This window comes from Anomaloglossus baeobatrachus, chromosome 9 (assembly GCF_048569485.1).
Source record: "Anomaloglossus baeobatrachus isolate aAnoBae1 chromosome 9, aAnoBae1.hap1, whole genome shotgun sequence".
NCBI lineage: Eukaryota > Metazoa > Chordata > Amphibia > Anura > Aromobatidae > Anomaloglossus > Anomaloglossus baeobatrachus.
The window spans coordinates 39,116,760-39,260,938 of NC_134361.1; the positions used below are offsets into that span (position 1 = coordinate 39,116,760).

At 47.4% G+C, this 144,179-nt stretch overlaps 5 protein-coding genes across 5 annotated transcripts in view; all 5 read left to right on the top strand.

Annotated features, from left to right (window-relative positions):
- Positions 1 to 5,523: 5,523 nt before the first annotated feature.
- On the top strand, positions 5,524 to 31,934 carry LOC142251074 (cytochrome P450 2G1-like). The gene is made up of 9 exons (XM_075323582.1): positions 5,524 to 5,736; positions 9,779 to 9,941; positions 15,241 to 15,390; positions 15,911 to 16,071; positions 19,493 to 19,669; positions 21,823 to 21,964; positions 23,971 to 24,158; positions 27,446 to 27,587; positions 31,524 to 31,934. Exons 1-9 carry the CDS (start codon positions 5,557 to 5,559, stop codon positions 31,706 to 31,708), a joined length of 1,488 nt encoding a protein of 495 aa, XP_075179697.1. The 5' UTR covers positions 5,524 to 5,556; the 3' UTR covers positions 31,709 to 31,934.
- Positions 31,935 to 33,739: 1,805 nt separating this feature from the next.
- On the top strand, positions 33,740 to 64,202 carry LOC142251076 (cytochrome P450 2G1-like). The gene is made up of 9 exons (XM_075323585.1): positions 33,740 to 34,009; positions 40,153 to 40,315; positions 49,411 to 49,560; positions 50,705 to 50,865; positions 52,681 to 52,857; positions 52,927 to 53,068; positions 54,348 to 54,535; positions 56,304 to 56,445; positions 63,785 to 64,202. Exons 1-9 carry the CDS (start codon positions 33,830 to 33,832, stop codon positions 63,967 to 63,969), a joined length of 1,488 nt encoding a protein of 495 aa, XP_075179700.1. The 5' UTR covers positions 33,740 to 33,829; the 3' UTR covers positions 63,970 to 64,202.
- Positions 64,203 to 67,919: 3,717 nt separating this feature from the next.
- LOC142251082 (cytochrome P450 2C8-like) lies at positions 67,920 to 85,396 on the top strand. The gene is made up of 9 exons (XM_075323591.1): positions 67,920 to 68,099; positions 77,101 to 77,263; positions 78,272 to 78,421; positions 78,800 to 78,960; positions 80,314 to 80,490; positions 80,697 to 80,838; positions 82,880 to 83,067; positions 83,166 to 83,307; positions 85,131 to 85,396. The coding sequence occupies exons 1-9, from the start codon at positions 67,920 to 67,922 to the stop codon at positions 85,313 to 85,315; spliced, it is 1,488 nt and encodes a 495-aa protein (XP_075179706.1). The 3' UTR covers positions 85,316 to 85,396.
- A 17,990-nt stretch (positions 85,397 to 103,386) lies between these two features.
- Positions 103,387 to 120,633, top strand: LOC142251083 (cytochrome P450 2G1-like). Its single transcript, XM_075323593.1, has 8 exons — positions 103,387 to 103,466; positions 104,352 to 104,501; positions 111,519 to 111,679; positions 114,082 to 114,258; positions 115,635 to 115,776; positions 119,146 to 119,333; positions 119,439 to 119,580; positions 120,398 to 120,633. Exons 2-8 carry the CDS (start codon positions 104,426 to 104,428, stop codon positions 120,580 to 120,582), a joined length of 1,071 nt encoding a protein of 356 aa, XP_075179708.1. The 5' UTR covers positions 103,387 to 103,466; positions 104,352 to 104,425; the 3' UTR covers positions 120,583 to 120,633.
- A 7,815-nt stretch (positions 120,634 to 128,448) lies between these two features.
- LOC142251079 (cytochrome P450 2G1-like) overlaps positions 128,449 to 144,179 on the top strand; it is an 18,628-nt gene continuing 2,897 nt past the window's right edge. Inside the window, exons 1-7 of the mRNA XM_075323589.1 lie at positions 128,449 to 128,885; positions 130,153 to 130,315; positions 132,534 to 132,683; positions 136,105 to 136,265; positions 137,700 to 137,876; positions 140,474 to 140,615; positions 142,173 to 142,360. Of these exons, the coding sequence (XP_075179704.1) occupies positions 128,706 to 128,885; positions 130,153 to 130,315; positions 132,534 to 132,683; positions 136,105 to 136,265; positions 137,700 to 137,876; positions 140,474 to 140,615; positions 142,173 to 142,360 (1,161 nt within the window). The 5' untranslated portion in view covers positions 128,449 to 128,705. The remainder of the gene's footprint in view (positions 128,886 to 130,152; positions 130,316 to 132,533; positions 132,684 to 136,104; positions 136,266 to 137,699; positions 137,877 to 140,473; positions 140,616 to 142,172; positions 142,361 to 144,179) is intronic.

Sequence of the window (144,179 nt, forward strand, 5' to 3'; positions counted from 1 at the left end):
CCAGGGCCAGCGCCTGCGGGCAAAGTGTAGAGCTCCTCCGGCCCAGATTGCAGTCGGGGAGCGGGTAACCGGAGGGAATCCACCGCTACCATCAGTCAACACAGGTGCAAGGAAGAGAGACATCACCGTCACCTACCGGGAGTGCAGGTGCAGCCGTCTGTGGGACCGTCCTACCAGCCGTTTGGTTTACCGTACAAACTGTGTCCAAGTCTCAGGCTGAGTGAGTACCACAGTGCCGCAAGGCACAGCGCTGCCCCCGCGTCCCTGCGCCCTCCAGGCCCTACACTTTACATCTCTTCACTGGGCCCCGGGATCACCAACCCCTACCCACGGAGGGGCAACACAACACCTGGCTGCTCCGCATCACCATCCCCGGGACCCCCACACTGAGCAGCGGTGGTGCAATCACCACAACCGTGGGTGGCGTCACGAACTATAACAATCCCCACACCCAACAAACAACCCCCCTTTCACTCACGGGCGAGGAGTGTCGCTCGAGAAAACCCCGGGATCCGGCCCACGGCTCGAGCCACCACTGAGCAGCAGCCGGACCCGAGCAGAAGGGGTGAGCGCGGTGTGCTGACACCCTCCTCCCCGCCCGCGACAACTTGGCGTCACGAACAGGATCTTACCGCTCTGCCGTCTGGTAGAGGTGCGCCTTGTTACCGCCGGAGGTATCCGGCAGAAAAATTTCAGAAGCCGCCATCTTTGGCGCGAAAAGTTCCCGCTCGAGCGTCTTCTCGAGCAGTAGAGGCGCGAAGGCCAAAACCCCGCCCCGAGAGAGGAGGGGCCGGAAAGAGCTAAGGGGGACGCGATGGCGGCTGGCCGCATGTAGCTGTGGCTATAAAAGCAGGGACGCCAGGACTCTGCAAAGACACCCAGTTCCTGGAAGGCACGAATGCCAAGATGTACAACCCAGCTCCCAACGAAGAAGCCCCTGCGCCCGGCACGGCGACGTGGTTGAGGGACCGGACCGTCCCGCTGAGTAACCGTCTGCAGGCCCATATGCAACTCCTCCTGGAGGAGTGGGAGACCGACATGGCGGATGTGGTGGCTGCTATGTGGAGACGCGAGGCGGAAGAGGATTTGGAGGAGCGGGTAAGCGACCCACGCCCCTGTATTCCTGAAGGATCGGCCGCTGCGGCTGAGGGGCCCGGCCGGCTTCCGCTCACCCTGCCTCTCTCCCCGCTACCCGTAATAGCTGCTGCTGCCCCGCCATTAGGCCCGCTACCTGCCCCATCGGTAGCGATACCCTGCCCAGCCGCTTCGGCGGATCCGCCGGCTGCAGACGTCCCGGACGGCCCTGAAGTGCCCCAGGGGGAACCGCTAGAACCGCGGCCCCTTAACAGCGTGGTGCCTGAAGTCCCAATAGAGACTGTGCCAGACCCTGCGCCCGGAACCATGGCCTGGATGAAGGCCCGGGTGATCCAATTCCACCGGCGTCAGCAGGGACAACTCTTCCGGATGATGGAGCAGTGGACCAACGAGGTGGAGATGCTGATTACAGCTGTCCCGATGTACGGAGAGGGAACCGGTGTAGCACAGCCGACTGGTGACCCACGTCCCTATGTCCTCCCAGGACCGGCCGCTGCGGCTGAGGGGCCCGGCCTAGTCTCGGCCTATGCATCACCCTTGCCGCTACTTATGGGGCGCCTCAGTGTAGACTCGCCTGGTCTGCTATTCCATGTTACTGCTGAGGGATCTAAAGCGTTGGATGCTGGAGATCAGGAGGCTGCGGCAGCTGGCGGCAACCCGCCTGACGCAGGAACAAGAGAGGACGACTCCTGCCCCAGCTTGGGGTCCGCTGCTGCACTTGAAGGAGCCGTTGAGCGTTCCTGCTATGTGGGGGGCCCTGTGGTTTATCATACTCCGCGTACCGGTGGAAATGGGTACCGGGTACCTCTGTCGCAGCAGGCATGTCAGTGCATGTTTGATCTGTTGGTGGCAGAGGATGGGTCCGCCTTAGCAGAAGAACCGGAGTAGGGCAATGGATGCCCGCAGCACCGTCCCCGTGGGGACCACCAGAAGTTTGTTGTCAGTTTGAAAAAGTTGAAAAGTTTGAAAGTTTTGCCAATAATGAAAATGATCACACCGAAGAAGTAACCTGATTTGTTTGTTGATTTGCAACCGGCTGGAGCCGGCACCGTTGTCCCCGTGGGGACCGTTTAAAAATGCATGGGAACTATCCATGGACAAGCCCGTGAACTCTGCAGGGCAACCACAAACGTTAGTGGCTTGTAAATATGTTGGGTACCGTTACCGTTTCCGCAATGCCGCCTCCGGAGAGGCAGGTTGGAGGGAGGGCCCTCAGCAGAGCAGGCTGGGGCCCAGCCACCAAAGGGACCGGTGGCTACCCTCTGGAGGGAAGGACAGATCCCGCTCGGGTACCGTGTGCTGCCTGGATTTTAGGGGCAGCATCAGGGCCAGGTTACTTGGGTGGGAGAGAGCGGAAACCGTGACCGTATACCGTTGAAACGTTAAAAGAAAATGTGCCTCCCGTCTTGGGAAGAGTTTATTAAAAATGTCATTATTGTTTGTTTAACCCTGTTATCCCCTTTTTACAGAAAAATAAAACCGGTGTAGGACGGCAGCCCGCGGACGGTCTGCATTTTGCTAAGGGGGAATGTGTCGCCCTGGGCAAGCCAGGGGTCACAGGTCACAACACCACCACACCCCCACACTCCAGGTAGGCACATCTGCTAACCAGAAATCCTTGTTGCCTTCCTCCAGAGGCTGATGATTCACACCAGGGGGTGGGCCAGGCGGTTGGCTCCGCCCACCAAGGAGATCACAGCTCTGGAGGCGGGAGAAACCAGGCAGTACAGTCAGGGAGGAGGAAGTGGAAGGAGTAGCCCAGGCTGGGCTAAAGTAAACAGCAAGTGACAGTAAGAAAAGGGAAAGTGGTGACAGAGCAGTAAGTGTGCAAGCCTGAGAGCCCAGCTTTGTGTAGGGCCAGAACAGCAAGGTCAGCGACGGCAGTGACTGTCCAGAGGGGGACCGTTCGGAAGTTCCTGGAAGGACCCCGTTGGCTGTGTGCCCGGTGGTCTGGAGCAGTGTTCCGAAGGACAGTCAGCACCAGGGCAGGGGCCTCTCGGACCCCGGCAAGGCTAGGAGTCGCCAAATTTGCCGAATCCGTCAGTGAAGGGGACGTAGATCCCCCAGCAACCAAGTCCCGATTGACGGCAACAGCCCGACCATTACAGGGGAGACACCGCCACCGCCAGGGCACCAGTTTCCCCAGGGCCAGCGCCTGCGGGCAAAGTGTAGAGCTCCTCCGGCCCAGATTGCAGTCGGGGAGCGGGTAACCGGAGGGAATCCACCGCTACCATCAGTCAACACAGGTGCAAGGAAGAGAGACATCACCGTCACCTACCGGGAGTGCAGGTGCAGCCGTCTGTGGGACCGTCCTACCAGCCGTTTGGTTTACCGTACAAACTGTGTCCAAGTCTCAGGCTGAGTGAGTACCACAGTGCCGCAAGGCACAGCGCTGCCCCCGCGTCCCTGCGCCCTCCAGGCCCTACACTTTACATCTCTTCACTGGGCCCCGGGATCACCAACCCCTACCCACGGAGGGGCAACACAACACCTGGCTGCTCCGCATCACCATCCCCGGGACCCCCACACTGAGCAGCGGTGGTGCAATCACCACAACCGTGGGTGGCGTCACGAACTATAACAATCCCCACACCCAACAAACAACCCCCCTTTCACTTACGGGCGAGGAGTGTCGCTCGACAAAACCCCGGGATCCGGCCCACGGCTCGAGCCACCACTGAGCAGCAGCCGGACCCGAGCAGAAGGGGTGAGCGCGGTGTGCTGACACCCTCCTCCCCGCCCGCGACACATGCTTTCTCAGAATTTAAAGAAAATAAAACTCATGAAACAGGACTGGATAAAAATGATGGCGCCCTCCTCCTCCTCCTCCTCCGCCTCAACTTAGTAGTTTTCTGAACAAACTTTTGGGGCAATCACTGCCATCAAACGATTCCTTTAACTATCAATGAGACTTCTGCTCCTCTCGACAGGTATTTTGGCCACTCCTCAAGAGCAAACTGCTCCAGTTGTCTCGTGTTTGAAGGTTGCCTTTTCCAGATGGCATGTTTCAGCTCTTTCTAAAGATGCTCAATAGGATTTAGGTCAGGGCTCATAGAAGCCACTTCAGAATAGTTTTCCTTTTAGTCATTCTTGGGTGTTTTTAGCTGTGTGTGTTGGGTCATTGGCAATACCCATGACCTGCGACTGAGACCAAGCTTTCTCACACTGGGCAGCATATTTCCCTCTAAAATCCCTTGATAGTCTTGAGATTTCATTGTATCCTGCACAGATTCAAAACACCCTGTGCCATATGCAGCAAAGCAGCCCTAAAACATAACAGAGCCTCCTCCATGTTTCACAGTAGGGACAGTGTTCCTTTCTTGATATGCTTCATTTTACCATCTGTGAACATAGAGCTGATGTGCTTTGCCAAAATGTCCCATTTTTGTCTCATCTGTCAATAGGACATTCTCCATGAAGCTTTGTGGCTTGTCAACATGTAGTTTGGCAAATTCCAATCTGGCATTTTTATGGTTTTTTTCAACAATAGTATCCTCCTTGGTCATCTCCCATGAAGTCTATTTTGGCTCAAACAATGACGGATGGTGCGATCTGACACTGATATTCCTTGAGCTTGAAGTTCACTTATAATCTCTTTAGAAGTTTTTCTGGACCCTTTTGTTACTATTCGTATTATTATCTCTTTGCGGCCATATCCAGGGAGGTTAGCTACAGTCCCATGGATCTTAAATTTCTGAATAATATGTGCAACTGTAGCCACAGGAACATCAAGCTGCTTGGAGATGGTCTTATAACCTTTACCTTTAAGATGCTTGTCTATTATTTTCTTTCTAATCTCCTGAGACAACTCTTTCCTTCGCTTCCTCTAGTTCATGTTCAGTTTGGTACACACTATGTCGCCAAACAGCACAGTAAGTAAGGGTGTGGAAGGTTTGAGAGTTTGAGACAGAGAAGGGGTAGAGTCTGGGCAAAGTCTCAGGCTTGCTGAAAAATTTTGCTAGTATGGGGCCCTAAAATTCCTAGTGGCGGCCATGGCGCTGCCAGTATGCGTTATAAGATCAACCAGCATTGTGCAGGCACTACAGAGACCAATGCCACCCCCGAAAGTGAAGAATAATATTGTCAGAACAATGACTGCCATAAATAAGAAATCCAAAACACAATGACAGACAAAAAGGGTTTTTTCACCATTTCAACATACCTGGAATTTTTTTTCCCTTCATTTTTCCTTATAAGGCTATGTCAATGGAAGAACAAAAAAGGAAGGCTATGGGAAGGTGTGGATGTGAAACGATAGCAAAAAATGGAAAATGTCTGCTTCTCTAAGGGGTTAAATTATATTTGATTATGATTGTATTCACAAGACATTGTGAAATATAGCTGTAATTTTGCACTGTATCCACACCCAGCCTGTTAACATGTTGGAGCTCATCCTCGTACCTGACCGAATATAAATACACAGACACAGTACAGATTGAGCTGTAGTCACCGGGGCTCAGAATGGCTCTGAATATCGCAGGTACACTTCTCCTGGCTACTGGGGTCACTCTCCTCATTTATCTCATTAAATGGTGGGGTAGGGTCAAACAGAAGAATCTCCCCCCAGGACCTACACCTCTGCCGGGCTTGGGGAATATCCTTCAGCTCAGCACCTCAGAGCTACCACAGTCATTAGTTAAGGTAAGAACACTGACCTGTAAGCAATCTTGTTGGTAATCCTCTTGGTAATTTTTTTTACCGAATTAGTTGTGTAGTGATTCCTGGCATGAATTTAAATCAGAATAGCTCCCAGAAATAGATAGGAAAGCTTCAGGAAATTCATGTTACCTGCAGCTGTTTTAGCAGCTCATTATCATATACATGTAATTTTATGACAGTTTTTGCCTCCTTCTCTTTTAGCTTAAAAAATATACAGTACAGACCAAAGGTTTGGACCCACCTTCTCATCTCTAGAACAACTGTTAAGAGGACACTTTGTGCAGAAGGCCTTCATGGTAAAATAGCTGCAAGGAAACTACTGCTAAGGACAGGCAACAAGCAGAAGAGACTTGTTTGGGCTAAATAACACAAGGAATGGACATTAGACCAGTGGAAATCTGTGCTTTGGTCTGATGAGTCCAAATTTAAGATCTTTGGATCCAACCACCGTGTCTTTGTAGAAAAGGTGAACGGATGGACTCTACATGGCTGGTTCCCACCGTGAAGCATGGAGGAGGAGGTGTGATGGTGTGGGGGGGCTTTGCTGGTGACACTGTTGGTGATTTATTCAAAATTGAAGGCATACAGAACCAGCATGGCTACTACAGCATCTTGCAGCGGTGTGCTATTCCATCTGGTTTGCGTTTAGTTGGACCATCATTTATTTTTCAACAGGACAATGACCCCAAACATACCTCCATGCTGTGTAAGGGCTATTTGACTAAGAAGGAGAGTGATGGGGTGCTACACCAGATGACCTGGTCTCCACAGTCACTAGACCTGAACCCAATCAAGATGGTTTGGGGTGAGCTGTACCACAGAGTGAAGGCAAAAGGGCCAACAAGTGCTAAGCATCTCTGGGAACTCCTTCAAGACTGTTGGAAAACCATTTCCGGTGACTACCTCTTGAAGCTCATCAAGAGAATGCCAAGAGTGTGCAAAGCAGTAATGAATGCAAAAGAATGGCTACTTTGAAGAACCTAGAATATAAGACATATTTTCAGTTGTTTCACACTTTAAGTATTTCATTCCACATGTTTTAATTCAGAGTTTTGATGCCTTCAATGTGAATCTACAATTTTCAGAGTCCTGAAAATAAAGAAAACTCTTTGAATGAGAAGGTGTGTCCAAACTTTTGGTCTGTACGGTATATACAGTAAATATATTGTTCAATGTGCCAGCAGCACCTCCACAGGAGAAAAGAGGTATTACACAGTGAATATTGAAATTAGCAGGCAAATCAGATTCATGGACCTATTATTGGGTTCTGTAAAAAACTTAAGATACTTAGTTAAAATAGTATTGATCAAAAAAGCATAAAAGCCATCCCATCACGACAAAGTGTACCCAATTGGGACAGTCCAATCGCTAATATAAAAATCTCACCGGGTGAGGGGCCTTTTCTGAACAGTCAGGGTTAGGTCCTGCTCTTCCCTCTTCTATATTGAGGTCTACTTTGTCGCAATGGAATAGCGTATACGCATTTTTGATGAAAATTGTATAAACTAAGCGCTGTATGTTATTTACATGTCCTAATACTATTAATTTATTTAGCAAAAAAAGAGAGAAAATCCAGCAATATGGAGGAGCTTGTGTCATTGACGTAAAAAAAGCTTTCAATGACTCCAAAATGCAACCAATATCAACACATGTTCTGCTCATTTCTCTGATTTGGGGTTCTGTAAATTGTCTTTTTAGATGCTCTCCTCTATCAGATATAAAGTGGTCCTCAAGGTGGAGCTCCCCCCAGATCTCTGACTGTGTATTACTGTTTCTGTGTGTATCCCAACATCTAAGATCCCGACAGCCTATCCTATCAGATAGCTTTAGGCCAAATGTCCATTCAACGGTACATAACGAGGAAAATCCAAAGCACCCAAGGTGCCTGCGGAAAATGTACCATTAATTTGACATGTCAAAAAGGAATGCTTTGATCACAAACGCCTTTTGTAAAGCAAAGAAATAGAAAGAGAAAAAAACACATTTTTTTTATATATATATTTATCGACTTGATATAGGTTATTTGTGACTGAAAATTTCCTTTTTGATATGTCTAAATAATGATTGTATACTATTGGGCATAAGACAACTAACTCTTCTAACTCCCTTAGGCTGGTTTCTGACGTCCGTGTTTTAGGTACGTGTGACATCCATTTTAACTCGGATGTCACACATACCCATGTTACCCTATTGTGTTTTCACATGGACCGTGTGGCCCCGCTATTTCACACGGACATGTGTCCATTTTTTCTCCGGCAGCACGGGTGTCACACAGACCGCACACTGATGTGATCCGTGTGACATCAGTGTGACACGTACCAGAGAAAACACGGCTTTTTAAATAAAAAGATTTTCTATATTTACCTGTATCCAGCGATGCTGTCTCCCGCTCCTGACCCCCGATTATTATTTTCATTGAATCACTGCAGTGAGCAGCTGGAAGCAGGGGCATCATGGTGACAGCGCTGGAGACAGCACTGCCGAGGACAGCATCGCTGGGGACATCGCTAGTGACAGGTGAGTATCCTGCCAGCAGTGTGTGTGCAGGGACGTCCAGGAGGTCATCGGATTTCCCAATGAACTCTGATGACCTCTTGATGACACCCCTGCGACAACTGCGCTACAGCGAGTGTCACGATGGTGACTTCCAGGGGTTCATGAGAGTTCATTAGGAATTCCGATGACCCCCTGGATGTCACTGCACAAACTGCTGTATACTCAACTGTCACCAGCGATGTCCCTGGCGGGGCTGTCCTCGGCTGTGCTGTCCGGCGCTGTCCCCGCGATGCTCCAGCTTCCAAATCCTCGGGCAGTGAATAATCAATGATAATAATGAGCGGGGGTCAGGAGCGGGAGGAAGCAGAGCAGAAGACATCATCGCTGGATACAGGTAAATGTAGAACATCTTTTCATTGCAGAGACACGTTTTACCTGGAACGTGTCACATGTATGCAAACATGGATGTCACACGTATGACACACGTGTGACTATAACCATGCGTGTGACTGGTACCTGATTAAACACGGACGTCTGAAACCAGCCTTATACAGTGTGTCCATCCATATATTGTCCAGCGCCATTAACTTGAGAACGGCGGCAGCTATAGGCATAGAAGTGGTGTCTAGGTATAGTAAAGTAGCCATGCGCTACGCAATGAAACCACTTATAGCGCCACCTGGTAGAAAACAATGGAGTTAGCATTTTTATCTCGAAAATGGAACGAGATAGAGAAAAAAAGTGAATTAAAAAATTGTAAGTCATCATCAATTCAATACGAATCGGCACCTTGCTTTCCTCTAGCCTGTCTATGACAGCCATTCTGAGACTATGGTTCTAGGCAGGCGTTACAGTGGCTAACTGAATACTCATTTGGCTGACTACCATCTCTCCCACCCTGCCATACACTTGAATGTTCGACTTGACAAAGTGTTCATTTGTTTTCAATGGAGAGCAGAGGTCAAAGGCTTCATCGCTTGAATTCAAAATGTCTCCTCCAAAATAATCTATCAGGCAAGAATCAAAAGGCCCACTTAAATGTTACATGGTCATCATCCCTCCAAGATTTAGATGAGTGTAGCTGTTTTTAATCTGATGTGTTTGGGGGCCTTTAGACTCGTAATCTGTAGAATAGAAGGAACAAAGCAAAGAGGAGGACGAGCAACTCGACGGCTTGATATTATCAAGATAATGGCGGAGAAGACCCTGGTGGACCTATCTAGGCTGAGAAGACCCTGGTGGACCTATCTAGGCTGAGAAGACACTGGTGGACCTATCTAGGCTGAGAAGACCCTGGTGGACCTATCTAGGCTGAGAAGACACTGGTGGACTTATCTACGCTGAGAAGACCATAGTGGACCGATCTAGACTGACATGACCCCGGTGGACCTATCTAGGCTGCACAAGATCGATCTTACTACAAAGAATTCATCCATCAATTCCCCATAACTCAAGATTGAGTTTAAAACCGTTGAAAAAAAAGTTGTAATTTATACAGATTTTTATTTCTTTTTTTATATTTCTCAAGCTAAGTGAGACATACGGACCTGTTTACACCATCTACATAGCAAATCTCCGGACCATAGTACTGATCGGGTACGATGCAGTGAAGGAAGCATTGGTGGACCGCAGTGATGAGTTTAGTGATCGGGGAGATCTAGGAGCGGGAGAGGTTTTCAGCAAAGAATTTGGTAAGTTAATAAAATAAATGTCTAAAATAATAATACATTTCCAGTAATATCTGTAATGTTCAACATATGAGGGACATTATTTAAAGAATACAGGGCTGTAAAAGTACCATATTTGTCATTGTATAAGACGCACTGGATTATAAGACGCACCCCAAATTTAGAGAAAAAAAAAGGTAAAAAAAATAAAAACGGGGTCCGTCATACTCTGGTGTTGTCTTACCAGAGGGGGGCAGCAGTGGTGGTGAAGCAGGGTCACTGGAGGCAGAGATTGTGCTAGCAGCCGTGGCGGGTCAGTGGCGTCAGCAGCGGCGGGTCAGTTGTAGAGCAAGCCGGTACGGTGAGTGTTCCAGTATGTCCGCATTCCCAGTTCAAATGATGGCGCCTGGAGCGGCGCATGTGCAGATGGAGCTCTTATCCAAGGGCTCATTCTGCGCACGTGCTGACTCAAGGCGCCATCATTTGAAACTGGGACCGCGGACACACTGGGACACTCACCGCACAGTCACCGCAGTCTGCACAGCCGCCCACCCGCACAGAGAGGCAGCCGGCCTCCAGGACAGAGAGGCAGCCGGCACCGACAGGCACCCGGCTGCCCGCACGCAGCTACAGGCACCCGGCTGCCCGCATGCAGCTACAAGCACCCGGCTGCCTGCACGCAGCCACAGGCACCTGGTCGCCCGAACGCACCCGTCGCCGCACAGACAGCCACCCTGGTAAGCTATATTCGGATTTTAAGATGCACTCATCATTTTCCTCCCAAATTTTTGGGAGGAAAAGTGCGTCTTATAATCCAAAAAATACGGTATAATTCTTTCACATGTTACAGGGAGGACGATTTATGACTATTCCTGAAGCTTTCGGGGGTTAATTCTTATGTAATCTGTTTTCTGGTTGTGCTACCTCAGCTGTTCTGAACCTTTGTACCTTGGATGTACTACAGATTAATAGGATAAGTATATATTTATTAAAAGGCGTAACCTAAAATTAAAAATGTCATTTTTGCCAGAAGCGGTGCCTCTCATTGGCTGTGTCTAGTATTGCATCGTACACCTATTTACGTAAAGTAACCTGAACTGCGATATCATAAGCAGAACACAAACAGGAATAGATTTTTTTTCTCGCTAAAAAGAAAATTCTTTTTTTTCTAACCTTACGGAACAGTACATTACAACTGCCTTTCGTGCATTTCCTGAAGGGTAGTCTAAAGCCCCGATGACGAAACCTTTTCAGAAAACATTGTTGGGTACATGTTTGTGAAGATGTTGGGTTTCCTTTACTGATTATTTTTGAGGCTGTACAATTTTTTAAGCTAAAAACACTTTTGCTTTAATATTCTGATGTTTTTTTGGGAAATAGTTTATCAAAGGTTTTTTTTTTAGTTTTATGGCATAGAAAAGTCACAAATTATGATGAATGCCATATGTTGAATTTTTTTTTACGTCATTGTAGCATTCAACTGGATAAGGCTGGGTCATAATTAGAGATAGGTGAACCCACAACAGATTTTCAGGTTCGATGAGTCCAGCCGGACTTTAAAAAAAAGCCCCGTTCGGAATAAAAATTGAACTAGAACATCGGTCCAGACGCCGAACCCCATATAAGTCTATGAGGACCTGAACATTGTGCTGTAAAATAGTGGTAGAAAGGGCAAGGGGGGTGCAAAGCAAGAGACTAAAGGCCCTGTCACACACAGAGATAAATCTGTGGTTGCAGTGAAATTGTGGACAATCAGTGCCAGGTTTGTGGCTGTGTACAAATGGAACAATATGTTCATGATTTCACTGCAACCACAGATCTGCCGAAGATTTATCTCTGTGTGTGACAGGGCCTTTATACTTATGGAGTCTCCAGCGCGGCTGTCACCCTGCTTCTGAGTACGCTCATCCCATGACTATTAAGCACAGCTTTATAAAGGCAGCAGTGGACAGTAATCTCTGTTGGGAGGATAGTATGATTATTCTCCCCTCTATTTTCTTCTAAATAAGCTAAAAAGATTTCTATGATTATAATTCTGTCAAATCATCATCAGTAACTGTGATAGACGTTTATGTTCCTTCCTGTGGAGAACTTCTGTGGGGCAGTCCATGAAGTTTCATTATACTGATAACTTAATTTGAAAGAATGGTAAAACATTTACCTCGCTGGGGATCACATAGAATTTTCCTTAGGCCCCCTTCACACGCACGTGTCTCCGGTACCTGCTAGGTCCGTGCCCGCATGTACTGGAGACACGGGCACACGTAAACCCATTAAAATCAATGGGTTTATGTACATGCACGTGTCGCGGGTGGAGGAGGGGACGCCGCGCTCGCCCACTGCTCGGGTCCGGCTCTGCTGCGGCCTGCTTGCTCGCTGCTCGGTGGTGGCTCGAGCGGCGAGCCGGATCCCGGGGCCTCGAGCGGCGCTCCTCGCCCGTGAGTGAAAGGGGAATGGTTTTGGGGATTTATTGTCCGTGACGCCACCCACGGTTGTGGTGAGGTTGTGACACCACCGCTGCTCTCCCGGGAGTGATGACTGGGAGCAGCTTGGATGTTGGTTCTTCCCTCCGTGGGTAGGGGGGTAGTTGTCCCGGGGCCCCGGTGAGGGGTTAGGGATTGCAGGCGGGTTACGGGGTCTGGTGAGGTGCAGGGTCACGGGGGCAGCGCTGTGCCGCACGGCACGGTAGTACTCACTCAGCCAATGACGAAGACAAAGTCCTTGATAAAAACACACGGCTGGATGGACGGGGCCCACTGGCGGCTGCGATGGTTTCTGCTCCCGGTAGGTTGATGGTGACTGCCTTTCCCTGCACCTGTGTTGTGTTATGGTTCCAATGGCTTCCCACCGGTAACCCGCTCCCCAGCTTGGATGGATGCTGAGGGAGCCCCTTTTGCCCACAGGCTCTGGCCCTGGGGACTGTAGCCTTGGCGGTGGCTGTGTTTTCCTTCACGGTTTGAGCTGTCGCCTTCTATCGGGACTTGACTGCTGGGAAACCCCGGAGGTTCCCTTCACTAACGGATTTGGCAAATTCAACGGCGACTCCTAGCCTTGTCGGGGTCCGTAAGCCCTGCCGGATGGTGCTGGCTTCTCTTTGCTCGCCGGTCCGGTACCGCCGGGCCACCGCCCGTCCACGGTCCTTACGTTCTGCTCCAATCGGCCTCTCCTGCAGACGGTCACCACCGTCTGCCAACCTTGCCGTACCGTCTGGGCCACACACCCAGACACGGTCAGTCAGTTGCTCCTCTCCCACTTCTCTCTCCACTCCCAACTAACTCTTAACTAACTTCCTTTTCCCGCCTCCGGGACTGTGAACTCCTCGGTGGGTGGGACCAACCGTTTGGCCCACCCCCTGGTGTGGACATCATCCCCTGGAGGGAGGCAACAAGGATTTTGATTGACTTCGGTGTGCCTAGCCGGGGTGTTTGGGTTGTGTTGGTGTTGTTCTGTGTCGACCTGGCTTGCCCAGGGCGCCACACACGTGTGCAGCCATTGGCCCGTGCCTCTGTGTGGAGCAGACGTGAGCGCGTATGCTCCACACGGATGCATGTCCGTTTTTCTCCGGCAGCACGGGTGTCACGCGGCCCGCACACGTACCACACGGATGTAGTGTGGATGCGGTCCCATGTGACACGCGCCGGAGAAAACTCACGTGTCAGAGAAAAAAATAACAAATCTTTACTCACCTTCTCCAGCCCTGCAGTCTCTGCCGCTGCTGTCACTTGCTGCCGACCGCCGCTCATTATGCTCATTTAATATTCACTTCACTGCGGCCGGAAGCATCAGCAGCGGGGAGTCGGCAAAACCGGAGACCGAAGATCAGCACCACGGACAGCGACGCCAGGGACAGGTGAGCAGAAAGTTCTCGTTCTCCGTGTGTTATCACGGATAACACACGGAGAACACACGTGGTGCCATAAACACGGCACACGGAGGGGAAAACGCACGTTTGACACGTCCGTGAAACATGTGCGTGATTTTCACGGACGTGTGAAGGGGGCCTTTTAAAGTGTGTATCACTCAATGCTTGCCAATACAATCTTGGAAACATTTTCTTTCCCCTCCCTACCTCACCCCTTTGGCACAATTCTTTTTTATATTGTTGGGTAAAAAGTTCTTCTTAATCTTCCTGTGTACTTTATATTCAGTAAACCATCTTAATTTACATAAAGTATGTGGACTTTCAATAAAAGAAATTATTATTATGTATATAAAGTATAGAAATAGCAAAAGGAAGCTCAATACTTTGAAGAAAGTTACAGACATTTTTTTGCCTGAGTAATGATGAGATTGACAAGAAGTTGAAGGTCCTCAAAGTCACTTGAAACTCAATGCACCTTTCAAACTCTAATTAAAGGGATGGTTCACTTCTCAGCATACGGCCACACATCAATATAAACCTCATAAAGAAGGCGTTTTTTCAAGTACCTTGTTTAGTCAATTTTTTCAAGTACCTTGTTTACTCAGCCTGTGAGCTGCGTTATTGCGATCCGCTAATCTCCATTATATGACCCCCGGGCTCCGTGACCTCTGAGATCAGGTGATGTCACCTCAACTTCCAGTTGACCTGACATCACCAAGCCCGGCCCAAGTCTCCCTGAATGACTGGGCTGTGGGTGAAATTTCCCTGCTCGTTAGAGCCCAGCATATCGCGTGCTCTCTCCTTCGCTGCAGAGCGTCGCAAGCACAAGTGATGCTGGGCTATGATAAGCGGTGAAAATTCACCCACAGCCTAGACACTCAGGGAGACTTGGGCCAGCCTCATTGATGTCAGGTCAACTGGAAGTTGACGTGACATCACTGGATCTCAGAGGTCACGGAGCCCGGTGGGTCACATGATAGGGATGAGGTTTACATTGATGTGTTACCACTATGCTGAGTGAACCACCTCTTTAATCTTGAAAAGTGAGTTTTTTTGTAAAAAATAAATAAATAATAAGAATAAAGCAAAAGAAATGTGTATCTTTTGTATTTGAGATCTGCACAATTTTGAAAAGCTAACGCTTGTTGTGACATTCAGAGACTAAAATTTGTACTGCTCATGTCCATTGTCCACCTGACAGGAGAGCAGTGCATGTATACTAAAAAAGATTTTTAATGGGATATCAAAATAAGAAAACTACAGTCACTTTCCACAAAAAAATACACCACACCTTTCCAGAAGTTGTCTGGGGTTGCAGCTGGACCCCATTGGTGGGAATTGGGATAATCTACAACACTAGACACATTGTGGGGAGACCGATTCGGCATTCCTTATGGCAGAAAAGTACCCATAGTTTTCAAATCTTGGACAACCTTTTTAATTACATGCTTGTATTTGCAGGAGTAATTGGAAGCAGTGGAGAAAGATGGAAAATCCTTCGTCGATTTTCCTTAACAACTCTGAGAAATTTTGGAATGGGAAAGAGAAGTATCGAAGAAAGAATCCAAGAGGAAGCCCAATGCTTGAATGAGAGACTTATGGAGGAAAAAGGTGGGCTGAGTTGAAAATTTGGTCGTAGACCAACCATACATATTAGAAATATTTTGACCAAGAACCAGCCTCATTGATCAAAATGTTCTTGTGGAACAAAGGATTGGCCTATCATTCAACATTCCTGATTCTCCTTTCCGCAACTTCTACGATAATCTGTCAGACTGCCTTCATACACATTAGAGCCATGGCTGATCTCTCTTGAATCAAAAGATACAGCCAACATTAATGTGATCATTATGGCCAGTTTTAGTGAGGTAATGATACACTATGGACTACAGATCTTTAGTAGTAGTGTGTAGTAGCATTTAAGGGAGTTGTCTGCAGTCGTTGACCGCATGTATCCGGCTAGAATCTGACTACACTGTATCCGGCATCTGCATTGACCACGACGGAAATAGTCTAGTCGGATTTTGTCTAAGGGTATGCATATATTATCAAACAATTACATACAATTTAGTTATTCTTTAAAAAAAAAAAATGACTAACCATCTCTTTATATTTTCCTACATTGTTACAGACTCTCCAATTAACCCGGTAGATATAATGCGATCCACTGTTTCCAATGTAATTTGCTCTGTCGTGTTTGGCGAAAGATTCAACTATGAAGATCAACAATTCTTGATTCTATTATCTTATCTTAATGATATTCTTAAGCTGCTTAACAGCCGTTCTGGACAGGTAAATATCACTAAACCTTTAAACTATGTAGGTAAATGGAACTAACATTAATTATAAAAAATAATGGGTTTCGTTTACTTTACTAATTTCTGGCCACATGGATGAAGATAAACTGTCTTGTGTCTATTAGACATTTTTATACACAGATATGTCTATGTGCCTGTATGGGAAAAATTATAACAACAGTATCAATGAACCTATGGCTCAATGTCTGGACACCTTGGTTGCGTCAGATATTTTGGAACTTGACTCAATCTTTGCATTGTGCATCTGTATGTGCCACACTAAGCATCTGTAACCAAAAGAGGTGAAGACAACTATCTGAGAATTAAATTTGTTGAAAAATATCATCAATCTCAAGGTTAAAAGTTTATCTCCAGAGATCTTGATGTTCCTTTGTTCACAGTGAGCAACATAATCAAGAAGTTTACAACCCATGGTATTGTAGCTAAATTCCCTGGATGTGGACGACAGAGAAAAATTGATGTAAAGTTGTACTGCAGGATAGTCCGGATGGTGTATAAGCCCAATCAAGTTCCAAATAAATTCACACAGTCCTGAAGGCTCAGGGTGCATCAGTGTCAGCACAAACTATTAATCCACATTTGAATGAAATGAAACGTTGTTGAGGAGACCCAGGAGAACCCACTGCTGATGTAGAGACAGAAAAAAAGCTAGATTACAGTTTGCCAAAATGTACGTGAATAAGCCAAATTCCTTCTGGAAGAGTGTTTTCTGGACATTTGAGACCAAGATAGAGCTTGTTGGTAAAGCACATTGTGTCGCCCAGGGAAAGCGGTACTCGGTACCGGGCGATTTACAGATGGAAATGTCACTTTGGTGGCCATTGCCCGGTCCCGTGCACTGGGGCTCATCTTGTAAAGGGGAATTATTTACAGTAGGGATGAAAGTTAGTGTACATGATGCCACCTGCGGGTTGCGGTAACGGGTATACCGCCACTGCTGTGTAAGGGGGCTGGGGCTGATGGAATGGAGCAGCTAGATGTGAGTTCCTCCACAGGTAGGGAAGGCCCCGGTGCCCTCGTGGAGTTGGATGGGGTGGATAGTGCAGGAACAGTCTATGAGACCTCTTGGTGTTGGATGAGGTGCATAATGCAGGAAACCGGGGCACACACTGCTGGTTATTATGGTGCTGAATGAGGTGCAGGCTGGAAGGAATCCAAACAGGCAAAGTCCGAGTGAAACAGGGAGTCTTTAGTGATGGTCTACTCACAGGTTACACTCCCCTGGTGCTGGGGACAGATTCCTGGCTCCCTTTGTCCCGGCTCTGTCTGTGTAGCTTGGCTATGGCCCCCTCCGTGCACTTCTCTTGTAGAGCTCTGTCAGAGTCCCTTGGAGACCCCACAGCCAGCTGATTCTCCCCTGGGCATCGTGCGATCGATCCTCAGGCCTTGCACCCAGACCTCCTCCCGACTTCTCCTCACTCTGTCTGGACTCCTCTCCGTCACCCACCAATTCCTCCCCTTCCCTCTAGGGACCTCACTACAGGAGGGTTTGATTTACACCTCCTAGGCAACCTCCACTTCCTGGGCAGGCTTTACACCATAGGACGGCCAACCCTCTGATAATGCCCTCTTGTGGTCCAGGGTGGTGTTGTGTGAGTGTTTTAGGTGTGTGCAGGTTTAGCCAGACCCAGGACTCCAGAAACCAGGTTGCAGATCTTAGTAGCATGACCGCAGGGGTGCTACAACATCAATTTACTGTTTACAGAAAACAGTATGAGGCCTACAAAAAAAGAACACACAACCTTCAGTCAAATTTGGTGGAAGCTCAAAGATGTTTTGTTCGTGTTCTGCTGCCTCTGGCACTTAGTGTCTTGACTGTGTGCAAGACATCATGAAATCTGAAGATTATCAAAGGATTTTGGGTGATCATGTAGTGCCCAGTGTCAGAAAGCTGAGTTTATGTCTTAGATTATGGGTCTTCCAGCACGATGATGACCCCAAACATACTTCAAAAAGCCCCCAGAAATGGATGGAAACAAATGTCTGAAGAGTTTAGAAGTGGCAGCAATGAGTCCGGATCTAAATCCCATTAAACCTCTGTGGCGTGATCTTAAGATTGCTGTTTGGAGAAGACTCCTCCAATTATGAGAGACCTGGGGCTGTTTGCAAAAGGAGAGCCCAAACGTATCGTTGAGAGGTGTAAGAAGCTTGTGGATGGTTATAGAAAGCGATTGATTGCAGTTATTTATTCCAAAGGAAGTGCAACCAAATATTAAGTTGAGGGGGCCGACAATATTGTCCGGCCCATTCTTGGGGTTTGTGTGAAATTATGCCCAATTTGCTTTTTTTCTGTTGTTTTTTTTCAATAATTTTCTCTGAGAGTTTCGGCCTAGACTGTAAGATGGTGGAAGAATAGTTTATTAAGACTTTCTGCAAAGTTGAGTTATTATTATTATTATTTATTATTATTATTTATTATTATTATAGCGCCATTTATTCCATGGCGCTTTACAAGTGAAAGAGGGTATATGTACAACAATCATTAAGGCTACGTGCCCACAGATATATCCGCAGGACATTCCGCAGGTGCTCCCAGGAAACAGCACCACAACCTTTGTCTATTTCCATGCTGCGGAATGTCGTGCGGATATGCTGCGGGCATTCTGCATTGAGGATACAGTACCATGGCTTCGGCACAGCCTCCTCAATGCAGAACAAGTGCTGCAGTGATCGGGGGAGTTCATACTTACCTCCATCATGCAGCACCTCGCTTTCCGGCAGCCGGGTCACTCTCTCAGCGTCTTCAGGAGAAGGTGGGCGGGTCTGAACTAGCTCCGGCTGTCACATGACCGGAGCTTGTGCAGTCTCCGCCCACCTCTTCCTTCCTGTACCTGGATTCACCGCGCTTCTGTACACCGGACGGAGAAAGTGACTCCGGTGAGGCAGGCAAGTATATGGGACCCTGCGGAGAAATCCGCAACAATAATTGACATGCTGCAGATTATGCCGCACGGAAATCCGCAGCGTGGGCACAGCATTTCCCAAATGCCATAGAAATGGCTAGGGTGTAGCTGTGCTGCAGATTTCTGGAAAATCCGCGGCTTTTCCGCGAGAAATCCGCAGCAAAATCCGCGCATTTTCCGCAGCGTGGGCACATAGCCTAACAGTATAAAACAGACTGGTATAGGAGGAGAGAGGACCCTGCCCGCGAGGGCTCACAGTCTACAGGGAATGGGTGATGGTATAATAGGATATTTTTTACTTTAGCTGCAATGAAGCAATACCAACACATTTTTTTGAAAAGGTGAATATATTATTTAAAGTATATAATATAATATATATATATATATATATATATATATATATATATAGATATATATATATATATATATATATATATATATATATATATATATATATTATTAATTTATTTTTTTCTACCTTTTCCTTTACAGATTTATAACATGTTCCCAACCATCATGTCCTACATTCCTGGTCCTCACCAGAGGATGCTCAAACTTTCAGACAGCCTGAAAGAATTCATTAAAAAGGTGATAAAGATCCATCGAGACACTCTGGACGAGAACTGCCCTCGTGATTTCATAGATTGTTTCCTTATAAAAATGCAAGAGGTGAGTTTGTACATTTAAAAGAAAAAAAAAAAAATACTCCCCTGTATCAAAATGACATTGAAATCAATCTATAGGCTGTTACAGTCATATGAAAAAGTTTGGGCACCCCTATTAATGTTAACCTTTTTTCTTTATAACAATTTGGGTTTTTGCAGCAGCTATTTCAGTTTCATATATCTAATAACTGATGGACTGAGTAATATTTCTGGATTGAAATGAGGTTTATTGTACTAACAGAAAATGTGCAATCCGCATTCAAACAAAATTTGACCGGTGCAAAAGTATGGGCACCCTTATCAATATCTTGATTTGAACACTCCTAACTACTTTTTACTGACTTACTAAAGCACTAAATTGGTTTTGTAACCTCATTGAGCTTTGAACTTCATAGGCAGGTGTATCCAATCATGAGAAAAGGTATTTAAGGTGGCCACTTGCAAGTTGTTCTCCTATTTGAATCTCCTATGAAGAGAGTGGCATCATGGGTTCCTCAAAACATCTCTCAAATGATCTGAAAACAAAGATTATTCAACATAGTTGTTCAGGGGAAGGATACAAAAAGTTGTCTCAGAGATTTAACCTGTCAGTTTCCACTGTGAGGAACATAGTAACGAAATGGAAGAACACAGGTACAGTTCTTGTTAAGCCCAGAAGTGGCAGGCCAAGAAAAATATCAGAAAGGCAGAGAAGAAGAATGATGAGAACAGTCAAGGACAATCCACAGACCACCTCCAAAGACCTGCAGCATCATCTTGCTGCAGATAGTGTCAATGTGCATCGGTCAACAATACAGCTCACGTTGCACAATGAGAAGCTGTATAGGAGAGTGATGCGAAAGAAGCCGTTTCTGCAATCACGCCACAAACAGAGTCGCCTGAGGTATGCAAAAGCACATTTGGACAAGCCAGTTACATTTTGGAAAAAGGTCCTGTGGACTGATGAAACAAAGATTGAGTTGTTTGGTCATACAAAAAGGCGTTATGCATGGAGGCAAAAAAACACGGCATTCCAAGAAAAGCACTTGCTACCCACAGTAAAATTTGGTGGAGGTTCCATCATGCTTTGGGGCTGTGTGGCCAATGCTGGCACCGGGAATCTTGTTAAAGTTGAGGGTCGCATGGATTCAACTCAGTAGCAGCAGATTCTTGACAATAATGTGCAAGAATCAGTGACGAAGTTGAAGTTACGCAGGGGATGGATATTTCAGCAAGACAATGATCCAAAACACCGCTCCAAATCTACTCAGGCATTCATGCAGAGGAACAATTACAATGTTCTGGAATGGCCATCCCAGTCCCCAGACCTGAATATTATTATTATTATTATTATTTATTTATAGAGCACCATTAATTCCATGGTGCTGTACATGAGAGGGGGGGTTACATACAAAATACGTATACAAGTTACAGTAGACAGACTAGTACAGAGGGAAGAGGGCCCTACCCTTGCGGGCTTACATTCTATAGGATTATGGGGAGGAGACAATAGGTGGGGTGTAGGTCAGGCGGCAGCTCCGCACGGTGGTCGGGCGGCAGCTCCGCACGGTGGTCGGGCGGCAGCTCCGCACGGTGGTCGGGCGGCAGCTCCGCACGGTGGTCGGGCGGCAGCTCCGCACGGTGGTCGGGCGGCAGCTCCGCACGGTGGACGGTATCATTGAACATCTGTGGGATGATGTGAAGCGGCTGTCCATGCTCGGCGACCATCAAACTTATCTGAACTGGGATTGTTTTGTAAACAGGAATGGTCAAATATACCTTCATCCAGGATCCAGGAACTCATTAAAAGCTACAGGAAGCGACTAGAGGCTGTGATTTTTGCAAAAGGAGGATCTACAAAATATTAATGTCACTTTTATGTTGAGGTGCCCATACTTTTGCACCGGTCAAATTTTGTTTAAATGCGGATTGCACATTTTCTGTTAGTACAATAAACCTCATTTCAATCCAGAAATATTACTCAGTCCATCAGTTATTAGATATATGAAACTGAAATAGCATAAACCTAAATTGTTATAAAGAAAAAAGGTTAACATTAATAGGGGTGCCCAAACTTTTTCATATGACTGTATGAGCAACTAATACATTTCTAACTGTCGATTGCATGTGACCTTGACAATTTTTGATAATTAAAATATTTATGAATTTATATTTTAGGAAAAAAAGAATCCAGACACTGAATTTCATGAGGACAACCTAGAGGCGACAATATTTGACATATTTTTTGCTGGAACGGAGACTACAAGTATGACTTTGAGATACGGTTTTCTAATACTTTTGAAATATCCAGATATTCAAGGTGATTATTCTAATGTAATTTTTTAGTTTTGTTTTTTTTTTTATAATGCTCTCCTCCTTAAAGGACTATAGCTACAAGAGGTGCAAAGGTAAATGCTAAGCCCACACCTTACTTGTCATAAATATGTAATTGTGTTTACATGGTGTAAATATCGCTGTTCTCCTGAATCCGGCGTTGTTTTTCTTTTGTTCCTGCTCTTCTCTTTTCCTGAGATATGGACTACTCTTACCTGGCATGGTTCTAATGTAGGACGCCCAAAGAAAAGTGTTGAGGGTCACACCAATTTGGCTAAAAAGACTAGTTGTGCTGTGCTATCTGTCAGTAGGTGGCGCTAGACACTACTTGCGTGCAGTGAATGGAGAGGTAGTCAGACATGCCGAGGTCAGAAGCCAGGAGGAATGACAGGACACTGGGAGCAGACAGATACAAGGTCAAGATACAAGCCGAGGGTCAGGATTCCAGGAGACTACGTACAGAATACAGAGAGCAGGCAGGGACGTGGTCAGGAGGAGGTCCGATGATAGAAGCCAGGAGGTAACAGGACAGAGAGAAAGGCAAAATAGAGTCAACAATAGTCCAGAGTCAAGAGCCAAGATGAGATTACTAAATACTACGGGAGACAAGAGCACTACTGTATAACCAGGAAGTACGACTGGCCACTTTCCTGGCGAGCCTGGTCCCTATTGAAGCAGAGCAATCACTAGGCATGAGGAGCATGTGTGTAGGCTCCTCCCAGGTCCAGCGTAGAACCGAGAGCTGAGCGGCAACTCATCCATAGGTTTTTAAGACAAATAGCAGAGAATGCAAACATGCAAAAAGCTCTGCGTGTTGGAATGGCAAGTATCAGCTCTGCAGAAGAGCATGACAGAACATAACAACACAAAATGCTCTGCACATGAGAACACTAGTTTTATATATGTAGCGATGACCGAGGGACCACTGCGATGCAGACTAAATTACAGTACCAGATGAGGTTACAGACAACAACAGGGGATTTTGTTGCAGGGAAGTAACACATAAAGGCTGCTGGGCAACTGGGAAAGGGGTATTCTAGGATGGGGGATAATACACAATTGAGCTATTTATCTGAAATGAACTACAACTGTCGCCCCAACTATTACAATGAACAACAGGACAACCAACTGCAGATAATATACTCTTACGTCGCTACTGTGTGTTCTAACCTAACAGCCCTCCACTAATGGGACAATGCGGACATGGCACTCTAACTTTGGAGGACTGTACTAAACCTTAACCAGTGCACACAAGTACAAACTCACGGCACAGTCCGGAGAACCGGTCCTCTCTCAGGGTATGAAGTCTGTTGGTGCGCACTTTGCTGAAGCTGAACAGAGACAGCGTTTCCACTCTCGGGTCACGGTGCAGCGGGGCTCATCCGGGTGACGTCTTCTCTTGGGTCAGTTACCAACCAAGCAATAAACTGTGTTTTACTCAGGGTCCGGTTCACTAGACTCTCATGGCTGACACCATATCTCTCCCTTACCTTGGGCTCAGTGAATTCTCCTCAGGCAACGTCCCAGCTCATCTCTCCACACCTGTGTCATCTCTCCACACCTGTGGCACAACCACCTTTCTCACTGCTTCCTTAATGCACTCCCCCTCAGGCCTATCTTCCCACACCATGCACACAGACACAGAAGGGGAGGAATGGGCCTGGTCCATTACACACAGCAGGGGAGCCCTGTTCCCTTAAAGACACAGTACGTTCAAGTCTTTCGTAGGGGTTGCACTACCTACATATACATGGAAGAGAGGAGAGGCGCAGAAACATACACAAAAAAAACAGGTTAGGGAGAACAGCGGTATTTTCACTAGGGAAAACAAAAATACATAAGAAGAAACAAATTCCTAACAAATAAGTTTAGAGATTTTTATTGGCGCAGTATTATGTCTCCATGTTAAACTGTTCTTTGGTAGTAACTAGTTTATAAACACAATTATAAAATATATTGACTGAAGAATATGTTTTTTATTGTCAATTTCAGAGATGATCCACAAAGAGATTGATAATGTAATAGGCAAAGATCGGTGTCCATCAATAGAGGACAGGAGTAACATGCCGTATACAGACGCTGTAATCCACGAGATCCAGAGATTTGCTGATATTGTCCCAACAGGAGTGCATCATGCTGCCAACAATGACACAACCTTCAGAGGATATCACATTCCTAAGGTGCAGTATGGCGGTCTTATCAGTGTCTTGAGTCAGCACTTTATATGTTACTGTGACGCCCCTGAACTAGTCAGGGTGTCACAGGGTACTGCACTCCTTTCCCTTTTTGAGCAGTGCTCAACCCCCCATGGTTCTGGGATCCTAACCTTTGGTATTGCTCCATCAGCATGCAAATGCTAGCCACATCTCACTCCACACCCTGTCAGGCACACCAGTGGGTGGTCTAGCTGGAACAGGGCCACCCGCCTAGGCGTCAGGCAGACTGGTGGGAGGGAGGAGGAGGAGAGTAGAGTGGTAGCCCTTGGAGAGTGAGGAGCTGAGGGAGTTGGAGCTCCCTGGGAGTTTTGGTTAGGTCGCAGACGGTGGTCTGGGACCAGAAGAGTCGTAGACCCGGTCGCAGGGTATTGGGAGAGGGGGCTCAGACTTAGTTTGGAGGACGGTCGGCACCAGAAGTCCAGTAACCGAACCAGTACTGAGCACAGCGGGGTACAGGACCCTAGATCAGGGAGTAGCTTCACGCAACCTGATAATTAACCTGTGGAGGATAGTCTCTTTATGAACTTTCCCCAAGAGCTTAGAGATCAAAGGCATCAACATAACGAGGGGGATAGGGCTTTCCAGCTTATGCGGCCTACAGAAATCCCAAGTGTCAGCCATCGAGAGCACAGCTGCCTTACACACAGGTAGCGGGGCCCCAACAGCTTCATGCCAAGGGGCCACAACGAACACTAAAACTTTGCATGGAGGCAGGTCCAGAACCATCAGCAATACCAACGGGACGGATTCACAGATGAGCTCCCGCTAAGCGGCACCCAGAGACTTGGTTTACTCATGTGTCAGAGTCTGCTTAATGGTTGCACCAACATCCACACAGCCTGAGTGAATACGCTGCTCCCCCTGTGTCCTGCCTGCCCGCATAGCCTGCACAATGCTACCCACCACTTACATCTCCAGAGTCCCGTGGTCTTCCCTACCCGTGGAGGGATCACCACCTGGCTGCCCCACTCCATCTCCCCCAGGTACTCCAATTGGCAGAGGTGGTACTCCCCTTACCGCAACCCACAGGTGGCGTCACGAACAATACCCCCTGTAAATATTCCCCCCTTCATTGAGTGGCCGCTGAGCCCCGGGTCTGGGGACCCTCGAGCCACAGCAACCCCGGATCCGAGCAGTTCGACTGCTGCAGGGGCAGCAAACCTCTATTTTCAAGATTAATACTTTGTAATTCAAACCTTATGCTACCTGTATTTATTACTACATTTTAAGTTCCCAACTAAAGGCTGCTTTACACCAGACAATCTATCGTGCGATAGATCGTCGGGGTCACGGTTTTTGTGACGCACATCCGGCATCGCTGGCGATGCCGGCCTGTGTGACACCTCCTAGCGACGCAGTATCGCTCACAAATCGTGAGTCGGGTACTGCTCGTTAGGTTCCATAATATCGTTTAATTTGGTTGATCATCGTTTCCGTGGTAGCACACGCCGCTCCGTGTGACACCACGGGAACGATGACCAGCTCACCTGCCTCCCGCGGCCGCCGCCGGCTCTATGTGGAAGGAAGGAGGTGGGCGGGATGTATACATCCTGCTCATCTCCGCCCCTCCGCTTCTATTGGCCGGCGGCCGTGTGACGTCGCTGTGACGCCGAACGTCCCTCCCACTTCAGGAAGTGGACATTCGCCGCCCACAGCGAGGTCGCACGAGAGGTAAGTATGTGTGACGGGGGTTACTGACTTTGTGCGACACGGGCAGCGATTTGCCCGTGACGCAGAAAGGACGGGGGCGGGTACGATCGATTGTGAAATCGCACAATCGATCGTACCATGTAAAGCAGGCTTAAGAGTCTATTACACTGCACAATGCAAAACATTAAAGGATCACCAACCGATAACATGATTGGCAGTTGTTTAGAATCCTGCTTACACTAAGGGGTACTTTGCACACTACGACATCGCAGGTGCGATGTCGGTGGGGTCATGTCAAAAGTGATGCACTTCCTGCGTCGCTCTCGACATCGTAGTGTGTAAAGCCTAGATGATACGATTAACGAGCGCAAAAGCGTCGTAATCGTATCATCGGTGCAGCGTCGGCGAAAACCATATTTACCTTGCTGCGACGGTCCGATGTTGTTCCTCGTTCCTGCGGCAGCACACATCGCTGTGTGTGAAGTCGCAGGAGCAAGGAACATCTCCTACCTGCTTCACCGCGGCTCCCGTCGGCTATGCGGAAGGAAGGAGGTGGGCGGTATGTTTACGTCCCGCTCATCTCCGCCCCTCCGCTGCTATTGGCCGCCTGCCGTGTGACGTCGCTATGACGCCGCACGGCCCGCCCCCTTAATAAGGAGGCGGATCGCTGGCCAGAGCGACATCGCAGGGCAAGGTGAGTGCATGTGAAGCTGGCGTAACGATAATATTCGCTACGGCAGCTATCACCACATATTGCTGCTGCGACAGGGGCGGGTACTATCGCGCTCGGCATCGCAAGCATCGGCTTGCGATGTTGCAGCGTGCAAAGTACCCCTAAGTGAACTGCAATTGACTGCTCTCGGCAGCGCAGGTCCTGTTTACACAGGACAATGAACTGCCGAAAAAAATTATGTTTTGGGCAAAGAAAAAGATCATTTCATCCGACAAAGAATCATTTTCCTCTTTTGTAGAGTCATCGTCAGCCACACGTTAAAGGCAAACAGATGTTCCTAGGAACGCTCGTTCATGATAATCATGGAGAGGTTGTTCCTTTTTTAGCAGTGATGGCCTATCCTTAGGATAGGTTATTGATCTCTGATTGGCGGGGATGTGATACAACGCACCCTCGCCGATCCGCTGTTCTCGGTGACGGCAGTGGCCAGAACTGTACAGCACAGCTGCGTCAATGGAATAGTGGCCACGGCCGGGTACTGCACATCTGCCCCCTATTAATTTGAATAGGGAGCGGATGTGCAGTACCTGGCTGTGGCTACTATACTGTAGATTTGATGGCGTTGTGCTGTGCAGCAATTCCAGACACCACCGACACTGAGAACACCTGACTGGGGGTGGCATCGGGTGTCATACTCCTACCGATCAGACTTTGATGACCTATCCTAAACAAAGGCAAACAACATGAAAGAAGTGGCCATTTTTTTTATGTCTGGTGCCTGTAAAAATACTACCACAATGTGAAACCCAAATCCAAAGAAGTTGTTTTGATCTGTCTAAAGTGTTTTTCTCATATATCTGACCATTTGACATCCAGATGTGATGTAACACTTTTTTAGATTAATATATTTCATACACTTATTTTACAGGGAACTATTGTGTTTCCGATCCTGACCTCTGTCCTGAAAGACCCCAAAGTATTTAAGAACCCGAATGAATTCGATCCAGGACACTTCCTTACTGAGAAGGGTTCCTTTAAGAAGAGTGATGCATTCATGCCATTCTCTGCAGGTAAGAAAAATTGTTCACCGTTCTTAAGCGGGCTTTACACGCTGTGACATCAGTAGCGATGTCGCGAGCAATAGCACCCGCCCACGTCCATGGCGCGTCACGGAGTGATCGCTGACATAGCAAACAATATCGCTACGGCAGTGTCACACACAATTACCTCTTCACCGACGTCGCTGTGGCCGCCGAACACTCTCTCCTTTAAGGGGGAGGTGCGTTCGGCGTCACAGCGGCGTCACTAAGCGGCCACCCAATAGAAGAGGAGGGGCGGAGATGAGCGGGCGGAACATCCCGCCCACTTCCTTCCTCATTGCGGGCGGCTGCAGGTACGGTGATGTTCCTCGTTCCTGCGGTGTGACACGTAGCGATGTGTGCTGCCCCAGGAACGACAAACAACCTGCGTCCTGCAGCAGCAACGATAATTGGGATTAGAACGACGTGTCAACGATTAACGATTACATGAGTAATTTTGATCATTAACGGTCGTTCGTGAGTTTCACACGCAACGACGTCGCTAACGAGGCCGGATGTGCGTCACGAATTCCGTGACCCCAACGACATCTCGTTAGCGATGTCGTTGCATGTAAAGCCCGCTTTAATTTCAAAGGTAGATGTTTTGATGTGACTGTAGGACTGCGAGGGACAGGTGGTTCCTATACTGTCCCTCACACTAGGGCAGAGTTTCCCAACTCCAGTCCTCAAGGCACACCAACAGTGCATGTTTTTAGGATTTCCTTAGCATTGCATGGGTGTTGGAATGATCACCTGTGCAGGTGATTAAATTATCACCTGTGCAATACTAAGGAAACCCTGAAAACATGCACTGTTGGTGTGCCTTGAGGACTGGAGTTGGGAAACTCTGCACTAGGGGACCCTAGTCTATCCCTAACTCTAGGGTTACCAATAATGGTGGAGATGCCTGAGTCCCATGCCTGGCTACTCTCCACCAAAGCTAATCTGTTCCCTCCTCCAGGGAAGGATGAGGCAGCAGTGTGATGAAACACAGATTTAGACAGGGATAAAACAAAACTCAAACTCACTACAAACTCACCTGAACAAACGGTAAGAAACTAATGGGAAAAGCAAGAGCAGGAAGAGAGCAACAAAAGAACAACATGGGTTAACACCACAACCACACCCAGCAATAAATTACTACAACCATCAGTAAAACTGGATCAAACCACCTCTCCAGACCAGTATAGATAAACTATAGTTGGCATTAATAGAAGTGTCCAGTCAGCATATATAGGAGGGGGGTAAATATCACTGTCTCTCCCATAACAAAGGAGATTAACAAGCAGTCCCACAGAGTTTAATTCTTGCTAGTCTGCAAGACTGTAGACCGATGCTCTAGTCTCCCTATGCTGGTCACAGACATTAGAGAAGTTAGAAGACACAGTGAAATAATCTGTACTTTCCACAGATCCTGATGCCACCATAACAGTTTAAAAAAAACCTCCTTGTGCCAGTAACACAGACTACAAATACCAGTTATTGTAGAGTTCCTAGGGGTCCTTTGTGAATGCAGTGATAAGTGCTCATCTGTGACCACATGGCTTAGGAGGGTAGATTCTACTGACCGATGGGTGTTTTAACAAGGTTTGGTACCTAATAGGACCACATCCATCCTCCAGTTTTATTTATCAAGTCTTATTTACTTACGCTCCTACGTTATATTTTATTCTCCTTGTGCCTTTATTGTCTTCCCTTTGTAGTTGTTTGCAGAGTGAAGGAGTTTCAGTTCTTCCCTCTGCCCATTTCTTTTTGGGAGAGGGGTTATCTTGGTGTGCCCTGCCCATCCCAGGGGAGGGAGGTGTAGGGAGTTAGGTCAAAGTGTAAGTAGGAGACAAGAACACGCTGGGGGCCCAGACCTCACTACCCTTAAGTGTACCTCTGGGTTGAGGGTCAGAGCAGGGATCCAAGTCTTAGGGGCACTTTGCACACTACGACATCGCAAGCTGATGCTGCGATGCCGAGCGCGATAGTCCCCGCCCCCGTCGCAGCAGCGATATCTTGTGATTGCTGCCGTAGCGAACATTATCGCTACGGCAGCTTCAGATGCACTTACCTGCCCTGCAATGTCGCTCTGGCCGGCGAACTGCCTCCTTCCTAAGGGGGCGGGTCGTGCGGCGTCACAGCGACGTCACACGGCAGGCGGCCAATAGGATCGGAGGGGCGGAGATGAGCGGGACGTAAACATCCCACCCACCTCCTTCCTTCTGCATAGCCGGTGGACGCAGGTAAGGTGATGTTCCTCGCTCCTATGGCTTCACACACAGCGATATGTGCTGCCTGCTGGAACGATGAACAACATCGTACCGTCGCTGCGAAATTATGGAAATGTCGGACCCTACACCGATCATACGATAACGACGCTTTTGCTCTCGTTAATCGTATGTAAAAGGATTCACATACTGCGATTGTGACGCCCTGGACTAGTCAGGTCATCCCAGGTAGTCACACACAACACCATACTCCCTCCCAATTAGGTAACATCAGTCAACCTAAAAACCTTGTCACCACCCTCCAGGTTTGATGTCCACACCAGGGGGGGCAGAGCCAGGTGGTTGGCTCCGCCCACCGAGGAGTTCACAGGCCTGGAGGCGGGAAAACACAGAGTCAGGTTCAAGAGGAGGGAGAGATCAGTTCTAGTTCTGGTGGAGAGCAGTCAAGTTCACGGGCAGTCCTGTGTCCAGGCCTGCCAAGAGACTACCGAGTGGCTGGGTCGGAGCCCAGTCACCATTGGCAAGGAGGCAGATGGTGGTGGCCGCCTGCAGGAGCTGGGATTACAGCCGGTGGAACCGTAGGGAGAGGGGTCGGGCGGTGGCTCGCCAGTACCGAACCGGGGAACCGATTGGAAACAGGAGCACCAGGAGGGGTACTCAGACCCAGTGCAAAGCCCTGAACCGACAGGGCCGAGTCGAATCAACTGATTGCGGACTGGACTTTAGGACCTATCCCACACAAGTCCCGTTAGAAGACAACAGCCCAACCATACAGGGTAAAGCCACCGCCAAGGCATAGAGACCCAAAGGGCCAGCGTCTGCAGGCAAACGGGCTCCTACGGCATATACAAGTCAGGGAGCGGACTACCAGTGTCTAGGCATATGAGTCAAACATTTACACACAGAGGTGCAGGAGAAAGGCGGAAACCACCAACCTATTCTGGGAGAAGCTGCAGCCGGCTGCGGGCCCCATTCATCACTCCGTTTGGTTTACCAGAGACTCCAGTGTGTTGTGTCAGAGTGAGTACACCAGTGCCATCAGGCACCGCACCGCAACACTTCACCCTGCACCCCGGCCCTCGCCAACCGGGCCCCAGGACTAACATCCCCTACCCATGGAGGGGTCAATACATAGCTGCGCCATTACACCGCTCCCGGGAGCCCCCATACCTTCACCGCAGCGGTGGTATCTACAATCACCACAACCCGTAGGTGGCGTCACGAACTTACATCCCAAATCAAACCACCGCGGCCTCGGCCGTGGAACTCCTCACCCAAGTCCCCGCGTGTAGCGCCAACTCCCTTGCAGAGTGACGTGACCCCCGGGTCCGTGAGAGGCACAAGCCACCACCCGCAGTACGAGCACGGATCCGAGCGGCTTGGCGGTCGCAGCCGAGCCCGCGGGGTGCTACACGATGTCAACAGCGACGCCGGATGTGCGTCACTTTCGATTTGACCCCACCAACATCGCACCTGCGATGTCGTAGTGTGCAAAGTACCCCTTAGGGTCAGTTCAGGTCTTTCGAGCTATTTTAGCCCACCTGTGCACTGTGACTCGCCTCCTCATCAAGATCAGGGCTTAAGTGTAATACAGAAGATCTCAAAACATATCGGCTTTAGAATAGTAACGGTTGGGATACAAATTTTCAGTAGCCACACAAACCGTTAAGCTTAGCTTGACTTCTTATGGTGCACTCTCGTTCTCTTTTCTCAGGCAAACGCGTGTGTGCAGGAGAAGGCCTGGCTCGCATGGAGCTCTTCCTCTTTCTGACCTCTATACTTCAGAAATTCACCTTGGAGCCCACCGTAGACAGAAAGACTTTGAATATAAGACCCGAGCCCAACACCAATGCTTCAAGACCCCATTCATACAAGATGAAGGTCATCCCTCGTTTTTGAGCTAAAGACAAAATTTTTGCAAAAAGAAACCTAGAAGCCCTAGAACTTCCAAAATTAGAGCAGCTTTCAAATTTTGTAAGGATACCAAGTAATAAAACAATACAAAGACTACATTGCATAAAAATTTGTGTATATACAGGATTAATAGTTGTCAAAATAAAATATAATTTTCAATATCCATGATTATTTCATGTAATAAAAATATTGGACTGTAATGTACAGTATCTATCTTGTTTAATGTATGCATTTTTTTTTCTTCATAATTTTTGGTATTGATGCTTTTATTATAACTGGGACCTTTTGTAACAGATTTGTATAACTATAACTATAGCTATGTTCACTAGTGTATTTTGTCTAATATAATGATGGTCACCATGATAAAAGACTAAAAGGTCCAAATATAGTAAATTCTGTCCACGCATTTGGTGCTGATCGTGTTCATTATTTGATGGATATGACACTATTGTTTCATTTATTTTTCTGCCCCTGTGATTAAGAAATAAGGCAGTTAAAAATTCAGATGTGAACAGTCCTGTTTTGGTTCATACACACATAATATTTTAGTTAAAGTCTCTTCTGTCACTATGTGACTACAGGATAGCAAGGAACAAGGGGCTCCTATGCTATCCCTTATGCTGGGGGACTATAGGCAATGCCTAACCTCCGGATTACCCCTGATGGTGGAGATGCCGGAGTTCTGCGTCTTACTGTTCTCCTGACCAGAACTAATCTGTCCCCTTGACTCCAAGAAAGGAAGGAGTCAGATGGTAACGCAGATAAAGACAGGCAGGGTAAAAACAAAACTCAGACACACTGAAAACTCACAGGAAAAAACAGTAAGATATTAAGAAGAAAAGCAAGAGAAGGAAGGTAGCAACAAAAGGACAACAAGACTTAACACCACAACCATTCACAGCAATAAAGTACTAAAACAACCAATAAGTCTGAATCGAAACAACACCTCACCAGACCAGTATAGAGAAGCTATAGCTGGCATTAAAGGAAGTGTACTGCCAGCATATATAGGAGGGAAGTTATTGTGACTGGCTCCCCAACAGCATGTGATCAAAGGAGACTAACAGGCAGCTCAGTGGAAATTAACTCCTGCTAGCTGCCTATGAGCCAGCCAGAGTGCGTAGATGCCTGAGTTTGTCTGCACTGATCACTGATATTAGAGGGTACAGGTTAGGTATCAGGACCTCAATCAAAAAGATGTTAATGCAGGGCCAGACAAGCCGAGGTCTAGATCAGGGAGGATCATGGAGATGAAAATAGCCAGAATCACAAGCTGGGTCTAGATCAGGATTAAAACAACAGGAAAAAAAGTATGATGAAGGCATAGAACAGTTCATGATCCAAAGCATACCACATGATCTGTAACACACGGTGGAGGCAATGTGATGGTCGGGCATGCATGGCACAGGACAGAGGGAACTGGATGATTTCTGGGGATTTCAGAGACATACTGTGTGCTCAAATCCAGCCAAACTGATAGGTTGGCATTTCATAATACAGATGGACAATGACCCAAAACACAAAGTCAAAGCAACCCAGGAGTTTATTAAAGCAAGGAAGTGGAATATTCTTGATGAGACATCAACTTTTTTCAGCCCAATAGAGCCGCATTTCACTTAGTAAAGGCTAAACTTAAGACAGAAAGGCCCAGAAACAAACAGAAACTAAAAACCACTGCAGTAAAGGCCAGCAAAGCATTCGAAAGTAGAATCACAGCATCTGGTGATGTTCAAGACTTCTCTGTTCAAATATATATGGACCTAACTGTATAGAGGATTGTTTACAATGGACTCAGCAATCAGCAAATCTGTACAGTAGCCAAAGAGCAGAGAAGGAGGGGGATCCAGCTGCAGTTTCCCTCCATTGGAGAGTGTGCCTTGAGAGGGGTGGGTGTCATGTCTGATCTCCAGAGCACTCTGACATCATGCAGGACGACACTGCCCATTAAGCGAGAGTGAAAACATTGTGCAATACAGCTGTAACTCTGCACTTTACACTCGACCGACCTGTTCTTACTAATTATTTGTGGGAACACTGCCCTGTGCCTTTCTGAATATAAACACACAGGACACAGTTCAGAAGGAGTCATAGTCACCAGGGTTCAGGATGGCTCTGAATATCGGAGCTACACTTCTCCTGGCTACTTGGGTTACTCTCCTCATTTATCTCATTAAATGGTGGGGTAGGGTCAAACAGAAGGACCTCCCCCCAGGACCTACACCTCTGCCCTTCTTGGGGAATATTCTTCAGATCAGCACCTCAGAAATACCACAGTCATTGATTAAGGTAAGTGCACTTACATGTGCAGCGGCCCACGGGGCAGGTGATTAACCTACTCGATTTCGGGCCGGTCAGGCGATGTCACGGGTGGCCTTTGCTTGGTTCCGTTGCTCCAAGGCGTGCAGTGAAAGGGAGGGAAAGCGGGGTGTTATTATTATTATTATTTATTTATAGAACACCATTGATTCCATGGTGCTGTACATGAGAAGGGGGTTACATACTGAACACATATACAAGTTACAGTAGACAGACTAGTACAGGGGGAATAGGGCCCTGTCCTTACAGGCTTACATTCTAAACGATTTTGGGGAGGAGAAAGTAGGTGGGGTGTCGGTGGGGCGGCAGCTCCGCACGGTGGTGGCGCGACAGCTCCGCACGGTGGTGGCGCGGCAGCTCCGCACGGTGGTGGCGCGGCAGCTCCGCACGGTGGTGCGGCGACAGCTCCGCACGGTGGTGGGGCGACAGCTCCGCACGGTGGTGGGGCGACAGCTCCGCACGGTGGTGGGGCGGCAGCTCCGCATGGTGGTGGGGCGGCAGCTCCGCACGGTGGTGGGGCGGCAGCTCAGCACGGTCGTGGGGCGGCAGCTCAGCACGGTGGTGGGGCGGCAGCTCAGCACGGTGGTGGGGTCATTGAAGATTATAGGCAGTTCTGAACAGATGAGTTTTCAGGTTCCGTTTGAAGTTTGCAAGTGTAGTAGTCTGACGTGTTGAGGCAGCGAGTTCCAGAAGACTGGGGATGCTCGGGAGAAGTCTTGGAGGCAGTTGCATGAGGAGCGAATGAGAGAGGAGGAGAGAAGGAGATCTTGGGAGGACCGTAGATTACGTTTTGGAGTGTAGTGAGAGATTAGTTCAGAGATATACGGAGGAGACAGATTATGGACGGCTTTGTAGGTCAGTGTTAATAGTTTGAATTGGATACTATGGAAGATTGGGAGCCAGTGAAGGGACTTCCAGAGAGGAGAAGCGGGGTGGTATTGAGGTGAGAGATGGATCAGTCGGGCAGCAGAATTAAGGATGGTCTGGAGAGGGGCGAGCGTGTTAGCGGGGAGACCGCAGAGGAGGATGTTGCAGTAGTCGAGGCGGGAGATTATGAGAGCATGCACTAGCATTTTTGTAGATTGAGAATTGAGGAAGGGACGGATTCTGGAAATATTTTTGAGTTGAGGGCAGCAGGAGGTGGTGAGGGATTGAATATGTGGTATGAAGGACAGGGCAGAGTCAAAGGTCCCTCCGAGGCACCGAACTTTGGGTGCTGGGGAGAGCGTTATGTTATTTATTGTAATAGATCAGGTGGAGAGTGTAGGTGAGACGGAGGAAAGATGATCAGTTCAGTTTTGCCCACATTGAGCTTTAGGAAGCGAGAGGAGAAGAAGGAAGATATAGCAGATAGGCACTCTGGGATTCTCGACAGCAGAGAGGTGACATCTGCACCAGAGAGGTAGATCTGAGTGTCATCGGCATATAGGTGGTACTAGAAGCCATGGGACTTTGAGTTGTCCCAGGCCAAATGTATGGATGGAAAAGAGTAAGGGGCCCAGGACAGAGCCTTGAGGGACGCCAACACAGAGATGGCGGGATAAAGAAGTTGTGTGGGAGCGGGAGACACTAAAAGTGCGGTTGGAGAGGTATGAAGAGATCCAAGAGAGGGCGAGGTCTCTGACACCAAGGGTAGAGAGGATCTGTAGTAGGAGGGAGTGGTCAACAGTGTCAAAAGCTGAGGACAGGTCTAGAAGTAGGAGTATAGAGAAGTGGTTGTTAGCTTTGGCAGTAAGTAAGTCATTTGTGATTTTGGTCAGGGCAGTTTCAGTGGAATGATGTGGACGGGAGCCGGACTGTAGGTTGTCAAAGTGAGAGTTAGAGGAGAGGTCGGAGGAAAGTTCAGCATGGACGTGCTGTTCCAGGAGTTTTGAGGCGAATGGGAGTAGTGATATGGGGCGAAAGATGGTAGTAGAGGTTGGGTCGAGGGAAGGTTTCATTAGGATGGGTGTGACTGTTGCATGTTTAAAGGCAGAAGGGAAGGTGCCAGTTGTTAAAGATAGGTTGAAGAGATGGGTTAAGGCTGGAATTAGGATAGTGGTGAGGTTGGGGAGGAGGTGGGATGGGATCAGGTGCGCAGGTGGTGAGGTGCGCTTTTGAGAGAAGATGTGCAAGCTCTCCTTTGGTGATAGTGGAGAGGAAGTTTATGGGGGCAGTGGTCTGTTATATGAAGGGGTTGTGGCGGTTGAGCAGAAAAGACTTGTCTGGTTTCAAATTCTTCTGCGAAAATAAGGGAGGTTGGAGGGGGCAGTGGTGGGCGAAGAAGGGAGTTGAAAGTATTGAATAACTGTTTGGGGTTGTGTGTTAAAGAGGATATGAGGTTTCTGAAGTACTCCTGTTTAGCGGAGGTGAGGGCAAAACGAAATGTGTGAATTGCATTTTTGAATGTGGTGAAGTCTTCCTGGGAGTGCGTTTTCTTCCAGCGCAGCTGCAGCGCTAGACACTTGCCAAAGCTTTTTAGTGAGGCTGTTGTGCCAGGGTTGTCTATTGATTCGTCTCACTCTGCCGTGCACAAGAGGAGCAACTGAATCAATAGCTGATGTGAGAGTGGCGTTGTAGAAAGTGGTGGCACTGTTTGTGTCGTGGACTGAAGATATGGAGGACAGTGGTAGGATAGAGTCAGAAAAGGTGTGTATGTTGATGTGTGCGAGGTTTCTGCGAGGGTGTGATAGGTGCTGGACAGGGGTGGCAGGTGAGGAGGACAAGGCTGAGGTCAGTAGGTGGTGGTCAGATAAGGGGATAGGGGAGGTTGTGAGGTTAGATAGAGAGCAGAGACGGGTGAAGATAAGGTCTAATGTGTGTCTATCTTTATGGGTGGCAGAGGTGGACCACTGAGTTAGACCAAAAGATGAAGTGAGGGAGAGGAGTTTGGAGGCAGCTGACTGGCGGGTGTCGATGGGGATGTTGAAGTCACCCATGATGATAGTGGGAATGTCAGCAGAGAGAAAGTGTAGAAGCCAGGCAGAGAACTGGTCGATAAAGGAAGTGGTAGGGCCCGGGAGTCTGTATATGATGGCCACTTGGAGGTTGGAGGGAGAATAGATGCAAGCAGAGTGTACTTCAAAGGAAGGGAGGACAAGGGAGGGTAGAGGTGGGATTGGGTTGAAGCTGCAGTTGTTAGAAAGAAGGAGGCCCACTCCTCTACCCTGTCTATTGCCAGAGCGAGGAGTGTGGGTGAAGTGGAGGCCGTGTTTGGGGAAAGTTTGTTGTGACGCCACCTGTGGTATGCGGCCAGAGATTAGCCGCCGCTGCAGAATTCCTCGCCGGGGCAGGTGTTATGGCAGCTGGGATGGTGTCACTCCCCACAAGCGGAGCGGGCCCCAGGTGGATGATGAGTGTTATAATGGCCGTTGGCGCCCAAGCGCTGGGCGGCGATGCTGTTAAGGACAAGCCGATACAGTTTCTCGGGTCCAAGGTATCTTTTACTGACAACTTCAGCTGCCAGCCCAGCAATACCAGTCACCGCCGTGATGGCTCTGGTCGATCCCGGATCTACTGGAGGTCAGAACCGGTGTGGTAGTCTTCCTGCGCTTTGTAGTGTGGGTCCCTTTGGCTTGAAGCACTTATAGTCCCTTCCGTACTAGGTAGAGTACTGTTCCCTATGCCAGTAGCGGGGATCCCCTTGAGTCTGACCGTGATCAAGGCCCCGGAATCCTAGGTGCAACTTGGCTCTGGAAACTTGTATGGTCGGAGGAGCATGGAACCTCTCCGTTTGGCAGAGTTTGATGATGCAACGTTGAATTGCACCACCCTAGGGTGCTGCACCCTGAACTGCGCTGGCCCCAGGAGAACTGATACGGTATCTCCACAGCGACCGTTAAACTCCTATGTCCTACAGGAGCTACCAAGAAGTACGTCCGCTCACTATCTCTCCTGCTGGAGAACTCTCTACTTGCTGTGTGTGTGTCTCCTAACTCCCCCTGGTGGCTGCTCCTCCCCACACCCAGATCCAAAGCTAGTGGATTGGGCTCCCTGTTGCAATGGCATCCTGTAAATGCCACACTGTAGGCAACCCCTTTGATACCCAACCCTAGCCCAATACCCAGTAGGGAAGGGACAACCCTTGAGTGTATATGGTTGTGTATGGTGAAACCAGCATCAACCTCCCCTGGATCCATGATCAGTACTACACCCCGGTTGGAGTGCAGTACCCTGTGGCGACTAGAGCCTCAGGGGTGCCACACATGTAATCTTAGTCTTTGGTCGCATATTGATTCCTACTACACAGTAAAGGGTGCTTTACACGCTGCAACATCGCTAGCGATCTGCCGAGATCGCACATAAGTCGTTTTATAGCGTTGGTCACATGTGCGATCTCGGCAGATCGCATCTGCGATCTAGTGTGTCACATCGCTAACGGAATCGCTAGCGATGTCGCAGCGTGTAAAGCACCCTTAAGGCTATGTGCACATGTTGCAGATTTGCTGCTTTTTTCATGTTTTTTTTCTTACAGATTTCAATCAATACTGCAAGGAAATGTAAGGGGGTGTAAGGCTTGGTCGCCCCAGACCTGCAAATCCACTGTGTATGAAATTCAATGTTGAAAGTTTATGTTATGGTGTAATGTTTAAATGGCCAATAGGTTGCCACAGTGTGTAAGCTGCTTCCCTGGTGCTCCCGGGCTGGAGGGAGTTAGTGAAGGGAAGGGGCTTAGTTTGAAAAATAATGGTTAAGAAGTCAGTTAGTGTGAGGTGAGTCTCTGAGGGAGAAGAGCAGATGGCGTCTGTGAGACACGTGGTGGAGGAAAACCCCAATAACTCTAATAACTCTAATTTGGAGTAACCTTCTGGGTTGAATCCGGATGTCGAACATGTAGTGTGGCCCGAGTGGTGGCCATTCAGAGGAGGATACCTATTGAACCCCCTCAGTCAGCGGAAGGTCAGTTGGCTCATGAGAAGAGAGTAGGGCCTGACTGGTGGAAAGATTATTGTTTCTGCTGTAAACAATGAAGCTGAAGAAGAGGATGAGGAACTTAGGGACCCCAAAGGGTCTCCCCTTCCCGTTGCTGTCATTTTAGGACTGATCTGTCCTAAAAAACAAAGCATTATGATGATAATTGTTAGTATACTGTTTATATAAGAATATGTGCAGTGTAAATCATAACATTAGTTTGGCTGTGAAAAGCTAAAAGTCTTGTCTACTTTGGACAAAATGTTTTTATTTAGAAGAATCTCATTAAAAAAACTGATTTCACAGTGTCTCCTGCTGCTAAAATAATTGTCATGGGTGTGGCACAGATGACTGACAGTTCTGGGGTGTCCGACTGTAGAAGGTCACAGTGTTTGGCTGCGCAAACTACCTGACCATATATTATTGCTTGGTTTTCATCCCTTTCCCTTTAGGACCCTGCGGCGTTCCTCAGATTGTTAGCCGCTGTTCATCAGCACTTCCCTTGTGTCTTTATATACCTTCATTTCCTATTACCCAGTGCTGGTGATATTTCATATGCCTTTATCAAATTTTCACTGCAAGCAGCCGGCTTGCATACATCTGGAGAATATTGGTGGTTATTGCAATTTCTCTCCCTGAGTCATCTGGAGATAAATTGTTTGTGGTTTTCTCTTGTTTGTTATCCCTATGTGTCATTTAGCGCCTAGGGGAATTGATGAAGAGCTCATCCCATGCACTCCTTTTCTAAGGCCCAGATTACATTCAGCCTACGGCCCGATACTCAACTTGTTACATAAGTATAGAACCTATTTAGGGCAGTGAGGGAACCCAGGACCCAGTGGTAGGTTTGGTCAGCATCACCATCTCCAGCTTCCCTAGACACAGGGTTTCCCTTCCACTATTCGGTTGGTACTACCCCGTACCTAGCATGACTATAATCATCAATTAATTGTGATCTATGCAGAAACCAGCAACGAGTGTTTAATGTGCCTAGTGCCTACAGCACCTCCACAGGAGACATGAAGTATTACATTTCACCCTATAGGCTAAAAACAATGCATGGACGTGTTGGGTCCTCCAGAGAGATGCTTTTTGTACTTACCTGTCAAAAATATGGAAGTCCTAAAATGAGAAAAATGTGGTCGATACCATAAACTCAAAAATTAATTTATAGTTTATTAAAGGTCTATACCGCATTCAGCAGTGCTTTTATATCTCTCTAGCTCAGTGAGACATATGGACCCGTCTACACCATCTACTTAGCAAACCTCCGGACCATAGTACTGGTTGGGTACGATGCTGTGAAGGAAGCGTTGGTGGACTGCAGCGATGCATTTAGTGACAGAGGAGACACCGGAGCAGGGGAATTTTTTTCTAAGGATTTTGGTAAGTTGCTTAAAGGGGTATTCCCATCTCCAAGATCTTATTCTAATATGTAGTGTGCATAATAACAATATTATTAGAAAATACCTCCAAGTCGAAATGTAGAATAGTTCTCTTGATATAGCCATGTCCCTTACCTGATGTGCAGAGTATTGCAACTTAGGTGTGGTTCCCCATGTAGTGTCCATTTCCATGAGATACCAGAAGCATAGAGTGTTTTACATAAATGCTGTAATTTTCTATGTACAGGCATATGAAAAAGTTTGGGCACCCCTATTAATGTTAACCTTTTTTCTTTATAACAATTTGGGGTTTTGCAACAGCTATTTCAGTTTCATATATCTAATAACTGATGGACTGAGTAATATTTCTGGATTGAAATGAGGTTTATTGTACTAACAGAAAATGTGCAATCCGCATTGAAACAAAATTTGACCGGTGCAAAAGTATGGGCACCCTTATCAATTTCTTGATTTGAACACTCCTAACTACTTTTTACTGACTTACTAAAGCACTAAATTGGTTTTGTAACCTCATTGAACTTTGAACTTCATAGGCAGATGTATCCAATCATGAGAAAAGGTATTTAAGGTGGCCACTTGCAAGTTGTTCTCCCATTTGAATCTCCTATGAAGAGGGGCATCATGGGCTCCTCAAAACAACTCTCAAATGATCTGAAAACAAAGATTATTCAACATAGTTGTTCAGGGGAAGGATACAAAAGTTGTCTCAGAGATTTAAACTGTCAGTTTCCACTGTGAGGAACATAGTAAGGAAATGGAAGAACACAGGTACAGTTCTTGTTAAGCCCAGAAGTGGCAGGCCAAGAAAAATATCAGAAAGGCAGAGAAGAAGAATGGTGAGAACAGTCAAGGACTGTTACGGGGGGCTGTCTGATAATAAAACCTAAAGGAATGTCAGACAGTCAGGGTCCACCGTGCAAAGACTCTGCTGCAGACTATGGCAGAGGATAAGGGGTATATAAGTGTGCCACTGTAAAAAATAATAACACAAGTGCAGAGTGCAATACCTCTGTTAAACTCACAGAGGAATATAATTAGAAAATAAAGCAATTCCTCCCTTACTTGGAGGGTATGTGGAATGGTCTCTGTTAAAGATCACAGAGACAAAAGTAGTGAGTGTGAAATGGCACCTACCTAGGTCCGTTCCTCTAGTGGTGCCAGGAGACGGACAGCAGCGTAAGCCGCACAAAGCTCCTACCTGCGTTCGCTCCACTAGTGTGCGAGGACACGAACCACTAGATATGGCACCTGCCTAGGTCTGCTCTTCTAGTGGTGCAAAAGAGACGGACAGCAGCGTAAGCCGCACAAAGCTCCTACCTGCGTTCGCTCCACTAGTGTGCGAGGACACGAACCACTAGATATGGCACCTGCCTAGGTCCGCTCTTCTAGTGGTGCAAAAGAGATGGACAGCAGCATAAGCCACACAAAGCTCCTACCTCTGTTCGCTCCCCTAGTGTGCGAGGATACGAACAACTGCCAGACGCAGTATAAGGAACGTTACCCTAGCGGCAACGTCCACCTACGAGTTGAATCACAAGGCCCAGCCGGACCATGTGCCTCAGGCACCTGCCTATGTCCGCTCCACTAAGAGGTAAGGATACGGACTGCAGCCGAAGCTGTAAGGTATAAGAACGCTACCCTGCCGGTAGCGCTCACGTAACATAGACAGAGAGATGCCTAGAGGGACGTGCACAGGGCGTCTACCCTCATGCATGAACCAAGAGGACTGAGCGCCGGGCGGCATGCGTCAGGGTCTTATATAGACTCTGTGCCTCATCCAAGATGGAGGACACCAGAGCCAATCCGCTGCCAGAATGACAGCAATGACGTCACGCTGGCCTATCACCGAGCAAAGCGTCACAAGCACATGACCTGCGACCAATCGGCATAGAAGGTGTCAGAGACATGTGACCACGTGTCACAAGCACATGACCAGTGGCCAATCAGCTTAGAAGGTGTCAGAGACATGTGACCTCGTGTCAGCGATGATGTCACTCGCACATGTGCAATGGCTCCAAGATAGGACTTAGTCTCCAGCGCTTGCACATGTGCAGTAGCAAGAAATCCGGACATAGTCTCCAGAGCCACAGCAACCGTAACAAGGACAATCCACAGACCACCTCCAAAGACCTGCAGCTTCATCTTGCTGCAGATGGTGTCAATGTGCATCGATCAACAATACAGCACACGTTGCACAAGGAGAAGCTGTATGGGAGAGTGATGCGAAAGAATCCGTTTCTGCAAGCACGCCACAAACAGAGTCGCCTGAGGTATGCAAAAGCACATTTGGACAAGCCAGTTACATTTTGGACGAAGGTCCTGTGGACTGATGAAACAAAGATTGAGTTATTTGGTCATACAAAAAGGCGTTATGCATGGAGTCAAAAAAACATGGCATTCCAAGAAAAGCACTTGCTACACACAGTAAAATTTGGTGGAGGCTCCATCATGCTTTGGGGCTATGTGGCCAATGCCGGCACTGGGAATCTTGTTAAAGTTGAGGGTCGCAAATATTCAACTCAGTATCAGCAGATTCTTGACAATAATGTGCAAGAATCAGTGACGAAGTTGAAGTTATGCCGGCGATGGATATTTCAGCAAGACAATGATCCAAAACACCGCTCCAAATCTACTCAAGCATTCATGCAGAAGAACAATTACAATGTTCTGGAATGGCCATCCCAGTCCCCAGACCTGAATATCATTGAAAATCTGTGGGATGATTTGAAGCGGGCTGTCCATGCTCGGCGACCATCAAACTTAACTGAACTGGAATTGTTTTTGTAAACAGGAATGGTCAAATATACCTTCATCCAGGATCCAGGAACTCATTAAAAGCTACAGGAAGCGACTAGAGGCTGTGATTTTAGCAAGAGGAGGATCTACAAAATATTAATGTCACTTTTATGTTGAGGTGCCCATACTTTTGCACAGGTCAAATTTTGTTTAAATGCGGATTGCACATTTTCTGTTAGTACAATAAACCTCATTTCAATCCAGAAATATTACTGAGTCCATCAGTTATTAGATATATGAAACTGAAATAGCTGCTGCAAAAACCCAAATTGTTATAAAGAAAAAAGGTTAACATTAATAGGGGTGCCCAGACTTTTTCATATGACTGTATATTGTATACTGTAGCATATTGTGAAGACCTGCTAACAGGCAGCACTCAGAGGGTTAAGCTTCCCCTGTGCAGTCAGCCAATGACTGTAGCTGTATGAGTCACATGTGAGTGGGAGGAGCTAACTCCGACTACATAGTGAAAGCATAGAGTCGGTTGGGAGGCGGCAGTTGAGAGAGGACAACAAGGGAATTGATGTCCTCCATTTTGAGAGAATTTCTGAGGAAAAAGAGGGAGTTGACGACCTCCATTTTGAGCAGATTTCTGAGGACAAAGAGCGAGTTGAATTCCTCCATTTTGAGAGGATTTCTGAGGAAAAAGAGGGAGTTGACAACCTTCATTTTGAGAAGATTTCTGAGGAAAAAGAGCGAGTTGAATTCCTCCATTTTGAGAGGATTTCTGAGGAAAAAGAGGGAGTTGACGTGTTCTATTTTGAGAGGATTTCTAACATATCACTAGAAGGAAAAGTTACCTTAGAGGTGAAGCACAACTCAGCCTAAAATAAGGAGAACTGAGTGAGAGTTACCACAGAGACAGTGAACTGATGTAATAAGAAAAGTTTTCCATCAGAGGTCTGCCTGTCTGGTGTGGGCCAATCTTCAACTGTAGGTGTGGAAAACAATGAGCAGCCATCACTACCTGTAAATAGTTATTTGATCTGTTGACCAGTAAAAAAACTGTCCATTACCAAAGCAGAGTTGTTTTCTGATAAAAGATTAACAACAACTATCACCACCATCGGACTCTACTGTGCACCACATGAGGTTATCACAGTTTTTGGAATCATGAACAGGATGTTACCTCTGTGCCTTATATGCACTGAAGAGAGTGTTATGTTATGCTGTTGATATTGAAGGAAATTGATGAGGAAATACCTCAGAAAGTGTCAGTATTTATTGCCTTAAAGAGAACCTGTCAGGTCCAATATGCACCCAGAACCATGAGCAGTTCTGGGTGTATATTGCTAATCCCTGCCTAACGGTCCCTGTATACACTAATATAGATAAAGGGATCTTTAAAAAAAGGATTTCTAAAGCTGTTTTATCTGGTGCTAATGAGTGCAGTGACTAGTTCTAATGGCGTTTATCCCCTAAGCTAGTCAGTCCACATAGCATGCTAGCATGCCCCTGTAGGCGTACTAACATACTACTGAATACGCAGTGACACCGCACATACCTCCCCGTTCATGACGGCCGGCGGAGGATGGATGCGCACTGAGCATGATCCAGAGTCTTCAGCATTTCTGGTCACTGTACTTCACTGAAGCCAGGAAGCTTACACCTGACATCGGGTACACCGAATCATGCGCACTGCTCATCCATCCTCCACCGGTCACCTTGAACAGTGAGGCATGTTCAGCGTCGCTGTGTATTCATTAGCAGATTGAACTTTGCAAAGGATGTAAGACTCAAGCCGCATACAGGGTTATCCTGGAAAAACAGTTGCTTCCTTCTGCTCAGGTAATGTTCCCCAACTCTGAGGATTGTTTTTTCCAGCAGGATAATGTGCAATGCCACACAGCTAGGTCAATCAATGTGTGGCTGAAGGACCAACACATGAAAACCCTGTCATGGCCATCCCAATCTCCAGACCTCAACCCTATTGAAAACCTCTAGAATGTAACCAAGAGGAAGATGGATAGTCACAAGCCATCAAACAAAGAAATTCTTACTTTTTTGCACCAGGAGTGGCATAAGGTCACCCAAAAGCAGTATGAAAGACTGGTGGAAAGCAGCCAAGACGCATGAAAGCTGGAATTAAAAGTCATGGTTATTCCACAAAATATTGATTTCTGAACTCTTCCTGAGATAAAACATTATTAGTATTGTTGTTTCTAAATGATTATGAACTTGTTTTCTTTGCCTTATTTGAGGTCTGAAAGCAATGCATTGTTTTGTTATTTTGACCATTTCTCATTTTCAGAAAATAAATACATTTATTGCTTGGAAATTCGGAGACGTTGTCAGTAGTTTATAGAATAAAAGAACAATTCAAAAATATAAAGAGAAAAATCAGAAAAACTAAAAATTTTGCAGTGGTCTCTTAATTTTTGCCAGAGCTGTATATATATATATATATATATATATATATATATATATATATACATACATATATATATATATATATATATATACATATATATTATATATATATAAAAATTATTGCCAACAAAGACGTAAGGTCCCGTTACACGCGACGTATCTAACGATATATCGCCAGGGTCACGGATTCCGTGACGCACATCCGGCATCGTTATCGACGTCGTTGCATGTGACACCAACGAGCGGCCGTTAACGATGGAAAATACTTACCAAATCGTCCATCGTTGACACGTCGTTCATTTTCAAAAAATCGTCGAGGACGCAGGTTGTCCGTCGTTCCCGAGGCAGCACACATCGCTATTTGTGACACCTCGGGAATGACGAACTACAGCTTACCTGCGGCCGCTGGCAATGAGGAAGGAAGGAGGTGGGCGGGATGTTACGGCCGCTCATCTCCGCCCCTTCTATTGGGCGGCTGCTTAGTGACGCCGCTGTGACGCCGTACGAACCGCCCCCTTAGAAAGGAGGCGGTTCGCCGGCCACAGCAACGTTGCTAGGCAGGTAAATCCTAACAATATTGTGCTCCACGGGCAGCGATTTGCCCGTGACGCACAAACGACGGGGGCGGGTACGCTCGCTAGCGATATCGCTGCGTGTAAAGCCCCCTTAAGTGGACAAAATTGTACACTCTCAACTTTGTGCACTCTAACCACACCCTTGAACTTACAGAAGAAGGATAGATCCAGCGAGCCAAATTTGTGATGAATAAAAAATCTTTTTCTTTATTTCAAATATAGATTAAAAAATCTTTTCAATAGCTCATGGCAATAATAAAGGTTTAGCCGAAACGCGTCTTGCCGTGCGCTCTACAGCAGTAATTTTTCATGTCTGCCTGTATTTGTACTATGCTGCTATAAGAGTTTTTAATCTACAGTTGAAATAAAGAAAAAGATTTTTCTTTGTCGCTCCATTGGGAGACCCAGACAATTGGGTGTATAGCTTCTGCCTCCGGAGGCCACACAAAGTATTACACTTTAAAAAGTGTAACCCCTCCCCTCTGCCTATACACCCTCCCGTGCATCACGGGCTCCTCAGTTTTTATGCTTTGTGTGGAAGGAGGCACACATCCACTCATGCTCCCATTTTAGTCAGCAGCAGCTGCTGATTTTATCGGTTGGAAGAAAAGAGGGCCCCCACAGGGCCCCCGGCATGCTCCCTTCTCACTCCACTAAGTCGGCGGTGCTGTTAAGGTTGAGGTACCCATTGCGGGTGCAGAGGCTGGAGCCACATGCCGTTGTCCTTCACTATCCCTTAGAGGCTCTGGGAGAAGTGGGATCCTAACCGGTCATCCATTCACTGGGACCGGGCTCCCTCCGCAGCCCCTGTGGGAATCTGCCGGACAGGAGACTTGGTATCATCAGGGACAGGGCCCTGCATCTAAAGGTACTCTGTGTCCCCATGGGGACGGTGCATGGAGCGCTTGTTTCACAGACGCTGCAGCTGCTGCTGGTTTTGTGACGACCGGGACTTCCGCGCCGACCGCGCCTGTTTGCCGGCCGCGGTATTAAATTTAGTCCCCGGCTTCATGCGGCCTAGTACCATAACTCCCGCCCCCGGGCCTGCCAGTCAGGGGTAAGGGCGGGACGGTCGACCTGACGTCGACAGTGAGGGCTGGAGCATACTTTAGGTTTCCTCCCCCCCCTCACTGATCACTGTGGGGCACCAGATTCCCGCACTTTACTAGTCGCCGCCCACGGCTCCCTCCTCCCCTGAGAGCTCCGGCAGCCATTTTTACAATCACATTCTGCCGGTGGAGGATTTCAGGAACGAGCTCTGCAGCTCTGGGAGGCCCAAGGCAGGGAATCTGGTGGACATCATGGCGTCACGGCACAACAACAAAGTCCCGGCATTCATGGCACGGTCTCAAGATCACAGAGCTCTGGCGGCGGACGCATTAGTTCAGGATTGGTCGCAGTTTCGACTGCCTTATGTATTTCCCCCTCTGGCGATGCTGCCCAGAGTGCTGCGCAAAGTCAGGTCCGACTGTCGTCGCGCCATTCTCGTCGCTCCAGATTGGCCGAGGCGGTCGTGGTACCCGGATCTGTGGCACCTCACGGTGGGTCAACCGTGGGCGCTCCCAGACCGACCAGACTTGCTGTCTCAAGGGCCATTTTTCCATCTGAATTCTGCGGCCCTCAACCTGACTGTGTGGCCATTGAGTCCTGGCTCCTAGCGTCCTCAGGGTTATCTCAAGATGTCATTGCCACTATGAGACAGGCCAGGAAACCAACGTCCGCCAAGATCTATCACAGATCTTGGAGGATCTTCTTATCCTGGTGCTCTGATAAGGGTTTTACCCCCTGGCCGTTTGCCTTACCCACTTTTCTTTCCTTCCTTCAATCCGGAATGGACAAGGGTTTGTCTCTCGGCTCTCTCAAGGGACAAGTATCGGCGCTATCCGTATTTTTTCAAAAGCGTCTAGCCAGGCTTCCGCAGGTCCGCACGTTCTTGCAAGGAGTTTGCCACATAGTCCCACCTTACAAGCGGCCGCTGGAACCCTGGGATCTTAACAGGGTGCTAAGGGCTCTTCAGAAACCACCTTTCGAGCCGCTGCGGGATGTCTCTTTATCACGTCTTTCGCAGAAGGTGGCATTTCTAGTGGCAGTTACATCGCTCCGTAGAGTGTCGGAGCTAGCAGCGTTGTCATGCAAAGCCCCCTTCCTGGTTTTTCACCAGGATAAGGTGGTTCTGCGTCCGGTCCCGGAATTTCTCCCTAAGGTGGTATCCCCTTTTCATCTCAATCAGGATATCTCCTTACCTTCATTTTGCCCTCATCCAGTTCCCCAATGTGAAAAGGATTTGCACTCGTTAGATCTGGTGAGAGCACTCCGGCTCTACGTGTCTCGCACGGCACCCCTGCGCCTATCTGATGCGCTCTTTGTCCTTGTCGCTGGCCAGCGTAAGGGTTCGCAGGCTTCCAAGTCAACCTTGGCTCGGTGGATCAAGGAACCGATTCTTGAAGCCTACCGTTCTTCTGGGCTTCCGCTTCCTTTGGGGCTGAAAGCCCATTCTACCAGAGCCGTGGGTGAGTCCTGGGCATTGCGGCACCGGGCTATGGCTCAGCAGGTGTGTCAGGCAGCTACCTGGTCTAGTCTGCACACTTTCACGAAACACTATCAGGTGCATACCTATGCTTCGGCAGACGCCAGTCTAGGTAGGCGAGTCCTTCAGGCGGCGGTTGCCCACCTGTAAGAGGGGGCTGTTTCGGCTCTTGTTATTGAGGTATTCTTTTACCCACCCAGGGACTGCTTTTGGACGTCCCAATTGTCTGGGTCTCCCAATGGAGCGACAAAGAAGAAGGGAATTTTGTTTACTTACCGTAAATTCCTTTTCTTCTAGCTCCTATTGGGAGACCCAGCACCCGCCCCTGTTCCCTTCGGGCTGTTTGTTCGTTTGTGTACACATGTTGTTCTTTTGGTTCATGGTTTTCAGTTCTCCGAACATCCTTCGGATTGAATTTACCTTAGACCAATTTATAAGTTTCCTCCTTCCTGCTTTTGCACCAAAACTGAGGAGCCCGTGATGCACGGGAGGGTGTATAGGCAGAGGGGAGGGGTTACACTTTTTAAAGTGTAATACTTTGTGTGGCCTCCGGAGGCAGAAGCTATACACCCAATTGTCTGGGTCTCCCAATAGGAGCTAGAAGAAAAGGAATTTACGGTAAGTAAACAAAATTCCCTTCTTTTTTCATCACAAATTCTCTCGCTGGATCTATCCTTCTTCTATATCAATTGTTGCAAGAGCTCCTGCCATTTATCCGTTGCTAGGCATCTATATGGAATAGCAGCCTATTCATTGAATCTACTTGGTAAGCTGGCATTTTTTTCTTCTTTTTTCTTGATCTTACAGGGGTCATTGCAAGTAATGGAGAAAGATGGAAAATCCTTCGTCGATTTTCCTTGACAACATTGAGAAATTTTGGAATGGGAAAGAGAAGCATCGAAGAAAGAATCCAAGAAGAAGCCCGATGTCTGACTGAGAAATTCATGAAGGATAAAGGTAGGTGTTAATGGGTAGGTAGGATTATAAGTGATAGGTCTGCAGCTTAAACTACTGATATGAAGACATTTATAGCTTTTACCGCAATAGTAAAATGGTGACAATTACAATAACAACCACTTGCTCAAGCTTTTTCAACTTCAAAAAAATTATAGTGACGTCATTTTTTTTTCTTACAAATAATGAAAAAAGTCTGGCACCTTTTTCCAACCATCAAGAAGTTCTAAAACCGTCATAGAACTTCTTGATGGTTTTTAAACTTATCAAACCGTGAACATGCCTAAGTAACTTGGGAGAACAAAGGACCAGCCAGCTTGAAATTCAACATTACGAGTTTTGAAGTGGTCACACTTCTTTCTCAGGAGAATCACCGAATTTGATGGTTCTCTTGAGGAAGAAGTGTGACCACTTTGAAACGAGTTGAGAAATAAACCGCCTTTCATCGGCATCTTGTATATTGGTCTCTCGTTACTTCTCAGCAGTGCAGTCATCACCACGCCTTGAAATTTAACATTACCGGTTCTTCTTTTTTCCCCATTGTGTACAATTAGGAAACTGTTTGGATATTCACTCAGTCAGTGATCCCATAAAATTGATGGGTAAAGTCAACATTAAAATGAGGACAGAACAGCTCAAATAGGATCTTATCGGACAGATATACGAAGATGATATGTTGAAATACACTCACATTGTTAAGTTTTGTGTCTCACAACAATATCAAAAGCTTGTAATAAGCTGCTGAATGAAGCCAGGAGCCCCAAGGCTGTGAAGGAACCAAAGATATGGCATGTGATGACTGCGCTGCTGAAAAATAACAAGAGACCAATATGTAAGATCCAGATGAAAGTTGGTTTATTTCTCAAAGCGTTTCGAAGTGGTGACACTTCTTTCTCAGGAGAACCACCAATGGTATTCCTGAGGAGAAGTGTGACAACTTTGAAACGAGTTGAGAAATAAACCAACTTTCATCTGCATGTTGCATATTGGTCTCTCGTTACTTCTCAGCAGCTCAGTCATCACCACGCCATACATGACAGATGTGCAGTACTACTCTGGAGTAGTAATCTTTACCATGGTCCATATTTTCTTAATATGTATGGTATTGCATATCAATGACTGACCACATCTCTATATTTACTTACAGACGCACCAGTCAACCCAATAAATATATTGCGGCTCACTGTTTCCAATGTCATTTGCTCCGTTGTGTTTGGAAAAAGATTTGACTATGAAGACCAAAAATTTTTGACCCTATTGTCACATATTAATGAACTTTCCCAGCTGTTCAACAGCAAGTCAGGACAGGTAAAAACTATATGGTTCCACCTACAAACAAACCCAATGTTTTCCTGCAGTCATACTCCCTTCTGCCTGACCCCAACATTTTTTTGTTTACTAAAAACTAGGGGACAAATCAAAGAGACGATGTCCTTAATTCAGCAAAGCAATTTTGACATAATTCATACTTAAATTCCTTTGTAAAGTTGCAAAATTTTGGTGCAACGTGGCAAAAATGTTGCTACTTTTTGGCATTTTCACACCAGTTTTCCCCAGCTACGCCAAAATGGGTGAAGCTGAGGAGAGACGGGGTACAGTGGGGGCGTCACACCCAAGCTAGTCTATTTCATGAAGAACTGTGGCATGACTTACGCAAGCAAACTTATACAAGTCAGCGACTGGTATAAAGGTGCCGCCCCGGAGCAGACCGGGGTGCTCGGATCCGGGGTGGTCGTGGCTCGAGGGGTCCGGACCTGGGCTCGGCAAATATTCCGATCCTCGAAAGGGGATTATTTACAGGGGAGAAATTTGTGACGCCACCTGCGGGTTGCGTTAATGGAAGTACCGCCGCTGCTGGAAGGAGTACCGGGGCAGACGGTGTGGAGCAGCAAGGTATCAGTCCCTCCGCAGGTAGGGAAGGCCCCGGCCTCTGGGGTTTTGGTGGATTTGGGAAGGCAGGAATCCGGGGTCACTGTACTCACTGTGGTAGTCGTGATGTTGGATGAGGTTTATAAAGTAGACACACACACTGCAGGTAAACCAAAGTCTCTATGTACCACTGCCACTGCGGGGAGCCCGTCCAGGTATCCGCTCCCACCAGTGTCACTTGGTAATCCGGAGCCTGCCTCCGTGCACAATTTAGTTGTCTGTTTGTGGCCCCTTGGCTTAAAGCTGTTAGGGCCCCGCTCACTATGTTTAGTGTAGCTGTGCTCTTGATGGCTGGCACTTAAGATTTCAGTGGGTTGATTTGTTTGAAAAACCCTATCTCCCGCATTGTGCTGATGCCTTTAATCTCTGAGCTCTTAGGGAAATTCATAAAGATACTCTCCTTCCCAGGTTAATTATCAGGACGTTGAATCGGTTCCTGACCTAGGGTCCTGTACCCCTTCGTGCTCGGTACCAGTCCGGTTATTGGGCTTTCTGGTGCCGATAGTCCTCCAAGACTACGTCCGTCACACCCCTGTCCAACGTCCCTGCAACCGGTCCCCGACTCCTCTGGTCCCGGACCACCGTCTGCGACCCAACCTCAGTCTAGCTTCCCAGGAGCTACCACTCCAGCTCATCACACTTTGAGGGCTCTCACTCGACTGCTCTCCAACCCTCCCACCAGTCTGCCTGACCCATAGGTGGGTGTGTCTGACAGGTCATGATGTGAGTTGTGGTTGGGATTTGGGGTGCTGATGGTAGTGACACCGATTTCTTAGGTACCTGGAACTATGGGGGTTAGGCCCTGCCCCCTAGGGAAAGGATGCAGTTCCCTGTAGCACCCTGATATATTCAGGGACGCTACATAAGTTTTCTGGCGTGGCTCATAGAGGTGCCCAACGCTCATCAGATGCTCCTGACACATGGAGAGGCGTTCACGTCTTCATTAATGGAGAGAGTCTGACTCCACCATGCCCCCTCATCAAGAATGATGAGAAAATCGTAAGGTCTTGAGGAATCCATGATTGTAGGATTAGATGCTTTAGAGATTAGTTGTAGTCCAAAGCCATGGAGACTCGTCTCAAGTTCTCAAGTTTCGATTTACTGAAGCAATGCAAACTTATTTTTTTAAACGGTGATAAAGAATATAGAGCCACAAAATAATAGTAATGTTTCTCAATTACTTTCCTTAACTAGCTATTCAATATGTTTCCAAAAACGATGTCCTACATTCCTGGTCCTCATCAGGGGATCCTTAAAGTTACGGACAGCCTGAAGCAATATATTAAAGAGATAATAAAGACCCATCAAGACACCCTGGATGAGAACTGCCCTCGTGACTTCATAGATTGCTTCCTTATCAAAATGGGAGAGGTGCGTTTCTAGATTATTTTATATTTTAACTAAATCCAAACAGCTAATAATGACTTTCATTTTTTTAAGGAAAAAAAAAATCCAGATACAGAGTTTCACGAGGAGAATCTACAGGCAACAATATTAGATTTATTTCTTGCTGGAACAGAGACGACCAGTATGACGCTAAGATACGGTTTTCTTATACTCATGAAATATCCAGAAATACAAGGTGGTTATTTTAATACATTTTTATATTATTTACTATGGTCCCCTGATAGGATCACGGAAGGAGTGGTGATCCAAATTCTTGCCAAACCAGGAAACCATGGCACATAATAATTTTGATGGAATTTGTTACAGATTTCGCATTGGGTCCTGGGAATTTTACACTGCACGTTTTTCTCAAAATGTTATCAGTTTGATACAAATAAAGAGAATACAGTTAGCTAACACCCTCCTAAACCTCAGCTATCTACCCCCATAAAATGTAGAACTCCCCCTAACTCCTCCACCATAACCCTCAATGAAAATCCATGAGCTTAATTTTGGCAGGGTTCATGTAATGACTAGAGGTCCGAATGAGATCCAGCAGGTCACAAAACCGAATCACAGGCAGAAATAACACAAAATTTTGTTTACTGAAATGGTTGGGGGAAGAGGCTCAAAGTAAAATGCTGTTTTCAACTACTGTATTTTCTGGATTGTAAGACTCACTTATATAAAAGAATTCCCACACAGTATGATGGCCTCCACGGTCCCCCACACAGTATGATTACCTCCACGGTCTCCCACAGAGAATGATGGCATCCATAGTCCCTCACACAGTATGATGGCCTAAAACAGGCCTCCACACAGTATGATGACCTCCACGGTCCCCCACACAGTATGATGGCCTCCATAGTCCCTCACACAGTAAGATGGCCTACACAGTCCCCCACACGGTATGATGGCCTCCATAGTCCCTCACACAGTATGATGACCTAAAACAGTCCTCCACACAGTATGATGAGCTCCACAGTCCCCCACAGAGAATGATGGTCCCCATAGTCCCTCACACAGTATGATGGCCTAAAACAGTCCTCCACACAGTATGATGACCTCCACGGTCTCCCACACTGTATGATGGCCTCCATAGTCCCTCACACAGTAAGATGGCCTACACAGTCCCCCACACAGTATGATGGCCTCCACAGTCCTCCACACAGTATAATGGCCTACACAGTCCCCCACACAGTATGATGGCCTCCATAGTCCCTCACACAGTATAATGGCCTAAAACAGTCCTCCACACAGTATGATGGCCTTCACAGTCCTCCACACAGTATGATGGAAACCACAGTCCCCCACACAGTATGATAGCCCCAACGGTACCTCACACCACATCATGTCCCCCACAAATACTTATATTTAAAATAAATACATTAGTTTGATTGTAACTACATTACAAATATAATTATAAAATATATTGCCTGAAAGATATGTTCTATCTTATGTTTTGAAAATTTCAGAGAAGATCCACAAAGAGATTGATAATGTAATAGGCAAAGATCGCTGTCCATCAATAGAAGACAAAAGTAAAATGCCGTATACAGAAGCCGTAATCCATGAGATGCAGAGATTTGCTGATATCGTTCCTACAGGAGTGCCCCATGCTGTCAGCAAGGACACAACCTTCAGAGGATATCACATCCCAAAGGTACAGTTTGTTGGTCTTCTCAACTATCTTGCTTTCCATCTTTTTCTAGTTGGCATCAGGAAGATGGGTTGCTGAGTGATGTGAGAAGTGTACCACCACAATTTCCAGATATAGTTACACCTCTTTTAAGGGGTCACTCCCTCCAATCCCCACCCATTCTATGTCCCTCTCCACATCTTGGTGCCTTCCTTTCTGAAAACAGAGAGCTCTCCAAGATTTGAGTGATTTGTTAACTTTTCTGATAGTTCAGGTGGTCTCCTCTTCTTTCAGTAGACATTCCGGAACAATTCTCATGTCACCATCTTTTAAGTCTATGAACCAAAGTGAACATTTAACACTTTGACTTTCAAATCTTATAACAATCTTATTTATATAGTAACTGGTCAATAGGCATCGTGACTAAATATGTTCCTACAGCGAAGCTATCTTCAAGGGATAGCCCATATTGAAAAAAGTGTACTGATCATCTCAATGTCTTGGTTCAATTCTTGATGTTAAAGATAAGTGAATTGATATGTAAAGGATCTAATTGATGCTACATTTTTTAGGGTTCATTTGTGCAAACCCAGGAAAACTGGCTACTGTTTTGGTAAATACTTTTGAGATCCTGGAAATGGTTAAAAAATAAAAAAAAAAGATTATACTTAGTCCTAGAACCGTCTCTGACTTGTCCTGCCATAATAAGTCTTGCGCTTATTTCCTCTAGTCTTAGGATCAGTCTTCAGATTGGTCTTTGGATAATATGATGTTGATTATGTCTGTGGGGCAAGATGGACATTATAGACATTAATGACATTCGTGGTGCCCCATGAGACTAAAGGCTACTTTACACACTGCGATATCGGTCCCGATATCGCTAGCGTGGGTACCCGCCCCCATCTGTTGCGCGACATGGGCAAATCGCTGCCCGTGCCACACAACAGCCGTCACACATACTTACCTGTCCGGCGACGTCGCTGTGACGGGCGAACCGCCTCCTTTCTAAGGGGGCGGTCCGTGCGGCGTCACAGCGACGTCACTGAAGCGTCACTGAACCACCGCCCAATAGCAGCGGAGGGGCGGAGATGAGCGGGACGTAACATCCCGCCCACCTCCTTCCTTCCTCATAGCGGCCGGGAGGCAGGTAAGGAGAGCTTCCTCGATCCTGTGGCGTCACACGCAGCGATGTGTGCTGCCGCAGGAACGAGGAACAACTTCGTTACTGCTGCAGTAACGATTTTTAAGAATGGACCCCCATGTCGCCGATTAGCGATTTTGCACGTTTTTGCAACGATGCAAAATCGCTTATCGGTGTCACACGCAACGGCATCGCTAATGCGGCCGGATGTGCGTCACAAAATCCATGACCCCAACGACTCCGCATTAGCGATGTCGCAGCGTGTAAAGCCCGCTTTAGTGAAGCCTTGTCAGTGTCGGAAGACCCAAAGACCAATCCCAAAAATAAGATGATTGAGTAGACGACCAGTCAGGAGCTATCATGACAGAACAGGTGGGGATCAGACCTAGGACAGGTTAGTAAACTTTTTTAACCCTTTTCCAGCCCTCTTTTTACTAAATTTGTTGTTTGAAAAGACATCAAAGCATAGTTTACATATTTGGGGGGCAATTTTGATTCAGACCAAATTCAATTTGTACTGAATTGAATTTGCTACCCAAACCAAATTTCAGGAAATTCGTTCATCTCTACTTCATAGGAATAACCAACAAGATGTCATTTTCAACACTTCTAATTTTTTTAGATTTACATATTTGAAACATTTTTTTTCAGGGAAGCTTGGTGTTTCCAGTCCTGTCCTCTGTTTTGAAAGACCCTAAACACTTCAAGAACTCAGATGACTTTGATCCTGGACGTTTTCTTAATGAGAAAGGCGTCGTTAAGAAGAGTGATGCATTGATGCCATTCTCTACAGGTAAGGGATTATTACATGATAATAAAAAAAGATCTGTGAACATTGGCTGAATTTAACTTTCAGTATAGGAAAATATTTTGATAGGGTTGTTTTATATTAGGCTGGGGTAGGCCAAAAAATATCACTTTATGGGATTTAAGAATCCATTGTCTTTTTTTCTAGGAATCCATTGTCTTTTTTTTAGGAATCCATTGTCTTTTTTAGGAATGCATTTTCTTTTTTTTAGGAATCCATTGTCTTTTTTTTCTAGGAATCCATTGTCTTTTTTTTAGGAATCCATTGTCTTCTTTTAGGAATGCATTTTCTTTTCTTTGTCGCTCCTTATTGGGAGACCCAGACAATTGGGTGTATAGCTTATGCCTCCGGAGGCCACACAAAGTATTACACTAAAAGTGTAAAGCCCCTCCCCTTCAGCCTATACACCCCCCGTACTGCTACGGGCTCATCAGTTTTTATGCTTTGTGCGAAGGAGGTCAGACATGCACGCATAGCTCCACAGCTTAGTCAGCAGCAGCTGCTGACTATGTCGGATGGAAGAAAAGAGGGCCCATAACAGGGCCCCCAGCATGCTCCCTTCTCACCCCACTCTTGTCGGCGGTGTTGTTAAGGTTGAGGTATCCATTGCGGGTACGGAGGCTGGAGCCCACATGCTGCTTTCCTTCCCCATCCCTCAATTAGGGCTCTGGGTGAAGTGGGATCCTTTCGGTCTCCAGGCACAGGAGACCGTGCTCCATCCACAGCTCCTGAGGACCATGCTGGATAGGAGCCGAGTATCGTTCAGGGACATGGCCCTGCTACTTTGAGGTACTCTGTGTCCCCGTGGGGACCGCGCACAGCAACACTCCAGCATTGCTGGGTGTGCTAGTGCACCGGGGACAGCAGCGCTGACTGCGTTTGTGCCATTACACACTTCAGCGTCGCTGAGTGTGTTCGTGTAGGGGGACTGCCGCGCTGACCGCCGCTGCCATGGTTATCACTGCGGCGCGGCTGGGACTGTTAGTGCGCCGGGGACTTCCGCGCCGACCGCGCTTATACGGCGGCCGCGCTTATAACTCGAGTCCCCGGCTTTTGCGGCCTAGTCTCGTTTTCTTCCCGCCCCCAGCCCTGCCAGTCAGGGGAAGGGCGGGACGCTGTACAGGACGGCAGCACTGAGGGCTGGAGCATGCTTTGCATACTCCACCCCCCTCACTCTGCACAGTGGGGCACCAGTTCCCGCACTTTTCTGGGTCACGCCCACGGCTCCCTCCTCTCCTCAGGACGCCGGCAGCCATTCCTCTCAGCTCTGCTAACGCTGGAGAGGAGAGACAAGCTCAGGGAGACCCAGGCAGGATTTCTGGTGCCCACACAACCGCTTTGCGAAGGCGGTAAGCAGCACCTGTGGTGCTGGCCCCACTAGTGCAGAAGTGTACTTATAGATTATATGATTATAGACTATACTTTACACTGTATGGTGCACTGTTGATTTTTGTCTATATACCCTCCTGTATTGCTCAGAGGAGACAACAGCATGTCGTCCACAAATAGCAAGGGTGCCAAAGCACAGACTTACTATGCTGCCTGTGCAGCATGTACGGCTATACTGCCGGCAGGTTCCACTGACCCTCATTGTGTGCAATGCTCGGCCCCTGTGGCACTTTCTCAGCCGGAGCCTCTGCTAAGGGCGGCCCAGGGAGAACCACCTGTTAACACTGTCCAGGTGACAGGGACGGAGTTTGCAGTTTTTACTGAAAGACTTTCTGAGACTATGGCTAAGATATTAGAAGCCTTGCAGTCCAGGCCGGCATCTCAAGCCAGGGGCACTGTGGAATCATTGCCCCCTGGTCCCCCTCAGTTGGAACAGCAATGTCCTCCCGGGGTGTCTCATGGATCCCAGGGTGAGGTCTCTGACACGGACCGCAGCCCCAGACCGATTAAGCGAGCTCGCTATGATATCCCCTCGACATCATCACAATGTTCAGGGTCTCAGCGAGAGGACTCTCTGTATGATGAAGCGGAGGTAGCTGATCAGGATTCTGATCCTGAAGCCGCTCTCAACCTTGATACTCCTGATGGGGACGCCATAGTGAATGATCTTATTGCGTCCATCAATGAAATGTTGGATATTTCTCCCTCAGCTCCTCCAGTGGAGGAGTCAGCTTCTCAATGTTTCTGGACCACTCTGACTTCAGAGAGGCAGTCCAGAAACACCGAGCTTGTCCAGATAAGCGTTTTTCCAAGCGCCTTAAGGATACACGTTACCCTTTCCCCCCTGACGTGGTCAAGGGCTGGACTCAGTGTCCCAAGGTGGATCCTCCAATCTCCAGACTTGCGGCTAGATCCATAGTTGCAGTGGAAGATGGAGCTTCACTCAAGGATGCCACTGACAGACAGATGGAGCTCTGGTTGAAATCCATCTATGAAGCTATCGGCGCGTCTTTTGCTCCAGCATTCGCAGCCGTATGGGCACTCCAAGCTATCTCAGCTGGTCAGGCGCAAATTGATGCACTCACACGTACGTCTGCGCCGCAGGTGGCGTCTATAACCTCTCAAACGTCGGCATTTGCGTCCTACGCTATTAATGCTGTCCTGGACTCTGCGAGCCGTACGGCGGTTGCAGCCGACAATTCGGTGGCAATACGCAGGGCCTTGTGGCTGCGGGAATGGAAGGCAGATTCGGCTTCCAAAAAAGTGCTTAACTGGATTGCTATTTTCTGGCGACCGTTTGTTTGGTGAGAGATTGGATGAAATCATCAAACAATCCAAGGGAAAGGAAACATCCTTACCCCAGGCCAAACCAAAAACACCCCAACAGAGGAGGGGACAGTCGAGGTTTCGGTCCTTTCGGGGTGCGGGCAGGTCCCAATTCTCCTCGTCCAAAAGGCCTCAGAAGGATCAGAGGAACTCCGACGCATGGCGGTCTAAATCACGCCCTAAAAAGACCGCCGGAGGTGCCGCTACTAAGGCGGCTTCCTCATGACTTACGGCCTCCTCACACCGCATCCTCGGTCGGTGGCAGGCTCTCCCGCTTTTGCGACACCTGGCTGCCACAAGTAAAAGACCGTTGGGTGAGAGACATTTTGTCTCACGGTTACAGGATAGAGTTCAGCTCTCGTCCTCCGACTCGATTCTTCAGAACATCTCCGCCTCCCGAGCGAGCCAAGGCTCTTCTGCAGGCGGTGGGCATTCTGAAGGCAGAAGGAGTGGTGGTCCCGGTTCCTCTTCAGCAACAGGGCCACGGTTTCTACTCCAACCTGTTTGTGGTTACAAAGAAGGACGGGTCCTTCCGTCCTGTTTTGGACCTAAAACTGCTCAACAAACACGTAAGGACCAGGCGGTTCCGGATGGAATCCCTCCGCTCCGTCATCGCCTCAATGTCCCAAGGAGATTTCCTAGCATCGATCGATATCAAGGATGCTTATCTCCACGTACCAATTGCTCCAGAGCATCAGCGCTTCTTGCGCTTCGCCATAGGAGACGAACACCTTCAGTTCGCGGCACTGCCGTTCGGCCTGGTGACAGCCCCAAGGGTTTTCACCAAGGTCATGGCTACAGTAGTGGCGGTCCTCCACTCTCAGGGTCACTCAGTGATACCTTACTTAGACGATCTGCTGGTCAAGGCACCCTCTCAAGAGGCATGCCAACACAGCCTCAACGTTACTCTGGAGATTCTCCAGAGTTTCGGGTGGATCATCAATTTTCCAAAGTCAAATCTGACACCGGTCCAATCGCTGACATATCTTGGCATGGAGTTTCATACTATTCCAGCGATAGTGAAGCTTCCGCTGGACAAACAGCGTTCACTACAGACAGGGGTGCAATCTCTCCTTCAAGGTCGGTCACACCCCTTGAGGCGCCTCATGCACTTCCTGGGGAAGATGGTGGCAGCAATGGAAGCAGTCCCTTTCGCGCAGTTTCACCTGCGTCCACTTCAATGGGACATCCTACGCAAGTGGGACAGGATGCCGACGTCCCTAGACAGGAACGTTTCCCTCTCTCAGGCAACCAAAGCTTCCCTTCGGTGGTGGCTTCTTCCCACTTCATTATCGAAGGGGAAATCCTTCCTACCCCCATCCTGGGCGGTGGTCACGACGGACGCGAGTCTGTCAGGGTGGGGAGCAGTTTTTCTCCACCACAGGGCTCAGGGTACGTGGACTCAGCAAGAGTCCTCACTTCAGATCAATGTTCTGGAGATCAGGGCAGTGTATCTTGCCCTAAAAGCTTTCCAGCAGTGGCTGGAAGGCAAGCAGATCCGAATTCAGTCGGACAACTCCACAGCGGTGGCTTACATCAACCACCAAGGTGGGACACGCAGTCGGCAAGCCTTCCAGGAAGTCCGGCGGATTCTGCTGTGGGTGGAAGCCACAGCATCCACCATATCCGCAGTTCACATCCCGGGCGTAGAAAACTGGGAAGCAGACTTTCTCAGTCGCCAGGGCATGGACGCAGGGGAATGGTCCCTTCACCCGGACGTGTTTCAGGAGATCTGTTGCCGCTGGGGGATGCCGGACGTCGACCTAATGGCGTCACGGCACAACAACAAGGTCCCAACATTCATGGCTCGATCTCAAGATCACAGAGCTCTGGCGGCAGACGCCTTAGTTCAGGATTGGTCGCAGTTTCGGCTTCCTTATGTGTTTCCTCCTCTGGCACTGTTGCCCAGAGTGTTACACAAGATCAGGGCCGACTGCCGCCGCGTCATCCTCGTCGCTCCAGACTGGCCGAGGAGGTCGTGGTACCCGGATCTGTGGTATCTCACGGTCGGCCAACCGTGGGCACTGCCAGACCGACCAGATTTGCTGTCTCAAGGGCCGTTTTTCCATCTGAATTCTGCGGCCCTCAACCTGACTGTGTGGCCATTGAGTCCTGGATCCTAGCGTCTTCAGGATTATCTCAAGAGGTCATTGCCACTATGAGACAGGCTAGGAAACCAACGTCCGCCAAGATCTACATTTCTCGTACGGCGCCCCTGCGCCGCTCGGATGCACTCTTTGTCCTTGTCGCTGGCCAGCGTAAAGGGACACAAGCTTCCAAGTCAACCCTGGCTCGGTGGATCAAGGAACCAATTCTCGAAGCTTACCGTTCCTCGGGGCTTCCGGTTCCCTCAGGACTGAAGGCCCATTCTACCAGGGCCGTGGGAGCGTCCTGGGCCTTGCGACACCAGGCTACGGCTCAGCAGGTGTGTCAGGCAGCTACCTGGTCGAGCCTGCACACTTTCACGAAGCACTATCAGGTGCATACCTATGCTTCGGCAGATGCCAGCCTAGGTAGGCGAGTCCTTCAGGCGGCAGTTGCCCACCTGTAGGACGGAGCCGTTACGGCTCTATTATGAGGTATTATTTACCCACCCAGGGACTGCTTTTGGACGTCCCAATTGTCTGGGTCTCCCAATAAGGAGCGACAAAGAAGAAGGGAATGTTGTTTACTTACTGTAAATTCCTTTTCTTCTAGCTCCAATTGGGAGACCCAGCACCCGCCCCTGTTTTTGTATAACACATGTTGTTCATGTTAAATGGTTTCAGTTCTCCGATATTCCTTCGGATTGAATTTACTTTAAACCAGTTTATAATTTTTTCCTCCTTCGGGCTTTTGCACCAAAACTGATGAGCCCGTAGCAGTACGGGGGGTGTATAGGCTGAAGGGGAGGGGCTTTACACTTTTAGTGTAATACTTTGTGTGGCCTCCGGAGGCATAAGCTATACACCCAATTGTCTGGGTCTCCCAATTGGAGCTAGAAGAAAAGGAATTTACGGTAAGTAAACAAAATTCCCTTCTTTTTTAGGAATCCATTGTCTTTTTTTTAAAAAAAAAAACATACTGAATTATTATACAGTATGATGGAGTTATCACATAAAACAGTGTTTGACAAGACCTAAAGGGTTTTTTTGAGTCATGGTGAGAAATGTGCAAAATCATACAATTATTGTCCATAGTAGAAAGGTTCTTCATTGACATATCATAACAACAAAGGCAATGGGCAAATGGAAAGAAATTCTAATCTAGCAGAACTAAATTGTCCTCCAAAGGGAATCTGTCAGACCGATCCACCCTCCCGAGCTATTTCTATGGCCAGAAATGATAATGTCATCCTTGACTTTACTGATGCAATCTGTGGCTCTCTGACTAAAAAAACAAATCACCGTTTTAACTCATATGCACGTGGAAGCACTTCCCAAGTCTCTGGCTCCCTTACACCTATCAAGCCAGTGGGCTGATAGTCAAGCGGAGGAAGGTGAGTCAGGTGAGAAATAGAGCAATAGCGGCAGCGGCTTGGGAAGTGCTCTGATCCCACCCAGAGCACTTAACCCTTGGATTTGAATTAAAACAGCAATTTTTCAGTCACGGAGTCACAGATTACATCAGTAGGGGCATGGATGACATTACCATGTAAATGCTTTGCGAGAGTGGGTCATTCTGAGGGATTCCTTTTAAACTATTGGGTTCACCTCTGGTCCAAAGAGATCTACTGGCTACACAATGACATTAGAGCAAAAAATGTTAAAGAGAACTTGTCAGGTGCAATATGCACCCAGAACCACAAGCAGTTCTGGGTGCATATTTCTAATCCCTGCCTAACTTACCAATGACGCTGGGCAATGGGCATTGAATAGCATGTTACCACCCGCTTGTGGGAATGGTAAAATGCTAAGAGGGCAGACTAGTCGGAGGACATAACACCCTTGCGACTAGTCGCTGGCCTCATTAGCATATCATAAAGTATCTTTAGCAATACTTTTTCTATAGATCTCTTTATCTATGCTACTAGATACAGGGACAGTTAGGCAGGGATTAGCAATATGCACCCAGAACTGCTCATTGTTCTGGGTGCACAGGGGACTTGATAAGTTCCCTTTAAGTTATAAATTTTGTCAAAAAAACTGTAAATGAGCAAAAATAGCAAAATAATATATAATAATAATATAATAATAAAATTGTATAAGCCCCCTCCAATGCTCCAGCACCATCTCTTTACTGCAGCCTCTAATGATTGTTTATAGACTGCAGCAATGACATCACAACTACAGGCACGTGATTGCTGCAGCCAATCACTGGGCTCAGTGCCTCTGTTGCTGTAGATGGCACAGGTCGCTGAGTTTGGTGATTGGCTGCACAGCGGTGATGTTCATTGTAGTCATAAGGCCATGGTGAAGAGCCAATGCTTGATGCCTGCAAATATTTAATACCATGCAGTGCCCCCACAGGGCAAATGAAATATTACACAGTTGCCATTAAAATCACTCTTTCCTTTTGGCTTGTGGTGGATACTAAACAGGAAGCCACCCCCAAATCTGATGATTTATAATTGCCTAAAAGGCTGAACAATCTTGACGTCTTATGGTGTACTCCTATCCCCTTTTCTCAGGCAAACGCATGTGTTTGGGAGAAGGCCTGGCTCGCATGGAGCTCTTCCTCTTTCTGACCTCAATACTTCAGAAATTCACCTTGGAGCCCACCGTAGACAGGAAGACCCTGAGTATAAGACCCGAACCCAACACCAATGCTACAAGACCCCAATCATACCAGATGAAGGTCGTCCCTCGTTTCTGAGCTGAAGATGAACCTCTTTTCTTAAGGAAACCTACAATTTCTAGCATTTACAAAATATAAAGGCTGCTCTAATAAATAATAAAATACAGATGAAAAATACCAAATCTTTACATAAAAATGTATATATTTTTTCTATTTTATTTTTAGTAGTTCCATGCATGAACACTATACAATGTGACTTTTAACATCTGTAATCATTTTATGTTAATAAAAAGATAGAACTGTAACGTTTCTATTGTCCTGTATACTGTTTGTAATTTTTTATGTGTGCTTTTTTTCCATGATCTGCCGTTAATTTTGTTATTCTGTTCCTATGATGGAGTGAAACAATGGAAAAAGCAAAATAGATGGGAAGAAGCTATATTTTGCTTGTTGCCTGTGCATTATTTTCTTTAGGCCTCTTTCACACGTACGTGCCTCCGGTACGTGTTTGGCAGTTTTCTCACGTACCGGAGACACGTACACACGTAGACCTAGGTATTCCTATGGTTTTGGACACACGTAAGTATTTGCACACAGAACGTGTGTCCGTTCCGTACTTACGTGTGTCCGTGTGTTTTTCACGCCGACATGTCCATTTTCTCTCCGGCATCACGGGTGTCACACGTAATGCAAACGGACCACACGGATGTGTTCCGTGTGACACGCACCGGAGAGAAGACATGTGTCTGTGAGAAAAAAAACAAAACTTTACTCGCCTTCTCCAGCGCTGCTCTCTCTGCCGCTGCTGTCACTTGCTGCCGACCGCCGCTCATTATGCTAATTGAATATTCACTTCACTGCGGCCGGAAGCAGCAGCACGGGGACTCGGCTGACAGGAGACCGAAGATCTCCCCTGAACTGGTGAGTCAATACCGGTTCACCAGAAACCGGGTACTCAGACCCCGTCCTAGCTTAGAAGCCACTGAGTTTAGGCAAATTGACTGATTGCTGGCTGGACCTCACGGGTTCATCCACACCCAAAGTCCCGAAAGAAGGCGAAAGCCCACCGAGACCGGGTGAGCGCCACCGCCAAGGGCCAAACACCCGATGGGCCAGCGCCTGTGGGCAACTGAGGGCTCCTCCGGCAGCTCCACGCCGGGGAGCGGGCTACCACTGCTCAGGCAGGGGAGCCGAACAAACCACAACCAGAGGTGAACGGGAAAGGGGCCCACCATCAACCTCACAGGGGACACGAGCAGCCGGCTGCGAGACCCGACCATACCCGAACTTTGGTTTACCAGTGACTCTGAGTGTGAATTAATCGTGAGTACACCAGTGCCATCCGGGCACGACACTGCACCGCAGCACGGCACCCTGCGCCCCGACAACAACACCAGCGCTTCAGTATCTCCAGCGCCCCCTCTCCCACCGGGCCCTGGGACACACCGCCCCTACCCACGGAGGGGCTAACATCTAGGCTGCGGCCGCAACTCCGATCCCGGATGAGCCCGCTTTCACTCCAGCCGCAGCGGTGGTGCATCCCGTTACCACGACCCGTGGGTGGCGTCACGACCCGTTGGACGACAGCGCGGCCCTCCCCGGCTGCGCGCCTTGTCCCACTACCACCCCACTGCCTCTCCCCTTAGCAGAGCGACGTGGCCCCCGGTCTGGAGGCGCTCGTGCCACCGACAACCCGAGCCCAGACCTCGAGCGGCTCGGCCCGAGCAAGCAGAGAAGCGGCCGGGCCCCTCTCAGGGCAGTACACAAGTCTGCATGTTGGCATCTCTTCTCTGGTCTTTTGCCAGACTGCTAGTCTGCATGTGAGCATCTCTTCTCTGGCTTTTTACCAGACTGCTATTCTGCATCTGGACATCTCTTTTCTAGCTATTTACCAGACTGCTAGTCTGCATGTGTCTTCTCTCTACAGGAGAAACACAGTTTCTTCTAAGCTATTGGTATACACTCAGGGGATGTAGACATTCATTCTACAGTAATACTAACCAGATTATTTAAGTCAATTAAGACCATTTGACCTAACATTTTGGATGCTAATCTCTTCCCATAATTTTATAGTTTGGGTAAGGGAAATAACCTTAGAGAATTTTTGTAGAAGCACAGGGTATAAGCTAAAGTAAGAAGCATAGCACATAGACAAGATGAGTACTGTATCCCAAAAATTGAAATATGTTCAGTTTCCAGAAATCCACAACCAGCATTTCAGAACGTCATACTCAACTTAGCATCCAGTTAAAAATAACAAAAGAAGCAAAGTGACCTGCTCTCATTGAGACATTGAATTGTTTTGAACTTCAAGGTATTTTGCACTACTAGGAATATTAAATCAGTGGGGCCCAATTCCCCACAGCTCAGGGATCATTTGAATGATGCATATAAAGTATTACCAATTCATAAAAGTCTCATCTATCAAAGCATACAATTATTTAACCCCTAAGCTAAATGCCATAAATAAAAATATCATAATGCCAAAATTGCTATTTTACAATCACTGCAACTCCCACAAAAATGCAATAAAAGTGATCAAAACCCCATATGTACCATAATAAAGAACCAGTAAAAGCTACAGATCAGCACAAAAAATGCCTTCACAACTCCTTTGACTGAAAAACAGAAAAATTCTGGGTGTCCAAAAAATGGCAAAAATAAATCAATAATTTTACAGGATTACTGTCACGATCCACGTATGACTTTGCTTTGTAGAGCCATTGTATATGTTTATGTTCCTGCTGTCTGTATTCTCTGGGGTCAGGTCCAGTGGGAGGAGCCTATCCGTTCGTGCCTCATTCCTGGGGCCATGCTGCCTAATCTGGGTTCTGTTTCCCTCGGTGCGGCGTCAGTTATAGTTTCTGCTTTGCAGTGTGTGCTCCTGGTCCCTTTAAAGGGTACTTTACACGTTGCGACATCGCTTGCGATCTCGTTAGCGATGTCACACGCAGATCGCAGATGTGATCTGCCGAGATCGCACATGCGACCGGCGCTATAAGAAAAACGACCTATGTGCGATCTCGGCAGATTGCATCTGCGATCTGGCGTGTCATATCGCTAACGAGATCGCTAGCGATGTCGAAGCGTGTAAAGCACCCTTAATCTTCTGATTCTGTCCGCTACCTAGTCCTCTGTTCTCCCCGTCTCTTCTGTTTTTCCTGTCTCCGTGATTCGCTTTCTGTTTAGTGATCCCGTCTCCATTCCCTCAGCCTACTGACTTGTCCTCCTGGTCTCCGACTTTGGCTTGTTACCTGACCTTGGCTTTGTTCCCCTCTTGCTCCTGATGATACCTTCTGGCTTCTGACCCTCGCTCTTACATGACGCCAGCCCCGCTTACTCCTTTGTATTTACTTTACTTCCTGGCTCTGCCCTCGGCTTGTACGACCATTTTATTGTATCCTTACTTGGATGCTAGTAACATCTAGTGGACTTACACCTAACTAAATGTAGTGGCTCCACATCTCGCCGATGTACCGGTTTTCCCTGGTGGTAGCTTCATAATTCATATAAAAAGATTTTAATTTTATGCCAATAAAATAATAAAACAAAAATACATTTGGTATTGCCATAATTGTAGTGACCAGAAGAACCATGCATTTTTACCGCACAATGAACGCTGTGAAAAAGAAACCCAAAACACAATGGCAAAATTGCAATTTTTTAACCATTTCACCTCATTTGGATTTTTTTTTCCCGATTTTTAGTACATTATATGTTAAAATAGATGGTGGCACTCAAAAAAATGACAATTTAGTTTTGTAAAAAAAAGCTGTCGAAGGTCATATAAAAAAAATGGGGGCTCTTCAAAAGGCAAAAAAAAAGAAAGTGGTTGCATTTAAAAAGGGTTAATGTATAGCTGATTACGATAGCATTTACAATACATTGTGCAACACAGATGTATCTTTGCACTTTATACAGCTCTAGACTTTTTTCTGTAATCACATGTAGGAACATTGCCCTGTACATGACCGAATATAAATGCACAGGACACAGTACAGACTGAGCTGTAGTCACCGGGGCTCGGAATGGCTCTGAATATCGCAGCTACACTTCTCCTGGCTACTGGGGTTACTCTCCTCATCTATCTCATTAAATGGTGGGGTAGGGTCAAACAGAAGGACCTGCCCCCAGGACCTACACCTCTGCCGGGCTTGGGGAATATTCTTCAGATCAGCACCTCAGAAATGCCAGAGTCTTTAGTTAAGGTAAGAATACTTACTCATTATTTTACTCTTCTTAGGAAAATAGATGTATAGTGATTCCTGATATAAATCTGTTATCAGAACAGCACCAGGCGATCCTATAAAGGCAAGGAAAACTGTAGGGACCTCATATTCCCTGGAGCTGTTCCACAAGTCCAGGAAAATCAAGTCCAAGTCAAGTCATAGAATCATAGAATGGTAGAGTTGGAAGGGACCTCAAGGGCCATCAGGTCCGACCCCCTGCAAGTGCAGGCTTTCCTAGATCATCCCAGCTATATGTTTACCCAACTTCTGCTTGAAGATTTCCATTGATGGAGAGCTCACCACCTCCTGTAGTCGCCTGTTCAACTACCTGACTGCTCTCACTGTCAGAAAGTTTTTTCCTAATGTCTAACTTGAATCTCCTTCCTTTTAGTTTCGTCCCATTGCTTCTTGTACTTCCTTGTGCTAATGAGAATAGCGTACTTTCCTCTACACTCTGACAATCTTTCAGATATTTGTAGACTGCTATTAAGTCTCCTCTCAGCCTTCTCTTTCCTAGTTCTTTTAGCCGGGCTTCCTATGACATGGTTTGCAGACATTCTACCATCTTGGTTGCTCTTCTCTTTACTTGCTCCAATATATCATTGTCTTTCTTGAATTGGGGCACCCAGAACTATGCACAGTATTCTATGTGACTAGGTCAGAGTATAGGGGAATAAGGACCTCTCTTGATCTAGATTCAATGCTTGTGTGGCGCCCTGGGCAAGCCAGGACGTCACAAGCACTACACCAACACACCCCACACTCCCGGTCAGGCACACCAAAGTCAGACAAAAACCCTTGTTGCCTTCCTCCAGGGGCTGATGTCCACACCAGGGGGTGGGCCAGGCGGTTGGTGCCACCCACCGAGGAATTCACAGTCCTGGAGGCGGGAAAAGCAGGCAGATAGAGTTTGGAAGTGAAAGTGGAAGGAGGGAAGTAGCAGTTGAGAGGCCTGAAGTTGGTCCGGGTGTGTGGCCCGGACGGAACAGCAAGGTTGGCAGACGGTGGTGACCGTCTGCAGGAGTGGCCTATTGGAGCTAGCCGTAAGGACCGTGGATGGGGGGTGGCCTGGTAGTACCGGACCAGTACGCAAAGAGAAGCCAGCACCATCCAGCAGGGGCTTACGGACCCCGACAAGGCTAGGAGTCGCCGTGAATTTGTCAAATCCGTTAGCGAAGGGAACCTCCTGGGTTTCCCAGCAGCCAAGTCCCGACAGAAGGCAACAGTCCAACCGAGAGAGGGAAACACAGTCACCGCCAAGGCTAAAGTCCCCAGGGCCAGAGCCTGCGGGCAAAAGGGGCTCCTTCAGCACCCATCCAAGCTGGGGAGCGGGTTACCGGTGGGAACCCATTGGAACCGTACACACTACACAGGTGCAGGGAAAGGCAGTCACCATCAACCTGTCGGGAGGAGAAACACCGCAGCCGTCTGTGGGACCCGTCCATCCAGCCGTTTGTTTTACCGGAGACTCTGAGTACATCATTGGCTGAGTGAGTACCACCGTGCCGTGCGGTACAGCGCTGCCCCCGCGACCCTGCACCTGGCCAGGTCCCGTAACCCGCCTGCCATCCATCCCTACTCCCTCACCGGGCCCCGGGACAACCAATCCCCCTACCCATGGAGGGGAGGACTAACATCCAAGCTGCTCCCTGTCATCGCTCCCGGGATCCCCGTCCAGAGCAGCGGTGGTGTCACCAATCTCACCACAACCGTGGGTGGCATCACGGACAATATCTAATCCCCACAATCAAACTCCCCTTTTCACTCACGAGCGAGGAATGCCGCTCGAGTCCCCAGGATCCGGCCCACCGCTCAAGCCACCACCGAGCAGCAGCAGCGGCCGGACCCGAGCAGTGGGAGAGCGCCGCGTCCCCTCCTCCGCCCGCGACAACTTGGCGTCACGAACAGGATCTTACCGCTCTGCCGTCTGGTAGAGGTGTGCCTTGTGCCCGCCGGAGGTGTCCGGCCAAAAATTTGGAGAAGCCGCCATCTTGGGCGCAAAAAATTCCCGCTCGAGCGTCTCCTCGAGCAGTGGAGGCGCGAAGGCCTAAACCCCGCCCCTGTAGAGGAGGAGCCGGAAAGAGACTAAGGGGGACTGATGGCGTCTGGCCACATGTAGCCCGCGGCTGTGGAGGCAGGGACGCCAGGACCCTGCGGCCATCTTGTTGCTGGTTCCTGGAAGTGGCCGCCAGAGCCATGTTCATGCCGTCCCGCAGCACCGTAGCCCCCGCGCCTGGAACCGTGGCGTGGGTGGAGATCCGGACCGCTCAGCTCCAACAACGGCTGCAGGTCAAGATGCAGCTCCTCCTGGAGGAGTGGGAGGCCGACATGGCGGAGGTTGTGGCGACCGTGCGGAGACGCGAGGAAGAGGGAGATTCAGAAGAGAGGGTGAGTGACCCACGCTCCTGTGCCCCTAGTGGGTCGGTCATCGCAGCCGAGGGACCCGGTCCACACCCGCTCGCCCAGCTACCTCCCCCGCTACCCGTATTGGCCGCCGCTCCCCCGCCAGTAGGCCCGCTACCACCGCAACCGGTAGCGGTACCCCGCACGTCCGCCCAGGCGGATCGGCCTGCCGCCGGAGCCCGCGACCGATCGGAACTGCTTCCATGGAAGGTGCCAAAGCCTGAACCGGAGGCATCTGCGGACACTTCCCCCGAACCGGAGCCAACAAGCCGCTCCGTGCAGGAGGCCCGGTGGAAGAGGACCCCTGTGCCCATCCCCCACACCTCGGCTGAGGTTGCGCCGGGTTGCCGCTGCAAGGCAGCACCCCGGGCCAAGTCACTGCGGGACCTTCCACCCAGATCGCCAGTAGTAGGCAGTGTCCAGAAAGTCTCGCGGGGCCCGACCCGTGCGCCGGAGCTCGCAGCAGCCCCGTATTGGGACAGGGAGCCGACGCCGCTGAGCCCGGAGATCGCGGAAAGGGAGAGAAAGAAGGCAGAGTTGGTGGCCCGCACGATCCGGGAAAAAGGGAGCCTCCGGCTCTCTTTATTCATATATTCATGGCAGTAATGCAGGTTCCATTTTTCACATTTCATTCTAACAAATAGCTATTGAATTTTTCATGTCAGTATTCACACAGCAGTTTCTGCTATTCCATGTATTCCCCTTCCATAGTCACTGGTGTGCATACCTTATCTCCCCATAGTGATGTTTTTTAGGTTTTTTGCACCCAGTTCAGACATAGAATGGAGTTCCAAACGTTATTCCTTAATGTTAGTAGTTTTTCGTTTGTGAACCCTCCCCATACACACCTATTGCCAATCCACATTATACGCATATATAGCCTGGGTCTCAGCGTCCCATACACGGTAAGTTTTTTAACTGCATGAGAGGACACACACAAGCTAGGGACCCCAACGTAGAGAAATACTTTGGCGTAGTGTTGGGGCTCTTCTGCATTGATCAATTCAGTAGCTAAATTTCTCTTTATTCATATATTCATGGCAGTAATGCAGGTTCCATTTTTCACATTTCATTCTAACAAATAGCTATTGAATTTTTCATGTCAGTATTCACACAGCAGTTTCTGCTATTCCATGTATTCCCCTTCCATAGTCACTGGTGTGCATACCTTATCTCCCCATAGTGATGTTTTTTAGGTTTTTTGCACCCAGTTCAGACATAGAATGGAGTTCCAAACGTTATTCCTTAATGTTAGTAGTTTTTCGTTTGTGAACCCTCCCCATACACACCTATTGCCAATCCACATTATACGCATATATAGCCTGGGTCTCAGCGTCCCATACACGGTAAGTTTTTTAACTGCATGAGAGGACACACACAAGCTAGGGACCCCAACGTAGAGAAATACTTTGGCGTAGTGTTGGGGCTCTTCTGCATTGATCAATTCAGTAGCTAAATTTCTCTTTATTCATATATTCATGGCAGTAATGCAGGTTCCATTTTTCACATTTCATTCTAACAAATAGCTATTGAATTTTTCATGTCAGTATTCACACAGCAGTTTCTGCTATTCCATGTATTCCCCTTCCATAGTCACTGGTGTGCATACCTTATCTCCCCATAGTGATGTTTTTTAGGTTTTTTGCACCCAGTTCAGACATAGAATAGAGTTCCAAACGTTATTCCTTAATGTTAGTAGTTTTTCGTTTGTGAACCCTCCCCATACACACCTATTGCCAATCCACATTATACGCATATATAGCCTGGGTCTCAGCGTCCCATACACGGTAAGTTTTTTAACTGCATGAGAGGACACACACAAGCTAGGGACCCCAACGTAGAGAAATACTTTGGCGTAGTGTTGGGGCTCTTCTGCATTGATCAATTCAGTAGCTAAATTTCTCTTTATTCATATATTCATGGCAGTAATGCAGGTTCCATTTTTCACATTTCATTCTAACAAATAGCTATTGAATTTTTCATGTCAGTATTCACACAGCAGTTTCTGCTATTCCATGTATTCCCCTTCCATAGTCACTGGTGTGCATACCTTATCTCCCCATAGTGATGTTTTTTAGGTTTTTTGCACCCAGTTCAGACATAGAATGGAGTTCCAAACGTTATTCCTTAATGTTAGTAGTTTTTCGTTTGTGAACCCTCCCCATACACACCTATTGCCAATCCACATTATACGCATATATAGCCTGGGTCTCAGCGTCCCATACACGGTAAGTTTTTTAACTGCATGAGAGGACACACACAAGCTAGGGACCCCAACGTAGAGAAATACTTTGGCGTAGTGTTGGGGCTCTTCTGCATTGATCAATTCAGTAGCTAAATTTCTCTTTATTCATATATTCATGGCAGTAATGCAGGTTCCATTTTTCACATTTCATTCTAACAAATAGCTATTGAATTTTTCATGTCAGTATTCACACAGCAGTTTCTGCTATTCCATGTATTCCCCTTCCATAGTCACTGGTGTGCATACCTTATCTCCCCATAGTGATGTTTTTTAGGTTTTTTGCACCCAGTTCAGACATAGAATGGAGTTCCAAACGTTATTCCTTAATGTTAGTAGTTTTTCGTTTGTGAACCCTCCCCATACACACCTATTGCCAATCCACATTATACGCATATATAGCCTGGGTCTCAGCGTCCCATACACGGTAAGTTTTTTAACTGCATGAGAGGACACACACAAGCTAGGGACCCCAACGTAGAGAAATACTTTGGCGTAGTGTTGGGGCTCTTCTGCATTGATCAATTCAGTAGCTAAATTTCTCTTTATTCATATATTCATGGCAGTAATGCAGGTTCCATTTTTCACATTTCATTCTAACAAATAGCTATTGAATTTTTCATGTCAGTATTCACACAGCAGTTTCTGCTATTCCATGTATTCCCCTTCCATAGTCACTGGTGTGCATACCTTATCTCCCCATAGTGATGTTTTTTAGGTTTTTTGCACCCAGTTCAGACATAGAATGGAGTTCCAAACGTTATTCCTTAATGTTAGTAGTTTTTCGTTTGTGAACCCTCCCCATACACACCTATTGCCAATCCACATTATACGCATATATAGCCTGGGTCTCAGCGTCCCATACACGGTAAGTTTTTTAACTGCATGAGAGGACACACACAAGCTAGGGACCCCAACGTAGAGAAATACTTTGGCGTAGTGTTGGGGCTCTTCTGCATTGATCAATTCAGTAGCTAAATTTCTCTTTATTCATATATTCATGGCAGTAATGCAGGTTCCATTTTTCACATTTCATTCTAACAAATAGCTATTGAATTTTTCATGTCAGTATTCACACAGCAGTTTCTGCTATTCCATGTATTCCCCTTCCATAGTCACTGGTGTGCATACCTTATCTCCCCATAGTGATGTTTTTTAGGTTTTTTGCACCCAGTTCAGACATAGAATGGAGTTCCAAACGTTATTCCTTAAAGCCTGAACCGGAGGCATCTGCGGACACTTCCCCCGAACCGGAGCCAACAAGCCGCTCCGTGCAGGAGGCCCGGTGGAAGAGGACCCCTGTGCCCATCCCCCACACCTCGGCTGAGGTTGCGCCGGGTTGCCGCTGCAAGGCAGCACCCCGGGCCAAGTCACTGCGGGACCTTCCACCCAGATCGCCAGTAGTAGGCAGTGTCCAGAAAGTCTCGCGGGGCCCGACCCGTGCGCCGGAGCTCGCAGCAGCCCCGTATTGGGACAGGGAGCCGACGCCGCTGAGCCCGGAGATCGCGGAAAGGGAGAGAAAGAAGGCAGAGTTGGTGGCCCGCACGATCCGGGAAAAAGGGAGCCTCCGGCAAGCGACCTTCCGTGTCCGGGGCCCGCTGTATGAAGGGCAGGTGAGGCGGTTTGATGTCCGCCGGGGCTATGGCTTTATTTATGAACCGGGCCTGGAGGCCGAAGTCTTTATAGCCCGGCGGGATGTCAATGCCCACCTGCTGGAGGAGCACCCAGGCCGCAACCTGATGCCGGGAGACCTGGTGCAGTACACCCGGCACTACGGGGAGAGAGGGTGGTTTGCGTTGGATCCAAAGCTTAGGGGCAGCCAAGAAGCCCGGGTGTTCACCGCGCCCCCTCCCCCGACCGACGCCGAAGAATCGGAGTGATGGCAGCGGAGTCCCGTTGCAAGTTGTCCCCGTTGGGACCACCAAAGTACCGTTTAGAAGTTTTGAAAATGATAGGTGAATAATTACCAAGATGTTACCTGATTGAAACCCTGATTTGAACCGGTCGTTGCCAGCAACTGGTCCCCGTTGGGACCCCTTACAAACCACTGCGTAGGAACTACTACGGACAAGCCCAAGAACTGGCAGAGCAACCACGAACTGGTGGTCTGTAAATAAAAATGTTGGCTTTACCGTTACCGCCTCTGGAGAGGCTGATTTGGAGGATGGGCCTGGAGGGAAGTGATGGCCCAGGCCCACCACTACCACAACTGGTGGCGATCCTACGGGGGTTTCAGGGGTTCCCCATGGATGTGGGTCCCCTGAAAAGGACAGAACCCGCTCGGGTAACTTGTGCTGGACTGGGGTCAAGGGGTGCTGCCTGTTTGCTTAGGGGCAGCATCAGGGCCAGGTTACTTGGGTGGGAGAGAGCGGAAGCCATTACCGTTTAGCAATGTTTAAGTAAATATGCCTCCCGATGTGGGAAGAAGTTAATATACTTGTAATACCTGTTTACCGTTTTAAATCTTTTCCAGTTTCTGAAAATAAAACCGGTGATGGACGGGCAGCCCGCGGACGGTCTGCATTTTACTAAGGGGGAATGTGGCGCCCTGGGCAAGCCAGGACGTCACAAGCACTACACCAACACACCCCACACTCCCAGTCAGGCACACCAAAGTCAGACAAAAACCCTTGTTGCCTTCCTCCAGGGGCTGATGTCCACACCAGGGGGTGGGCCAGTCGGTTGGTCCCACCCACCGAGGAGTTCACAGTCCTAGAGGCGGGAAAAGCAGGCAGATAGAGTTTGGAAGTGAAAGTGGAAGGAGGGAAGTAGCAGTTGAGAGGCCTGAAGTTGGTCCGGGTGTGTGGCCCAGACAGAACAGCAAGGTTGGCAGACGGTGGTGACCGTCTGCAGGAGTGGCCTATTGGAGCTAGCCGTAAGGACCGTGGACGAGTGGTGGCCTGGCGGTACCGGACCGGTACGCAAAGAGAAGCCAGCACCATCCGGCAGGGGCTTACGGACCCCGACAAGGCTAGGAGTCATTGTGAATTTGTCAAATCCGTTAGCGAAGGGAACCTCCTGGGTTTCCCAGCAGCCAAGTCCCGACAGAAGGCAACAGTCCAACCGAGAGAGGGAAACACAGTCACCGCCAAGGCTAAAGTTCCCAGGGCCAGAGCCTGCGGGCAAAAGGGGCTCCTTCAGCACCCATCCAAGCTGGGGAGCGGGTTACCGGTGGGAACCCATTGGAACCGTACACACTACACAGGTGCAGGGAAAGGCAGTCACCATCAACCTGCCGGGAGGAGAAACACCGCAGCCGTCTGTGGGACCCGTCCATCCAGCCGTTTGTTTTACCGGAGACTCTGTGTACATCATTGGCTGAGTGAGTACCACCGTGCCGTGCGGCACAGCGCTGCCCCCGTGACCCTGCACCTGGCCAGGCCCCGTAACCCGCCTGCCATCCATCCCTACTCCCTCACCGGGCCCCGGGACAACCAATCCCCCTACCCATGGAGGGGAGGACTAACATCCAAGCTGCTCCCTGTCATCGCTCCCGGGATCCCCGTCCAGAGCAGCGGTGGTGTCACCAATCTCACCACAACCGTGGGTGGCGTCACGGACAATATCTAATCCCCACAATCAAACTCCCCTTTTCACTCACGGGCGAGGAATGCCGCTCGAGTCCCCGGGATCCGGCCCACCGCTCGAGCCACCACCGAGCAGCAGCAGCCGGACCCGAGCAGTGGGAGAGCGCAGCATCCCCTCCTCCGCCCGCGACACTTGTCTTAACACATCCCTGCACTGTTGGCTTATGTTGAATCTGGGATCCACTATTATGCCCAAGTCCTTTTCCTCGCTGCTATCACCTAGTTCTGTTCCTCCCATACTGTATTTGCTTTTTACATTTCTGTTACCCAGATGTAGGACTTTGCACTTGTCCTGGTAAACACCATTGTGTTGCCTCGGTCTATTGTTCGAGTATCTAGATCCTTTTGAATCTACTCTCTTTCCTCTCTAGTGTTGGCTATTCCTCCTATCTTAGTCCAAGTGAAAAAAAAAGGACCCAGACTTGAAATTGCAACTGGCCCCCGTTCATATATGTTGGTTTGCTGGCACTGCAGTGATCAGCTCTCTAATCAACTTTCTTCTAATCTCTATGGGGTCTTAAGACTCTCCACTTAAGGTGGCCTTATAGATGAATTAAAGTTGGTCTAAGGTTCAGTTATCAGTCAGATGCTGTATCTCTCCAACTCCTTCGTACCCTTCATCTTGGCCAAACAATCTTGAATTCAAAATGTTTGACCCTTATTGTCTTCAAAATAATTTGTCAGAAAAGAGTCAGGAGGCCCACATACGTAAATGATAGCTCCAACAGATTTTTATATCTATTTCTAGCTGAGCAAGACATATGGACCCGTCTACACCATCTACTTAGCAAACCTCCGGACTATAGTCCTGATCGGGTACGATGCTGTGAAGGAAGCCTTGGTGGACTGCAGTGACGCGTTTAGTGACAGAGGAGACACTGGATCAGGAGAGGTTTTCAATAAAGATTTTGGTAAGTCAATAAATAAAAGAATAAAATAAAAATAGCTTGACATTTTCTGTTATTTTAATGCTAGTTATTCTAAAAAATTCTATGTAATATTTCACAGATGGGGGAGATTATTTAAAGAATACTGATCTGTAAAAATATATTTCTCTCACATTTCATATAATACAAATATCAGTAAGGTCAATTTATGGCTATTCCTGAAGATCTAGGGTTAATTCTTATGTAATCTGTTTTCTGGTTGTGCTATCTCAGCTGTTCTGAACCTCTGTACCTTGTATGTACGACAGCTTGATAGGTTTAGTACATAACTATTTAAAGGTCTTCTGATAGCGTCCGTGGTTGGATACTGAATATGAATCGGAAGCGGATGTGCAGTACCTGTTCACGGCCGAAAACAGTTGATGCCATAGCTCCGGAACTGAGCATTTCTGGCTTCCTGCTACCGCACCCGGCATTGACAACGGCTGATCGGTGGGGGAGCGGGGTGTCAGAACCCCGGCTGATCAGAGATTGATGTCCTATCCCAAGGATAGGCCATCAATGTCAAAGTATTCCAAGTATGCCAAGTTTTCTTGGGAAATCTTCTTCATGGCTGCTCCTCAATTCAAACCAGTGACCTTTTGTTTGGGAATCAACCTAATAACACACTGAGCTATTAGGGAATGTGAGAACAGGCTGTAATTTTTAGTATATAGGGAGAAAAAGATTTTTGCATGACTAGGAGCAAAACAATAGCAATGCAGTGACAGGCCAAGAATCTGCATAACTAATCCTATGCAAAAGAGTTGCAAGTCAAATTTATGTATGAGATAGCCAAGATGATCGTCTATAGAGTGAAGGTTGTCTCACACTCAAAGATGTAGTGGATGGAGAGATATGGAACATGAAAGTGAAAAGTTCAAAACATTGTTACCCTTTTGCTCATCAGCGTATGTTGTACATTTATACAAAGTATAACTGAAAGCTTTTCTAAATCTCAAAATCTCTTCAACCATTTGCTTAAATTTACAGGGGTCATTGCAAGCAGTGGAGAAAGGTGGAAAATCCTTCGACGATTTTCCTTGACAACTCTGAGGAACTTTGGAATGGGAAAGAGAAGTATTGAAGAAAGAATCCAAGAAGAAGCCCAATGTCTCACTGAGAAATTAATGAAGGATAAAGGTGGGTTGAATTCCATGAATTCATCTCATTGTGTCAACGGTCATACATATTAGATAGCTTATGACCAACCTCTATCTATATAGACCCTTCGTGAACATGCACGCTCTTACCTTGGTTATATTAAAATCCTACTTTTCTCAAGTTCTACAATTATGAATTTGTTGGACTGCCCCCATATACAATGGATCAATGGCTTATCCTATGAATCAAGAGATACAGCCAACATTAATATTATTAACTGAGTTCTCCATACACACCAGACTATAGATCTGCAGTCCTAATTGTAGTAATCCTAATCTTGCTCTATATTTTCCTAAAGGCCCTTGTGTATTGTGGAGTTAAATAGCTGACTGATGGCTTCTATATTTTTGCTTACAGACGCTCCAATTAACCCATCATACATATTACGACTCGCTGTTTCCAATGTCATTTGCTCCATCGTGTTTGGTGAAAGATTCGACTATGAAAATCAAAAATTCCTGACCCTCTTGTCTTATATTAATAATCTTCTCCAGCTGTTTAACACTCGCTCAGGACAGGTAAAGTTTATCTGTGCATTCTAAGGCTAAGTTCACATTTCCGCTAAAATGTATCAGTCACAATCCGCTGCTCTTGTAAACAACGGAATCCGTTTAGCGGATTCCGTTGCTCCCATAGACTTGTATGAGCAGCGGATTGTGACTGATTATGCTGCGTTGCACCCTCCGCCCGACTGATCAGTCGTGGAACGACTGACCGCCGGGCGGGAGGAACGCAGCATGTAACGTTTTTTGAGCTGCGCATGCTCTCTGGCTCCCTGCACACGTCACCAGCTTTGGTTGGTTACCCGATATTTACCCTGGTTACGGTGCAAGGAGCCAGCGCTAAGTGGTGTAGGCCCGTAACCAAGATAAATATCGGGTAACCAAGGTAAACATCGGGTGCTTTGCTACCCGATATTTAGTCTGGTTACGTGTGCAGGGAGGCCGACACTTCCCCGCTCGGCCCCACCCCCTCCCGCACATGTGTGTACACACACACACACACACACATACTCACATATACACTCACCTGTCCCCAGCCATGCAGACCGCAGCACTGCCACTGACATTCTCAGCGCCTGGCCCCGCCCCCCGCTCGGCTCTGCCCCCTCCCGCATTCAGCATGTGTATATACACACACACACACACACACTCACACACTCTCACACACACACACACTCCCTCACCTGTCCTGCAGTCCCCGCGGCACTGACGTCCTCAGTGCCACGGCCCCGCTCGGCTCCCCGCACACAACGGAATCCGACAAAGAATTCTGTTCTTTGTCATCCGTTGTACAGCGTTGAACAGCGCATCAGTCACATGCGTCAAGCGACGCATGTGACTGATACAAAACAACGGAAATGTGAACTTAGCCTAATTTATGTGAATTATAAATTTAAAGGATTTCTCTGCTTTTGCCAACTTCGACTGATATGGTTAAAGGTAAACTGCTTTGCCTCCAGTATTGTTATACTTTAGATTTGTTGCCCTATAATATTGTCTCACGGAGTTTTGCACAAACTTCACTGTCATGGCGGCTGCGGGCTCTGTTCAGATTGCAGATTCTGACACTCCGATAGTTTTTCTGGTGTCTGGGATCAACACAGGCAGACTCGGGCATCGTCTTGATGTGTGCTGATTTATAGGCAGGCTAGCAAGAGTTAATCTCTGCTGATCTGTTTGCTCTTTTGATCACATGTTGTGGAGAGGCCAATCACATCTGCTCCCCTTCTATTTGTGCTGGTTGAATTCTTTCACCCATGCCAGCTATAGTTTGTCTTTATTGGTCTTTGAGTTGTGGTGTCCCAGGTTTTCTGGAGATAGTTGTGCTCATTACTTGATGGCTTCTACTGCTTTTTTCTTTTCCATCAGCTTTTTAACATGTTCCCAACCATAATGCCATACATTCCTGGTCCTCATCAAAAAATCTTCAAAATGTCAAAAAACTTGAATCAATTTGTTAAAGAAATGGTAAAGGCCCATCGAGCCACCCTAGACGAGAACTGCCCTCGTGACTTCATAGATTGCTTCCTCGTAAAGATGAAAGAGGTAAGTTTGTTGATAACGGAATAAAAAAATAAAATGTTTCTTAGGTCATTCGAGGGTACCAAAAGGTAACTACTGTCTTTGGGAAGGAGACTTTGAAAGCATTCCATATACTACCTGTAGGCTTCTGAAGTAGTAGAGTGTATAGGGACTTGATCATTTTTTATAATTAGAATCTAAAAAAAAATATCATGAATTCTACTTCTTAGGAAACAAAGAATCCAGGCACAGAATTTAATGAGGAAAATCTTGAGGCGACAATCTTAGACTTATTCTTTGCTGGAACAGAGACAACAAGTTTGACATTGAGATACGGTTTTCTTATACTCTTGAAACATCCAGAAATACAAGGTGATTATTCTAAAGGATTTTTTATCTGTTTTCCTTAAAGGGAACCAACCAGTAGGATTTTCATATATAAAGTAAAGCCAGTGCCATACTGGTGCTAGGATGCTGAATCCAATCACACCTTTAGGCCTAGTACACACGGCGAGTAATACGGAGCGAGTGGAATGCGATAAAACACAGCATTCTACTTGGACCAATATTACTCTATGTGCCCGCTCTCATGAGCAATTATTTTCTCAGCTCTAATCGGACAACATGCTGCTGGTGGAATGCGACCCTGTTTCATTCGCACCCATTCAAGTCTATGGGGCAAGAGAAACATCGCATTGCACTCACGTTTACACCGGTGTAACATGAGTGCAGTACGAGAATCGCATCAGGCGGCAATGGAGGAGATAATGAGATAAATCCCTCCCCTCCGCAGTATCGGTCCTCCCCTCCACAGCACTGACCCTCCCTTCCTCAGCGCAGGCCCGGCCCCCCACAGCTGTGGTCTGATCGCATGATTGGGCCACAGTCACATGACCCTCGCATTACACTCGGCTCCCGCTGTGCTGCCAGTGTGAGCCGAGTGACATGTGACACTCGCACTAATCCCAGGGTGGCCTCAGCCTTGGTAGAGAGATTAGATGCTTGACTGCAGAAAAATGTATAATAAAAGTTCCAGAAATCCACTGACTGTTTGAGTGGCATGAACATCGGGGAGGAACTATGTGGCTCGGGTCTTGCACTATTATACCGCCCCTGTATGCTTGCCTGGCCTTTCTCCCCTTGTTGCCACCATTACATTTTTGTCTGGCACGCGCAGTAACATCTAGAAGTATTTCAGGAACTCTTCCCCAAGATGGCGTCGTAGTCAGCGCTTGTGCATAGGGCTATCTCTGGCGGCATCTTATTGAAGACACTGTCCTCCTGCTGTGGACTTCTCAGAGGCTCGTACTGGAGTTGTTGACAAGACAAAAGGATGTGAGAACGCATGTATCACCAACGGCATGAGCATCAGAGAAGTCCAAAGCAGGAGGACAGTGTCTTCAATAAGATGGCGCTGGAGATAGCGCTATGCGCAAGTGCAGACTCTGACGCTAAATTAGGGAAGAGTTCCTGAAATACTTCTTGATACTACTGCGCATGCGCCGGACATAAATGTAATAGTGGTGATGGAGGGAGGAAGGCCGGGCAAGCATACAGGCGCAGAATAATAGTGCAAGACCCGACCCACATAGTCCCGTCCCAAGGCACACGTCACTCAAACTGTCAAGGGAGAAATTTGGGTAAGACTGCTAATGGAGTCTTTGTTCAGGGCAAATCCAAAGGACGGGTCCAAATTAGCTATCTGTACAGATATAATAAATAACTAAATAATAAGAAGCAATGACCACAGACAACGTGTTCCTCTTTTGAGTCAGTATTGGCATCTGGGTCGCATATTGAATAGATTTGTGATTATACCATACAACATTCAACTTCGGCCTTGAAACAAGAGCAGGGAGTGATCCTCCCACATATTACAGCTATAAGAAAATCATAATTATAACATTCTCTCAGTATATCCTGGCCTGATTATCTAATTAGCACTTTCTTTCTTGTGTGAGATCACTGATAAGCATGAATACCTTCTCTGTTCATTCTGGCTTCATAATCTTTGGTTAACCCTTTCTTGAACATACAGCTTAGAATCATATTATGGCATCTGTGCGATTGTCATATAGACACACAGATAATTATGCAACTACATCTATATTTTGATTATTTACATACACAGATAATCTTATTACATTTGAACAAACAACCTATAGCCCAGGCTACCTCCACAAAACAATCAGTGGATTTCTGGAACTTTTATTATGCATTTTGCGGCAATTAAGAATCAAATTTCTCAACTAAAGTTATGATTGGATTCCACATCCTAGTGCCAGTATGGAACTGGCTTTACTTTATATATGAAAATCCTGCTGGTTGATTCCCTTTAACAACACATTATCTTCTCCTCATAGAATCATAGAATCAAAAAATATGTTCTGTCTTCTGTTTTTGTTAATGTCAGAGAAAATCCACAAAGAGATTGATAATGTAATAGGCAAAGATCGGTGCCCATCAATAGAGGACAAGAGTAAAATGCCATATACAGAAGCCGTAATCCACGAGATCCAGAGATTTGCTGATATCGTCCCTACAGGATTGCCACATGCTACCAGCAAGGACACAACCTTCAGAGGATATCACATTCCTAAGGTGCAGTATACCGGTCTTATCAGCTTCTTGACTAAGCTCTAAATGTTCCTCTGCTTTAAGATTTTCTTTTTCTCAATATTCTATACACTTATTTACAGGGAACTATGGTTTTACCAATCTTGACCTCTGTTTTGAAAGACCCCAAACTATTTAAGAACCCAAAAGAGTTTGATCCTGGACATTTTCTTACTGAAAAGGGTTCCTTTAAGAAAAGTGATGCATTTATGCCATTCTCTGCAGGTAAGAGGAACTGCTCATCTTTCATTGTTAAAGGACAAACACTTATTGCAAATGCCAGTTACTATCATTCATAGTAGAATGACTTGTCTCATTGACATGTTCTAATAGATAGGTATCACAGGGTATGTACAGAAGGAGCAGGGGCTCCTAGGTTGACCCTAAGGCCTAAGCCACATGGCGAGAGAAACGGTGCGAGTGGACTGCGATAAAAAAAAATCGCATTCCACTCGGACCAATATTACCCTATGTTTCAGCACCCATGAGCGATTATTTTCTCAGCCCTAATCGGACCGAGAAAACAATCGCAGCATGCTGCGACTGTAATGCGATCATTGTTTCTCTCGCACCCATTCAAGTCTAAGTGGCGAGAGAAAAATCGCACTGCACTTGCGGTACCCCGGTGTACCGCGAGTGCAAGGCGAGAATAGCAATAGCGGTCTATGGAGGAGAGAGGGAGATAAATCCCTCCCTCCCCTCCTCAGTGCCGGCCCGTCCCCCGCATCTTAGGTCCGCTCGTACGAACGGACCTGACTCGCAGGGACACTCGCATGACACTCAGCACTGCTGTACTGCCAGCGTGAGCCGTGTGTCATGCGAGGGGATCACAGTAGATCCCCATGTGGCCCCAGCCTTAGACTGGAGCCCCTGTGCTGTCCCTTATCTGGAAGGTAGGCTTGATGGTAGTCAGGTTCAAGCCCCCAGTGTGACTATGTCTCCTGTACAAGCCCTGTTACTACTCCCCCCCAACCCTGGGGCAGGTCGGCAACCCAGTAACCAAAATCTCACAAATAGGTACAGACAAATGTAAATGAGAAGTCACACACACTGCACCTAAACACGAAGGGGGGACTGTATGTGAAAAGGGGAGTAAAGTAAAAGGGGTAGGAAATAAATGCCTACTGGAGGACTCACATGCCATGCAAAACTGCCATTTGCAGATCACCATAGGACAGGATATCCACAGGAACCGAGGAAGCAAAGCTATATCTGGCACTCAGAAACAGCATCCATAACCTTAAAAAAGGTGAAGGCAGGTGGTGATCTGCAGCCTTAGCTCCCAGCAGGTATTAACTCCTGCTGTACTGAAAAGCAGTGAAGCCAGAACCAGTCGACGCCCATGACAGGCAGAGCAACTAAGTGATCCCAGGCTGTTTGTCAGACTCTGCAGTGTGAACAAAGTCTGATGCCGCCAATGACACTCGAGTGCAATGCTGAACACCGCACAACAATAGGTTTGTCCCTTTAAAGGGTTGATGAGGCCAATAGGTGCATACTCATTTTTTTTGCAGAATATTAGGGGACATTACAAAAACTATATGTAATATAGCTTAGTTTGACACTACGTCAATGCAAGTCACCAGATTTCATCAAATTTACCTACATCTTATGCGAATATAATGATAACACACTGAGATATTAAAAAGTATGTTCCATACACAATTGGTTAGACAATAAATGAGTGATTACTGATTGGCATACTTTGCTAACAAGGGGTCATGCACTCAATTTGGGATTGTATTTGAATTGAATATTTATGTTACTTATTGAATCTATGAGAAATTGGTTAATAAAATATGAAACTCGTACACTCTCCTCTCCTTGGTCTTCTGCATACCTATCCCACCACTTGTCTTTTTTTTGGTCTTCTCCTCCACACCCCTGAGGAACTCTAGCCAATACATTGATGACATGTTGCTTGCTCTTTTCTGGAATAACAGTAGATATTCAATTTACCTGAAGCGCTGCTACATGGAAAATAAAGTAATGGTTACTACAAAAATGACTCTTTTCTTTGGCTGAACAACTCCTTTATGTCTTCTCAGGTAAACGCGTATGTGCTGGAGAAGGCCTGGCTCGCATGGAGCTCTTCCTCTTTCTGACCTCTATACTGCAAAAGTTCACCTTGGAGCCCACCGTAGACAGGAAGACCCTGAGTATAAGACCCGAACCCAACACCAATGCTTCCCGACCTCAATTATACCAGATGAAGGTCGTCCCTCGATTCTGAGCTGAAGATGAACCTCTTTTCTTAAGGAAACCTGCAATTTCTAGGATTTGCAAAATATAAAGGCTGCTCTAATAAATAATAAAATACGGATGAACAATAGGAAATCTTTACATAAAAATGTATATATTTTTCCATTTTATTTTTAGTACTTCCATGCTCGCATGAACACTATACAATGTGATTTTCAACATCTGTAATCATTTTATGGAACCATAATAAAAAGATTGAACTTTGACCTTGAACATTTCTATTGTCCTGTTTGCTGTTTGTAAAATATTTTGTGGGGATTTTTTTTATTATTGAGACTTGCATGATAACTGGTACCTTGTACAAGCAGCTGCATAACGTAGGCTGTGTTCACACCTGCACTGGAGGTCTCTGCTTAGAAGCGTGCCTTTTTTTGTCCAGGATAATGACTGAAAGCAACAACAGGTCACATTACAGTCACTGCCTCTGCCAGGCTCCGCTTGTTTCCATGATCTGCCGTTAATTATGTTATTCTGTTCCTATGATGTAGTGAAACAATGGAAAAAGCAAAATAGATGGGAAGAAGCTGTAATTTGCTTGCTGTCAGTGCATTATTTTCTTTAAGGTTCCCTATGCAAATATCTAAAGATTCCCATATGCATAGGGCAAACTATAGTACACTTACCACAAGCAGGCTAAAGCTCTTTACATGTCTCACTTTGGCCTTAACTTGTTCCTAAGGAGTAACATATCAATTTGCAAGTGTTACTCACCCCTACTTGCTTGATTTTGTTGACCCATAGTTTTTATGCTGGGCATCTCTCCTCTGGCTTTTTACCAGACTGCTAGTCTGCATGTAGGCATCTCTTCTCTGGCTATTTACCATACTGATAGACTGCATGTGGACATCTTTTCTCTGTTTTTTTTACCAGACTGCTAGTCTACCTGGGTTGACCTCTTCTCTGGCCTTTTACTAAACTGCTAGTCTGAATGTGGGCATATCTTCTCTGGCTTTTTACCAACTGCTAGTCTACATGTGGGTATCTCTTCTCTGGATTTTTATCTGACTAATAGTCTACATGTGGACATCTCTTCTCTGACTTTTTACCAGATTGCTAGTCTGCATGTGGGCATCTCTTTTCTGGCTTTTTACCAGACTGATAGTCTGCATGTGGTCATCTCTTCTCTAGCTTTTTACCAGACTGCTAGTCTGCATGTGGGCATCTCTTCTCTGGCTTTTTACCAGACTGCTAGTCTGCATGTGGGCATCTCTTCTCTGGCTTTTTACCAGACTGCTAGTCTGCATGTGGTCATCTCTTCTCTAGCTTTTTACCAGACTGCTAGTCTGTATGTGGACATCTCTTCTCTGGCTTTATATCACACTCACACTGCTTGTCTGCATGTGTCTTCTCTCTACAGGACAAAACACAGTTTCTTCTAAGCTTTTGGTATATACTCAGGAGATATAGAAATTAATTCTACAGTAATACTAACCAGATTATTTAAGCAAATTAAAACCATTTGACCAAACATTTTAGATGCTGTTCTCTTTTCATAATTTTAGAGTTTGGAAAGGGAATTAGCCTTATAGAATTTCTGTAAAAACACAGGGTATAAGCTAAACTAAGAAGCATAGCCCACAGACAAGATGAGTACTGTATCCCAAAAATGTAAATATGTTCCGTTTCTAGAACTCCACAACCAGCATTTCAGAACTTTATACTCAACTAAGCATCCAGTTGAAAATAACATAAAAGAAACAAAGTGACCTGCTCCCACCGAGACATTGGAAGTGTTTTGAACACAAATTTAAAGGTATTTTGCAGGGGCCCAATTCCCCCAGCCCATGGATCATTTTATTGAACCATATTAAGTGTTACCCCTTCCATAAAAGTCTGATCTATTAAAACATAAAATTATTGAACCCATAAAATAAGTAGCGTAAAGAAAAATATCATAATGCCAAAATTGCTATTGTACAATCACCGCAACTGCCACAAAAAATGCAATAAAAAGTGATCAAAACCTCTTACGTGCCACAAAATAGAAAAGCTAAAGATCCACACACCAAAAACGCCCTCACAAAAAATTATGGGTCTCCAAAAAAGGCAAAAAACAGGATTTTATTGTTATGCCAATTAAATAATAAAACAAAAATACATTTGGTATTGCCATAATTGTGCTAGACAGAAGAACCGCGCTGCCCCGTCAATTTTACCGCACAATGAACGCTGTAGAAAAAGAAACCCAAAACACAATGGCACAATTGCAATTTTTGAACAATTGCAACGTGCTTGAATTTTTTTTCCTGATTTTTACTATATCTGTGGCACTCAAAATGACTGTTTTGTTAAAAAAAAGTAGTTGATGGTCATATAAAAAAAAAATGGGGCTCTTGAAAGGCAAGGAGGCAAAAAAAAAAAGAAAGCGCAAAAATGAAAAGTGATTGTATCCAAATAGGGTCAATGTATACTTGATTATGATAACAGTTACAATATATTGTGCAACATAGATGTATCTCTGCACTTTATACACCTCCAGCCTTTTCTCAGTAATCACATGTAGGAACATTGCCCTGTACATGACCGAATATAAATGCACAGGACACAGTACAGACTGAGCTGTAGTCACCGGGGCTCGGGATGGCTCTGAATATCGCAGCTACGCTTCTCCTGGCTACTGGGGTCACTCTCCTCATTTATCTCATTCAATGGTGGGGTAGGGTCAAAAAGAAGAACCTGCCCCCAGGACCTACACCTCTGCCGGGCTTGGGGAATATTATTCAGGTCAGCACCTCAGAAATGGCGGAGTCTTTAGTTAAGGTAAAAACACTTACTTATCTTACTCTTCTTAAAGGGTCACCAGATTTGAGGCCTATAAGCTGGGGGCTCTTATATACAGTATTCTAACATGCTGTGTATAAGAGCCCAGGCCACTGTGTAGAGCGTAAAAATGACTTTATAATACTTACCTAAATGGTCGCTGCGGTGAAGTTGGGTCATATGGACGTCTCTATTCTCCGGTGCTGGCGCCTCCTCTTTCGGACATCTTTGTTGTCCTTCTTCTGAAGCTGGGGTGCATGACGCGTCCTACGTCATACACCAGTATTGAGGTCCTGCGGATGGCAGATCAAAGTATTGTAGTGCGCTTGCGCGGTACTGGCGAGTGTGTATGATATAGGACGCGTCATGGACACAGGCTTCAGAAGGAGGACGAAGATGGCCGAAAAGAGGAGGCGCCGGCACCGGGGAATAGAGACACCCATATGACCCAACTCCACCGCAGCGACCGTTTAGGTAAGTATTATAAAGTGATTTTTACATTCTACACAGCGGCCTGGGCTCTTATATACAGCATGTTAGAATGCTGTATATAAGAGCCCAGTGCTGGTGGCCGCAGCTTATAGGCCCCAAAACTGGTGACAGGTTCCCTTTAAGGAACTGGTTATATAGTGATTTTTGATAAAATCTGTTATCAGAACAGCTCCGGGCGATCCCATAAGGCAAGGAAAATGATATATTCCCTGGAGGTTCTCCACAAGCCCAGCATAATAGACTGGTTGTTGTATGACAGACTGTGCCTATTGCTTAGTTTAAACCATAAAACAGCAATATATTTATGCTGTTGAGAAGTCAAAAAGGGCAAATTTGATTTTCCTGCTTCTGCCCTTTTTTGTTTCAGGATTGCTCCTGTCCAAAAATGTAGACACTATGACGATAGTCTGTGAAAAATGAAAAATGTTTTGACAGAGAGCCCATCACAAACTGACCTGCTGCTGGATATGTCAGTAATAACTTGTTACTTAGAGATGTTCAATTTGCCTGCAGCACCTCCGCAGGAGAAATGAAGTATTACAGAACGCACATTCATTTATAATCAAAAGGCAAAATCTAATGCGGGCTTTACACAGTACGATCTATCGTGCGATTGCACGAGCGATCGTACCCGCTCCCGTCGTTTGTGCGTCACAGGCAAATCGCTGCCCGTGTCGCACAAAGTTGTTAAACCGCCGTCACACGTACTTACCTGATGAGTGACCTCGCTGTGGGCGGCGAACATCCTCTTCCTGAAGAGGGAGGGTCGTTTGGCGTCACAGCAACGTCACACAGCCACCGGCCAATAGAAGCGGAGGGGCGGAGATGAGCGGGACGTAAACATCCCGCCCACCTCCTTCCTTCCTCATTGGCGGCGGGTGCCGCGGGAGGCAGGTAAGCTGCTGTTAATCGTTCCCGGGGTGTCACACGGAGCGATGTGTGCTACCCCGGGTACGATGAACAACCGGCGCAAAGAAGATTAAACGATTTTTTAAAAATGAGCGACCTGTACACGACTCGCAATTCGTAACCGATTTGCGATCGTTTAAAGACGCTCATAGGTGTCACATGGGCCGACGTCGCAAGCAATGCCTGATGTGCGTCACGAATACCGTGACCCCGACGATCTATCGCACGATAGATTGTCTCGTGTAAAGCCCACATAAGTCATGGACCTGTTAGTTTCTACAAATCCATACATATGAGATAGTTGTTGGTCAAAAGCTATCTCTCCCTACTCCCTCATACATATGATCACTTGGCTCAGTCGAGCAATCATGCGTCTTTAACAGAGAGAGGAGAAACCTTACTACTCTGGAAAAAAAGGACCCAGGGCTGAAATTGCAGCAGTTATGATGTTACTTCAGGATAGTGAGGGTCAGGGAGCTCCTATGCTGTTCCTTACACTAGGGGACCTTACGTTATCCCTAACTTCAGAGTTACTCCTAATGGTGGAGATGCTAGAGTCCCGTGCCTTTCTATACTCTTGAGAAATACTACTCTAATATCTCCCTTGCCCACGGGTGGAAAGGAGCAAAAGTGAGATGAGAAACAGATAATGACAGACAAGGAAAAAAACAAAACTCTGACACACTACATAGACACAGGAATAAAAAAAAGTGAGAATGAGGAGAAAAACAAGAGCAGGAGGGTCGCAACAAAAAGGCAGCAAGGGTAAACTCCACAACCACACACAGCAAAAAGGTATCACACCAGATGGTTTGGATCAAAACACCCCACAAGACCAACTAAGATAAACTATAGCTGGAATTAATGAAAGTGTCCAGCCAACATATGTAAGAGGAGAGCAGATGTTATTGGCTCCCCCATAACATGTGATCAAGCATAACTTACAAGCTGACCAGCAGAGATTACCTCTTGCTAGCCTGCCACTTAAAATGGCCTTATAGATGAATTGCAGTTGGCTTTAGGTTTATTCATCAGATACTGTATCTCTCCAACTCCTCCGTATGCTCAATCTTGTCCAAGCAATCTTTTTGTATCCAAAATCATCTGTCCGTAAAAAGTCAGGAGGCCCGCACACATGTTAGATGGTGAATGATCACTGCCATTTACATGGGTTCAGCTGACTTTAATCTGATGTGTTTGGGGGCCTAGAAATCTATCATTTATACTAATTTTTATGCTTTTTTTAATCTCTCTGTAGCTGAGCAAGACATATGGACCCGTCTACACCATCTACTTAGCAAACCTCCGGACCATAGTACTGATCGGGTACGATGCCGTGAAGGAAGCATTGGTGGACCACAGCGACGCGTTTAGTGACAGGGGAGACACCGGATTTGGAGACTTTTTCAATAAAGATTTTGGTAAGTCAATAAATAAAAGAATACAATAAAAATAGCTTGACATTTTCTGTTATTTTAATGCTAGTTATTCTAAAATTCTGTGTAATATATAAAGCTGAGTGTATGTATGTATGTATGTATGTGTGTGTATAGTGTGCGTGTGTGTGTGTATAGTGTGTGTGTGTGTGTGTGTGTGTGTGTGTCCGCTAAAGGAATCTGCACCGTCGCATTTACAATCACGAAATTTTGCACAGACGCCCCATGTGACACAGGGAACGTCATAGACAATGTCTTGAGGGGAAAATTTAACGGGTCTGTTATTATAGACTCCTATTATGGACAGAGAAAGAGGCACACAGAGAGACTCACACACACAGGAGAGACACACACACACAGATAGAGACACACACAGAAAGAGACATACAAAGAAAAAGACACAGATTGAAGAGACACATACACAGAAAGAGACACACAAAGAAAGAGACACACAAATAGAAAGACACATCAAAAGACACACAGAAATAGACATACACACAGAAAGAGACATACACAGGGACACACACAGAAAGAGACAAACACCAAAAGAAAATTTAAGCCTGATCTGCGATATTGCTATTATATACCCGCACGCTCTGGTCCTGAACCTGCGTGCCTGAAAATAATTGTGATTAAGCGGCGCTAACACCTAGTGTCCATACTGCTATGGTAACACTTTTGGTGGTTTGCTAATATGACTAGCTTGCGTTCCACTTACCTGGATGTGACAACCGATGATGAGAAAGCCACGGACCCACTTGGGGGGAGGGGCGACATGACCAAGGGGGAGGTAGGGAGTGATGGGTTAATAGGGACAGTGGTATATGCCTAATATGGCTTTGGGGGATGGTTTTAGCCGGGGAGGAAGAGGAGGAGCAGGGAAAGGGTTAGCTGGGAGAGGAAGGAGTTACCTCCTCTTCTGTTTCCGGACGCCGAACGATCTGCACGTGCACTTCCATGGCAGATCTTCAGGAGCTCCAGCGTCTGATTCAGGCAGCGGTCGCAGCGCACGGGCCCCTGGCAGTGCAGACCCACATCAGGGCTGCCGGGGTTAACCCGTCGGCGCTTGCCCCTCGTCCCCCCAGCAGCGGCGGGCGCCAGTCGCGGCCCCCCCGCAGGTATTCCCCGGGCGCGGGGGGGGCGAGGAGGAGATGTAAGAGCCCCTCCAGGGACCCTCCGCAGAGTGCAGCGCAGCAGCAGCGTCTGGCTGCTGCAGAGGCCGGCGGGAGGAATCTTCGTTCCAGCCGCGGCGGTCGGGAGGTGGGAGTGGCCAGCACGGGGCCTGCTTCCGGTCCCGGCCTCCGGGCTGGAGTTACTGAGACTGCAGCGGCTCCAGGCCGGGAGCGCGCTCGGCGCAGGAGAGAGGCCAGCAGATCCCCCTGCAGTCGGCGGGGGGACCGCGGGGCTGCACGTGGCGGTAGGTCCGGCGCCGGGGGGGGGTCTGCGGTGCCTGACCCCGGTGCGGCTGAGAGAAGGAGTGACGGCGGGAGCCCTGCGGCAACCGCCGGGTCACTCAGTACCGCTGTGCAGCCCCCGGATGTGGCAGTCTCCCGTGGGAGCGGGAGGACTCGGCGGATGGAGGCCTGCAATAGCCCAGGAGGGCCAGAGGCGACGACGGCTGAGATCCGGAGCCGGGCGTCTGGTCGTCCGCGCCCGGAGGCCCCTTGCAGTCGGCAGGGGGGCGGGCGCAAGAGGTCGAGGCCCGGGGTGCCGGCGCGGGGGACAGGACGGTCTCCTGGGTTGTCACCCCGGGGCAAGAGATGGAGCGGGGATGACTCTGCCCACGCGGCGGCCCTGTCTGGCGGCCGTGGTGGGGGGGGTGCTGCGGCGGCGCCCCCCGGATGTCGGATGGAAGATGAGGCCAGCGGCGAGGAGGGGGAAGAGGCTTTCGGTTCGGAGGAGTCGGATGGACGACAGACGGAGGACAGCGAGGCGGCGGTCTCGGGAGACGCCGAGCGGCGGTCGGGTGAGACGGCCGCGGAGGCGGCAGGGGCTGCGCTGGCGGGGGGCTTCGGGGGGGGGGCGGCTGCGGCTACGGCAGCGCCCGCTGGTTTCGCAGTGTGGAGTCAATTGTTGGGGCTGTTGCAGGGGCTGGCGGCGGCTTCGGGAGCGGGGGGGGAGGGGGCCCAGGCGCCGGTGGCGGCGTGGGTGGGTGCAGCCGGTTTAGGGGCCTCGGCGGCGACGGGGGGTGACGGAGCGGGTGCGAGTAGAGGGGGGGGCGAAGGGGGGAGTGAGACGGGGGGGGGAAAGGAGAAGGAAAAGGAGAAGGAAAAGGAGAAGGAAAAGGAGAAGGAGGATGAGGTGGTGCGCTTAGATGATAGGGCTAAAAGCGAAGTTTATGTTTGTTTTGAGGGCCCGCTGGGGGCCCATTTAAAGAAGGAGGTGCGGGAAAAAATTTGGAAAGGGGAATATGTGGAGATATTTTCTCTGCTTCCCCTGGAGAAATTTAATTTGGATAGGGTTAAGCCGAGTGATTCCAAAAAGGAGAAGGACGAGGAGGAAAAGCGCCGTTATAGGCTTATTCCTCGGACTTTTGCCAACTGGCTACAGGCATTTGCGATTTTGGCGAGCGTGGTCGGGGAGAAGGAGCCGGAGCATTGTTCGGCTTTGTTCGGCTACATGGATGCGATAGGGGAGGCTTATCGAGTTTATGGCGGACTGGCGTGGCTGCGCTACGACGAGCAATTTAGGCAGCGGAAGGCATTGCGGCCAGATATGCGTTGGGACCATAAGGATATTTCCTTATGGATGCGATTGATGTCGGCACCGGCTCAGCCCTTTCGGGGGGGCGCCGGGGGTTCGGGGGGGGCCGGGTCCCCGGCAAGTTTCAAGAAAGGTTTGTGTTGGCAGTACAATGAAGGGCAGTGCAGGTTTGGAGCGGCGTGCCGTTTTAAGCATGAATGCTCCGGATGTGGGGGGGGACATAGCTTGTCCAAATGTTTTAAAAAAGGAAAAGGAAAGGCTGGTGATGGGGCTGGTAAGAGGGACGACGCCGGTGAAGGTAGAAGTGATGGTTCCGTTTTTAAATAGGTATCCGGACAAGGAGGCGGCGGCGTTGTTAAGTTCTGGTTTTTCGGATGGTTTTCATATTCCGTCGGTTGTTAATGCATCGGTTCCGCCGTATCGTAATTTGCGTTCCGCTCGGGATCACCCGGAAGTGGTGGATGAGAAGCTGGAAAGGGAGGTGGCTTTGGGCAGGATGGGCGGCCCTTATGTTGCCCCGCCGTGCGGGAATTTGGTGGTGTCACCGTTGGGGGTGGTACCAAAGAAGGAGCGGAATAAATTTCGGCTGATTCATCATTTGTCTTACCCGGAAGGGTTATCGGTGAATGATGGCATTGCGCCGGAGTTGTCGGCGGTATATTATGTGTCGTTCGATAAGGCGTTGGACCTGGTTAGGGCGGCGGGGCGGGGTGCATTGATGGCAAAGGCGGATGTGGAAGCAGCGTTTCGGTTGTTACCGGTTCATCCAGATAGTCAGCATTTGTTGGGTTGCTGGTGGGATGGCAGTTATTATGTTGATCGTTGTTTGCCAATGGGCTGTTCCATTTCGTGTTCGTACTTTGAGGCATTTAGTTCGTTTGTTGAGTGGGTGGTTCGGGACGTGTCCGGGCTTACGTCCATCATTCATTACTTGGATGATTTCCTGTGTGTCGGGCCGGCGGGTTCGATGGTTTGTGCGGGTTTGCTATTTGCGTTGCAAAAAGTTGCGGCCAGTTTCGGGATTCCTTTGGCGCCGGATAAGACGGAAGGCCCGGCGCCGGTGATGTGTTTTCTGGGAATTGAAATTGACACCATTGCTATGGAATGCAGGTTGCCGGCGGAGAAGGTCCGTGATTTGAGGTCCGCAGTGTCAGGGGTAAAAGCGGCGAAGAAGGTGCGGCTTAAGGCGGTGCAGTCTTTGCTTGGAAAATTGAATTTTGCTTGCAGAATTGTGCCAATGGGGAGAGTGTTTGCGAGGCGTTTGGCGACGGCGACGGCCGGGGTACGGTTGCCGGCGCATTTTGTGCGGATCACAAAGGCGATCAGGGACGATTTGGAAGTATGGGATCAATTTTTGCAGCATTTCAACGGCCGGACGCTGGTGATGGAGAGGGTGGCGTCTAACGGGGCGTTGCAGCTGTTTACGGATGCGGCGGGGTCGGCCGGGTTTGGGGCTGTCTTCAGAGGTCATTGGTGTGTCGGGCAGTGGCCACAGGCGTGGCGGGAGAGCGGCTTGGTTAGGAATTTGGCCCTGTTAGAGCTATTCCCCATTGTAGTGGCAGTGGAGCTATGGGGGTCGCACTTTGCCGGAAGGAAAGTGTGTTTTCATTGTGATAACCAGGCGGTGGTGCACGCGATTAACAACTTGTCTGCTAAGTCGGAGCCGGTGGTGGTGTATTTGCGGCATTTAGTGTTGAGATGTCTGCAGTTGAATGTGCAGGTAGTGGCAAGGCACGTTCCGGGTGTTGACAACGAGGTGGCTGATGCTTTGTCTCGTTTTCAGTTCAGCAGGTTTCGGGCGCTGTTGCCGTGGGCGGACGAAGTTGGAGTGGAGTGCCCCGAGGATTTGTGGCATCTGGTGAGGCGGTGATCTCAGACTTGATTCGGAACTCGGTGACCGAGGTGACTTGGTGCCGATATGCTAAGGTGTGGGCTGAATGGGAGGAGTTGTTGCGTCTGATGTTTGGTGGGGAAAGCGTGGATTACTTGGTGGCTTTGTTGTCATTGGTGAGTACGGATTTTTCAGCCGGGCGATCGGCATCGGCTGTGGCACATCGGGTGTCGGCAGTGGCATTTTGGTTAAAAATGAGAGGGGAGCGTGATGTTTCACAGGATTTTCGGGTTCGTCAGGCTTTGAGGGGCTTTCGCCGTGGCGTACGGGAGAGGGACAAGAGGCGCCCTGTATCGTTTGGTTTGTTGAGACGGATGGTGGGTGGCCTGAGCGGCATTTGTGAGTCTGTGTACGAGACGGTTCTATTTACAACGGCTTTCGGTCTCGCTTTTTATGGGGCGTTCCGGATAGGCGAGCTGGTGAGCCCGTCCAGGGTGACGGGTGGTGGTTTGATGTTTGAGGACGTGCAAGTGAGCAGTAGTCAGGTGGAGTGCCGGATTCGCCGGTCAAAAAATGGATCAGCTGGGCCGTGGTAGATTGGTGGTGTTATATGCGGTTCCAGGAGAGGAATTGTGCCCTGTGCGTTTAGTCGAGAGATTTATGGCCGTGAGGGGAGGCTTACCTGGCCCGTTGTTGCGGCATTTGAATGGGTCGTTTTTGTCGAGGTTTCAGTTTGTGGCGGTGCTGCGGCTAAGTCTACGTAACGCGGGGGAGCGCCCGGAGGAATTCGGGTCGCATTCATTCCGAATTGGTGCAGCAACGGAGGCAGCCCGTTGGGGGCTTGGAGATGAGGTGGTAAAGCGTATTGGTAGATGGGAATCTTCTTGTTTTCGGCGGTATGTGAGACCGCAGTTGTTGTAGCATCATGGGACTTTGGTTACGTGCGGAAGGTTTGAGGAAAGGGGTGTTTTTTGATGTGTTGGTGGTTGTGCTGTTATTGGTTTTGATATTTTCGTTTTGTTTTATTTGTTATAGGGAAGTGCCTGATCTGGATCTTGGGGCACTCCTTCGTATTTTGGGGTGCCCGTCGGGCGGAGGTCCGCCCGAATGGTCGACAGCTGGGTTTGGATCGTGCGCAGGCGACTGTTCGATGGATCGGAGTTCGGGGCATGGAGTGGGGCAGGGTGGTCCCGGAATTTCGTTTCCATTGTAAAGTTGAGCGGCCCCCGGATGTGCTGGTATTGCATGTGGGGGGTAATGATCTTGGTGCCAGGGCGTCGCGGGATTTGATCCGAGACATAAAGATTGATTTACTGCAGTTGTGGAAGCGGTATCCTGGTTTGCTGGTCGTATGGTCTGACATAGTGACCAGGTTGGCATGGAGAGGGGCTCGGTCGGTGGAGAAGGTTAATAAGGCCAGGGCCCAGGTGACTAGGGTAGTGGCTAGGTTTGTGACCAGGAATGGTGGGATTGTGGTACGGCACAGGGATTTGGAGCCGGCTGATTGGCGATTTCGGAGGGGTGATGGTGTGCACCTCAACGAGGTCGGTCTGGATTTATGGGCGTTGGGTCTGCAGGATGGTGTGGAGCGTGCTTTTGGTGTGTGGCGGGTCCAGGCCACGTAAGGTGTCACGTGGTCTGTCCTGTGGCGGTGGGGGTAGGTCTGGTCCAGAGGTTTGGAAGTGATTGGTGGCTGGACCGGGAGTCATTGTCTTGGTATGGTGGCTCTCGGTTTCCGGGATGTGGCAGGCACGGGGTTCTGCCAAAGTGTGGGGGTCAATCCGTGGGTGATTGGCACCTCGTCTCTGGGTCGGTGTGTTGCGGCCGGGGACAGGGGGAGTAGTAGTAGTGGACTGGGCCTACCCCGGGGGGTATTGTAAATGTTATTGTCTATTGTTACCGTTATGTGGTTGTTTTGGGTCGCCCGTTGGACGGCGTCCCTAAGGTACTAGTCTGTAAAACAATAGGCAATAAAAAGGCTGCTGTGGCCATTTGAACCAAGTCGCATGCAGTCCGTGTGTTTAATTTTAGAGGATAAGGGGGTTTGGTTACACAGACATCATGACCGGAGAATCCTCCCTCAGCTGGTCAAGAAAGCCACGGACCCACTTGGGGGGAGGGGCGACATGACCAAGGGGGAGGTAGGGAGTGATGGGTTAATAGGGACAGTGGTATATGCCTAATATGGCTTTGGGGGATGGTTTTAGCCGGGGAGGAAGAGGAGGAGCAGGGAAAGGGTTAGCTGGGAGAGGAAGGAGTTACCTCCTCTTCTGTTTCCGGACGCCGAACGATCCCCGCCCACCCTCCCTTTGTGTTGTCATGTGGGAGATGTTTTTGGGTAGTTGGGATACCTTTTGTCACAGTAGCGGTGGGGGTAGGTCTGGTCCAGAGGTTTGGAAGTGATTGGTGGCTGGACCGGGAGTCATTGTCTTGGTATGGTGGCTCTCGGTTTCCGGGATGTGGCAGGCACGGGGTTCTGCCAAAGTGTGGGGGTCAATCCGTGGGTGATTGGCACCTCGTCTCTGGGTCGGTGTGTTGCGGCCGGGGACAGGGGGAGTAGTAGTAGTGGACTGGGCCTACCCCGGGGGGTATTGTAAATGTTATTGTCTATTGTTACCGTTATGTGGTTGTTTTGGGTCGCCCGTTGGACGGCGTCCCTAAGGTACTAGTCTGTAAAACAATAGGCAATAAAAAGGCTGCTGTGGCCATTTGAACCAAGTCGCATGCAGTCCGTGTGTTTAATTTTAGAGGATAAGGGGGTTTGGTTACACAGACATCATGACCGGAGAATCCTCCCTCAGCTGGTCATGAGACTTCCGGTCCGGATGTATTCTGGGAGTGCGCATCACGGATCAGGACGGTGCTTCTGCGCATGCGCCGGGTTATAAATGGAGCGTGCTTCCGGACGCTGAGCGTGGCAACTTTGAAATTTGGTCCTGGCACACGGAAGTGTGCGGTGAGTATTCTACACTATGGGGCACAGTGATTTATGTTGGTTAAATACCACTTTGGTCTTACCCCTTGATTTGTTTATATTTATAGTTATCCGGGCATTAGTGGACTATACCATTATATGTGAAGCTTGGTGACAGTCCCTATTGAATCCCACTTGGACTCCCCTGATGATTTACACACTATGAATTGCGTCGGGAGTATGTGTTACATTGCCCGATACAGGCTCTGGCTCTCTCATGGGATTTGATGTGCTGGTGGACAGCCCCCTTGTATGCCGCAATCCTGTATATGTTGCCTAATGATTGCTTCTGGATCTGGTAAGACCGTTCCCGTTTTTAGAGGGATCTAATTCTATGGTATCTAGGACCAGAATATAGTGGTTTTACACATACATCTTCTTGGCATGCCAGGACGTCACAGGTACTGCAAAAACACACCCCACACCCCGGTTAGGAACACCAAAGTCAGACACAAATCCTTGTTGCCTCCCTCCAGGGGCTGATGTCCACACCAGGTGGGGTGGAGCCAGGTGGTTGGCTCCTCCCACCGAGGAGTTCACAGCCCTGGAGGTGGGAAAAGGGAGTTAGTTGAAGTTCCGTGAGGGAAAGTGAAGGGTGGAAGTAGTAGTTGAAGAGCTGGAGCAGACTGACCGTGTCCGGGTACGTGGCCCGAGCACCTGAGAGCAAGGTTGGCAGACGGTGGTGACCGTCTGCAGGAGAGGCCAATTGACGCACAACCGTAAGGACCGGGGACGGGCGGTGGCCCGCCGGTACCGGATCGGGGAGCGAAGAGAAGCCAGCACCATCCGGCAGGGCCTACGGATCCCGACCAGGCTTGGAGTCGCTGTTAAACCGGTCAAATCCGTCAGCGACGGGAACCTCTGGGGTTTCCCAGCAGTAAAGACCCGACTGAAGGCAACCGCTCAACCGTGAAGGGAAATACAGCTACCGCCACAGCTAGGGTTCCCAGGGCCAGCGCCTGCGGGCAAAAAGAGGCTCCTCTGGCAAACACACCGCTGGGGAGTGGGCTACCGGTGGGAAGCCATCGGGGCCAAAAACACAACGAAGGTGCAGGGAGAGACATTCACCGTCAACCTACCGGGAGTGATCACCGCAGCCGCCTGTGGGACCCGTCCATCCAGCTGTCTGTTTTACCAGAGACTCCGTGTACGTTACTGGCTGAGTGAGTACCACCATGCCGTCTGGCACCGTGCTGCCCCCTTGACCCTGCACCTCGCCAAACCCCGCCATCCACCTTCCAGTCAACATCACCGGGCCCCGGGACCACCAAAATTCCCCCTACCCACGGAGGGGAGAGAACCATCCCAGCTGCTCCCTGTCATCGCTCCCGGGATCCCCGTACAGAGCAGCGGTGGTGTCCCAACCTCACCACATACCGTGGGTGGCGTCACAAACCGACATCCCAAACCCCAACAAACCACCCCTTTCACTCACGGGCAAGGAGCGCCGCTCGAGTCCCCGGGTTCCGGCCCACCACTCGAGCCACCGAGCAGCAGTAGCAGCAGCACCGGACCCGAGCGTGGTGAGCCGAGCGTCCCCTCCCCGCCCGCGACAACTTGGCGTCACGAACAGGATTCTTACCATTCTACCACCTGGTAGAAGTGCGCCTTGTGTCCTGCCAGAGGTGTCCGGCCGAAAATTTTCGGAAGCCGCCATCTTGGGCGCGAAAAGTTCCCCGCTCGAGCTTTTTCCCGAGTAGTGGAGGCGCGAAAGCCGAAGCTCCGCCCCTGAAGGGGAGGTGCCGGAAAGAGACCAAGGGGGCACGGATGGCGTCCGGCCACATGTAGATCGCGGCTAGAGAAAGCAGGGACGCCAGGACCCTGCGGCCATCTTTGGGTTCCTGGAAGGTACCATTACCAACATGTCCGCCCCGTCCAGCGATGCAGAGGTTACGGAGCCGGTGCCAAGAACAGCGGCATGGCTCAGGGCCCGAACGATGGGGATCTGCTGGCGCTACCGGGATCAGATATGTCTGCTGATGGAGCAGTGGACCGCGGAGTTGGAGGAGGTAGCTGCGGTCGCCCGGGTGTACGGGATGGAGGCCATGATGGAGGAGCTGGTGAGTGACCTACGCCCTGTGTCCCCGAGGGACCGGCCGCTGCGGCTGAGGGACCCGGTCTGCTCCTGGCCCCCATATTGCCTCCTTTTTCCCTGCCCGTGCGCTCCGCTACTGCTGATCCGTCTGACTTACACCCCCTCGTAGCGGTAGCCGAAAGAATGGCGAACCCGGAGACTGCGGCAGCTGGCGGCAACCCGCCTGGCGCAGGGATAGATGATAGTGACTCCGGGCCTGACACAGACCCTGTTTCGGAGGAGGACGAGGGAGTCGTCGCCTTGTATGGCATGGAGGCCACTTACATCCCCCGGATCGGAAATAATGGATACTGGGCGGCCCTTCCTCGTCGCGCCTGCTATGCGCTGGAGGGGCTGGTACTCGTGTTCTTCCACCCGGGGCCGGATGAAGAGGACAAAAGTGAGGAGTGACTTCAGCGGTCCCCCGCCACAAGTTGTCCCCGTTGGGACCACCAGCACCATTGTGTGATGTTCTTGATTGTATAAGTATGTAACCGAATGATAAGAGGAAGTAATCAACCGAACTGTGACCAGATTAGCATTGTGTTTGGACCGGCCGTTGCCGGCAAGTTGTCCCCGTAGGGACCCTTTGCACCGTGCGTAAGGAACTGCTTACGGACAAGCCCGAGAACTTGCAGGGCAACCACAAACTTGTGGCATGTAAATAAAAATGTTGGCTTTTACCGTTACCGCCTCCGGAGAGGCTGATTTGGGAGGATGGGCCCAGAGGAAAGTGATGGCCCAGGCCCGCCACTACCGTAACCGGTGGCGATCCTCCGGGGGTCAGGGGCCCCCCATGGACGCGGGGTCCCCTGAAAGAGACTGTACCCGCTCAGGCAATTTGGTTCTGGACTGGGGCAAGGGGTGCTGCCCACTTCTTAGGGGCAGCATCAGGGCCAGGTTGTTTGGGCGGGGGGAGAGCGGAAGCCGTTACCGTTAATAAAAGACTACCGTTTAGTAACGTTAAAGTACCGTGCCTCCCGTTCTGGGAAGTTTTATAAAGAAATGCATATGTTAATGTTTATGTGTTTTCTACTTTTTGCAGTTTAAAAGAAAATAAAACCGGTGATGGACGGGCAGCCCGCGGACGGTCTGCGTTTAACCAAGGGGGAATGTGGTGCCCTGGACAAGCCAGGACGTCACAGGTACTGTAACAACACACCCCACACCCCGGTTAGGAACACCAAAGTCAGACACAAATCCTTGTTGCCTCCCTCCAGGGGCTGATGTCCACACCAGGTGGGGTGGAGCCAGGCAGTTGGCTCCTCCCACCGAGGAGTTCACAGCCCTGGAGGCGGGAAAAGGGAGTTAGTTGAAGTTCCGTGAGGGAAAGTGAAGGGTGGAAGTAGTAGTTGGGGAGCTGGAGCAGACTGACAGTGTCCGGGTACATGGCCCGGGCACCTGAGAGCAAGGTTGGCAGACGGTGGTGACCGTCTGCAGGAGAGGCCGATTGACGCACAACCGTAAGGACCGGGGACGGGCGGTGGCCCGCCGGTATCGGATCGGGGAGCGAAGAGAAGCCAGCACCATCCGGCAGGGCCTACGAACCCCGACCAGGCTTGGAGTTGCCGTTAAACTGGTCAAATCCATCAGCGACGGGAACCTCTGGGGTTTCCCAGCAGTAAAGACCCGACTGAAAGCAACCGCTCAACCATGAAGGGAAATACAGCTACCGCCACAGCTAGGGTTCCCAGGGCCAGCGCCTGCGGGCAACAAGAGGCTCCTCTGGCAAACACACCGCTGGGGAGCGGGCTACCGGTGGGAAGCCATCGTGGCCGAAAACTCAACAAAGGTGCAGGAAGAGACAGTCACCGTCAACCAACCGGGAGTGATCACCGCAGCCGCCTGTGGGCCCTGTCCATCCTGCCGTCTGTTTTACCAGAGACTCCGTGTACGTTACTGGCTGAGTGAGTACCACCGTGCCGTCTGGCACCGCGCTGCCCCCGCGACCCTGCACCTCGCCAAACCCCGCCATCCACCTTCCAGTCAACATCACCGGGCCCCGGGACCACCAAAATTCCCCCTACCCACGGAGGGGAGAGAACCATCCCAGCTGCTCCCTGTCATCGCTCCCGGGATCCCCTTACAGAGCAGCGGTGGTGTCCCAACCTCACCACATACCGTGGGTGGCGTCATAAACCGACATCCCAAACACCAACAAACCACCCCTTTCACTCACGGGCAAGGAGCGCCGCTCGAGTCCCCGGGATCCGGCCCACCACTCGAGCCACCGAGCAGCAGCAGCAGCCCCGGGCCCGAGCGTGGTGAGCGCAGCGCCCCGCCGCCCGCGACACTAATACCTCCCCTTTATTGGGATATAAGAGGGATCCGCATGTGTACCTCACCTACCCAGGTAGCTTTATGGTGGAGGATTTTTTTTAGGATCCTATATAAGGTATAACCTTTAAGCCAGCATTATTTCTGGGGATAGGATTGGGTCAGATTTGTGCCCTAATATTTATACAGTCATCTCTATTGCTGACTATTCATTTGTGTTTTATCTCACATTCACAGTGAACTGCATTCACTTTTAATATATGCACATTAAAAGTTACGTTTTAGGTCCTTTCCTTGTGATTATTAGCTCCTCTGTTGATCCAGCTATTTATTATTGTAAGTACTTTGGATCCTTGGGGATAGTGCTATTTATTACACACTAGAAGACACACACACACACACACACACACACACAAAGAGACACACACACAGAAACTGTTTCTGTTTGAGGTATTATATTGGCTGTTTTGACAGCTGCCATGGATATATATCAGGTGGTCTGTAGCAACCAATCACAGCTCTGCTTCTATGTTATTACAGGTCAAGAAGCTCTGATTGGTTGCTATAGGCAAGGAAGGACATTGATAGTATAGGCCATCTTATGTGTGGGGTAATACCGTATGATTTTGGTGCTGACGCTTAGGTAACGCTGTTGTAGAGGCCGATGTAAGTCACATGACCTTACCTGTATACTAATTGTGTGGGGTAATATATACTGTCAATTACAGACACTAATCCGCCATACAAGAAGAAAATTGATTGGACGATTGTCGTCAGACGCTATTTTGTTGTAGTTAAGAATAGATATTAGTTACTATCCTGGGCAAAGGTGGGTAATACAGCTAGTGAAAGAATAAAATAATAATATCTTGAATTTTTCTGTGATTTTAATACTAATTATTATAAAATTCTGTGTACAGGCTATACGTTTCTAGTAATATATGTAATATTTCACAGATGGGTGACATTATTTATAGAATACAGAGCTGTAAAATATATTTATCTGACAAGTCATAACATACAAGTGTCAGTGAGGACAGTTTATGGCTATTACAGAAGTTATCAGGTTAATTGTTATGTAATCTGATTTCTGGTTATGCTATATCAGCTGTTCTGAACCTCTGTACCTTGTATATGCAACAGCTTGAAAGGCTTTGTACATAATTAGTTAAAGGTCTCGTAATAGCGGCCGTGGCCGGGTACTGCACATCCGCCTCCTATTGATTTGAATGGGAGGTGCAGTACGCGGCCGCAGCCACTACCAGAAGACTGGGCAGCTCCAGAACAGTAACAATGCAGTGACATGACAACAGTCTACATAACTAATCATATGCTAAATAGTCAAATTTATGTATGAGATAGCCAAGATGATTGTCTATAAAATGAAGGTCATCTCTTGTTCAAAGGTGTAGTGGATGGTGAGCCTTCAAATCAAAGTGCAAAACATTGTTACCCTTTTGCTCGTCAATGAATGTTGTACATTTACACAAAGTATAAATGAAAGCTTTTCTAAATCTCACAACCTCTTTAACCATTTGCTTAAATTTACAGGTGTTGTTGCAAGCAGTGGAGAAAGGTGGAAAATCCTTCGAAGATTTTCCTTGACAACTTTGAGAAATTTTGGTATGGGAAAAAGAAGCATGGAAGAAAGAATCCAAGAAGAAGCCCGATGTCTCACTGAGAAATTAATGAAGGATAAAGGTTGGTTGAATTTCAGAAATTCATCTCATTGTGTCCTTGGATAGCTTATGACCAATCTCTATCTATATAGACTCTTCATGAACATACATGCCCGTCCATTGGTTACATTAAAATCCTACTTTTCTCAACTTCTTCAGTTACGAATTTGTCGGACTGCTCCAATATATACAATGGATCATTGGCTGATCCTATGAATCAAGAGATACTTCCAACATTAAGGGGTACTTTGCACGTTGCGACATCGCTAGCCGATGCTAGCGATGCCGAGCGTGATAGTACCTGCCCCCGTCGCACATGCGACATCTTGTGTTAGCTGCCGTATCGAACATTATCGCTACGGCAGCTTCACATGCACTCACCTGCCCTGCGACGTCGCTCTGGCCGGCGAACCACCTCCTTCCTAAGGGGGCGGGTCGTGCGGCGTCACAGCGACATCACAAGGCAGGCAGCCAATAGAAGCGGAGGGGCGGAGATGAGCGGGATGTAAACATCCCGCCCACCTCCTTCCTTCTGTGTAGCCGGCGGGACGCAGGTAAAGAGATGTTCCTCACTCCTGCGGCTTCACACACAGTGATATATGCTGCCGCAGGAACGAGGAACAACATCGTAACATCGGTCGTCCCGAAATTATGGAAATGACCGACGCTACACAAATCGCCGATTTACGACGCTTTCTTTGTCGCTCCATTGGGAGACCCAGACAATTGGGTGTATAGCTTCTGCCTCTGGAGGCCACACAAAGTAATTACACTTTAAAAAGTGTAACCACTCCCCTCTGCTATACACCCTCCCGTGCATCACGGGCCCCTCAGTTCTTTGCTTTGTGTTGAAGGAGGCACACATTCACGCAAGCTCCACGTTTTAGTCAGCAGCAGCTGCTGACTTTATCGGATGGAAGAAAAGAGGGCCCATAACAGGGCCCCCGGCATGCTCCCTTCTCACCCCACTCAGGTCGGCGGTGTTGTTAAGGTTGAGGTACCCATTGCGGGTACACAGGCTGGAGCCACATGCCGCTTTCCTTCCCCATCCCTTAGGGGCTCTGGGGAAGTGGGATCCTATCCGGTCATCCAGACACTGGGACCGGTCTCCCTCCGCAGCCCCTGGGGGAATCTGCCGGACAGGAGACGGAGTATCGTCAGGAACATGGCCCTGCATCCACAGGTACTCTGTGTCCCCGTTGGGACGGCGCATAAAGCACCTTGGGCCCAGACGCTGCAGCGACTGCGGCGTGGGTATGGGTCCGGGACTACCGCGCCGACCGTGCACTGCCGGCCGGCCGCGGTTTTAACTTTAGTCCCCGGCTTTTGCGGCCTAGTATAGTATTCTCCCGCCCCCAGGCCTGCCAGTCAGGCAAAAGGGGGGGACGGTCGGTATGACGCCGACAGTGAGGGCTGGAGTACACTGAGCTGTCCTCCGCCCCCCTCACTACTCACGCTGGGGCACCAGATTCCCGCACTTTTGTGACTACGCCCACGCCTCCCTCCTCCTCTGAGAACGCCGTCAGCCATTTTTTCAGCACATTCTGCGGTGGAGAACTTCTGGCTGCAGCTGAGGGAGACCCGGGGCAGGGAATCTGGTGGCCACACAGAGCGGTTGGTAAGCCACACCGGTCTGCCGGTGCTGGACCCCCCCAGAGTGCCGAACTGTATATATATATATCCTTTGTGTATACATTTGCTGGTTCGGCTGTACTGTTAACTTGAGGCTATATATATCCCTCAGTGATCACGGTGATCCCTTACTTATCTCTTGGAGGACAACAACATGTCGTCCGCAAAGAGCAAGGGTACCAGGGCACAGGCTTTTTTTGCAACCTGTACCTCATGTGCGGCTATGCTACCTGCAGGTTCCACCTACCCTCATTGTGTGCAATGCTCGGCCCCTGTGACACTCACTCAGCCGGAGCCTCAGGCACTGGTGGGACCCCCGGCTCAGGTAGAGACACCGGTTCCCACTGTCCAGGTGGCAGGGACAGAGTTTGCAGTTTTGGCTGACAAACTGTCTGAGTCGCTTTCACAGTCCATGGCTCAGTCTATGGACAAATGGTCTGCTAAGATACTAGAAGCCTTGCAGTCCAGATCGGTATCACAGGCCCAGGGCACTGTGCGTTCTTCGTCCCCAGGTCCCCCTCAGTTGGCGCAGCAATCTGCTCCTGAGGTGACACATAGGTCCCACGGTGAGGACTCCGACTCGGACCGCAGTCCCAGACCGGTGAAGCGGGCTCGCTGGGGACCTTCCTCCACTTCATCACGCTGCTCAGGGTCTCAGCATGAGGACTCTCTAGAGGATGAAGAGGAAGGCGCAGCTCAGGGCTCAGACCCTGACGGTGCTCTCAATCTAGATACACCTGAAGGGGACGCCATAGTAAATGACCTTATAGCATCCATCAACCAGGTGCTAGAAATTTCTCCTCCAACTCAACTGTAGAGGAGGCGGCTTCACAGCAGGAGAAACACCAGTTTCGGTTTCCCAAACGTACACGGAGTGCCTTTTTCGATCACTCTAATTTCAGGGATGCTGTCCAGAAGCACAGAGCATACCCGGACAAGCGTTTTACTAAGCGCCTTAATGACACACGTTATCCCTTCCCCCCGGAAGTAGTGAAGGGTTGGGCTCAGTGTCCAAAAGTGGATCCTCCAGTCTCTAGGCTGGCGGCCAGATCTGTGGTTTCAGTGGCAGATGGCTCATCGCTCAAGGATGCCACTGACAGGCAGATAGAGCTCATGATGAAATCCATCTATGAAGCCATAGGAGCATCTTTTGCTCCGGCATTCGCGGCAGTATGGGCGCTCCAAGCTATATCAGCTTGTCTGTCTGAGATTACTGCGGTCACACGCACCGCTACTCCGCAGGTTGTGTCTCTGACTTCTCAGGCGTCGGCTTTTTCGTCCTACGCCATGAACGCCGTCCTGGACTCGGTGAGCCGTTCAGCGGTAGCATCCGCCAATTCGGTGGCAGTCCGCAGAGCCATGTGGCTACGTGAATGGAAGGCAGACTCTGCCTCCAAGAAATTCTTAACCGGTTTGCCATTTTCTGGCGACCTTTTGTTTGGAGAGCAATTGGACGAAATTATTAAACAATCCAAGGGAAAGGACTCGTCCTTACCCCAGTCTAAACAAAACAAACCTCAACAGCGAAAGTTTCAATCGAGGTTTCAGTCCTTTCGGCCTTCGGCCAAGTCACATTCCTCCACGTCAAACAGGTCGGAGAAGGGCCAGAGGAACCCTTCTGCATGGCGGTCTAAGTCACGGCCTAAAAAGACCGCCGGAGGCACCGCCACCAAGGCGGCCTCTTCATGACTCTCGGCCTCCCCAAACCGCATCCTCGGTCGGTGGCAGGCTCTCCCGCTTTTGCGACGCCTGGTGGCCACATGTCCAAGACCGATGGGTGAGAGACATTCTGTCTCACGGTTACAGGATAGAGTTCAGCTCTCGTCCTCCAACTCGTTTCTTCACAACATCTCCGCCCCCAGAGCGAGCCGCTGCACTTTTTCAGGCGGTGAATGCTCTGAAGGCAGAAGGAGTGGTGATTCCCGTTCCCCCTCAGGAACATGGTCACGGCTTCTACTCCAACTTGTTCGTGGTGCCAAAAAAGGACGGATCTTTCCGTCCCGTTCTAGACCTCAAACTGCTCAACAAGCATGTCAGAACCAGAAGGTTTCGGATGGAATCTCTCCGCTCGGTCATCGCCTCAATGTCACAAGGAGACTTCCTAGCATCAATAGACTTCAAGGATGCTTATCTCCATGTGCCGATCGCACCCGAACATCAACGCTTCTTGCGTTTCGCCATTGGGGACGAACACCTTCAGTTCGTGGCACTGCCTTTCGGCTTGGCGACAGCCCCACGGGTCTTCACCAAGATCATGGCAACAGTGGTGGCGGTCCTACACTCTCAGGGCCACTCGGTGATCCCTTACTTAGACGATCTCCTAGTCAAGGCACCCTCCTGGGTGGCTTGCCAGCACAGCCTGACCATTGCCCTGGAGACTCTCCAGAGGTTCGGGTGGATCATCAATTTCCCAAAGTCAAAATTGACACCGACCCAATCCCTGACTTACCTCGGGATGGAGTTTCATACTCTGTCAGCGATAGTGAAGCTTCCGCTGGACAAACAGCGTTCACTACAGACAGGGGTCCAATCTCTTCTTCGGGGTCAGTCACACTCTTTGAGACGCCTTATGCACTTCCTAGGGAAGATGGTGGCAGCAATGGAAGCAGTTCCCTTTGCGCAGTTTCATCTGCGTCCACTTCAGTGGGACATTCTCCGCAAATGGGACAAGAGGTCGACGTCCCTCGACAGGAACGTTTCCCTGTCAAAAGCAGCCAAAACCTACCTTCAGTGGTGGCTTCTTCCCACTTCTTTGTCGAAGGGAAAATCTTTCCTGCCCCCATCCTGGGCTGTGGTCACGACAGACGCGAGCCTGTCAGGGTGGGGAGCGGTCTTCCTCCACCACAGGGCTCAGGGAACCTGGACTCCGACGGAGTCCTCCCTGCAGATCAATGTTCTGGAGATAAGGGCAGTGTATCTAGCCCTACAGGCGTTCCAGCGGTGGCTGGAGGGCAGACAGATCCGAATACAATCAGACAACGCCACGGCGGTCGCATACATCAACCACCAGGGCGGTACACGCAGTCGTCAAGCATTCCAAGAAGTTCGGCGGATTCTGCTGTGGGCGGAAGCCACAGCCTCCACCATCTCCGCAGTTCACATCCCGGGCGTAGAAAACTGGGAAGCAGACTTTCTCAGTCGCCAGGGCATGGACGCAGGGGAATGGTCTCTTCACCCGGACGTGTTTCAAGAGATCTGTTGCCGCTGGGGAACGCCGGACGTCGATCTAATGGCGTCTCGGCACAACAACAAAGTCCCGGCATTCATGGCACGGTCTCAGGATCACAGGGCGCTGGCGGCAGATGCGTTAGTTCAGGACTGGTCGCAGTTTCGACTACCTTATGTCTTTCCCCCTCTGGCACTACTGCCCAGAGTGTTACGCAAGATCAGGTCCGACTGCAGCCGCGCCATCCTCGTCGCTCCAGACTGGCCGAGGAGGTCGTGGTACCCGGATCTGTGGCACCTCACGGTGGGGCAACCGTGGGCACTCCCAGACCGACCAGACTTGCTGTCTCAAGGGCCATTTTTCCATCTGAATTCTGCGGCCCTCAACCTGACTGTGTGGCCATTGAGTCTTGGCTCCTAGCGTCATCAGGGTTATCTCAAGATGTCATTGCCACCATGAGACAGGCCAGGAAATCAACGTCCGCCAAGATCTACCACAGGACTTGGAAGATCTTCTTAGCCTGGTGCTCGGATAGGGGTTTTGCTCCCTGGCCGTTTGCATTGCCCACTTTTCTTTCCTTTCTTCAATAAGGATTGGACAAGGGTTTGTCTCTCGCCTCTCTCAAGGGACAAGTGTCGGCGCTTTCAGTGTTTTTTCAAAAGCGTCTAGCCAGGCTTCCGCAGGTCCGCACGTTCCTGCAGGGAGTTTGCCACATAGTCCCACCTTACAAGCGTCCGCTAGAACCCTGGGATCTTAACAAGGTGCTGACGGCTCTCCAGAAGCCACCTTTCGAGCCGATGCGGGAGATCTCTCTATCTCGCCTTTCACAGAAAGTGGCCTTCCTAGTGGCAGTCACTTCACTTAGGAGAGTGTCTGAGCTAGCAGCGCTGTCATGCAAAGTCCCCTTCCTGGTCTTTCACCAGGATAAGGTGGTCCTGCGTCCAGTCCCGGAATTTCTCCCCAAGGTGGTATCCCCTTTTCATCTCAATCAGGATATCTCCTTGCCTTCTTTTTGCCCTCATCCAGTTCACCAATGTGAAAAGGATTTGCACCTGTTAGACCTCGTGAGAGCACTCAGAATCTACATTTCTCGCACGGCGCCCCTGCGCCGTTCGGATGCGCTCTTTGTCCTTGTCGCTGGCCAGCGTAAGGGGTCTCAGGCTTCCAAGTCAACCTTGGCTAGGTGGATCAAGGAACCGATTCTTGAAGCCTACCGTTCATCGGGGCTTCAGATTCCTTCAGGGCTTAAAGCCCATTCTACCAGGGCCGTAGGCGCGTCCTGGGCTTTGCGGCACCAGGCTACGGCTCAGCAGGTGTGTCAGGCGGCTACCTGGTCGAGTCTGCACACCTTCACAAAACACTATCAGGTGCATGCCTATGCTTCGGCAGAGGCTAGCCTAGGTAGGCGAGTCCTTCAGGCGGCAATTGCCCACCTGTAAGAGGGGGCCGGTTTCCGGCTCTTTTTATCGAGGTATTCTGTTACCCACCCAGGGATTGCTTTTGGACATCCCAATTGTCTGGGTCTCCCAATGGAGCGACAAAGAAGAAGGGAATTTTGTTTACTTACCGTAAATTCCTTTTCTTCTAGCTCCTATTGGGAGACCCAGCACCCGCCCCTGTTCCCTTCGAGCTGTTGTTCTTTTGTGTACACATGTTGTTCATGTTCAATTGTTCTTTTGGTTAATGGTTCAGTTCTCCGAACATCCTTCGGATTGAATTTACCTTAGACCAATTTATAAGTTTCCTCCTTCCTGCTTTGGCACCAAAACTGAGGGGCCCGTGATGCACGGGAGGGTGTATAGCAGAGGGGAGGGGTTACACTTTTTAAAGTGTAATTACTTTGTGTGGCCTCCAGAGGCAGAAGCTATACACCCAATTGTCTGGGTCTCCCAATAGGAGCTAGAAGAAAAGGAATTTACGGTAAGTAAACAAAATTCCCTTCTTTGCGATCGTAAATCGGCACATCTAGGCTTTACACGTTGCGACATCGTTACTGGCGCCAGATGTGCGTCACTTTCGATTTGACCCCGACGATATCGCAGGTGCGATGTCGCAACGTGCAAAGTACCCCTAATATGATCAATGTGGCCAGCTATAGTGACTACATCTCCATACACACCAGACTATAGATCTGCTGTCCAACGTTGTAGTAATCTTTATCATGGTCTCTATTTTCCCAATGTTCCTCGTGTATTGCCTAGTTAAATCAATGACTGATGGCCTCTTTATATTTACTTACAGACGCTCCAATTAACCCATCATACATATTACGACTCGCTGTTTCCAATGTCATTTGCTCCGTCGTCTTTGGTGAAAGATTCGACTACGAAGACCAAAAGTTCTTGACCCTCTTGTCTTATATTAATCATTTTCTCCAGCTGTTTAACTCTCGCTCAGGACAGGTAAAGTTTATCTTTGAGTTCCAATTTCTGTGAATTATAGAATTAAAGGGTGTCTCTACTTTTGCCAACTTCTACTCATATGTTTAAAGGTAAACTGCTTGGTCTCCATTATTACAGAATGTAACCTCAGCACCAAATAAGGCCAATTGGATTCATAAATGCAGCAAAAGGCGAAATTTTAGTCCGATTAGGCAACACAGAAAAATCCAAAGCCGACGTTTCGATCTTATCAAGGTCTTTATTAAGGATATCTTTGTAGAAGGAGCCAGGCTGTGGAAATGTGCAATACAATACCGGAGAAGAAGTGCTAGGTGGGGTATGGCACTTCTCACAGACATATGGTGGATCCCTTGAGGTATATGCTGCCATACTCCACCTAGTGCTACTCCTCTGGTATTGTATTGGACATTTCCACAGCCTGGTTCCATCTATACAGATATTCTTAATAAAGATCTTGATGAGGTCAAAATGTCGGATTTGAATTTTTCTGCCGAATCGGAATTAAATGCCCCTTTTTGCAACATTTATGAATTCAATTAGTCTTATTTGGTGCTGAGGTCACATTCTACCATATGACATTGAGGACTCTGTCCTTTCCTTGAGCACAATACCATGTTTTCAGTGTGCCGACTTTTTTTCAGTAATTTGGCCCATTATTGTCATGCTTTAGATATGTTGTTTTATAATATTCATTCAATCTTCAGCCCTTTATAGTGTTAACTGCGGACACATTTTTGGTGGATGGTTTTTACCCCTATTCTGCCTACATATTCCCACACCAGGGGTGCACCATATTTTTGGAATTTGGTTATCAACCGCGCATGCGCAGTTATGAGCTTGGATGCCGAGATTTCTGCTTTTCCAACCAATGACATCTTGGCAGTTCCAACCAACCGGCTAAATAAACATTTGGTTTCTGCATCATAACTGTTATCGACAGGTTTAGCCAACAGCCTAAAATGTATGGGCGATCCGACAATTTATTGTTGGGAGAAATATTGAATCAGCATGTATGATTTAGGACTACCAATTGTGTTGTCAGAAATAAGTCACCACTAGGGCAAGGTTGCTGTCAGCCAAACAATCGGCCAAAGCATTTTTCGTCTGACAGCCATTTTATATGTATGGGAGGCTTTATTCACTGTTAACTATCTTGTACTGTATTTTTTAATCCGATAAAGCAGTGCTTCCTCAAAATGTGTTATTTTTGGGACCTTCTATAAAGAATTCATTTTTATACTAAAGATTAAAGATGAGCAAACAAGTTAGAGTGCAACTAAATCCTACAAAAATCTGCATTCACTAAAATGTGGATTTTTTTTGTAAATACCTTCTGCGCAGATTCGGCATGATGGTGGCCATTGCCAGCCACTTTTCTGAACCATAATGTGCCATCAAGCAGTTTACATTTTTCATCTCTTTGGTTCTTCCTTTACTCACCACCACCTGTCCATTCCCCACCGCCCGCATCTTCGGATCCCTTGCTGCTCATGTTTGAATCTTTGGTGCTCTCGAACTGCACTGGACTTCCAAGTGTTACGATGCCCATTAAGGTTGGGATGTCATGACATCACTACGCGCGCTGTTAACATCCCATGTGCCCAGGCAGAACCCTTCCAGGCACCATGTCAGGGAAAATTCTGGCACAGTGCAAAAGGGCTGAATATTTGTACTCGAATGGCGGGGGAATAGAAGATGCAGCGAGGACCAGATGGGTGGCTGTGCGTAGCCGAGGGTCTATAAAGGTGGGTTGTGACGTGACTATAATTGTATATATATTTTTTACATATTGCTAGAGATGAACCAAACCAAGATTTGGTGTTCATATCAAACACAGACTTTTTTTTAAAAAAATAGAGTTCAGATGCTTTACATATGCAAACCACTCACGCAAACATTGCTTGGGTATGCTTGGTACTCAGCCCAGTGCGAGCCATTTGCAGTGTTTGAACGATTTGAACTGGGGGATCGAATGTGTGCAGCCCCCTAAAAAATGGACAAAACCTGCCCACTTGCCTGAAGTGATCTTTTTATAGCAAGCTGCCCAATTAGTGACTTCCATTGGGGTTCTGGACAAATCCGAGTCCCAAACTAAACTTTATCTAAAGTCCAACTCAACTAGCCGAACTGAACCAACCAGTTCGCTCCTCTCCACATAATGCATTTATTATGCTATGATGTCTGACGAGATTCCAGAACACAACAAACCATATTAAATTTGCTAAGAATAACTTCTTCGCAAATCGAATTTCTCGGGAAATCATGCATAAACAGGCGAATCTGAATTTTGCCTGATCTGCTCACCTCTAATAAGATGTGCTAATGACACATTTTTTTATTCACTTTTTTGTTCCTGTCTAGTTTCTTTAAACTCATTGAAATGAGTTTTTCTTTTCCATCAGCTTTTTAACATGTTCCCAACTATAATGTCGTACATTCCTGGTCCTCATCAAAAAGTCTACAATATGGCAAAAAACCTGAAACAGTTTATTAAAGAAATGGTAAAGACCCATCGAGCCACCCTAGATGAGAACTGCCCTCGTGACTTCATAGACTGCTTCCTCGTAAAAATGAAAGAGGTGAGTTTGTTGATAACAAAAAAAACGTTTCTTAAGTCATCTAAGGATACCTGTCACGGCACGGACTAAGTGAAGGTCCGGCGTCAGGTAAAACATATAAACAGACAGGGGTTTTACCAAGACAAAGGGATACAAAGGGGACACATAGTGAGAGGGCAGATGGACACCACCTCTATTTACCTGTTGCTGTAACCTGCACTCCAAGCCAGTGACTATACAGGTTCTTCACCTGTCACCGAGCAGGAATCTGAAGCCCTTAGGGGCACTTTGCACACTACGACATCGCAGGTGCGATGTCGGAGGGGTCATGTCCAAAGTGACGCACTTCCGGCGTCGCACTCAACATCGTAGTGTGTAAATCCTAAATGATACGATTAACGAGCGCAAAATCATCGTAATCGTATCATCGGTGTAGTGTCTGGGAATTCCATAATTACGCGACTGCGACAGGTACGATGTTGTTCCTCGTTCCTGCGGCAGCACACATCGCTGTGTGTGAAGCCGCAGGAGCGAGGAACATCTCCTACCTGCGTCCTGCAGCTCACGCCGGCTATGCGGAATGACAGAGGTGGGCGGGATGTTTACGTTCCACTCATCTCCGCCCCTCCGCTTCTATTGGCCGCCTGCCGTGTGACGTTGCAATGACGCCGCACGACCCGCCCCCTTAATAAGGAGGCGGGTCGCCGGCCAGATCGACGTCGCAAGGCAGGCGAGTCCATGTGAAGCTGCCGTAGCGATAATGTTTGCTACAGCTGCTATCACAAGATATCGCTGCTGCGACGGGGGCAGGCACTATCGTGCTCGGCATCGCAAGCATCGGCTTGCGATGTCGTTGTGTGCAAAGTGCCCCTTAGAGTTCCTGTAGTAAGCCTTGGCTAATGAGTGGGAAAGTAAGGATCACTAGTCCTACCGGTGCACTAAAAAAACATACCAAGGGAAGGTAAGACAGAGGGGGGAAAACAACAACAGACTGGCTTCAACAACTAGGCTGTAGTCAAGCACCAGTACTGCAGCCTACATCGCTACCAACAGCAAGGGCTTAGCAGTTCCTTCCCCCTCTTGGTCAAGCATCCAAAGAGACCAGAGAATAACTGACACCACAGAGGGTATATAAAGGGACTGGGAGTGGTCCCAAACCGGAAACACCTGACCAGGAGTCAGAGGCTGCTGGCAAGGAAAAGTGACAATAAGTCACTAGTCTCAAAAAATACTGAGAAATGGCCATGACAATACCAAAAGGTAACTACTGTCTTTGGGAAGAAGACTTTGAAAGCATTCCATATGCTACCAATAGGCTTCTTGTAGTAGAGTGTATAGGGACTTGACAATTTTTCATAATTAAAATCTAAAAAAAAAATCATGAATTCAACTTTTAGGAAACAAAGAATTCAGGCACAGAATTTCATGAGCAAAACCTTGAAGCGACAATCTTAGACTTATTCTTTGCTGGAACAGAGACGACAAGTATGACATTGAGATATGCATTTCTTATACTCTTGAAACATCCAGAAATACAAGGTAATTATTCAAATGCATTTTTTATTTGTTTTTCATAATGGGAACCAACTAGCAGGATTTTCATATATCAAGTAAAGCCAGTGCCATACCGGCACTAGGATGCTAAATCCAATCATACCTTTAGTTAAGAGCCTGAAAGCTTAATTGAAGAAAAATGTGTAATCAAAGTTCCAGAAATGTACTGATTGTTTGAGTGGCTTGTGCTTCGGGACAGGAAATTGTGTCCTGTTTGCATGCCTGGCCTTTCTTCCCCCCATCGCTGCCATTTACGTCCATCGCATGCTCAGCAGCATCTGGAAGTATTTCAGGAACTCTTCCCTTAGATGGCGTTGGAGTCTGTGTCTGTGCACAGCTCTATCTCCGATGCCATCTTATTGAAGATGCTGTCCTCCTGCTTTGGACCTCTAAGAAGCTCATGCCACAGTGTTGACGAGAAGAGAGGATGCGAGGGCGCATGCGCCATCCACGGCACAAGCATCTGAGAAGTCCAAAGTAGGAGGACAGCATCTTCAATAAGCTGCCGCCGGAGATATCGCTATGCGCAGGCGGTAACTCCGACGCTATCTTAGTGAGAAGTTCCTTAAATACTTCAAGATGCTACAGAGCGCCCAGCTGACATAAATGCAATGGTGGCGATGGGGGGAGAATGGCCAGGCAATCAAACAGGGGTAGGATAATAACGCAAGACCCGACCCACATAGTCTTGCCCCGATGTACATGTGTAACACCTGCCTGGATCTACAAACTCAGACTGGCTGTAATGGAAAGGCTAGAGGAAAGCCACTCACAAAGCAGGACCCGAAGAACCTGAAACCCTTTAACCCCTATACTGGGATTTGGAATTACACAGGGCCCTGGAGATCACTATCAGTGGAAGGCTGCTGTCCGATGAGAGTAGTAGCCAGGCAGGGTCAAACCAGGAATTGCAGAACAGGGACATAATCAGGCAGGCAAGGACGTAATCAGAAAACCAAGCAGAGGTCAAATCCGGGACTGGTGGGGAGGTACAGAAACGGCAGGCAGAAGGGTAGTCAGGAAACAAGCAGAAGTCATGACACCAGAATCACTAAACAGAACAGGGCGGGACAAGAACCAGAAATACACAACTCTCTCTGGCAGTGGTCAGCAGAGAGGAGGGGAAATAAGAAGGGTGTGGTGTCTTCCCATTGGTTGTAGCTGAATGATGGTAACTGCAGCTGGAAGACACACGCCACCTACACTCAGCCAGTGGTACTTCAGATCCCCAGGAAACCCAGACCAGTGGATGAGTGGAGCCTGCACCCACCAGCACCTCTGGCATCAACTCCTCTCCCATCACCAGCACTATCCACAGCAGGAACAGATCGAAGCAGAAGTCGCTGGAGCGGACTCCGATGGGGCCGTAACAACATGCCACTCAAACAATCAGTGCATTTCTGGAACTTTGATTACACATTTTTCTGTATTCAAGCATCCAATCTATCAACTAAAGGTATGATTGGATTCAGCCTCCTAGCACCAGTATGGAACTGGCTTTATATGAAAATCCTTTTGGTAGGTTCCCTTTAACAACATAGAGTTAGGTCCAGAAATATTTGGACAGTGACACAAGTTTTGTTATTTTAGCTGTTTACAAAAACATGTTAAGAAATACAATTATATATATATATATATATATATATATATATATATATATATATATATATATATATATATATAATATGGGCTGAAAGTGCACACTCCCAGCTGCAATATGAGAGTTTTCACATCCAAATCGGAGAAAGGGTTTAGGAATCATAGCTCTGTAATGCATAGCCTCCTCTTTTTCAAGGGACCAAAAGTAATTGGACAAGGGACTCTAAGGGCTGCAATTAACTCTGAAGGCGTCTCCCTCGTTAACCTGTAATCAATGAAGTAGTTAAAAGGTCTGGGGTTGATTACAGGTGTGTGGTTTTGCATTTGGAAGCTGTTGCTGTGACCAGACAACATGCGGTCTAAGGAACTCTAAATTGAGGTGAAGCAGAACATCCTGAGGCTGAAAAAAAAGAAAAAATCCATCAGAGAGATAGTAGACATGCTTGGAGTAGCAAAATCAACAGTCGGGTACATTCTGAGAAAAAAGGAATTGACTGGTGAGCTTGGGAGCTCAAAAAGGCCTGGGCGTCCACGGATGACAACAGTGGTGGATGATCGCCGCATACTTTCTTTGGTGAAGAAGAACCCGTTCACAACATCAACTGAAGTCCAGAACACTCTCAGTGAAGTAGGTGTATCTGTCTCTAAGTCAACAGTAAAGAGAAGACTCCATGAAAGTAAATACAAAGGGTTCACATCTAGATGCAAACCATTCATCAATTCCAAAAATAGACAGGCCAGAGTTAAATTTGCTGAAAAACACCTCATGAAGCCAGCTCAGTTCTGGAAAAGTATTCTATGGACAGATGAGACCAAGATCAACCTGTACCAGAATGATGGGAAGAAAAAAGTTTGGAGAAGAAAGGGAACGGCACATGATCCAAGGCACACCACATCCTCTGTAAAACATGGTGGAGGCAACGGGATAGCATGGGCATGCATGGCTTTCAATGGCACTGGGTCACTTGTGTTTATTGATGGCATAACAGCAGACAAGAGTAGCCGGATGAATTCTGAAGTGTACCAGGATATACTTTCAGCCCAGATTCAGCCAAATGCCGCAAAGTTGATCGGACGGCGCTTCATAGTACAGATGGACAATGACCCCAAGCATACAGCCAAAGCTACCCAGGAGTTCATGAGTGCAAAAAAGTGGAACATTCTGCAATGGCCAAGTCAATCACCAGATCTTAACCCAATTGAGCATGCATTTCACTTGCTCAAATCCAGACTTAAGACGGAAAGACCCACAAACAAGCAAGACCTGAAGGCTGCGGCTGTAAAGGCCTGGCAAAGCATTAAGAAGGAGGAAACCCAGCGTTTGGTGATGTCCATGGGTTCCAGACCTAAGGCAGTGATTGCCTCCAAAGTAGTCGCAACAACATATTGAAAATAAAAATTTATTTTTTGGGTTTGGTTTATTTGTCCAATTACTTTTGACCTCCTAAAATGTGGAGTGTTTGTAAAGAAATGTGTACAATTCCTACAATTTCTATCAGATATTTTTGTTCAAACCTTCAAATTAAATGTTACAATCTGCACTTGAATTCTGTTGTAGAGATTTCATTTCAAATCCAATGTGGTGGCATGCAGAGCCCAACTCGCAAAAATTGTGTCACTGTCCAAATATTTCTGGACCTAACTGTATTATGTTCTCCTGATATCAGCATAGCTTCCATAGGTGCAAGAGTAGAAGTCAAGCCCAACACCTTAAAATGAAAAATATGTTCTGTCTTCTGTTTTTGTAAATGTCAGACAAAATCCATAAAGAAATTGATAATGTAATTGGCAAAGATCGTTGTCCATCAATAGAGGACAGGAGCAAAATGCCGTATACAGAAGCCGTAATCCACGAGATCCAGAGATTTGCTGATATCATCCCGACAGGATTACCACACTCAACCAGCATGGACACAACCTTCAGAGGATATCACATTCCTAGGGTGCAGTATACCGGTCTTATCAGCTTCTTGACTCAACTCTTTAAATGTTCCTCTTCTTTAAGATTTTCTTTTTTAAATCTCAATATTCCATACACTTATTTACAGGGAACTATAGTGTTTCCGATCTTGACCTCTGTTTTGAAAGACCCCAAACTATTTAAGAACCCAGATGAATTTGATCCTGGACACTTCCTTACTGAGAAGGGTTCCTTAAAGAAAAGTGATGCATTTATACCATTCTCTGCAGGTAAGAGAAACTGCTTATCTTTCATACTTAAAGGAATAACACTTATTGCAAATAACAGTAGTTATTGTCCATAGTACAATGATTTGCCTCATTGACATGTCCTAATAGATAGGTTTGTCCCTTTAAAGGGTTGATGAGACTAATGGGCGCATACGCATTTTTGGTGCAGAATATTGGGGGACATCACACAATGTATATGTAGTATAGCTTAATTTGACATTATGTTAATGCAAGTCATCAGGTTTCATCAAATTTACCTGCACTGTTATGCGAATATAATGATAATACGTTGAGATATTTGAGATTGTTTGTGAATTGAATATATGTGTTAGTTATTGAATCTATGGGTAAGTGGTTAATAAAGCATTCAACTCTTACACTCACCTTTCCTTGGTCTTCTGCATACTTATCCCACCACTTGTCTCCTGTTTGGTCTTCTCCTCCCCACCCCTGAGGAGCTCTAACCAATACGTTGATGACATGTTGTATGTGACTTGAATATATTTGTTACTTATTGAATATAAGGGTAAGTGGTTAATAAAGTATTAAACTCTTACACTCACCTCTCCTTGGTCTTCTGCATACTTATCCCACCACTTGTCTCCTTTTTGGTCATCTCCTCCCCACCCCTGAGGAGCGCTAACCAATACGTTGATGACATGCTGCCAGTTCTAATCTGGGATAACACTAGATATTCAATTTCCCTGAAGGGCCACCACATGGAAAATTATGTAATGGTTCACAGAAAAATCAATCTTCTCTTTGGCTGAAAAACTCTAATAAGTTCTTATTGTCTATGCCCTTATTGTCTTCTCAGGTAAACGCTTGTGTGTGGGAGAAGGCCTGGCTCGCATGGAGCTCTTCCTCTTTCTAACCTCTATACTTCAGAAATTCACCTTGGAGCCCATTGTGGACAGAAAGTCTCTGAGTATAAGACCCAAGCCCAACACCAATGGTTCCAGACCCCACTCATACCAGATGAAGGTTGTCCCTCGTTTCTGAGTTAAAAACCAACCTTTTGCCTAAAGAAATCCTATAAACTACAAAACTGATAAAGGCTGCTTGATTTTTAAAAGTATTTTGGTGATAAAAACTTTAGACCATAACTTGTGTTTAGTCCTAATTGTGCTGTTTATTTATTTTTTTCATCACATTGTTGTTATTTAGGCTCATAGATAATTATAACTGAGGTTGTGCTTCATACGTCAGGCCGTCCATGCACATAGGTGGTGGTTGGATTTTTTTTCACGAACACCATTACATGTGTTTGATTGGTCACGATGAAACAGCCCTTCTTCATGTTTTGGCAGGACTGGACAGAGGAGTATGTGGTAAAACTAAATATAACGTATTTCTACCTTTGTACCCGGAGGAAGGGGTGCCCCATGATGCACTTTTCCCATCATACTTTGACAAATGCATATGTTCCTATCTCAAAGATCTCTCATCAAATACTAGGAAGCTACCATTTTTTCTTTCATTGTCTTCCATCTTTTCATCCTGAAATGATTTTAGCTATCCATTAGTGAACCTTCACGTGATAGTCAACTAATGAATATAATCATGATAGTAGGTTGATCAGCATTCCTATGGCAGTGAACTAATAATCCTACTTCATGAAAACCACCAATGAAACTGTCCATGACTAGAGATGAGCAAACCAGTGGAATTTCGGTTTGGTGGGTTTAGATAAAGTTTGGTTTGGAACCCGGACTTGACCTCAACACCCTTGGAAGTCAGTAATTGGGCAGTTCGGCTTTGCCCACATACAGTCAGCCATAAACAGAGCATTTCTGGGGGAGGGTAGGCGGAGTTTTTCTATTTTTTGGGTAGGTGTACAACTGATCACTCTGTTGCCACCCCCAGTGTGAGCCGTTCAAACCCTGCAAGCGGTTCGCACTGGGCCAAGCACCGAGCGTACCCGAGCACAGCGATACTTACGCGAGTGGTGTTCATACGTAAGCACCCGATCTCAGAGTTTGTTTTTTAGTAAAGTCTGTGTTTGGTACGAACACATAACAGCGAACATCGGCTTCACTCAATCAATAAATTTCACCATGTCAACTCACGAACATGAATGTGATAGTTGATCAACAGTTTTTTTTTAATAATTATCAGAAAAAGTCAAGAAGAAGACCTCCGCCACTTCAAGTTTACGTGTAATGAGAGAGCTGAGAGCAAAACGAAATAAAAAAAACATATCCAAAGCTCTTTACTTGCCTTCTTTAGTTATTGTCTGCAGTTGGATATCCCAGAATGGCCCAAACTACATGTTTGGCATGTTTGGTTGAAACCACTAGAGCATAGAAATAATTCTACTATAATCAGAAGATCAGTAACATTGGAAACAAATTTGTGGTAAAAAGGAAATGGGGATGGGGACCTAGATCAAAAGGGAAATTATTGAAGTAGAAAGTTTATTAATGTGTGTTATACATTGACTAAACAACAAGCCGTTGATGCTCGATTGGGGGCAACTCGAGTACCCAAGTATAATGGAAGTCAACGGGGAACGCTAGCATTTTTCTGGAAGATTTTCCAGAAAAATGCTCAAGTACCCCCTTTGATTTCCATTATACTCATGTTCTCAAATCACTCGAGTCTTAACTGCTCATTAAGAACACCCAAGCATCCGAATACTGAAGTATTGGCTCCTCACCATTCTATTTCAAGGGAATTGTGAAATGCAACCAGCTACTCCAACACCCACAATCATCAGTGAGGAGAGCTACAATGAATGCAGGGCTAGACACGCATGGCTATAACGAAGCACATTTTTCAAGTCTACATCTAGGGGTTTTTTTTCCCTAGGATTTCTTTTGCAATAAGCTTTCTGATTTTAGACTGCTGTTAGACTGAATGACCATCTTAAATCTTGGGTTGTCTCATCAGTAACTGTACATATAGCCTTACCTACATATCAGTGATCTCATACATCATAGACATGCACCTTGTCCATAGCAGTGTGGCTGATGTCGTCTGTCTTCCGCAAGCCGGGAACCCTATGTGATCAGATCAAGGCTTATTGAAGGACCAATCTCAGCTGGCTCGTAACTGGGATCGTAAGTGAAGTTTCACATGTGGGTGAAAAACAGACTGTGCTTAGATCAGAAGACTCTGCCCATCCTCTAGGTCTGCAGGCCGTAGCTAACTGCTTCATATCAGCCTATGAGGGATTTAGCTCATGTCAGGAGGCCCCATGGTTCGTCTTCAGATCCAAGCACAGTTTGTCTTTCAAGGACATGAGTAACCATCTTTAGACACCCCAACGTATAGACTGTTAGGATGAAGAAGGAATTCCCCATTCTCAATCCATCCACCAGATCCCATTTCAGGTTTTATACCCAGTCCAATGCAGAGAAAGCTTTCTTTGCTGAACAAGCTCCTTATTTGCGTGAAAAATTATAGTCCATCACATTTTGTGACACAAATGCCTATGGCTGAGAGGCATAGAGTATTTTGGGCACCCTCCCCCACTGGGAGGTGTCTGTACAATGTGTCTTAGTCAGGGATTCCTGTCTGTAGCTGGTTGTCAGGTCCCTGCAACGTTTGTCTGTTTGTTGCACACTGATCTGTATCTTTATTCTGTTCTCAATCCAGTGCCTGCCTGAACCTGTTAACCTCATGCACCTGTCAGCTCCTGCTTTACCTGCTGTGCCAGCAGGAAATGTGTCAATATCTGGCAGTGCACACCAGGATCTATTCTACCTACTGAGATCAGTCCGCACCTGTCAGTGCTTGCCTGTCTTCTTTTCTGGATGTCCTACCTGCACCTGTACCTGTTCTTGCTTTCCATCTTGTGGCGCCAGCTGCCGAAGTACCGGGATCCTCTGGCATTGCCCCAGTTAGCTACAGTCACGGGGCAGTATGGATGCTACGGGGCTTTTAGGTTGACCCTAAGTCTGGGGACCCTGTACTGTCCTTCATCCTAATGGTAGTCAAGGATTGAGCCTCCAATGTAGCCCTGTCTCCTGTCCTGGCCCTGATGACTATGTTCCCATCTCACTCGCCACCCAGGAGAACAGACCGGGATGGAGACCCCAATAAACACTTCAGCAAACAATATACTGAAAATAGGGGCAAAATACATAGACACCAAACACCTAAACAACAATGGGGAAAAAATAAAGAGGTGAACTGCAACTAACAGGGAATAAGGGTAAGTGACAACACTTAGGATAACTCCCAAACAACCCACACCCAGGGAAAAACAGCAGCAGCAAGGAACATGTCCGTCCACCTTCGGGCCATGCAAAAGAAAGAATAAGTGGCACCCCCTGTTGGAGGCAGGGTTTTTTTTTATACAGGCTGGAAGTGGACATGAGTGGAAACAGCTGAACGACATAAGGAAGTCTGCTGCGCAGCATCAGAAAGTGCAGAAACTCCATGAGCGCCTAAGGGCCGTTTCACACATCTCGCATTTTGCCGGATCCAGCACACTACAGTACAATGGCATCGCAGAAAGCTCTCGTCACATACGGTCATGTGACCGGAGCATGTGACCGGAGGTTGCCGCAATGCCATTGTACAGTATTAACACTCTACTGGAGTGTGCCGGATCCGGCAATCCGTCAAAATACCAGATATGTGAAACGGCCTTCAGGAAGAAGCACGCAATAATAGACAAAGAAAGCAACAACAATTGTCTTGAGCCCTTAGCAAATCACACTGCACCAAGTGGGATAGCGTGACAGCTACCTATCAGCGCACGTATAGCTTCTCCATCTGAGTCACTAGTGAAGTCTTGGTAGCCACTCTGGTTGCTCATCCATGTCAGAGATTGGTGCCTAGGTCCAGTGGAAAAAAGATTTTATCAGCTCACCTTACCCCATAGGAGATCTATTGCACAGATGCTGTCATGTCAGACAGAGTGGTGCCAAACGAAAGAAAAAAGTCCAGCAACTGATCTTCTAAAATTCCAATACTTTATTGTCCAAAAATTTAAACAGTGAAAAAACGGTAGTACAAAACCAGATAGCCACAGTTATTAAAAATCAGACACGTTTCGGATATTTCTCCTTGCAATCGGATCACAGCTGCAGAGAAGAGGGAGGCAGCATTTTCTCACCATCTCCACCGCTGTCTGTCTCTGTGTATATTGCACAGCGGTCGGATGACATGCGAGTGCAGTGCAATGTTTCACACGCTCTCATAGACTTGTATGGGGATGCTTGAGCAGAGACTCGCAGCCAACTGCAGTATACTGCAATTCATTCTTCAGGCTGCTGTGGCATGAGAAATCAATCGCAGATGGACACTGCCCCATAGATTTGCACTAGAGCAGGGGTCTCAAACTCGGCTGGGTGTATGGGCCGCACAGAGGAAAAAAATAATTTGGGGGGCCGCATTCTTTGCAGGACAAAGTGACATTTTTATTGGTACCATATATATTTTTTTACACACCTTTTGGATGACTGATTTTCAACATTTTTAATTTGTTTATTATAACAAATGTGCATATTCTTTGGTTAAATCTAAAAAAAAACAATTTGATTAAAAAAAAGTCGTGCCTTATTTTGTTTTTTTTTTTACATTTTATCCCTTTCGTGTAACTAATAGTGTTACAATTATCACTATATAGAAATTTTGGCCAACATCTTTTAGTAATGTTCCCTATCCTATAGTAATGTGCCCACCTTGTCCCCATCCTATAGACATGTGCCCACCTTGTCCCCATCCTATAGACATGTGCCCACCTTGTCCCCATCCTATAGACATGTGCCCACCTTGTCCCCATCCTATAGACATGTGCCCACCTTGTCCCCATCCTATAGACATGTGCCCACCTTGTCCCCATCCTATAGTCATGTGCCCACCTTGTCCCCATCCTATAGACATGTGCCCACCTTGTCCCCATCCTATAGACATGTGCCCACCTTGTCCCCATCCTATAGACATGTGCCCACCTTGTCCCCATCCTATAGACATGTGCCCACCTTGTCCCCATCCTATAGACATGTGCCCACCTTGTCCCCATCCTATAGACATGTGCCCACCTTGTCCCCATCCTATAGACATGTGCCCACCTTGTCCCCATCCTATAGACATGTGCCCACCTTGTCCCCATCCTATAGACATGTGCCCACCTTGTCCCCATCCTATAGACATGTGCCCACCTTGTCCCCATCCTATAGACATGTGCCCACCTTGTCCCTATTCTATAGTCATGTGCCCACCTTGTCCCCATCCTATAGACATGTGCCCACCTTGTCCCCATCCTATAGACATGTGCCCACCTTGTCCCTATTCTATAGTCATGTGCCCAACTTGTCCCCATCCTATACACATGTGCCCACCTTGTCCCTATTCTAGTCATGTGCCTACCTTGTCCCCATGCTATAGTCATGTGCCCACCTTGTCCCCATCCTATAGACATGTGCTCACCTTGTCCCCATCCTATAGACATGTGCCCACCTTGTCCCCATCCTATAGACATGTGCCCACCTTGTCCCCATCCTATAGACATGTGCCCACCTTGTCCCCATCCTATAGACATGTGCCCACCTTGTCCCCATCCTATAGACATGTGCCCACCTTGTCCCCATCCTATAGACATGTGCCCACCTTGTCCCCATCCTATAGAGATGTGCCCACCTTGTCCCTATTCTATAGTAATGTCACCATCCTGTAGTAATGGGTGGTGGGGGCAGTGGCGGCGGCGGGTGAAAGGTGATAATTTACCGATCGCTCTCGGCTTCCTTCCACCCACAGACGCCGGAGTGAAGGTGAGGGGGCGGTCTCTGGCCCCAGATCCACAGTGATTGGACAGATCGGTCACAAGGCCGGTCTCTCCAATCAGAGCTGGGGGCGGGTGAAACACAGGTCACCCAGCTCCAGCCAATGATCGGTGCTACAGCTGCACTGATCAGGACTGGATTTCAATGTTACAGCCATTTTCAATGGCTGTAACATTACAGTGGCTGTGATTGGCTGTGCGGCATTCGTCAGCCAATCACAGCCTCCGTAGGTTCGGGGAGGTGACACCACCCCTCCTGAGGTCCCCTCCTCCCCGAATCTAAGATATTTGCTATTTGCAATGCAAAGCGACGCAGCCACCGGGGCTGCGATTTCACCATGACGTACTGGGTATGTTATGGATCCTTAAGTACCAGGGAGCCATGATGTACCCAGTACGTCATAGGTCGCTAAGGGGTTAATGTGCCGTCCTTCACATGCACAAAAAATAAACAAACACCATTCTTCTCACCTGTCCCGCGTTCCCTCGGCTCCTCACCTCTGCTTCTTGCTGTCTGCAGGCCGTGCCCCGGTGACTATCGCGGCCGGTGCAGGGGCCACAGCCACTGGCAGCGATTTATGTCAGATGAATGTTTTGCCGGCGCTACACGCGCACAGTCCTTGCTTCTGAGAATGCAGCGCCGGCAAAACACTCATCTAACAAAGTGCAGACAGTGGCTGCGGCCCCTGCACCGGCCGCGATAGTGACCAGGGGCACAGGCCTGGGGGCCGCACGAAGCAGCCTGACGGGCCGCGTGTTTGAGACCCCTGCACTAGAGTGAGAGGAATCCAATGTTTTATCGGATCACACTCGCACATGAAAATCGCAAGTGGAACAGTACCCCAAGCCAAATGGTTGCTACATGGAGAGTACATGGTCACTGAACATCAACTATTACACTTCTACACCTCTTGTAAATAGTTTTAGGGCGTCAGGACCTCCCTGTCTCAGACATTTAAGGGGACTTACAAACAGTTCAAAGTCCAGCAACAAATAGGAAGTGATATCTATCATGCATATTGCCAAAATAGACTACAGCAATTGTCTGGGTATAATGATAAAGTTCATTATTAACCCTAAATGGAAATGCATGGATCGTTTAGTAATAACTTTCCCCAATATTTTGCATTGGATGGCACAGTGGCTCAGTAGTTAGCACTGTACGGTGGCTCAGTGGTTAGCACTGTATGGTGGCTCAGTGGTTAGCACTGCAGTCTTGCAGTGCTGGGGTGCTATCTTCAAATCCCACCAAAGACAACATCTACAAGGAGTTTGTATGTTCTCCCCGTGTTTGCGTGGGTTTCCTCCGGGTTTTCCGGTTTCCTCCCACACTCCAAAGACATACAGATAGGGACTTTAGATTGTGAGCCCCAATGGGGACAGTGTTGCTGATTTATGTAAAGTGCTGTGGTATTAACAGCGCTATATAAATGAATAAATATTATTATTATTATTACCTAGAAAAAAAAAAACATTTTGACTTAGATTTAGATTTGACTTACATCGAATTTGTAACCAAGAAAGTAGCATGTGTTCCAAATCTAGGAAGTTTCTGTTCCACATATAGGAAGTACCATGCATTCCAAATACAGGAAGTACCATGTGTTCCAAATACAGAAAGTACCATGTGTTCCAAATACAGGAAGTTCCAGTGCTCCAAATACAGGAAGTACCATGTGTTCCAAAAACAGGAAGTATCATGAGTTCCAAATACAGAAAGTTCCATGTGTTTCTAATGCAGGAAGTACCATGTGTTCCAAATACAGGAAGTTCCATGTCCTCAAAATACAGGAAGTACCATGTGTTCCAAAAACAGGAAGTATCATGAGTTCCAAATACAGAACGTTCCATGTGTTCCAAATACAGAACGTTCCATGTGTTCCAAATACAGGAAGTACCATGTGTTCCAAATACAGAAAGTACCATGTGTTCGAAATACAGGAAGTACGATGTGTTCGAAATACAGGAAGTACGATGTGTTCGAAATACAGGAAGTACGATGTGTTCGAAATACAGGAAGTACCGTGTGTTCCAAATACAGGAAGTACGATGTGTTCGAAATACAGGAAGTACCGTGTGTTCCAAATACAGGAAGTACCGTGTGTTCCAAATACAGGAAGTTCCATGTGTTTTAAATCCAGGAAGTTTATGTTCCACAGTCAGGAAATTCCAGACAAGTGATTCTGAAAGGGAGTAAGCCGATAGCTGTGTTTTACTAGCCACAGCCTTTATAAACCATTGTGAAATACGGCTGTAACTTTGCACTTCACACTCACCCAACCCCTTCTAAGAGATCACATGCCGTTTGGAATGTAATCCTGTATCTCGGCTTTTTCCTAATCAGACACAGATACTGTATACAAGGACCCGCTTTGTACTTTGCAGTGTCATGGCGGTGAATATTGGAGGCACCCTTCTTATAGCTACTGGAGTCATTCTGATATTTTATCTCATTAAATGGCGGAATAAGATAAAACAGAAAAACCTGCCTCCAGGACCCACACCTCTCCCTGTCCTGGGCAACGTGTTACAGATCGGCACTTCCGAACTACCTCAGTCCTTACTTAAGGTATGTAAGATTTATTTTTTCAGAATTCTTCAAATCCAGTATTAAATGTTGAAAATCACATTATTAGCATGCTAACAACATCACAGTTTGTCAGTGAAATAGTTAAAGGTGCAATCAATAACATTATGAGTCTGTAGGTACTCTACATGCCAACTGTATCCACTAAATAAAGGTTAAAGGGAATTTGTCAGCAGGATTTTGCTATGTAATCTGAAAACAGCATGCTGTAAGGGTTAACACAGAGATCTTATCACACACACACACACACACACTGTGTGCTGTTTACCTGCAATATTTATTTATACTTCAGGAGATTATCATTGCCAACTAGGTCAGTTAGTCCAGTACTCCCCCCTGCTGTGATTTGCAGCTCACTGTCTATAGACATTGTACATATAGAGCCTGGTGTGGGTGGGAGCAGCTCTAAAAATGGCATTTTTTCTAAAAATAAAAAAAGAATTGTTTTTAATTATATATATATATATATATATATATATATATATATATATTAGTAATTAATTAAAAACAATTTTTTTTATATATATATATATATATATATAAGATTTTTTTTAATTATATTTATTACTATATATGTGTGTGTAATAAATATAATTAAAATCAATTATATATATATATATATATATATATATATATATATATATATATATATAATATATTGTTTTTAATTATATTTATTACACACACACACACACACACACACACACACACACACACACACACACACACACATATATAGATATATATATAAAGTAATAAATAAATATTAAAAAATTCTTATATATATATAATATATTTTTATTATTTATTTTTTTTAGAGAAAACCTATTTAAAAACATTTTTAGTTTGATAAAAAATATTCCTGCTGCCGCCACCAGGACCGAGAACAGCTGATCGGTGAGGGTGCGGAGTGTCGGACCCTGGCTGACCAGATATTGATGACCTATCCTAAGGACAGGCTATCAATGTCAAAGTAATGGAAAACCCCTTTAATGGGCTCGCCTTTATCCTTTGGAGAGGTAATCATTTTTTACTCTGGGAATATACCTTTAATGTAAAAGTGTCCAAGGGGTAATACAGAAGAACACTGACCGGTCAGAAAGTGTAAAGGCAGAACATGGCCCATACTCCTGCCCCTTCTCTTCAATAGAATATTCTTCACAACTGTCCTCTATAATCCGTTAGATACAACCAGAACCCTCCTCAAATAATATTCTATGCTAAATAACATATTTATATCCCAATGTAGCTGAGTGAGAAGTATGGACCCGTATACACCATCTACCTCGCCAGCCAGCGTGCCGTCATACTGATTGGCTATGATGCCGTAAAGGAGGCGCTGATTGACCATAGCGATGTGTTCAGTGATAGAGCCGAAGTCAAAGTAATGGATCTGTTTTTTAAGGATTATGGTAAGACATCCATACATATATATGTGCACAGTGGCGTAACTAGGGTTTGATGGCTCCAATGCAAAATTTGGACCTGGCCCCCCCCTCATCCCCGCATGTTGGTCAGTTGTATGTATATGTATGTATACATTTAGTGTTCTAAATCCTATAGAGACGTACGAGTTGCCCTTCCCCCACCATTATGTAGTAATGTCACCCATCTTCTTCTAATGTACCCCATCCTGGGCTCTTTCCTGGTGAATATGTCCCCCATCCTGGTATATATGCCTCCCATCCTGGTATGTCCCCCCCATCCTAGTAAACATGTTCTCCATCCTGGTATATACTGTCCTCCATCCTGGTATATAATGTCCCTCTTCTTGTATTACTGTCCTCCTTCTGGTATATACTGCCCCCCGTCTGGTGTATATATCCCTCTCCTGGGCCCCTCCTGGTATATATTGCCCCTTTCTGATGTATATGTTCCTCTCCTGAGCCTCTCCTGGTAAATACTGTCCCCCTCGTGGTATATACTTTCCCCTTCCTGGTGTATATATTCCTCTCCTGGGCCCCTCCTGGTATATATTGCCCCTTTCTGATGTATATGTTCCTCTCCTGAGCCTCTCCTGGTAAATACTGTCCCCCTCGTGGTATATACTTTCCCCTTCCTGGTGTAAATATTCCTCTCCTGGGCCCCTCCTGGTATATACTGCCCTTTTCTGATGTATATGTTCCTCTCCTGAGCCTCTCCTGGTAAATACTGTCCCCCTCGTGGTATATACTTTCCCCTTCCTGGTGTATATATTCCTCTCCTGGGCCCCTCCTGAAATACATTGTCTGTCCCCTTTCTGGTGTATAATGTCCCCCACCTGGTATATACTGTACTCACCACTTTCCCAGCTCCCATGCCACGTGGCGTCCTCCTCTATAACTGGCTGGCAGCTTTCATCAGCATTCATGCCATGGCAATGCATGACGTCATTGTCATGTGCCACATCAGTCACAGGGACGCCGATGAAAGCTGCCAGCTTCTGTCTGACCGACAGCATGTATTGCAGTGCAGGGACCCAACAGGTATCTGCACCACAATGCATTTCAACTGGATGTGTGGTTTCGGACACACATCTAGATGAAGCAGGTGCTTGGACCGGCTGGCCCCCCGCAACCCCGGGCCCGGTCGCAATCCCTGAGACTGCAATCGTTCCGCTCCTGTATGTGGGATATTTTTACATAGCTTTTAAGTTTAATTTAGGCATTTTTGTGCATTTAGGCATTTCACTGTATCTAAATATCTTGTTTTCGGCAAACAAGCACCCAGGGCTTGTGCCTCAAATGCCACCAACCAGCTCAGTCCTTAACCAAAAACTTGGAAGTATCAGAGAAACCTTCTTTTCTGGAATCTGTCTCTTCTAATCCCTGCAAACTGTTCATATATTTTTATTAAAAATAATAAATAGGAGTATGAAAAATATTTGATATGTGACATTAAAGCACAATGCGCCGAAACCAAAATCCTGATGACAATGGAACTACACATGGAAAACAAGAAGAAAACGGAAAATACATACGCACTGCGGCCATTAACAGACAAATATAACCTCAAATAGAAACAATGTTAAAAAATGAAAAGATATTATAACATAACAACCCAATTTAATCGAACCTCCTCATCATGTAAAGGGGCACGACTCCCTAGTGAAAATAAGGTGATTATAGAAGGTTTCCTAGCATTAAAGTGAATTTGACAGCAGGTTTTTGCTATGGAAGCTGAAGACAGCATGCTGCAAGGGCTAACACAGAGAATTCAGGGCTGCCTGTCTTGTCAAGGTCCGATCTGTTTTTTTTTTTTTTTTTGCTATGTTTGTTTAAGCAGCAGGGCTTATCATTGTTTGGACTCGAATGTCACAAATGTGACAGTCCGGCACACGCCCTCCACTGATGGACACCTTACTGTCAATGTTACAATATATATTGAAACCCTAATGTTGGCAGGGACAGCTCTCTCAGCTCTGCTACATGGCTAAATCTAAATATTCTAATTGTGTCCAAATGGCTTCAGACAGTAATCTAAGTGATATATCGCTGGATTCAGGATCTCTTTGCCTACATTATACTGCTCTCAGATGAGGTAGCAAAAACCTGCTGACAGATTCCTTTAACTGTGGTTAATAACCAGAATACTAGTATCATTTTTTGAGGCTTTTTATGAACTAAAAATGATGTATGTCATTGCTTTTAGGGGTCCTTATGAGCAACGGAGAAAGATGGAAGACTCTTCGACGATTTTCTCTTATGACGTTGAGAAATTTTGGAATGGGGAAAAGAAGCATCGAAGAAAGAATCCAAGAAGAAGCCCGATGTCTGACCGAGAGATTTATGGAAAGTAAAGGTCGGTGATGATGAGAAATCATGTAAATGGTAGTTCTGTATCAGCTGGAGATGTTCAAATTAAGTTAGGGCCCATATAGACAGGTCAACCATGGCCGCTAAAAGTCTACCGATCAGTGGTAATTTAAAGGGAATCTCTCACCAGGTTTTTGCCACCTAATCTGAGCGCAGCATAATGTTGAGGCAGAGACCCTGATTCCAGCGATGTGTCACTTACTGGGCTGCTTAGTGTAGTTTTGATACAATCACTGTTTAATCAGCAGTAGATTATAATTACAGGACTACTCGGCGTGCTGCAGGTAGTCCAGCATATTTATGATCTCTGTATAACTGCTAGATCTGCAGCAGAGAAAACATTGAATTTATCAAAATGACAGCAAACAGCTCAGTAAGTGACACATCACTGGAATCAGGGTCTCTGTCTCTACATTATACTGCTCTCAGATGGGAGAGCAAAAACCTGGTGACGGATTCCCTTTAATGGCCTTTTTAGACAGGCTACGAGCACTTTTTTGCTTATAGAACAATTGTTAATATAACGTTTCGCTAGCAGCTAATATATACATATATCGCTCAGTTTTGAACAATATTGCAATTTTTAGCCCAATTTTTGCCCCCTGCCTAATAAGGGCTTAAGTCTAGGACATGTATGGAGTCGGGACTAATTCTATAGAGTAAATTTTACTAAACAAAGCAGCCGGTAATTACAGGTACCACATCCCTACTTATTGTGCTCCGTCCTGTACAACCTGCCGGATGACTTGATGGACAGATCACTGTTTACATTGCTGGTTTGGAATTTGCTCTTTTGACATTGCCGGTGAAAAGCAAAAATACAATGACTTGCAAATTGTGCAGGAGAAAAAAAAAACATCTCTGAAATCTAATACCCTAAAGACATAGACTAAACACTTTGTATACATTTACAAGCTTAGGCCATTTGTTATATGGACCTTAAAGGGATTTTCCCACCAACAAAATTAATTTCAAAGTTTCTTTTAATCAACAGATCTTGGAATAATAATAATTTCCACAATTGGATGTGATTAAAAAAAATGTTCCTGTGCTGAGATAATCCTATATATGTGTCCCTGTTAAGTACTGTGTAATGGCCGTGTCTGACCATACAGGGACATGGTCTGATCATACCACAGCTCCTGGGCCGGGGAGGAAGCAATAAGTATACAGATATTACAGCATGGGATCACAGTTGATTCTGCGAGGTAAAACCTTTCTCTACATGTTTTTAAAAAATATTTTACCTCCTAGAAAGAATACTTTGTGATCCCATACTGTAATGTCTTCTGTGTGATCAGACCATGTTCCTGCACAGTCAGACACGGCCATTACACAGTACACAGCAGGGACACATATATAAGATTATCTCAGCACAGGAACATTTTTTTTAAACACATCCAATTGTGGATCTTATTATTATTCCAAGATCTATTGATCAAAATCAACGTTGTTCGTGGGAAAATCCCTTTAAGCCTACAGGTTTGGCGCTGCTTGTGCCTAATTTAATTATTCCATCTACGCACATACATAGGGTATCATTAGGTTTTTGCCGGATAGTTACACAATCCAGTGGAAACCTACCAGAGGTTAAGTCTTTCTCATCAATTTCCATTTCAACTTAGGCGCTTAAAGGGAACCTGTCACAAGATTTGGAGCCTAGGAGCTGCGGCCACCACCACCGGGCTCTTATATACAGCATTCTAACATGCTGTATATAAGAGCCCAGGCCGATGTGTAGAACATAAAAAACACTAAATGGTCAGTATGGTGCAGATGGGTCAGATGAGTGTCTCTGTACTCCGGGTGCCGTGTCTCCTCTTTCCATCTTGGTCCTCCTTCTTCTGAAGCCTGGGTGCATGACATGTCCTACGTCATACACACAAGCGGTCATTGAGGTCCTGGGCAGGCGCACTACAATACTTTGATCTGCCATGCTCAGGGAAGATCAAAGTGCGCCTGCGCAGGACCTCTATGCCAGCCTGTGTGCATGACGTAGGACGCGTCATGTACCCAGGCTTCAGAAGAAGGAGGACAAAGATGGCCGAAAGAGGAGGCGCTGCACCCAAAGAACAGAGACGCCCATCTGACTCATCTGCATCGCACCGACCGTTTAGATGAGTATTATAAAGTGATTTTTACGTTCTACACAGTGGCCTGGGCTCTTATATACAGTATGTTAGAATGCTGTATATAAGAGCCCACTGGTGGTGGCCGCAGCTTATAGGCCCCAAAACTGGTGACAGGTTCCCTTTAAGAAGGCAATGTATTTGTACAGAGTCACCGTACCGTTACATAGGTTTCCCATAGGGTTTAACACTAAACTTTCTTAGAGCGCTAAATTGGGGGCTGTAAACCAGAAAATCTATAGGTTACATGAGCTCAGAAAGGGTGGACCCAATAAGAAATGTAGGAGCAAAGTGGTGGCTTTTCTAGAGACTGCTCTTTAATCTTCCATGAATGGAATCTAGTAGGTTACAGATTATCATATCTTCCGGATCATTGGACTTTCAAGCCAAACTCTTTAGAAGGCCTCAGTTCCACTTGCGATTTTGCACGGACGAGTGCAATCTGATAAAACATCGGCCTGCACTCGCATCAATGCAAAATTATGGGGCAGTGTCCATCTGCGATTGATTTCTCATGCCATAGCAGCCTGAGGAATGAATCCTAGCATGCCATGTTTGGCAGTGAGTCTCGGCTCACGCACCCCCATACAAGTCTATGGGAGAGTGTGAAACATTGCACTGCACTCGCATGTCATCCGACCACAGTGCTATGTACGCAGAGACAGGCAGCGGAGGAGATGGGGAGAAAGCGCTCCCTCCCTCTTCGTCGCACCTGTGATCCGATCACAAGATTGTATCACAGTCGTATGACCCACGGCTGATGCTCGCAGCAGAGGGACATCGGAGGCTGTGCACAAGTGGAACCGTACCCGAAGAGGTGGACACAGAAAGCAGAAGGCCCCATGTAAGAACAGTTCCCTAGTGCGCATTTAATTCATCCATCAATAGCGCCACCCTTGTCAATAAGGCTAAGTCTGTTATTACAGTTCAACTTATTCAGTAAAAGCTGCAAGTCATTACGGCCCATAAGATAGACGTGATCAATCTTAGAAGAGTTTTCTTCTACTCCAAGATAATCAATTTATTAGGTTTTATAATAATATTAATTATTCTTTGATGTGATATGGGTATTATTCTCTAACTGTTGGTGTTTATTATTAGGTTTTATGTAGGGGTTTTCTGCTGAAAAAGGCGGCATTGGACCAATAAATTGTAAAACAGATGATTGTAGATAATATTTCCTCCATTATTATACAAAAAATGAAAATGATAAAGTCCAGTATTGAGGTAGCCTCGTCTTTGCACAGTCGCTGACCAGTTCTGTATCATTCCCCACAGATGCTCCGTTTGATCCGACCTATCTATTGAGACTTTCCGTTTCTAACGTGATTTGCTCCGTTGTGTTCGGTGAGAGATTCGACTACGAGGATGAAAAGTTTATGTCTCTTCTGTCTCATATTCGAGATTTTGTCCGAGTGTTCAAAACTTTTTGGGGACAGGTAAGTGACCCAATGAGCTCTGATGGGTATGATGCAGTCAGGTCTGATGCCCTGTGATCACTTACATCAATGTTCTTCTTCTAAAGTTTTTATCTGTAGAATTTGTCCAGAAATTATTTTTTCGTTAATTGGCCTAATCATGGTGGCATGTATTATATACAGGGCTAGATCATAGGAGACACTGATCTAACTAAAAGAAGGGTGTTCATTATGGTGTCGCATTTTTGGTGACTCAGGTTTATGTTCTAAGCCCAACACTAAGCCCAACACTAAGCCCAACACTAAGCCCAACACTAAGCCCAACACTAAGCCCAACACTAAGCCCAACACTAAGCCCAACACTAAGCCCAACACTAAGCCCAACACTAAGCCCAACACTAAGCCCAACACTAAGCCCAACACTAAGCCCAACACTAAGCCCAACACTAACACACAGTGAACTGCACGCGGCGATGTCTCCTGTACTATGCGGCCGGCCAACACTGTCTGCACCTGTAATGTGTTAGTGTGCCTGGCCACATCACAGTACAGGAGACACGGCCGCGCGCAATTCACTGTGCGATGCCATGTGTGTTATAATGACATTATGCAGCAGGCAGCCGTCCCTCTACAGCAGCTGGGAGAGCAGCCTGGGGGGCAATTGCCCGCCTGCCTCTCGGCCCAGTCCGCCCCTGCTAAGCACACACTAAACCCAAACTAAGCTCAAACTAAATGCACACTCAGTGGGCCACACAGTCATATCTCACTCTAGCAAAGTGCTTTTGCCAGTTTGTTTAGGAAGGACTCTTACCCCAAACTGACCTTCTCCTACAATATTGACAGCTAGAAAAAAAGTCATGGTTTGGTGCCATCATCCCAAGATAGCAAGCCACCAACCATACAGCATAAGGGACACAGGAGCTCGAGGACAATTATTGGGGCAGTATGGAGTTGTAAGAAGATGTAACCTACAAATTTATAAGAGAACACATTTTTAAATAAGAGATCTGTGAAAGCCATGGGTCCAACAATGACTGAGCCACATTCCTTCAAGGACTTTATAACAGCCATTATTATTATTATTATTATTATTATTATTATTATTATTATTATTATTATTATTATTATATTATAACACCCATGGCTGCCTCTACGGTACATTTGCTATTACCATTTACTAAATTGGATAGGTGTCTAATTGATATACACTTTTTTTTTCTGGTTTAAAATTTTGTATCCTTGCATACCTGAGCCAATTTGGAAGAAGCGGGGAGAATATACTGATGAAATGTTTACAACCTCAAAACAATAAAAAGTTAAAAATAATGTCCAATAATTATCCATTTGCTTTATATTTAAGATTTATGGCAGAAAGTTAAATAAAGGTTTACACTAGATTTTTGTTTTTAATTTTTAAAATTTACCCAAATTTTGTGTTCCTGTTTTTTATTTTAGCTTCTAAACCTTTTCCCAAATTTGATGGCCCGGATCCCAGGTCCTCACCAGAGCATCTTCAAAAGTTTTGAAAAGTTAAAAGCGTTTGTGATGGGTATGACGAGAGCCCACCAAGATACCCTCGATGAGAACTGTCCCCGGGACTTTTTAGATTGCTTTCTCATAAAGATGAAAGAGGTAAAGTACATTTGTGAACAATATTTAGACCAATTTATCATCAAATATCTAACCTATTGTTTTTTTTTGTTTTTTCCAATTATCATCCAGGAATTGAAATATTGTTTTTTTTTTTTTTGTAACATACTTCATTATCATTACCTTCCTTTGCTTGACTGTTTGATTATTGTCTGATCTTTGCTGAGCAGCAGTTAAAAGGATCTTGTAAAGTTACATATACTGGGCATTGAAACACTGCAGCAAAGAGAAAAAGTGGCAAAGTAAGGCAATCAAGTATAGTACAAAAGTTTTTAACTTTGCAATACTAAGTAAAATTAAAGTTTAGTTACCCTTTAAAAGGAATTTGACAGTAAGGTCAGCCCTCCTAAACTGTCCATATGGATATGTAGCTGTGTGGGTCAGTCTTTTTGATATATTAGTAGTTAATTTCTTTCTGACTGAGCACTCTATACCCTATACCCTATAACCAGACTGTGTCCATCCTCCTTTATAGCTAGATCTTTTCTGCCCAGACACGTAGGTTTTTAACCCAGATAGAGGCTTTTCAAGGTTGGGTCTCGATATATAAGAGATTGCCTTGTTGTGGTTACTGGGCTCACATGCATTGGTCAATACATAAGCTAAGTATCTTTTTTTTTTTTTCCAATTATTCCTATAGCAGTAATGCAATACCAGAGTTCCGTTATTCATTGTGAGCATTTTAGAGTGCAGCTGTATGTATTTTTGTAGCTATATCAACATGTAGGTCATAGAAATTGAATAAAATGACACCTTGACATCTGTGATTGGATACCTTATTCCAGAGAAATCCATGTTTTTCTCAATATGTAAATAAGCTGTTAAGTTCTATGGGGTGCACATAAATCTACCTGAGAATCTGCCTCCAGAGCTTATTATAAATGAAATGGGCCGCTACCAGTGTGAGACATGTAATGACTGACAGTCTGCTCTCCTGGTCTACATGTCTCAAACTGGTATCACCTTTTTTCATTTAAAGCTTTGGAGGGAGATCCTCAGGGACATCTATGTCCGGCCCATAGACCTTAACAGCTCATTTACATATTAAGAAAAACATGGATTTCTCTGGAATAAGACATCGGTTTGCAGATATCAAGGTGCCGTTTTATTCAACTTTAGATGACCTGTATGTGTAGCGCCCTGGAAAACCAGGTAGATGTACATGTAGGCCCCCGCACAACACCTATTCCTCGAAGGGTTAAATCAGCCGACCTGAAACCCTAGTCACCCCCCTCAGGGAAGGACGAACACACCAGTGGGCGGGACCAGGCGGATAGGGAACGCCCACCTAGGGGTCTGGAGAGCCTGGGGTGGGAAAACAGTGAGTTTACGTTCAAGTGGAGTGGAGGTGCAAGCTGACAGGTGCCAGGGTTGGAGCCCTGACACCTTGGCTAGGTGGCAGACAGTAGCCAGAGTCTGCAGGAGACAGAAAGACTGCTGCCGGAGTTCCGAGTTGGACCGGGGCAGGGTTGGAACCCGCCGGTACCGACACCGGAGAACCCACCCGGAAACCGTGTGCACAGGTGCACTCAGACCCTGAAGCCAGGACCGGAACCAACGGCCTATCTAATTAACCAATTGAGGGCAGGATTTTAGGTCCTGTCCCAACCCAAGTCCCAAAAAGTAGAGAACCACCCACAGAGAGGGATAGGGCAACCGCCAGGGCTCGTAGATCCCAAGGGTCAGCATCAGATGGGCACAGCTCCCAACCAAAGGACCGGGAGCGGACTTCTGTGTTTCAAACCGGGAAGTCCTACCTACAACACACTGAGTGCACAGGAGAGAGACTTTAACTACCAACCCGAGTGTGGGATCAGATACACCCGTCTGCGGCAGCCGGCCACCATCACTTTGGTTTACCACAGGACTTGTGTGCTTTATTCGACCGTGAGTAACATCCCCGGCCTGGCCGGGTGCACCGGCCCCTGCACTCACTTATCTCAGCATAGAGACACTGGGCCCCGGGACATCCATCCCTACCCACGGAGGAGTTAACATCCAGCTGCCAGCCCAACATCCCAGGGAGCCCCGCAACGGCAGCGGTGGTGCTACATTTCACCACACACCGTGGTTGGCGCCATAGACATTTTACAACTAATACCGTATAAATATGTTCCCTTTTATTCGGAGTGTCCGCGCGACCCCCGGGTCCGGAGAACCGCTCGAGCCGCACCGTAGATCCGGATCCGAGCAGCACCAGCTGCGGTCACGGGAGCGGCACATATGCTCATATTGATGGTTTGGGGGGTGATCCTACTGACAGATTCCTTTTAACTAGACATCTTGTTGGGTTGTCAGTGTTATTTCTGTTTCAGTGTTATGCATGACTCCAAGGGTACAGATATAGGTGGCGTAGAGATAGACGTTAAAGCTGAACCCAGATGTCTAAGGGGACCCAAAGACTTTTGTGTGACATAAGAAGATAGCAATATTATTGAGCACATGGCAAGTGTGAACACTGCCATACTTTTTGCCATAGGGCTCAGGTGTGTTAGGATTTCTCTTGGCTTAGCTTGACTCTACCATTGAGTGTAGATTTTTGTCATGGTTAATTATTAAAAGGTAACGTGTTTTATTAGGAGAAAAATAATCCAAACACAGAATTTCATGAGGATAATCTACTGGGGACGATTATTGACTTATTCTTTGCTGGAACCGAGACTACAAGTTTAACAGTGAGATATGGATTTCTTGTACTGATGAAATATCCAGAAATACAAGGTAATTACTTAGAGGCGTAAAAGGTGTATGAGGTGACGCATGGGACAGGGAACATGATGTTCCACAACTGGAAAGGGTCCATTGGTGGTCCGGGCGTGCGGAAGTGGCACTGCTGATCCCATACTACCTGTGACCACAGTCATGTTCCCTTAGGCGAGGTGCAGATGACCATATTTACTTTTCCCGAGTGTGATCCAACAAACATTGAATCACACTCGGACCAATGTAGGTTTATGGGGTTCTGTACAAGTCCAATTTTCTCCGCAAACTGAGACTTTCCAAGGAAAAATTGCAGCATGCAAGTCAATGGGTTCGTTGAAAAACCGGATGACATCTGAGTGCAGTACAATTTATCACGGATTTGCAGAATGGAGAAGATGGAGAAATTCTTTTTACTATCTTCTCCACATGTGAGAAAATCGGCTTACATTCTGGTCAAACGCTGAGCAGAATATGATGGGCAGAACTGTTCGGATTTTCTCAGATGAGATACAAAATGGTCTTCTGCACCTTGCCGTACTTTAGTTAATTGATTGGGCGATGCTATTTGGGCTCTGTATAATTACATTTTTGGGCACTATTTGATGAATATTGGAGGACATCAATAGAAGGAACCCTAAGCCCAACTCTGTAATACAGTCTCTTTCTCTAAAGGTCCAGTCACACTAAACAACTTACCAGCGATCCCAACAACGATAGGGATCGCTGGTAAGTTGCTAGGAGGTTGCTGGTGAGATGTCACACTGCGACGCTCCAGCGATCCCACCCGCAACCTGACCCGGCAGGGATCGCTGGAGCGTCGCTACACGAGTTGCTGGTGAGCTCACCAGCAACCAGTGACCAGCCCCCAGCGTCGCGTGGAAGATGCTGCGCTTGGTAACTAAGGTAAATATCGGGTAACCAACCCGATATTTACCTTGGTTGCCAGCAGCACGCAGCTACACGTGCAGAGAGCAGGGAGCAGCGCACACTGAGCGCTGGCTCCCTGCTCTCCTAGTTACAGCACACATCGGGTTAATTACCCGATGTGTGCTGCAGCTAAATGTGCACAGAGCAGGGAGTAGCGCACAATGCTTAGCGCTGGCTCCCTGCTCTCCTAGCTACAGCACACATCGGGTTAATTACCTGATGTGTCCTGCAGCTACGTGTGCACAGAGCAGGAGCCGGCACTGACAGTGAGAGCGGCGGAGTCTGGTAACAAAGGTAAATATCGGGTAACCAAGCACAAGGCTTCTTGGTTACCCGATGTTTACTGTGGTTACCAGCCTCCGCAGAAGCCGGCTCCTGCTGCCTGCACATTTAGTTGTTGCTGTCTCGCTGTCACACACAGCGATGTGCGCTTCACAGCGGGACAGCAACAACTAAAAAATCGTCCAGGACATTCAGCAACAACCAACGACCTCACAGCAGGGGCCAGGTTGTTGCTGGATGTCACACACAGCAACATCACTAGCAACATCGCTGCTACGTCACAAAAGTTGTTCGTTAGCAGCGATGTTGCTAGCGATGTTGCTTAGTGTGACGGGGCCTTTAGAAATGTCCTCTTATGTATTTTAGATAAGGTTCACAAGGAGATTGATAACGTGGTAGGCAAAGATCGTTGTCCAGCAATAGAAGACAAAATGAACATGCCTTATACAGAAGCCGTAATTCACGAGATCCAAAGGTTTGCAGATATTATTCCTGCAGGACTCGCTCACGCTACAAGCAAAGACACAACATTTCGAGGCTACCACATTCCGAAGGTAAGCCCATCTGTTTCACATCTTGACTTGGTTGATCTGCTTTTCTTTCCTATGATTAGAAAAAAGGGAAAAAACATCAACATTTTTACTTTTTGAGCTTTGTCTGGTATTGCAAATTACATAGGTAAATAATACTCCTCAGTTAACTGTTGTCCACCATTTCCTTCATTGGTTCAGATGGTTCCTCTCAAGATTTTTTTTAATTCATTATGGTTCATCTGGCTTAATAGAAAATTCAGGTTTAGAGTCATTCGATTTTGGTAGGTTGGTTCTTCCTTTCCCCAACACAACTACTAAAAAGTGAGCATTCTAGTTTATTGTCTGAAATTTACCACAAAGGCCTTATTAATAATTTGATTGGGATGATGTCCTGGGGTATGTAATTACAGGACAGGTGACCCTAGGCTGGCCCTCAGACTAGAGTCTCTGTACTGTCCCTTATTTCGGAGTTGGTTTGATGGTAACCAGGTCCGAGCCCCCAGCATGACCGTAACTCCTGTCTGAGTCCTGATCTTACTCCCCCTCTCTCACACTCTTGGGGTGGGCCAGAAAACACAAAGTCAAAACCTCACAAAACGACATGGTCAAGTGAGAATGGAAACTCATACAGGCAGCACGCAAAACACACAGGAGAGACAATATGTATACTGGGAAACAGCGAAAAAGAGGAAAGTAACGGCCAACACTCAGAAGCGCAACACGGATCACCATAAACAGGAAAATCACAACGATCAGGATCGCTGGAGAAAAAGCTGAAGCTATCATCAGCACATACAGCAAGGAAGCTGGGCTTTAAATAGGGAGGAGACAGCTGCACGAGGCAATTAGCAACCTGAGCTCTTAAGCTGGGTTCACACATAGCGACAGCGACAACGACATCGCTGTTATGTCACCATTTTCTGTGACGTAACAGCGACCTTGTAAGTCGCTGTTATGATCGCTGCTTAGCTGTCAAACACAGCGACGCAGCAGTGATCATAACGTCGCTACATGTGCAGAGAGCAGGGAGCCGCGCACACTGCTTAGCGCTGGCTCCTTGCTCTCCTAGCTACAGTACACATCGGGTTAATTAACCCGATGTGTACTGCAGCTACATGTCACAGTGCAGAGAGCAGGGAGCCGCGTACACTGCTTAGCGCTGGCTCCTTGCTCTCCTAGCTACAGTACACATAGGGTTAATTAATCCGATGTGTACTGCAGCTACATGTGCACAGAGCAGGAGCCGGCACTAGCAGCAAGAGCGGAGGCTGGTAACGAAGGTAAATATCGGGTAACCAGGGAAAGGTCTTCCCTTGGTTACCCGATGTTTACAGTGGTTACAGCTTTCCGCAGCTGCCAGACGCCGGCTCCTGCTCCCTGCTCGCTTCATTTCGTTGCTCTCTCGCTGTCACACACAGCGATGTGTGTGTCACAGCGGGAGAGCGACGCCGAAAAAATGAAGCAGGACATTCAGCAATGAGCGGCGACCTCACAGCAGGGGCCAGCTCGTTGCTGGAGGTCACACACAGCGACAGCGACGGAACGTCGCTGCAACGTCACAGAAAATGGTGACGTAGCAGCGACGTCGTTGTCGTCGTCGCTGTGTGTGACACCACCTGTAGGTCCTGCTCCTTAGTCTGCAGGAATTAACTCCTGCAGAGCTGAAGACCAGTGAACCTGAACCAGCCGACGCCTGGCTCTGGCTGAACAATACAGGAGCCCCAGGTTGATTGAATTTTCAGACTTTGTGGTATGAACATAGTCCGACGACGCCGTGCCAGCGGGTGTGTGTAAAGCCGAAGATCGCATGACAGCCGAGCCGTACCACCAACTCAGCTGA

Bases quoted from the DNA above. Each gene is read 5' to 3' on its own strand.
- LOC142251074 (XM_075323582.1), top strand. From the start codon at position 5,557: ATGGCTCTGAATATCGCAGGTACACTTCTCCTGGCTACTGGGGTCACT. The intron at 9,942-15,240 runs GTAAGTTAATAA...TTGTATTTGCAG, and splicing joins GGTTTTCAGCAAAGAATTTG to GAGTAATTGGAAGCAGTGGA. The intron at 21,965-23,970 runs GTGATTATTCTA...TGTCAATTTCAG, and splicing joins GAAATATCCAGATATTCAAG to AGATGATCCACAAAGAGATT.
- LOC142251076 (XM_075323585.1), top strand. From the start codon at position 33,830: ATGGCTCTGAATATCGGAGCTACACTTCTCCTGGCTACTTGGGTTACT. The intron at 34,010-40,152 runs GTAAGTGCACTT...ATATCTCTCTAG, and splicing joins TACCACAGTCATTGATTAAG to CTCAGTGAGACATATGGACC. The intron at 53,069-54,347 runs GTGGTTATTTTA...TGAAAATTTCAG, and splicing joins GAAATATCCAGAAATACAAG to AGAAGATCCACAAAGAGATT.
- LOC142251082 (XM_075323591.1), top strand. From the start codon at position 67,920: ATGGCTCTGAATATCGCAGCTACACTTCTCCTGGCTACTGGGGTTACT. The intron at 80,491-80,696 runs GTAAGTTTGTTG...TCTACTTCTTAG, and splicing joins TCCTCGTAAAGATGAAAGAG to GAAACAAAGAATCCAGGCAC. The intron at 83,308-85,130 runs GTAAGAGGAACT...ATGTCTTCTCAG, and splicing joins ATTTATGCCATTCTCTGCAG to GTAAACGCGTATGTGCTGGA.
- LOC142251083 (XM_075323593.1), top strand. From the start codon at position 104,426: ATGGGAAAAAGAAGCATGGAAGAAAGAATCCAAGAAGAAGCCCGATGT. The intron at 104,502-111,518 runs GTTGGTTGAATT...ATTTACTTACAG, and splicing joins GAAATTAATGAAGGATAAAG to ACGCTCCAATTAACCCATCA. The intron at 115,777-119,145 runs GTAATTATTCAA...TGTAAATGTCAG, and splicing joins GAAACATCCAGAAATACAAG to ACAAAATCCATAAAGAAATT.